The following is a 121896-nucleotide window of genomic DNA, read 5'->3' as shown; positions in this document are numbered from 1 at the left end:
CAGTGAGCAGTTGGAGGGTCTGAAGGGATCATGGTGGTTTGAGACTCTTGAGCGGTCTCCCTCCCACCCTACCCCACCCCCCGCGGAGTCATGGCCTTCCTGTGACCAGGAACAGATTGCATCATGCTCACCAGCGGCTGTGTGCCTCTCAAGTGCCTCAACACACGCACGCACCCCAAATCCTATTTTTCTTGTCCCCCTTTGCAGCATAGATGTGACTTAGATTTTTAAGTTGTCCCCTGGTGTTTGGAGACCGCGCTCTTTTCCCAAAGCCTCTGCCACGCAGTTCCCGGGGCTTCAGGGCTCTGCAGTACTTATTCATGGTTTCACCTCTCCCACTCCAGCACGAAGCAACCGAGCATCGTGGCACTTATGTCAACCGCCAGAGCTTAGGAGGCCTAGAAGGTGGCTTTATGTCCACCAGCTGCGTGCAGCCGTCCAGAGGGGGAGGGGGGCTTAACGCCATCCTCACCACTTGGCACCTCCTCTGTTTTCAATCCCTTTCCTTTCTCCACCTAACCGCGTTCCCTAGGCTGCCTGACTTTATTTCCTGGCTCCCAGAAATCTTTGGTGTGAGAACAGGCAGAGGAATCTCCTGGGGTGCATTTGGAAGGAAGGGAGTAAGCTCGGGCTTGGATAGCTTCCACTAGCGGAATCTACACGGTGGTGCTTAGCCCTGCCGCACAATAGAATCATCTGGGAGCTGTTTAAAAAAGAAAAAAAAAATATTGCACCTCCCGGCCCAGGCCCAGGGATTCCGTTCAACGGGCCTGAACAAAGGTTTATTTGTTTTTGTTTGAAAAGTCTTCCCCCCATCAAAGGTATTTTCAACAACAATTCCCAGGTTACTCTAAGATGACAACCACTGATTTCAAGATGGGTATCTTTAGGCGCAAGCATGGCAAGGACCCTGTGTGCCATCCAGCGGACCCGAGTGTGGTTTATCTGCAGAGGAAGCCTCCCGCTTAGGGCCAGGCAAGCAGCCTTGCTGGTCGGTGGATCCCGCTCTCTTGTGTACCAGATGTGCCCTCTAACTGGCTTTGAACTTAGGGGAGGTGGTTCTGGGTAACAAGAATCCAGTTCTGAGGCACCAGTATAGGAGGAAGTCAGCCAGCGAGAAATATGACTTCAGCGTCCTGGCTGGGGGGCGGGGTGCAGTGGGAGAGGGTTGGTTGGTTGGTTGGCTGGTTTTCTGCACATCTAAAATAAAATGCGGGGTGGGGGTGGGGGGGTGGCGCCGAGACCAAAGAAGGGAGGAAACAGAAGTAAAACTGCAGATAGAGTTGTGAACGAAAATGAGAAGATCCAGAGAGACGCACAGCCCCCCTCCTCCCCACACACCTGTTTCTTTGAACGTTTCAGTGGGTTGGGCTTTTGACTGAATTAATTACAAAAGTAGCCCTCCCTGGAAATGTGTCCCAAATCTCTGAGTGACTCTGACTCTGGCAGCTGCTTTGGGAGCGTTATTTCAGTGTCCCAGAGGAAGGGTATTTTAGGGATGAGGCCTTACCAGAAATACGAAGCCAGGGGGAAAAGAAGAAACATTACAGAATTTCCAAAAATATTTTGATAGCCATGCAAAACTTTGTAGAGGCTTGACGAAAAATCAGGGTAGGCACAGTTTATGGACGCCAAGTGGACTGACTCTAGTTTGGGTTATAGATGCATTATGCGTCCTGTGTTGTCAGACACACAGAAGGACTGATAGACATGTGAATGTTTGCATGAACTGCACTTGCACGTGTGTGGATTCATATGAATGTGTGCGTTTGTTTGTGAGCTGTAATTTTAGTTAGGGTCGTGGTTTGTGTACACGGGACAACTAAGTTTTAAAATAATAGAGGACTAAAGAAAACGCATGGGAAGCTGCTGGAGTTACAGCTGATGGGGAGGGGGGGATGCTTGAGCTGCATGCTCAAGGTCTTATGTTTGATTTCCAGGACTGGAGATGGTGAGTGCCTTTAGTCCCAGCACTTGGGAGGCAGAGGCAGGGAGATCTTTGTGAGTTCAAGGTCAGCCTGGTCTACATGGTGAGTTCCAGGACAGCCAGGACTACATAGAGAGACCCTATCTCAAAAAACAAAAACAAAAACAAAATCAAAAAAGAGAAAGAAAAAGATACAAGATCTTTATATATTTTATCCTAGTCTTAGTGGTCTGCTCCGAGGACTTTGCCCCTTCCTGGTGGCCTGGCAACAAGGCTGTTTTATGAGTTTTCGTTTTTAATTAGTGTAAGCTAGTAGTTGCTGTCCCCTAATATTTGTTATGATACCTTGTTTCTACTAACATCCAAGGGCAGCAGAACATAGGGTACAATTTTGTAAATAAAAGCAAAATAATGTTTATTATGCCCTGGGGTTTGGTAGATGTGGGTTAAGAATTAGTGTACTGTCAGGGTATCTATCTTTGGGTCCTGTGCACCCTAATAAATATCTACCCATCAGTCAACTTGTCCAGGCAGCCACATCTGTTGAACTGATTGTGGATCAAAGTGAATGAAAGCCAGGCTTTGCTTATCTCAGCAGAGGAGGTTTTCATACAAGTGATAAAAATTTCCACAGAAGAAAATAAAAGTCAGGGTCTGAAGGAATTTGCTCTTCATCAGCAGCAGCATAAGTGGGCCCTTTGCAGGATGGGGGCGGGGATTTAGATTGGAGAATTTAGATTGGAGTTCTGCTCCAGGACTCAACAGCAGAGTAATAACATCTTACCTCTTTCATAAAGTATATAAAAAGACACACCACTGGATCACATTTCTTTTTCTTTATATATTTTATCAGTAGTAAGGAAAATAAATTGTATATTTAAAAAAGAATAATTTCAGCCGGGTGGTGGTGGCTCATGCCTTTAATCAGGAAGCAGAGGCAGGCAAGATTATTTTCATTCACATGATTATAACTACAGGAATTTGTTTTGCTTCCTTGAACTTTAAAATATTGATGTTAGTAGGGCTGGAGAGATGACTCAGTGGTTAAGAGCACTTGCTACTTCTGCAGAGGACCTGTGTTTGATTGACAACCATCTGTAACTCAGGTCTGGGGGAGTCCTATGACCTCTTCTGACCTCCAAGGACACTTGGCACAGACATGGTGCATATATACATACATACATATATATATATATACATATATATGCAGGCAAAACACACACACACACAACCATATACTAGTAATGTATAACAAAGAAGTAGAGTTTTAACTTCATATTGTTACTTAAGACTGAACTTCATTAAAAAAATTTTCTTTTTCTCTTCTTTATTTTGGGTTTTTTTTTTTTTTTTTTGGTTTTTCGAGACAGGGTTTCTCTGTGTAGCTTTGCGCCTTTCCTGGAACTCACTTGGTAGTCCAGGCTGGCCTCGAACTCACAGAGATCCGCCTGGCTCTGCCTCCCGAGTGCTGGGATTAAAGGCGTGCACCACCACCGTCCGGCCTTTATTTTGGTTTTTTGAGACAAGGTTTCTCTGTGTAGCCCTGGCTGTCCTGGAACTCGCTCTGTAGACCAGGCTGACCTTGAACTCATAGAGAGCCACTTGCCTCTACCTCCTGAGTGCTGGGAGAAACATACTATTAGCACATGCACATGTTTACATGGGGAAGGGTTGGATGGACCTGAAGCTCAGAGACACCGAGATTTTCCCAACATTCAAGGGATAGGACAAAAGTTATTTGGGGTCCAGTGATGAAAATCCAGGGATAGAACAACATTAACCTCTGAGGATTCAGCCTTAGAGAAGATACGAAACTGGCCCAAGGATCAACAGTTGGCATCCAGGACTCCTTCCTGCTAGTATGCAAACTTCCCGGGATGGGAATCTTCGTTTGGTTTAGTGATGGACCCCACACATAGGAACTCAATATAAGCTTTTTAAATGACAAATGAATACTTTAAACTTGAGAAAAGATAAATGAGTAATGTGATATTCATTTTTCTAACTACGCTAACCCTTAATTTACACCTGGGCCCCAAAGCTGCTGTCTGGGTGGGCTTATATAGAATCTACTATACAGGTTGCTACCAAACTTTAACTTTTGTACCTTTTGACTTCGACTTTTGTACCTTTGCTCTCCCTAGTTTGAGCCTTAACTACGGAATAGTTGGTCTGACACTGGGGACTCTGTCCATGGTCAGTTAATTAACATCTCCAGCAAGGTCATTCTGTAACACGTGTCACTCACTAAGCTGAAGTGCTCAACACAATCACCGAAGACACTGTATGGAGCTGAGTGTGCATTAACATGGGTGTGTGTGTGAATAACTGAGTCAACACAGAATTCAACTATAAAGAAAAGGAGAAAAAGGAGAAAGTTTCCAGGTCTCCCCGAGTGCCCCCCGGAAACCAGGAATGCACCCTCAGCTGGTCCTGGTGGATTTTGAAAACAATCGACCAAAATCAATTTCACTAGTGTGGTTTTTTTTTTTTTTATTTTTATTTTTTTAACATATAATGACTGCACCTAGAAACTTCTGACACAAATCTAGAATAGACCAAATAAGGTGAGAGGGTTAAAACCAAACAAGAACAACAAAATCTCAAACTAGGCCGGGCGGTGGTGGCGCACGCCTTTAATCCCAGCACTCGGGAGGCAGAGCCAGGCGGATCTCTGTGAGTTCGAGGCCAGCCTGGGCTACCAAGTGAGTTCCAGGAGAGGCGCAAAGCTACACAGAGAAACCCTGTCTCGAAAAACCAAAAAAAAAAAAAAAATCTCAAACTACCTGGCACCTCTTGCCTGCAACGGAGCCAATTCCAGAGGGCCAGTACTGCTGCCAAGCCACACCCACCTCCCAGGCCGGGCCTTTTCTCCTACAGACAGGTTCAGGCCTCTCTCCCTCTGGCTTATCTCCCTTTCTGAATAGAACTCCATAATCTGATGACTGGACTCTTTTGCTTAATTCCTATCTTAATAGTTGTATTGCAATCTCTCTCCCATCTCTCCCAGTCTCTGTTCCATCTAAGCCTGTGCTTTATGAAACATGTCCCTGAGGTGTGTCCATGTTGTAAGACACGTATACACCAGGACACAGCATGGTTGGCTCCATGTCCCTCACAAAAGGCGTGATGGTTTATGTAGTCTGGACCTCCAAGAGGTTCACACCCAAGTAAACAGAAAAGACAGGCAAATAGTGGGTGATAACGAGGTAAATGAATAGAGCAAGACACTATCAGTGATAAGGAAAGCATTTTAAGAGCATGATGAGCGAGAAAATAGGGTTAGTTCTTTTCATAGAGAAGAGTATAAAGGCCTGGCAACTCCAATAGTTATGATGTATTCGCTCCCTCATCTGATAATGAGGTAAATGTATTCCTCTGGAAACTGTGAGGTAGGAAGAAGATGGACAAGACACACTTCCTACTTTCAGAGGCTACAATTGAGAGAGCTATGACGTGTGCATCCATATCTACAACATTAGCTAAAGGTTGGGTGTTCCAAGGAATACGGAGACCTCGGAGAGGAAGCAGCAGTCTGGCGAGGTAGAAGCCTTTGAACCAAGCTTAAAGCACAGTGGAGGAATTTCACATTTGAATTTCATATTTGTCATGTAACTGATGTCTTGCCAGGTCAAGGTAAAAAAACAAGTCACATTAATTGAAACAGCAGCATTGCCTGGCTAATAATTGTCACAGCAACATTTTCATGATCTCACAAAAATCCAGTCACTAATGTTTTTGGCAGTTGTCAGGGCAGTAGCTGTTAGTGGAGGGTCACACCCTCTTTATAACCTGACGAAACTCACAGAAAAGGAAACACACACCCTCAGTAAGCAGTGTGCTGTTTTGGGGGTTCATGGATTCCTGTGCCTGGTCTGGAACTGCCCAGGGTCTGTGGCCACTATGACGTCCTGATGGAAGCAGCCTCTCAAGAATTGAGAGATGTTCGTTCACTCAGCAGGCTTGTTCCATTAGAACCTGGAGAGCTTTTAGGGAGAGAAGCCTTTTTTTTTTTTTTTTTTTTTTTTTTTTTTCCTGGAGCTTTTAACACACCCATGAGGCCTGATGTGTACAAATGGAGGGCCTGAGTCCGATGCTAAAGTGGTGCTGTTCGCTGCTGTGCACCTACTGGGGTGGGATGGGTGGGAATGAGAGAGTCAGAGAACAAGAGAGTTTTCCGGAAGGAGGATACACTTGTGCAGGAAGCTGTTGTTTTTCAAAGTTTCCCTGGTGACTCTGAAAACTGTGATGTATCCCCACACCCACTGCCTTAGGATGTTATTTTCTGTGAGCCTCCTCCATCCCTCCTGCAGAGAGACTCCTGGCAAGCCCTTCAGACATGCCCAGACGCATTCTGTATCCTGGCCTGGAGCCCAGCTTCAGCTCGGGCTAGAGCATCCCTTCTCTCCCCAGGCTGCATTAATATTGAAACTGGATGGCAAAGTAAGGTCGCCAACAAGGGAACTCTAAAATGCAGGCAGTTCCTAAGTGCTCAAGAAAATATTTCTAAAACACAGCTTCATCGAGCCAGATCTGGGCTGGACCCTTCTGTAGTCAGTGGTGTGTGACCTGGGGTTTCTGGATGAATGTTGAATTGTTTCTAATTTGCAGCTTTAGAATTAGACCCACTTCTAGGACATTATGCTAAGTGAAACAAGCCAGACACAGAAAGATAACTACTATGTGATCTTACATATGTGTAATTAAGGAAGCTGGTCATATAGAAAGGGGAAAATGGTGGTTACTAGGGGCTGAGGCAGGAAGAAGTGGGGAGATGCTGGCCAGAGGATGCAAAGTTTTGATTAGATGGGGTAAGTTCAGGTTCACTGTACGTCATGGTGACTGTAATTAATAATAATGAACTGAATACTTGAAAATTGCTAAGACAGTAAATTTAAACATTTTTATTACATTTAAAAAACTAATTGCGTGTGTAGGAGAGTGTCAGTTCACTCCTTCCACTATGTGGGTACTTAGCTCATTAGTCTTATTGACAAGTGCCTTTGCCCACTGAGCCATCTTGCCAGGCCTAAGTCCTAATATTTCAAGTGTCCTTAATTAATTAAAAAAGGAAAAAGATGAGTATGTAAAGTAATGCATATGTTAATTTGCTCAATTAATCCTTTCATGATATGTACATATTTCAAAACATCATGTTGTACACCATAAATGTATACAGTTTCGGCCAATTTGTGTGTGTGTGTGTGTGTGTGTGGCCTTGCATGAGGAGGTCAGAGGCTGAGTGTTTTCCTGGATCACTTTCCACCTCCTTTTTTTGAGACAGGACTTCTCACGGGACGTGGAGCTTGCTGTTTTGGCTAGACTGGCTAGCCAGCCAGTCCTGGAATTCAGGTGTTTCTGCAGTGCTGGGGTTACATGCATGCTACCACACCCCCTTTTCTGTGGGTGCTGGGGATCTGAACTCAGGCCTCCAGGCTCACACAGCAAGCACTGAACCCACAGAGCTGTCTCCCCAGCCCCCAGTTTTGATCAAATTATATAAAAAAGCAAACTACATTTACTACCTCTGTTTTTGGTCATCTTTTTTTTTTTTTTTTTTTTTTTTTTTTTACGAGACAGGGTTTCTCTGTGTAGCTTTGCGCCTTTCCTGGATCTCGCTCAGTAAACCAGGCTGGCCTCGAACTCACAGAGATCCGCCTGGCTCTGCCTCCCGAGTGCTGGGATTAAAGGCGTGCGCCACCACCGCCCGGCTGTTTTTGGTCATCTTAACACAAGTTAGGATCATCTGGGAGAAGGATGCGTCAATTGAGAAAACGCCTCCATGGGATTGGCCTATAGGCAAACCTGTGGGGCCTTTGCTTGATTATGGGGAAGATCTCTGCCCATTGTGGGCGGTGCCATCTCTGGTCAGGAGGTGGTGGGGCGTGTAAGAAAGCAAACTACCAGCTTTTCTGTGGGTGCTAATGAGCAAGCTAATAAGCAGTGTTCCTTCATGGCTTCTGCTTCAGTTCTGCCTCCAAGTTCCTGCTTGAGTTCCTGCCCTGACTTCCCTTCACATGTGAGCTGCTGGAGGAAACAAACCCATTCCTCCCCACGCTGCTTTTGGTAGTGGTGTTTATCATGGCAATAGGAACCTGACTAGCACAGTCTCTAACCCAGGCTTGCTTTGGCCTTCAGTTTCCCTTTTTCATTTGCTCTTGTTTTTTTCTTTACTTATATTAATGTAAAGCTTTTGATGTTAAACATTTTTATTTTATGTTTTTTAAGAGGAATCAAGCTGGGTGTTGGTGGCGCATGCCCTTTGATCCCAGCACTCAGGAGGCAGAGGCAGGTGGATCTCTGTGAGTTCGAGGCCAGCCTGGTCTACAGAGAGAGTTCCAGAACAGCCAAGGCTGTTACACAGAGAAACCTGTCTCAAAAAACCATAAATAAATAAATAAGTGGAATCTTCCTTTTGAATCTGTTAACTTTCAGTCTTGACATCTGTCCTCAAGTTGTCATTATTTTAAATGTCCTAAAACGGAAGTGAAGAGGAAACCGGAAGAGAAATCTTGATTTCCCTGAGCTGGGCTTGAGCGCTCTGGAACCAGTTCCTTGCTCGGGAAGCTGGTCTGCATGGTAGGGAAGCTCACAGCCAAGGGGCTGGGGATCCTCATGCACCACAGCACCAAGATCAAGGCTCTCACAAAGGTTTGGAGCTAACTGTAGAAAAGACGAGCTTTTTAAAACCAAGCGTTATTACTATCTTCGGCATGTATTTCTTTGGAGGTCAAATGAAGCCTGGGTTTGTCAGTTTCCAAAGCAGTGTGCTTTTGAATTTGTCAATTTTTTTCTCTCTCTCTGCTAAAGCTTGGAGTTGTGGTGACCAGGACATTGCCTCCTTAGAGAGGAAAGCACCCGAAGTCCATGGCGAGAAGGCAGCGCTGCAGGACCTGAGGCCTCAGTGGCTGTCCGCAGAGGACTGAGATTCAGTACTGAGCTCCACATTCAAACCAAAGCAAGGCACTGTTGGGAAGGCTCAGGAGGTAGTGGTGCTTGTAGCTGAGTACAGTGACCTGAGTTTGATGCCTAGACTCACATGGTAGAGGAGAGAATCAACTCCCACAAATTGTCCTTTAGAGTCTGCATGTGCCCCTCCCCAACAAAACAAATAAAAAAAACTTTTAAAAACCAGAGTAACCCCAAATCCAAACAACCAACCCCCTAAAACTCTTCCACAGACCAAAACCAAATGACCCTCGCTCTACACCTTCAAATATGAAGACATCATTGAGAGAGAAAACTTCATGTCACTTCAAAAAGAAAATGATGGGGCCTGCAGAGGTAAGGGCACAAGCTACGTGATAGCTCACAACTGTCTGTAACTCCAACTCCAGGAGATCTGACGCGCTCTTCTCATTTCTACGGGCACCAGGCACACGCGTGGTGACCATGCACACGTGTAGCCAAAACACCCATACACATTAAAAATAAATAAAATTTAATAAAGGGTTTCACACAAAAGATCCTAACCTTGACAAAATGCCCTCTGTCACTCAGCAGTCAAAGAAAGTTAAGAAAATAAGAGGGAGGGGTACACTGACTTCGTGATGATATCAGATTGGCCAGAAAGAAAAGTAAAAACAGAGTTGGTAGCTAGGTTTTGGAGGAGGCTGAGGCAGGTGGGTTGTGAATAGAGGTTGGCGAGAGCTATACAGTGAGTTCAAGGTGAGCCTGGCATACACACGGAGACCTCATTTCAAAAAACAGAACAAGACAATAGGCAGAAAAAAGAATGCAAGAAGGAAACCTAGCAGTGTACGTAAAGGCATTTAATCTTAGACCTTTGGAAGTTTGCATAGGTCTGTACAGATGTTTAGCTACAAGTATATTAAATAACATACTTAATGCCATGAAATTTTACACAAGCATTAAAAATGATGCCAGGCATGTTTGTTATATAAGAGGTATAAATGATACAGTCAAATTTGACAGCTAATTAAAATTAGCACCTGTCTATAATCCAGTTTTTACAAAAGAAACTGTATATGCATAGAAAGAAGACTAATGTCTCACAGCTTCAAGAGCAACTTGGGCAATGAGCGCTGTCATTTTCTAAGTTTAAATAATTTTTTTTTAAAAACATGAAGCAATTTTGATGTTGCCCTTTTTGAGACAGTAATGTGAGAACTGTATCTCGAATCAGAAAATTCACTCTAATTATATGATCTTGCTCAACTGATTTAATTTAATCCCTTCTACTTAAATGATGTTCTGTGGACTTAAAGTCCATAATGGTTAATGTAACCATGAAAATAAGCACTGACATTTGCTGAGTATAAAAATAAGTCAGGACCCAAAACCGATGACACAGTCTGCATGATGAAAATATCAGATGTCTCAAATTTAGGGACATCTGAAAAAAATGCTTTACTAGGGCTGGAAAGATGGCTCAGTGGTTAAGAGTACCTACTGCTCTTGCAGAGGACCTGGGTTCAGTTCTCAGCACCCACATCAGGCAACTCACAACTGCTGTGGAATAATCCCTGTCTTTGTACATTGTGAAGATTTGTGGCTGTGATTGGCTTAATAAAGAAGCTGACTGGCCAATAGCTGAACAGGATAAAGTTAGGCGGGAAAGCCAAATTGAGAATGCTGGGAAGGAGAAGGGCAGAGTCAGGAGTCTCGAGCTAGATGCAGAGGGAGCAGGAGATAAATGTGCCATGCTAATAAAGGTACTGCTAGGTGGCAAATCATAAATAGAAATATTGGTTACCTTAAAATGTAAGAGCTAGTTAGTAATAAGCCTGAGCTATTGGCCAAACATTTATAATTCATATTCAGCCTATGAGTTGGTTATTTGGGGCTAGGCAGTCAGGACAGGAAACATCCATTTACACACAACCACCTGCAGCTCCAGCTCCAGGGAATCTAATGCCCTCTTTTAGCCTCCAAAGGCACCTGTGCTCACATGCACCTGTATAAATAATGAAAAATAAAATTCTAGCCGGGCGTTGGTGGCGCACGCCTTTAATCCCAGCACTCGGGAGGCAGAGCCAGGCGGATCTCTGTAAGTTCGAGGCCAGCCTGGGCTACCAAGTGAGTTCCAGGAAAGGCGCAAAGCTACACAGAGAAACCCTGTCTCGAAAAACCAAAAAAAAAAAAAAAAAAAAAAAAAAAAGAAAAATAAAATTCTAGCTTGGCCTGGTAGTACACGCCTTTAATCCCAGCATTTGGGAGGCAGAAGCATTCAGATCTCTGAGTTTGAGGCCAGTCTGGGTCTATAAAGCAAGTTCCAGGACAGCCAGGGCTATAGAGAAACCTAGTTTGGAAAAAACAAAAATACACAAACAAACAAATACAAAAATAAATAATGAACTCTAGAGGTCTGGACAGACAGCACAGTAGTTCAGAGCATTTGGTGCAGAGGTTCCCAGCACCCACATGGTGGTTTGAAACCATCAGTAATTCCAGTTCCATGGGATCCAATGCCCTCCTTCTGACTTCCATGGGCACCAGGCACTTATAAAATGAAATAAAAATCTCAATAGAAAGAAGGAAAGGAAGGAAGGAGGAAAGAAAGGTCATAAAAACAAAACCTAAACAAATCAGGAACAACTGAGCTGCAGGAGTTAAACATCAATCTATCCAATGCATTTTCCGAGGTCCTACTATGTGCAAGGTTTTCTGCTTTCAGGAGGGCAAGGCAGATGCCTGCACACGTCTCTTCCACTCTTTTGCTGTCATATTCCCGGAGACGCAGGTGTGTGTGTTTACAGGGAACTCTGGTTATTCGGTCAGCCTTCTAATGCATTTGCTTTTAGCGTATATTAAATAAGCTTAAAGGAGATTTTGCTTCTTTCCATTCCACTGCCTTATTTATGCTTTTTTTAAAATTTACTTTCAAATTATTCATTTCTGAGCTTGTGTTTATATGTGTTTATCTTAAAAAACGTTTCCACAGGGCCAGTGAGATGGCTGAGTGGCTAGAAGTGCTTGTTGCCACTCCTGACCACCTGAGTGTGACCTCCGGGACTCACACTGTGGAAGGAGAGAACTAACCACTCCAAATTGTCCTCTGGTTCCACGTGGGCATGTGCTAAAATAAATAAAAAGTAAATGTAATTAAAAAAGGGTTTCCCCAATGAATAGTCAATGTTATATTCTCCAGGGACCTGTTCCATGCCCTTTGCCACTACTTGTGTGCCTGTGTGCATGCATGTGTGTGTGTGTGTGTATGTGTGTGTGTGTGTGTGTATGTGTGTGTGTGTGTCACAGGTCCCTTGTGACAGTCTCATGGGGTCTCTTCCTTTCGCTACACAACTAAACTTTTTTTTTTTTTTTTTTTTGGTTTTTCGAGACAGGGTTTCTCTGTGTAGTTTTGTGCCTTTCCTGGATCTCACTCTATAAACCAGGCTGGCCTTGAACTCACAAAGATCCGCCTGCCTCTGCCTCCTGAGTGCTGGCATTAAAGGCGTGCGCCACCACCGCCTGGCTTAAACTTTTTAATTTATATGATGGCTGGTACTTTTTGGTTCATCCATTCCAAACTGCATCACACTTTGATATCAAAATCAATGTTTAATTGGTTGAAGTAGTTTATCCCAATTTACATTTTTTTAGTGCTAGGGACTGTGCCCAGGGCCTTACATATGATAGGCAGATGTTCTACTACTGAGCAGCATCTCCAGCCCTTCAACTGGTGAGGAATCTATTGACTTATTTCTCTCATCATAAAAAAAAAAGCAGGGGCTGGCTGGGGGTGAGGGGTAGGGGGTGGTGCACACCTTTAATCCCAGCACTCAGGAGGCAGAGGCAGGAGGATCTCTGAGTTTGAGGCTAGCCTGGACTACAAAGTAAGTTTCAGGACAGCGAGGGCTATTACACAGAGAAACCCTGTCTCAAACCCCCCCCCCCCAAAAAAAAACCCAAAACAAAACAAAACAAAAGTAGGGGCTGGAGAGAACGCAGCAGTTAGGAGCACTGGCTGCTCTTCCAGACAACCCTAGTTCAATCCCCAGGATGCATGCGGCAACTCTCAACCATCTGTAACTCTAGTTCCACGGGGTTCACTGCCCTCTTACTGCTTCCACAAGCACCAGGCATACCTGCAGACAAAACACCCATACACACAAGATTAAAGTAAAAGTGGAAAATCAAAGTATAATTACATAGAGGAAAACATTTTTTCAAGGTATAGTTCTGTGGATGACGACTCCTGAATTTTCACTATTGTGATTCAAATATTTTCTTCTTGATTCTTAATAGAAGTTCAAATTCTTCCATAAAGACAAAAGGGTCTTTGACAGTTGTAACAGGCAAAACTCTCATTAAAATATTGTTCATTGTCTAAACACCCTCTCCCCCGCCCCAAGAACAGGATCTTGAATTACTAAGATTAATGTCTATAGAGAAAGCATTGGTGGATTTTGTAGGAAATCAACAATTGAAAACATCAGAGAGTTATGATTGAATTTAAAGAGTCCGAATGAATCCCTCTTATCTGCCTCATTGTTATGAAATAATTGCTGAGTCTAATGATGAATAGCAGCCGAGGAAGCCAAGACCCCATTCCTTAGACTTCGGGACCAAGTACCCTGAAATGATACTATACAAACAAGGAATCTAGATGCCAGCTAAGTACGGATGAACTACTTAAGTCGATTAAACATTGATTTTGATATCAAAGTGTGGAACGGGGTGGAATAGATGGGCCACGAAGCTCCAGCGATCAATGTTAGGACCAATTTTATTCATTATGTCGATGGTTTGGAAGAAGGAGCATGCAGTAAGCTTGTTACACAAAACGGGAGGGAGGGCCAGTCAATCCAGAGGGGATGAAGTAACAGCTGTAGCCTAGGAACATAAGCAGATAAGGGGCTTATTCAGGTCAGGGTAGAGGAACTAGGAAGTAGAAAGATTATCTCACAGGAGTGTGAAGTCAGAACATTCCAAATAGAGTGGAGAAGAAAAGGCATGCCAGCCATCACAAAGAGAGAAGTGAGATCATTCAAATGCCCTAAGGCACAAATAGTGACCAGGAAAACTAAATAAAAAGACTTTTAATAGATCGGATTAAGAAAACAACTCATGAAATACATAATGAAGGACACTTGTCATCATGGATGATAGAACTTTTGAGTTAGGGGTGGCCTAACAGTCTAGAAATTTCTTAAAATTAGATGACAGAGCAACTTAATTATGTGTTAAAATTTGTATATATTACATATTTTACATATTAGATGACATAATAACATAAACATTGCTTTGTAAGTTATTTTATTCAATTTTCTTATTTGGTTTTGTTAGTGTTATGATTATATTTTTTGTATAATATTAACAATTATTTCCATACCCCAAGATGGAAAATCCTTTATGTATCGTAAAATTTTTGTCTTATCAATTAAATTTGTTCTTTGACAATTTCATAAATGTATCTATAGTTTATTTCATCCCACAGGCTCCCTTGTCTTCTCACTCTGGCTGGTCCCTTCCCCTCCCTACAGGTCCCCTTCCCCTCCCTACAGGTCCCTTCCCCTCCCTACAGGTCCCTTCCCCTCTCTACAGGTCCCTTCCCCTCTCTACAGGTCCCTTCCCCCTCCCTACAGGTCCCTTCCCCTCCCTACAGGTCCCTTCCCCTCCCTACAGGTCCCCTCCCCCTCTCTACAGGTCCCCTCCCCCTCTCTACAGGTCCCTTCCCCTCCCTACAGGTCCCCTCCCCCCCACAGGTCCCTTCCCCTCCCTACAGGTCCCCTCCCCCTCTCTACAGGTCCCCTCCCCCTCTCTACAGGTCCCTTCCCCTCCCTACAGGTCCCCTCCCCCTCTCTACAGGTCCCCTCCCCCTCTCTACAGGTCCCTTCCCCTCCCTACAGGTCCCTTCCCCTCCCTACAGGTCCCTTCCCCTCTCTACAGGTCCCTTCCCCTCTCTACAGGTCCCTTCCCCCTCCCTACAGGTCCCTTCCCCTCCCTACAGGTCCCTTCCCCTCCCTACAGGTCCCTTCCCCTCCCTACAGGTCCCTTCCCCTCTCTACAGGTCCCTTCCCCTCTCTACAGGTCTCTTCCCCTCCCTACAGGTCCCTTCCCCCTCCCTACAGGTCCCCTCCCCCCCTACAGGTCCCCTTCCCCTCCCTACAGGTCTCTTTCCTTTGTTCATATCTTCTTGTTTTGTGACCCACTTAGTTTAACAAGGGCTGTCTTTGTGAGCAAAGGTATGAAACTATGCAGTAAAGCCTGGTGGCTCACTAGGGGGTACACATCTGGAGGGAATGACTCCACATCTCCAAGAAGCTATCACAAGTCAGTGAGACATATGGCCCAGGCTGGCCTGGGACTTGCAGGCTGTCTTCCCCAGTCTCTGAGGGCTCAGATTGGATATAGATAGGGCCATCACCCATCTTCTTTACAATTTAGGATTGTTTGTTCAACTGGTGAGTAATTTTTTTTAGCACCTTTCCAATCAATAGGTCATATCACTAAATAGTTCTTTTCATTAAAATAAGAAGTTTGAACCATTAATACTAAATTACCAAATTTATAGCTTATTGAAATTAATGCCTTGTCCAAAAAATGTTGGCATATGCCTTTAATCCCAGCATTTGGGAGGCAGAGGCAGGCAGATCTCTGAGTATGAGGCTGGCCTGGTCTACAGAGCAAGTTCCAGGACAGCCAGGGCTACGCAGAGGAACTCTGTCTTGAAAAGAAAAACAAAACCAAAACACAGAAGGCAAGATCAGCTTGTGAGCAAACTGCTCACAGTTAGGTTGTAGCTGACAATGCTAAGTCACGAGTTGCAAGCGTTCTGGAGGGGTACATAGAGGAGTAAAGGACAGTGAGAGGAGGGAATTACTGACAGCCAGAAGCACTGGCTTCACAGGAAGGCTCGCACTGAGCTCAAAGTCTTGTCCGTGTTGCCGGAACACGGGGATGCTGACGGGAAGGGGTAACAGCGGTGAAGTGTGGAATAGTGAGGGATTATGAGGGATGTCCTTGCGTAGGCGCCACAAAGGAGCTGGGGAAAGGAACATGGAGAGTGGCAGAACACAAAGGGCAGGAGAGCGTGCACACCTAACCAGGGAAGAGCATGCTTTGGTGCCTTCCAGTAGTTGTCCACTGATGCTCAGTGGTTTGAGAGAAATGGGAGTGTTCTTCGGCAATGCATTTGGTTCGTTTTATTCATTCATTCATTCGTTTATTTATTTATTTTTGTGGTGCAGGAGACTGAATGCAGGACCCTGTGAATGTTAGGCAAGCCGTATTGTGTAGTTTACATTTTGTGTCTTTTGTGGATTACATTTCCTGAGGGTAAGAGCCTTGCAGCGTCTTGTAGAACAGGGGTCAATACATTTTGTGGTTTTCACAAACAAGTCATTAAGAGAGATTATGCAGGAAAAACTTGCCAGTACCACATGGTTCTGCTAGTGGGAAGCTGGGGAGACATGTGTCAAACCTGACTCCTGCCTGGACTTCTGAAAAAAATGATATCATTGTTGGAGACAGGGTGTCTAAAGGGGAGGCAGAGCTGTGTCTGTAGACAGCCTAGGAGTTCAATTTGGAACATCTGCAGTTTGAGGCTAAGTGAGACATTCAAGAGGAATTTATGGAGCCTAAGGACATGGAACAGGAACCCAGGTGACAGCAGACACCTAAAGTAGGCCTGAGTTGAGAGATGATGGCTGGGGTTGCGGGAGTGCTGAGAAAAGGCAAGGATCCAAGAACTGAGTCTGGAGTGGTATTCATGTGTAGGGCTGGAGGAAGGCAGAGACTCATGGCAGTACTGTCCAATAGTTAGCCCTTGGCCACAGGCAGCCATTTAAGTTTACGTTCATTAAAATAAAACAACTCAATTGCCCAGCCACACTGGTCATATTTCAAGTACTAATGGTTGCATGTGGTTAGTGGATGCTGCAAGGAACAGATAAAAAGCATTTCACTGGCCTAGATTTTTTTTTTTTTTTTTTGGTGTGTGTGTGTGTGTTTAAATTGGACAGTGCCGCTAAAATGGAGAAATACTCATTTGAGAGAAAACCAGAAAGCTGATGAAATTTAAGGAGGAGAGTGTTCTCAGGAGGAAGTGTTTACAGTATTGGATGTTGCAACTGGTGTCAGGGAGGCAAGTTCTTGAGACCTTGCGTCAGGATAAACCAGAACAGAGACAAATGCCCCATCCCAGCAGGGTTTACATCCTGGTGTTGGGGGCTGAACACAGGCTCTCTGACATATTAGACAAGCATGTGGCCACTGAGATAACCAGCAGGCTCTCTTCACTGCTTATTTTCAGAGTTTTACTGTGTAGTCCAGCAAGCCTTCAATTTGAGAGTCTCCTGCTTCAGCAGGCCAAGTGCTGGGGTTACAGGAATGTACTACCAAGTCTGGTCTACACGGAGAGTTTCCTTAAAGGCAAGAAACTTGTTCATGTCTGGAACAGACAGACAGGTCTGTGAGCATGGCAAAGTCTCCTGAGTCTGTGCACAGGCCCCTTTTCTCCTTTTAGTTCTGTATCCAAATCCTTCCACCCATGGGCCATGGGTGTCCTCTGGTAGCCACACATCTGAGGCCTGTATTAACTGTCTTTATGGTCCTTATTTCAGTCCAGTTCTCCAGTGACTGAGGCTGGAGCCCTTAGTCACACTGAGTCACTGACTTGTACTGGTCAGTCAAGCCATGTTTGTTTCACTGCCTTCACACCATTCAAAGGGTTTATTTTTTTTAAAGTTAAAAATGGTTATACAAATTTCAGATTACACAGTCTGAAGAATGATGGTGATACACTGGGCCTAACAAGTAAAACTTGACTTATAAGCACAGCACCTAGGAAATCCACTCAAATTTCATTTTCTTTACATTTTACTTTTATTTATCTATGGTGTTTGGTGGGGGGGGTAGGCTTGTGTGCTACACCACGTGTGTCACAGTAAGGGGACAATTTGTGGGAGAGGGTTCTTCCATCATGTGGGTTCCTGTGACTAACCTTATGTTGTTGGGACTGGCCACAAGCCCTTCTGGTCTGCTAAGTCATCTGGCTGGTCCTCATTTTCCTCTTTAGCCATTTAAAACTTAGCATCCACCATCCCCTTGGAGAATATTACAGTGCATTTCTGTATTAGTGTCACTTCCTGTTGCTGTGATAAAACACCCTGACCAAAACAACTTAAGGGAGAAAAGTTTCTTTCAGTGTAGAATCCTGTTACACTCCTTTCTAGCAGGGAAGTGAAGGAAGCAGGAATGCAGCCTGTCACATCACATACACAGACAAAGAGAAAAAAATGCTTGCATGTTTATAGCTCAGCCTAGTGTCTCCACTCTTATACAGTCTGGGACTCAGACCTAGGGAATGGTGCCACCCACAGTGGGCTGCCTTCCCACATCAACTAACTTAATGAAGACAGCCCCACACAGACACAGGCCGAGCTGATCTAGACAATCCCTCATTGAGACTCCCTTCTCAGGTGATTCTAGACTGTGTCAACGTGACAATTAAAACCAACCATTATGGTATTATTTATATCCATGTCACAACTTGCTATGTTTTAAACCATATCCTTCTGTAACTAGCTTTTTGTTCACTGTTTTTGAGACAGGGTTTCTCTGTGTAGCTTTGCGCCTTTCCTGGATCTCACTCTGTAGCCCAGGCTGGCCTAGAACTCACAGAGATTCACCTGGCTCTGCCTCCCGAGTGCTGGGATTAAAGGCATGCGCCACCACCGACTGGCTTTTGTTCACTGTTTCTAAAACAGTTCAAAGTTCTACATATTCTGAACCAACTCATTGGTGTAGATAAAAAAAAAAAAAAAAAAAAGAAAAACCAGAGCTGGTTAAACATGCCCAACTGTCCAGACAGCACGGACATTTTTAGCTAGATATGGTAAGAGTAATTGCTGACCACGAATCCATAGAAATGTTCAAGCTGTTCAGTGAGGTACCTTATAGTCCCAGCTTGGTTTCCTTGTCTTTTCTTGGAGTTGTAGCTGATGTTATTACCGATTTTTGTCCTAGTCTACTGAGGAATAGGGTGATCTGGTTTTGTTTCTTGGCCAGGAATAGCTCATGAAAATCTTGAGAGAAAACATGACAAGAAACTGGGCCAAGGCATGAGGATGGGAAAACAGATCTTACTACTGTTTTGAGATTTATTCATATTTATACTTTTAAAATTTCATTTAATGACTATACCAAAACATATTACTCCATTGTGAATTATATTAGTCACTACATGTATTATATAAATATAGCCATCATGTTTTGCATATGGTTTGAATATGTCTACACTAGTTAAGAAAAAAGCCGGGCGGTGGTGGCGCACGCCTTTAATCCCAGCACTCGGGAGGCAGAGCCAGGTGGATCTCTGTGAGTTCGAGGCCAACCTGGGCTACCAAGTGAGTCCCAGGAAAGGCGCAAAGCTACACAGAGAAACCCTGTCTCGAAAAACCAAAAAAAAAAAAAAAAAAAAAAAAAAAAAAAAAAAAAAAAAAGAAAAAAGTATTCTTTCAAGAGACCATAGTCTATAGTAGTGGGGTGTTGGTGGTGCACACCTTTAATCCCAGCACTTGAGAGGCAGAAGCAGGCTGGATTTCTGAGTTCGAGGCCAGCCTGGTCTACAGAGTGAGTTTCAGGACAGCCAGGGTTATACAGATAAACTTTGTTTCGAACTCCCCCGACCCCCCCCCCCAAAAAAAAAGACAAGTCTATAATAGTAACTATATGTGATTGGAGAAGTTTACTGAATCTTACCGTAGTGATGCTTTTGCTAATATGGATCCTTTAAGAGCTATGCATTAAAATGCCTAGCTTGGGTTATCTTTCTTGTGACCTAAAGATTGTTCATTCATAACACAACAGAGACTATGTGTCATTGTCAGCATTAAAAATACCAGAAAATGTCTGAAATACTCTTTTTAGAGCTATCCAGAGAGGGACACAGTGATAATTCTGTGACACCCTCTTGAACTCTACTTGGGTGTCACCTCTATCTTGCTCATTCATCCATCCCTCTTTTTCTATCCCCCGCAATCAGACCATCCTGACAAATTTTCTTTAAAAAACTAGGTGTAAAAGTGTACCATTTATACTATTCAAGTTAAAAGCAGTATTTCTAGTGAAATATAGGAATACAGGAAACTCTGTTAAAAGAAATGAACCCTATTCTTGGACTTAGAATTTCAAATTCGTTTTTGCACACCTGCGCATGTGTGCTGTAAGGACAAGTCTTTGGTAATCTTTTGCACAATAAGCACAGGTTTCCTATTCTTCGAGCATAGATAACAAGTATGTCTTCTGGAACTGAGATTTTTTTTTTCAAATAAAATAAGATTCTTTCAAGTTAGTGCACATAAAATTAGTTTAAATGTTTTGACTTCACAACATTATACAAAATATAATAACTACAATAATTGGAACATAGATTCTTGCTTGAGTCACATTTCTAGTAAAAGAAGTACTGTGGACAGCGTTTCTTGAACTTAACCTTTTAGCAAATGTATCTAAAGGTAATAGGCAGTTATGTCTCTGATTGGCAGAACACAGAGAACCTGAACATTCTCCTGAATAACAGCAAGGCATTAAGGATGTCAAAGGAAGGAGTGGTAACCTAAATCACTAAGTGAAAAAATGTACCTAAATGCTCCCAAGAGGGAGGGTACTTCAGGGAGATTTACTATTTTAACAAATGTTGGCAATTGTTGACTTGCTTTTTCAGGAGGATTTAGAAGCAGGGACTATGTGTGTCCAGCAAAATAATTTTAAAAAGCTGACTGTGCTTCATTAAGTAAAATATAGCTAAGCTTGTTTTGGTACCACTGCCCAGAATGAAAACTCTTTTCCCTTATGAAGCGCCTTGAGATACCTCTTTGCTATTAAGTGCCTGCCTCTAGGGTCCATAAAAGATGGTTGGAAACCCGAGGTTAAAGGGGGGATGGGAAGGCGATGGATCCGACTGTGGATTGAACGTGTGTGGAAAAAGTCCTCCTCCAGCCTCGGAGGGGGTGCCTCCCCCAATACCAGCTCCCTCCCCCAGGGCTCAATGGGGCGGGTCCGGCTTGCTCAGTAGCAGCAGCGACCGCAGCAGCAGCCTTGGGGCTGAGCGGCGATGGCCTCCTGGCAGCGCTGGCAAGAGGCAGCTCCGAGAGAGAGCCCAGGCCCTGGGGAGATCCAGCTCAGGCGGCTGCCAGGATGGAGGAAACGTCGAGCGGAGCCCGAGCCACCGGGGACGGACTTCCTCCCCAGCTCGGCTCCCCGACAGCTCGGCGAGGCCTGCTCCGAGGGCCGACGAGTAGAAGAGGCTTGTGCCTCGGGCCGGGCAGCGGCAGCCGAGGAATGAGGCAGGCACAGCGGGGTAAACGCGCGAGCCGGGGCCGTTCTCAGGAACCTACAGCGCCACGGCCGCTCATTGTCTCTCCCCTTCCACCCGGGGGGCAAACAGGAAGCCCGCTGCCTGGCCGAGCGACGGACGGGCGCCGGGACCAATGAGCGCAGCGGACGGAGAGCGCGGCGGCAAATGAGCGCCGGGAAGAGGGGCGGAACTTCCGGGCGGGCTGTCACCCTCTTCCCCCCTTTTGGGCTGGAGGCTCCACCTTTTGTGTTTCCCGCACAGTCAATCAAAATAGGAAAAAAAAAAAATCCCCGGACCGCTCCGGCCGTGTCCGCCGCCGCTTCCCGCATCCTCTCCCGCCGCCGCCGCCTTCGCTTCTCACCATGTGTAAGGCGGCGGGGAGCCCCGCCTGAGCTGTCCTAAACACACTATGACCGGTACGTAGAGCCGAGAGAGAGCAACCCCTCGCTGCCTCCGCCGCTGCCGCCCACAGCCAGCCCGGGGCCCGCCACCGCCGGCTCCCGGCCCCGAGTGTGCGAGCGAGTGTCTGTGGAGGCAGAAAGCCGCACTCCCCCCCCTCCGCCTCCCTCCCCTCCCCGCCCGCCCGCCCGCCCGCCCGCCAGCGTCCAGCCCTCCAGCCCTCCAGCCGCGCCGAGTGCCCGCCGGGGCTCGGGGCGGGCGGCCCAGTCCGCCGGGAGCGCATCCCCCTGTGTGCGGGCGCGGGCGGGCGGGCGGGCGTGTGTGAGTGACTGACGGTGCGAGAGGAGCGAGCGCCGCGAAGGGAAAGGGGAGGAGAGGAGAGAGGAGAGGAGAGGGGGCAGGGGCAGCGCGGGGAGGAGGAGGAGGGAACGAGGAGGAGGAGGAGGGTTACAGCCGCGGCGGGCGGGGGCAGCAGGAGGGGAGGAGGGAGCGCGCCGCCGCCGCCGCGGCCGCTGCAGCCGCCCGGGGGGGAGGGGAAAGGGGCCGGGGCCGGCTGGCGCTAATGTGGCCGCGGCCCGCGGGCCCCCTCCCTCCCCGCACCCGCCTTCCTCCTCCCCGCCCCAACCCACCCCCCCCCCCGCGCTGTGCCTGCAGCTCCCGAAAAGCCCGTGAAACAAGAGGAAATGGCTGCCTTGGACGTGGACAGCGGCGGCGGCGGCGGCGGCGGCGGCCATGGAGAGTATCTGCAGCAGCAGCAGCAGCAGCAGCAACAACAGCAGCAGCAGCAGCAGCAGCAGCAGCACGGAAACGGCGCGGCGGCCCAGGTGAGGAGCGGCTGAGCGCGGCCCGGCTCCCCGCGCGCCGCTTTCTCCTCCCCTCGCCCTCCCTCCCTCCTTCCCTCCCTCCCTCCCTCCCTCCCTCCCGCGCGCGCCCGCCCGCCCGCCCCTCCCCCGCCCCGGGAGCTGCCCGCCCGAGGCGCCAACGCTCCGACCCCGCCCGCGCGCCCCCGCCCGCCCGCCCGCCCGCCTGCCCGCCGCCTTTTTTTTTTTTTTTTTTTTGGGTGCGTGTGTAAGTGTGCAAGTGTGCGCGCCCTCCCGGGTGGGATCCGGGCGGAGGGGAGGCCCGGCGTGCAGCCGTCCGCCGCGGGCCGCCGAGCGGGTCGAGCGCAGGGGGTAGGGTGGTGGGGGGGGAGAGGCGCCGTCGACCCGGAGGAGGAGGAGGAGGAGGAGGAGGAGGAGGAGGAGGAGGAGGAGAGCGCGGGCCCGGCCGGCCGGCGCGGCGAGGCGAGGCGCGGAACGAGCCGCACTTCCTGTGCGAGCGGGCCCGGCCCTAACCGCCACCCCCTCCCTGTCTCCCTCTCTGAACCCGCCCATCGCGGGTAGGACACTCAGCCGTCACCGCTCGCTCTGCTGGCCGCTACCTGCAGCAAGATAGGGCCGCCATCGCCGGGCGACGACGACGAGGAGGCGGCCGCCGCCGCCGCCGCCGGGGCCCCCGCCGCCGCCGCCGCCGCCGCCGGAGCGGTAAGTCCCGCGCGCGCGGCCCGCCCGCCCCCGCCGAGGCCCCGCGCCCGCCATCCCGGGCCTGCGGCGTGCCCGTCCGCCCGTCCGTCCGTCCGCCCGCCCGCCCGCCCGCCCGAAGGCCTCCCGCCGCCGCGCGGCCGCCACGCGCGGGCTGTCCGGCCGCGCCGCGCTCTCCGGCCCGCTCGCTTCCCGGCTGGGAGTCCAGGCCGGCCCGCGCTCTCCGGGGATTGTCACTGAGGCATCGCGCGCAAAATTCTTCACAAAATGAAGTCTGAGAGGGAGGAGGTGGAGGGGTGGGCGCAGGACTCCAAAATGGATGTTGGAGTAATTCGGCTTAGGGCTTAAACTCGTTGGCTCCCAGCACCACGTTTGCAGGCACAGCCTGTCGGTCATCCATGATAGTATCACCTACAGGGAGAGGAGGCAGTGGCTCTCATTTGGGGAGGTTTTGAATCTTGGGCTGTTTTGCTGAAGTTCCCAGATCGTGGTTAATGTAGGCCGTAGATCATTTAAAGAGCTTGTTGTTTCATACGCAGGAACGAACACTTTATTACAGTTTTATTTTAACCTGCCCATTCACAATTGTTGGCTTTTTCAGACTGCTATAACTTAGCACTAGTTTTTCCTGAGTAGGGTTAAGTGAAACAGTTGGAGGCGATGGAAAGTTAGAAGTTAGATAGTAATACTTCAGCCTTTGAGATTGGCTAGAATATAGGTCTTAGGACAAAAAGTAGATGAAAGTCGTTTTGTTTGCATGCATGTTAGTGCATGCCATACTTAGAGTTGAATTTGGAAAATTTAATTTTATGACTAGTCTGATAAGGATGTGTTGGGAGTCTTTTTGGAAATTTTAGAATGCCTAGGGCATGGAGAGGAGCTGGAAGTCTTATGTGAAGACTCAGTATACAATTAGGTGCTGTAGTCAATGTGAACTTTACATTTGTGTGGATCTCACATTGCTGCTCTTTTAGCCTACTGTGAAAAAATGTGTTCACCTATTAAGGTAGTTCAAACACTTCTCAAGACTAATCTTTTAGAAGTGGGTTCTAGGAATTGATTTATGTAGTGGCCAGTTTGAATTGTCGCTGTTAGAAAGTTTGCTGTTTCATAGGAAGTATGTTTAGGCATTCAGTTAATTGTTACACTATATTATTAGTAAATAGATAATTTATTTCTTAAATTTCTTAATGTCTTGTGTTTTTTTTAAGCAGATTAAAATGTAAAAAGCTGTTTCAGAAATTATTTTTAAATAAATATAGGTGGATTAGAAAACTTTTAAAATAAGTTATATTCCCCCAGTCCCAAAATGCCAGAATAAATTTATTAGTTACTTTAGTAAGCTACTGCAGAAGTAAAATTGAAAAATAAACTTTAATATTTTAAATACAGCAAGATTTCTCTTGTAACTCTTACCAAAGTTTAGAAATGCCCTTACAGGTGGGGGAGGGGTATGGTGACAAGGTTAGGGATAAAAACATACTTTAGTCTCGTTCAGGATTAGTATACTGACTCCATCAATGTGTGTGTGATGCTTCCATGCTTCTTTAAGATTCTCTGACCTCTCAGATCATTACCAGGAACACACTTCCTGCCAGATGACATGAACAATCTGAGCTCATTAACAGTTACAGTATGAAAATGCAGTTTGGCTAGAGGATCCCCAAACTTGGCATTTCTTTGGTGTGTGCGTGTTTGGTATTTGATAAATCTCAGAGTTCTTTCAATTTCTCACTTTGAGCAAAGTTGAAATAAACTGAGCTGAAAGTTGAATGAGGTGAAAAACATGAGCTGTCTGTTTTTGTCTAAACATTAATGGAAAACCAAAGTTAGTTTCCAGTTTAAAAGTGATTCAGAATTTTTTTGGAACATTTCAGAAAATAAACTAATTCAAATGAATTCATTGGGATATTTTCAACATTTAAAACTATACTGAGCCGGGTGGTGGTGGTGCACGCCTTTAATCCCAGCACTCGGGAGGCAGAGCCAGGCGGATCTCTGTGAGTTCGAGGCCAGCCTGGGCTACCAAGTGAGTTCCAGGAAAGGCGCAAAGCTACACAGAGAAACCCTGTCTCGAAAAACCAAAAAACAAAAAAAAAACAAAAACAAACAAACAAACAAACAAAAACTATACTGAGATAAATATGTCTTAAGTAATCTCAAATTACTGGAGATCACTGGAGGACTGTAGTGTCTTGAAAGTTGTGTTAAAAAGTTGTGAAATATTTTTAGGTTTATAACAAAACTGGAAATACCAAATCCTAGTTAACTTAAACCCTTCACCCAGCTTTCCCCAGTGCTTCCCTTATTGTGGCACATTTTTCAGATCTGAGGCAGAAATGAGGCAGCTGCAGATTTCATTTGAGTTTTGCCAGTTTTCCCATTAATGACCATTTTCTTATCTAGATTCTAGTCCAAGATATCTAACCAATGTTGTGTCTGAAGTCAAGTGCAGATGTTCAACCTAATGCCAGCTTAGCTTGATATTTCAAGATGAGAAGTACCTGAAAAGCCAGTGTTCACTAAAGACTTGTTTTAAAGAGGATCCTGGCCAAGGGTGTTTGTGAAAGGCTAAAGTCAGTCACAGTAGCCCCACCTCTAATGTCTTGTGACATGGACTTCCAAAGATGGTAAAGCAATCTTCCTTTGGGAAACATGTGATCTCTGCATAGGTTAACTAACTTGTCCAAGTTACATGCATGAACTTGAGTATTGCATTTGTACTTTAGTGAAATAAACTATACAAGCAAATTTTATGAAAATCACTGGTTTAAGTTATAAATTTAGTGCTCATTAGTTTTGCAGGTAAATACTGGCACATTTAAAAGGTGAATACTAACTCAAGAGAAGGCTATTTTGCCATGAAGGGCTAGGATTTAGCTTAGGGACACTTCTTGCCTAGTGTTTGCAAAGCCTTGCCTTCCTTTTCTCCCACCCCACAAGTGGGGGTGGGGAAGACCCTACAGTGTCATTGAAGTCTGAGTTCTAATTGAAATTTTACTTGTATCTGCCCAAGAATGTTGTGTTTTACTCCACCTTAGTTTCACACTTGTTCTGGTTTTCAGTTACAGCTTTCCTTCTGTTTTTGTAAAGCATTTATGGGGTCGGAGAAGTCAATCGTCCTTTCAAAGTGCATTGAGAATTTCTTTTCCTTTTCCACTGGTACAATCTAAGAAGACAGATCCTGTTTTTTCCTTTTCCTTCACTCTTCACCCTGTCATTTTTACGTCCAGTTGCATTGGAGAATGCCCTTGTTGGGAATTGCTAGAGCAACATCATTGGGAGTGCCACAACCACCCAGGGCTTCTGGAGGTTATGGTCCTTTTCACCTTGTTATGTGTGGAAACACACACTTTTTACAATGCCACAACTTTTTACAATGCCAACTTCGATATTAGATGATGTTTTCTTTGTTCATTTTTCAGTTAGAATATTAGAGTGACTGAGAAAATTCTGACTTAATTTTATTCAGAAACTTAGAGAGGGTTATCTGACACCTAGCCCAACCAGGCTCTTCACTGGATTGTTGTATTACTGCTTCCCTTTGTTTCCACTTAGTGTCTTTTGTGTTAGATGACTTTCTAATTATCACTTTTCCATTTCTATTTAGTGTACTTGATCTTCTTCATTGGTATGTTGATGGAACTTGTGTGTAGGAAAGGGCTTCGGACTTCAGGCTTTGTAGTTTCTGAGCTATCTAGAACTTGCTTGTTGTGGAATTACATATATGGTTTAAAATTGGTTTATAGTTTCTTAGGCACTAATATCTCAAAGTCAGTTTTACTGATGATTTCTTTCATTCTATATATACTTTCTATAATTTTCTTGAGTGATTTGAAACTAATACATTTATTCAGAAAGTATATATTGATCTTACTTTGTTCCAGGTATCTAATGGATGTTTTTAAGTCTGATATCATAGTATCATTTAATAATTAATAACTTGGAATTACATAATGCTTTGTGCTCGCGCACGTGCGTGCACATATGTATAGTTTGTTTTCCTTTTCCTTTTTTTCAGACAAGTCTTTATATATATAGCCCAGGTAGGCCTCAAACTTGAGATTTTCCTGCCAAGTGTTCGGCTTATAGGTATGAGCCACGGTACCTAGCCTTAAATACTTTTCTTCTTAAAAATGCTTTTTACTTTAGGATTATTCACAAAAGTTTTAATATATCATTTGATGTTAGACGTGCAGAGTCTCTCCCTTCATTTAACTGCGGATACTGTGGGAAGTTGATACGGTAGTTTACTTAGCTCTGAAGACTTGATACTCGAGGAGCTGTGTTTATTTTCAAGGAACTTGTTGACTAGAAAGCTGTTCACTCATAGTTAAATATCGATTTTATTACTCTTGTAAAAATTATTTACCAATCTGTATGTCATACATTTGTCATTTTATTTTTAAAAGCAAATGGACAAAAATACCAGTTTTGTAAGACGAGCTTATGATAGTATAAAGTACTATATTCCTCTATAAAACTCAAGAATATTTGTGAAGCCAAAAGTTTGACAGTTGATTCTCAGTTGAACAGTAACAAGATGATGAATGGATTTTATTTATTTTTGTGCAGATTTTAATATAAAATAGACTAAAGAAATTTCAATTTTCTTAAAATGTCTAAGGACTGAAATAAAAGTGTTTTGTAATGTTAGGAAAGATTATTTATGGTTATAGTTTCAGTTCCAAATCAAAATTGAACCAAAAGTGACTTCAGTGCCTGATCCTTGATACAAACATTGAGGACTAGTTTTAAGTGTAATTTAGATCAGGCCTGGAGATTTATAGTGGGTCCAGTTTCTTCACCTTTATTTTCTTCTGCATTTATTTCAGTCTCCTTCACTGGGCCTTTAGTTAATCTCTATAAAATACAGATGTGATTGCACCAATCACTCGCTTATAACCCTTTTCTAGTTCTTATTTACTATCTACAGGAGAAAGTCCAAACCCTTTAGCAGATCTACAAAGCCATTTACAGGTCTTGATAGAAGTGTCTGGTCGTGTCCCCATTGCTTTGGCTGTGAAGATAAGCCTTTTTTGGACCCTCTCTTGAACGCTAAGGTTTCTTTTTGTCTTGTGGAGTTTATTGTCACTAACTATACTCTTATTAATACCTCTAACTGACCAAGGTGAAATTTTATGTTTTAATGACTTCATTATCTTTAGTGTGGACAGTCCCCCCCCCCCCAACTTCTGTGTTCCCACATTGTGTTTTGATTATGTGGCTAGTATATTCCACTTTTTACATTATACTGGCATGTGTATCTATGTTTGCTTGAATAGAGTTGACCATTTGTGGACAAAAATTTTATTGTTTTGCTTGTACATATCCTCACAAATATGCTCAAATGTTTGCATTAAATCAAAGATGAACTGTAGTTCATTCTTTGAAATATACTTTTCAAACATAAAAATTGAGTATTGGATTTCTTAGTGTCTCACTATATTCTCAAAGAGAACTGGTGACTATAAAAAGTTAAAACACGTAGTGCTCTAAAGAAGTTACTGTGAAAGTTAGTGTAAGTTATAAACTAGGCTGACTTCTCCTCAAATAGTACTTTCATAAGAAATGGATATGCTGTTTTGGATCATGTAAAGATTCCTTGATGCTCAGTCATATATTTACTTCGACATGCTGGGTGAGCTACATTTGTATATTTTCCTAGTTCAGTGACATAGAGTTATTGAAAATCACAAATAGATCTAGAATTAGTGAGGTAATAATGGCTTTATTTTGATGGTAAGTAAGTTATAAAAGGGTCTTTTTTTCCAGTGTCTTTATGACTGGTCTTAGTACACTTAGTAGACTTTACTCCTGGTCATTTAGTGAGGGGCAAGTATAATAGTATTTGAGAGGAGCTTGGGGTCTAGAGGTAGGCACTTACCCTTAGTATTAAATACTCTGCTCTTTGATAACTTGTCTCTCATATTTCTTATCTGTGAAGTATAGATGTTAATAACAGTACCACAGGATTGCTTTAAGAGTATGTAACTATGGTACCTGGCACATAAAAGAAAAGCCCAAATGTCAGATATTGCTATTTTTTTCCCTTAAAAAAAATCTATCCTTTGACCTTGTCATGTAGGATTTTTTGCATTGCTTGCATACATTGGCATTTTTTAAATGTTGTTGAATCTGTAAACCATGGGGATGATTCTTTGCTGTTATAGAATGTAAAACATATATGCTTCATATTCTATTGCAGTTTTAGAGTAATAGGCACAGCCACATTCTTTGTTCTCCAGCATTTAGCTAGTAGTAAAATTTTGCAGACTTGACTTCTGCTGTGTAGTCGCAGGACAATTTTCCTCATTAAGTGTTGTTTTTGTTTGTTTGAGACGAGGCTTTACTCATAGCTTAGTCTGGCCTTGGATCCCAGATGACCCTCCATCTCCGCTTCCCCTGTGCTGGGAACATAGGTAGGAGCCTTAACATTCCCCAGCTGCTACGTGTGTGTGTGTGTGTGTGTGTGTGTGTGTGTGTGTGTGTGTTTTGTAAGGTTTCATCTCCCCTGTACCCCCAGTAGTTACTAAAATACACACACACACACACACACACACACACACACGTGCACGCACGCACGCACATCTATGTATGTACATATTTATATTTGTATATATAGTTTGGTGATTTATACATCATAAAATTGTAGCTGTTTTTAGGTTTGTGACACAGCAGTAATACACAGATTTACTCTTCTAATTCAGATAGCTTGGTAACAAACGCCATGATGCTTGTATATATCTACTCCTTCCCTCAATGGTACTTGATGTCAGTTTTTGTTTTTTTGTTTGCTTGTTTTTCTTTTAAAAATCTTGCTATATAGCCCAGGCTTGCTTCAGTAGCCCCAAGGTGGTTCTTCCCCCCACCCCCAAGTCACGGTTTCTCTGTGTAACAGCCCTGGTTGTGCTGGAACTCACTTTGTAGACCAGGTGCCTCGAACTCACAGAGGTTTTCCTGCCTCTACCTCCCGAGTGCTGGGATTGAAGGTGTGCGCTACCACTGTCCAGTGCCCAAGCTGGTCTTAAACTTGAGACAGTCATCTGCTTCAGCCTCCTGAGTATCCTGAAACTTACCTGTAGATCAGGCTGGCCTTGAACGCAGAGATCTACTTGCCTCTTCCTCCCGAATGCCAGGATTAAAGGTGTGCGTCACCATTACCTGGCTTACTTAATTATTTTTAGTGGGTTGAATACTTTTTGAACTCTGTCCTGTTCATAATCTTGCCTACATCCCTGTTTTGTACAGTTTAAAGATTATAGATCAGTGATTAACAGATCAATTTGTGTTGCTAGGCTATATATATTTAAATATTTATATATATTTCCCCCCTCCCCCCCCCCATTTACTCAGCTGCTTTGGTTGAGACTGAAAAATCACATGGATATATGATTTCCAAGACAAGTCTGGCCAACATAGTGAGACCTTGCCTACCTCCACCTAAAAAAAAAAAAAAAAAAGTGGTTGTAAAATAATCTAGAATATTATGATTAAGATACTTCCCCATTTAAATAGGATGTACTATGGTTATAGTAACTTACAGCTCGAAGTAAAAATTACTATGGTATGTATAGCACTGCTTCTGTATTTGAGCTCTTGTTTTATTAAGATGGTTTTCGTTTTTACATACTAGGATTTGTACTAGGTGAGGATTTTTGGTAATCGAGTTAAGCTATCCCACATCACAACATTTCTGTTTTCTTCATCCAGACAGGTGATTTGGCTTCTGCACAGTTAGGAGGAGCGCCAAACCGATGGGAGGTTTTGTCAGCCACTCCTACAACTATAAAAGATGAAGCTGGTCATCTAGTACAGATTCCAGGGGCTGCTACTTCAAGTGGGCAGTATGTCCTTCCCCTTCAGAATTTGCAGAATCAACAGATATTTTCAGTTGCACCAGGATCAGATTCATCAAATGGTACAGTGTCCAATGTTCAGTATCAAGTAATACCACAGATTCAGTCAACAGATGCCCAGCAGGTTCAGATTGGCTTCACAGGCTCCTCAGATAATGGGGGTATAAATCAAGAAAGCAGTCAAATTCAGATCATTCCTGGCTCTAATCAAACCTTACTTGCCTCTGGAACACCTCCTGCTAATATCCAGAATCTCATACCACAGACTGGTCAAGTCCAGGTTCAGGGAGTTGCAATTGGTGGTTCATCATTTCCTGGCCAAACTCAAGTAGTTGCTAATGTGCCTCTTGGTCTGCCAGGAAATATTACCTTTGTACCAATCAATAGTGTCGATCTAGATTCTTTGGGACTCTCGGGAAGTTCTCAGACAATGACTGCAGGCATTAATGCCGATGGACATTTGATAAACACAGGACAAGCTATGGATAGTTCAGACAATTCAGAAAGGACTGGTGAGCGGGTTTCTCCTGATGTTAATGAAACTAATACAGATACAGATTTGTTTGTGCCAACATCCTCTTCATCACAGTTGCCTGTTACGATAGATAGTACAGGTATATTACAACAAAACACAAATAGCTTGACTACTTCTAGTGGGCAAGTCCATTCTTCAGATCTTCAGGGAAATTATATCCAGTCGCCTGTTTCTGAAGAGACACAGGCTCAGAATATTCAGGTTTCTACAGCACAGCCTGTTGTACAACATCTACAACTTCAAGATTCTCAGCAGCCAACCAGTCAAGCCCAGATTGTGCAAGGTATTACACCACAGACAATCCATGGTGTGCAAGCCAGTGGTCAAAATATATCTCAACAGGCTTTGCAAAACCTTCAGTTGCAACTGAATCCTGGAACCTTTTTAATTCAGGCACAGACAGTGACCCCTTCTGGACAGATAACCTGGCAAACATTTCAAGTACAAGGGGTGCAGAACTTGCAGAATTTGCAAATACAGAATACCGCTGCCCAACAAATAACTTTGACGCCTGTTCAGACACTCACGCTTGGTCAAGTTGCAGCAGGTGGAGCGTTGACTTCAACTCCAGTTAGTCTAAGCACTGGTCAGTTGCCAAATCTACAGACAGTTACAGTAAATTCTATAGATTCTACTGGTATACAGCTCCATCCAGGAGAGAATGCTGACAGTCCTGCAGGTGAGTCTCAATGATGTGTCCTAAAAAGTACAATGATAATAAACAGGAGAACGTTGCTTTAGTTGTTTATCAGCATCTGGCATTCACTAAAGGTGCTACATCCTTGCATTTATATGTAAGGAGGCATCATAGTATTTTCCAAATTGTTCTTTTTGAAACTTTGTAATATTTGAAGTGAAAGATTTTCTAGTGTACTAGTAACATTTTTTTCCCTACAACAGGTACATGTTTGTTTTGGCATTTGATTGGTATTATCAGGCATCATAGGTTTTTTTGGGGTGGGGTGGAGCAGGAGAGTATCTTCATTGTTCTTGGTGTGGGATGAGTTTGACTTCTTTTTTTGGGGCAGCGGGGTGGGGTGGGGTGAGATAGTGTAGCCCAAGGCTGGCCTGGAACTTGCTATGTAGACCAAGCTGGCTTTGAACTCAGAGAGATCTGCCTCCTGTGTCCCCAGTGCTGGGGTTGAAGATGTGTGCTCCCATGCCTGGCTGGGTTAAACATTGCATATGTGGTATTTGGGTGGAATGTTAGGTCGGCATAACAAAACATGGTGCTGGAAGTTAAGAGTACTTAACTGTCTCAGCCACTAGATAGGTGATTCTGGCTATTTTTCTCTGGCAAATGGAATTTCTTCATTGTATAAAGTGGGCATGTTACACTAGGAAACTAAGTAGATACTGGCCAGACCTAACACTCTGATTTTTGTGATAGTGGACATGAAATTTGGCTGAGTTAGAAATAACTGTTGATAAGTATATATTGTAGATGTTCAAGTCTACTCATTGAATGTTTCGCAAGCATGATTAAATAATGAAGCTTAAAATGTGGCATCATTGTTACCATATTAATGTTATTATTTGTCTAGATAACATTGAATATTTTCATTTTACACTAATTCCTGACTTTTACAACTTTAATTCTTCTACTTCACATTTAGATTTCTGAGGAGATCATACTGTTAAAACTTTCCAGTCTGGCTGGGGGTGGTGGTGGTGGCGCATGCATTTAATCCCAGCACTCAGGAGGCAGAGGCAGGTGGATCTCTGAGTTTGAGGCCAGCCTGGTCTACACAGGACAGGGAAGCCCTGTCTTGAAAACAACAACAACAAAACAAAAAAAACCCCTTTCCAGTCTTTCTGATTCTAAAGTCTTAAATTGGGTTACAGAATTGAATTGATTGAAGTGACTTCCATCATCACTTTTTTTTCTTTTTTTAACATCAGTTTTTACTGTTCGTTTGTTTTGTTTTTCGGGATGGTTTCTCTGTGTAGCCTGGCTGTTCTAGAACTAGCTCTGTAGACCAGGTGGCCTGAAACTCAAAAGAGACCTGCCTGCCTCTGCCTCCCAAGTGCTGGGGATTAAAGACTGCCCTGCTCCTATCATCACTTTGAATGATTCCTTTTCCCCCATTTTCTCTTCTTCCTGTTCTTAGAAATTTGAGATATATGTCTAGAAAGGTGGGGTTGTCCTTGAGTCTCACATTTATATCTGGAAGTTCTTTATTATATCTGGGTTTCTGAAACTGATGTAGAATTGTCTTTTTCTTTTTTCTTTTTGGTTTTTCAAGACAGGGTTTCTCTTTGTAGCCCTGGCTGTCCTGGAATTCCCACTGTAGACCAGGCTGGCCTTGACCTCAGAGATCTGCCTGCCTCTGCCTCCTCAGTGGGGCTAAAGGTGTGCACCACCACCCAACTTAGAATAGAGTTTTTCAAAGTTTGATCTGTAGCCTCTAGAGAGCCTGAGGATCCTTTCAGAAATCCTTTTTCTAATGATACGAAGATATTATTTGCCTTTTTTACTATGTTCACACTGACTGATCAGATTTTAAACTCAAGGTTGGAGAGATGACTCAGTGGTTAAGAGCATTTGCAGCTCAATATGAGGACCAGTTCTTACCCAGCTAATGTTTGGGTGGCACACATACACCTGTAACTCCAGTTCCTAAACCTGGTCTGCAAGCACCTGCATACTCCTGTGCGTGTACACACACACACACACACACACACACACACACACACACACACACACGGGCATATACATTAAAAAAGAAAAAACCTTTAAATTGTACAAGTATTTGTATTCTTCATGATTATATACTTCAAGTTAAAGTAAAATTATAGTTTCACTGAAAATCTACTTGATAAGTCAGTAAAAATGTTTACAGAATTTTGACTTTTGCATGTTGTATAACTTTAAAAAGTAGTAGCTTTTTAAAGAAATTACTCTGTGTATGAATGCAGGTCATTTATGTGTATGCCATTGTGCACATTGGTTTGGAAGGAGGTGATGCTCTTTCTACTTGTGGGAACTGGGATCAAACTCAGGTGCTTAGAAATCTTCTCAAGTGCTTAAGAGTAATAGCTTTATTGAAGTACAATCCGCAGAATTTGTCTTGTAAAGCGTACAATTCAGTAGTTTTCAGTTACAGTTTGCAACTACAATCTGCCTATTTTTAGAGCATTTTCATCACCCCGAACAATCCATACCTTGTCTCTGTCAGCTACTTCTTGCACTTACCTTACCTACTTTCTGTCTCTTCTAATTTGCTTTTCATTTCATATTAGTGACCTATTGTGCCTTTCTTTCATGTAACAGTATTTTCAAGGTTCATCCATGTTGTAGATTTATGAGTACCTTATTTCATTTTATAACTAAATAATATTTCATAGAGGGATATATTAAAACTTGTCTATCGGTAGACATTGGGTTTCTGCTTTCTTTGGTTACTATGAATCATGCTGTTATATGAACATTTGTGTGTGTGTGTGAGAGAGAGAGAGAGAGAACGAGAACGTGTACAAGCATACTGTTTTTGTTTTATGCATGAGGGTTCCAGTTTCTTTGCATCTCCATCAGTATTTACTATTGACCACTTTTTTATAAATTTTGACATCTTAGTTGGGTGAAAATGATAACTCAATGTGTTTAGGTGTTTTTCCTAAAACTGCACTATGTGCATGTCTGGTGCCTACAGAGGCCAGAAAAGGATATTGGATTCCCTGGAACTAGAGTTACAGATGGTTGTAAGCCACTAGGTAAATGCTGGAATTGAACTTGGGTCTTCTGGAAAAACAGCCAGTGCTCTTAACCACTGAGCCATTTCTTCATCCTCAAAACTAGTTTTTGAGACTTCATATGTGAAGTGATACCTTTTTGCACGAATAGAAGTGAGCTTGTCATATTTGACAGGCAAATATTTCTTGTCAGTGGTAAAATCGAGGATTTCTAGGAGAAATTGGAATTTTTTTCTATAGCTTAGATTTACTGTGTAAGTTTATATTTCTCCTGATGCTATGGATGGTAATGATAAAGATTTTTAAAAATATAATTGAGTGTTTGACACTTGGAAGTCTCTAGGAAAGCTGAGTGAACCAGTGGTTTTTAAATAAGCAGTTTACAGTGTTACAAACCATTTAAACTGTAAGATAGATCAGTAGAGTATGGAAAGTTTACCAATGCGGGTAAGATTCTACATTAGAACTGACCTTTAAGAGACTGGTGGTTGTGAACGCCTTTAAGCCCGACACTGGGGAAGCAGAGGCAGACAGATCTGAGTTTGAGGTCAGCCTGGTGTACAGAGTGAGTTACAGGATAGCCAGGGCTACACAGAGAAACTGTCTGGAAAAACCAAAAAAAAAGAAAGAGAAGAAGAGACTGCTGCTTGTCAAGTTTGGAGTAGTGTCAAAGAATGCCTACAGTTAGCTGAAAGGCTCTTGAGTTATTCCTCGAGCATTCAAGGATTTGCAAAAATATAAAACATGCTTTCCCTCTTCGTGTTGTGTAGTCCTGGCTGTTAATGGATCTTGCTGTGTAGAACAGGCAGGGCTTTAATTTGCAGCATTGATCCGTCTGCCTCTACCTCTTAGGTGGTGGCATTACAGACATGCACCACCATGTCTGCCTTGTTTTCTCTTTAAAAGACTTGTTTGGCAAGTAGCTTTTCATAAAACGTTCATTTGTGTTAATGTGATGCGTTTGTTTGTTTAGCTGTTTATTTACTTGATGCTGGGGATTAAGCCTGGGAGCCTGACACATTGCTTAGTCAGGTACTCTTAAGATTTATTTTTAGGGGGCTGGAGAGATGGCTCAGAGGTTAAGAGCACTGACTGCTCTTCCAGAGGTCCTGAGTTCAATTCCCAGCAACCACATGGTGGCTCACAACTATCCGTAATGAGATCTGGTGCCCTCTTCTGGCCTGCAGACATAACACTGTATATATAATAAATAAATAAATCTTTAAAAAAAAAGATTTATTTTTAAGTTTATGTATTCATTTCTCTCTTCCTCTGTGTGTGTATATGTATGTGTTTATGAGAGAGAGATCTCGAGATCAAGATCATGGATATCCTAATATGAATAAAATACTTTTGTGAACTGTAGTCATATTTAAAGATGTTACAAAAGGGAGTCTTGGGCTAGGAGTGTGGCTCAGCGCTTAGCACACAACAGGTTTTGGATTTAATCCCATTATGTGTGAGAATTACTTGACATTTGAAGATGCAAGCTGAAACATTTGAAAATTCTGAAATGTTATAAAAACATGTAGAAATTTTTTTTAGAAACTTGTTTTTGAAGATTTTATAAGGTTAGTGTTGTACAGTGCTAAAAATGTTAGGAAAGCATTACTGGAAATTTTATGATTTTGTTTTGAGACAGATCTCACTCTACAGGTAGACAGGCTCCAGACTTGCATCAGTCTTTCTTCCTTAGCCTCTCAGGTGCTGGGCTGCAGACATCCACCATGCAGGACACATACTTTGGATTCGTGTTGATTATGAAACTAGGTTGGGATACATTAAGTACTTCCAGGAGGTTGCCTTCAGATGTTACCAAATAGAAACGCTGGCTTAAATTCAAGGTAGGGTTTTTAGGGCAGTGATTTGTTTTTTGATGGGTACTCCAGCACTAGTAATAAAGGACACTTTCATTTTGGGAATGTAAGTCTTTTCTTTGTGTGTATAGTTGATTATGTTGTAGGTGTGGATGTAGAGGTTGATGTTACGACAAAACTCACCTTACCCATTTTTCTTTTGAGACGGTCTGTCTGTGGATCTGGTGCCCATTGATTGGTTAGAATGGGTGGTCAGCAAGCTCCAGGGACCTTCCTATTGTTACCCCCTTTTTTCTCTTTTTTACATGGGGGAACTGAACTCAGGGCGAAACGCTTGTGCTGCAGACCTTTTACTGGCCGAGCCATTTCCCAAGCCCCAGTGAATATTCGGTTATTATGAAACTTTGTGTAGTCTTTTTAATTGACAAGATGGGGAAATGAAAGCAGGATTTAGTGGTATATAAATATAGCCCTGACCCACAGCATTCAAAAGGGGGAGGGAGAAAAAGGTATCTTCAGAATAAAACGTTTTTTATCTGTACATAGGCATAGATGCCTAGATGAAAATGCTTGAAAGTATGTCCTTGTTTGACATATTTTAGTTTTGCTAGATATCACTTTTCCAAACTATTGGAGAAAACCCCCAAACCAGTACTCTATAATGTGTCCTTTTAAAAAAAGCATTCTTTTAACAACAAAAAAGGTCTTTATTCCAGCCTTTTTTGTTTTTCAAGACAAGGTTTCTCTGTGTAGCTTTGGCTCCTTTCCTGGAACTCACTCCGTAGCCCAGACTGGCCTCGAACTCAGAGAGATCCACCTGCCTCTGCCCCCTGCGTGCTGGGATTAAAGGTGTGTGCCACCACTACCCAGCGCCTTTTTTTCCTTATCATTTATTTGGTGTACATTGATGTTTTGCCTGCATCACCTGTGTGAAGGTGCCAGATAATCTGGAACTGGAGTTACAGACAGTTGTGAGCTGCCACGTGGGTGCTGGGAATTGAACCCAGGTCGTCCTCTAGAAGAGCAGCCAGTGCTCTTAACTGCTGAGCCGTCTCTCCAGCCCCTATTCCAGGCTTTTTAAAGCAGTGAATTTGACTAAACTTCCTGATGTTTCTAAGATCCTTTCATTGCCTCTCCTCTTTTAGGAACTGACTTTTGTTGTAGAGTAAGCATAAGGAAAGAGGAGAGGGACTGAGAGAAGGGAACTGAGGAAGAGTGGGGTGAGAGGAAATCCATAACTGTTAGAACTTTGGTTAATTTGGAATTTTATTTTGATGTTCAAGTGAATGACTTCAGTAAACTGTTAGTTGAATATCAGAATCTGCTGTTCAGGCTGGACTAGAAATGTTGAGTGTCTTTAACAAATATAGATAGGATGAGACGAAACATTTTAGGTCTAGTTGGAAATTCTGTTGTAATTTCAAAACAAAAATCATGATTTTAAAAAAGTTTACTAAGTTGTATGTATATGAGTGTTTTGTCTGCATGTTTGCCTGTGCACAAACAGGTGTGTGCCAGGTTCCTGCAGAGGCCAGAAGAACTGCGTTTACAGTCAGTTGCGAGGCACCATGTGGGTGCTGGGAATTAACCCTGGGTCGTCAGCAAGGGCAGCCATTGCTAACTGCTGAGCCATCTCTCCAGCCCTGAATCTTTTTTTAAAATATAACTCCAACAACAGTTTTAGAAATGAAGGATTCTAACCTAGCACAGCCTAAATACTAACTAACTACATACTAAGGAAGTAGTGGTAGTAATTACAGACCTAGGAGTTTCTCTTAGGAATATCACTGAAACAAGATGGTAGTTGAAACAGAAAGATGGCAGAAAGAAGGTATAGTGAAGCAAAGATGTAGACAAGCAGGATGGAATGTGGGATACAGGTATAGGGGTTGGATGTTGTAGTGAGATAGCCGTGTTGTGACTGGGAAGAGTATGGATAGAGAGAGATCTCTTACAGATAAGTTGACTAGAAGCAATATGACAAACAATGTGTTCTTGTTTTATAATAGAAACCAGTTGGGTAGGAAGGCAGGCAGATGTCACAAGTTTGAGAAGGACGATGTGAAATGGTCACTTGAAAACATTAGAAATTAGACTGTGAAACAAGTAGTTCATGCTTCCTCTGTTCTCACTTTGTTAGTCTGGCTCTTAGAGTCTGCTGTGTGTGTGTAAGATGAATTGCTAGACGGTCTTATTAATAAAAAACCTTGAGTCAGATATTGGGGTGAAAGCCAAGAGATCAGAGGAACAGAACAAGCCACAGCCAAAGTTCTTACCCTAGGAAATCTTCAGCCCAAGAGAGAGAGCCACTTCCTGTATACTCACTTCTGTATTCTTTCCGTGCCCTGCCATCTCACTTCCGCTCTCTGCCCAGCTACATCACTTCCTCTTTCTGCCTCGCTCTCTCACTTCCTGTCTGTATAGACCTCCAGACCTCTATGGTTAACTAGCACTGGGATTAAAGGCATGTGCCACCAGCCTGGCTCTGTTCCCAGTGTGGCCTTGAACTCACAGAGATCCGGATGAATCTCTGCCTCCCAGAATGTTAGGATTAAAGGCGTGTGCTACCATTCATTGCTTGACCTCTATATTAAATATAGTGGCTGGCTTTTTCCTCTGATCTCCAAGTAAGCTTTATTTATTAGAGCATAAATAAAATATCACCGCAGCTGTGCAGTTAGTAAGGTAAAAACAATCTGTCTTCGACACCTCATATTCATTGTTTGGGTTGTTTTTTGTGGGTGAGTAGTTTTTTAGTGTTTGTTTTTTGTTTTTTTGAGGCAGGATCTCACTATGCAGGCCTGGATGTCCTGGAATTCACTATGTAGATTAGGCTGACCTTGAACTCAACAGAGATCCTCCTGCTTCTGCCTTCTGAGTTCCAGGATTAAATAAAGGCATGTGCCATTATATCTGGCTGACATTTCAAATTTTAAATAGACAATGCTCACATAAAACACAAGTTTACAAGCTACAAAAGGATAGTTTAAAATTACCTTTCTATAATTTTTCTTTAGAATTGGGTAGTATTCTGTTTATATACCCACCAGATTTTCATTATCCATTCATTTGTTGGTGGATATTTAAGTGAGGTTATATAATCTCGGCAATAAACTGCATGTTCTCTCACACGTGGAACCTACCAGTGTTGTACATTTATATGTAAACAAGTGTACCTGTGGGTATAGTATCACATGCAAAAAGCCAAGAGCAGCTAGATAATCAGGATGAGGAACAAGTGAATACAAATATCAACATGAGTTATGAAAGAGGTGCTGGAGCTAATTGTCAGATTCTAATGCTCTTGTGGATTTTTTTTGTTGTTGTTCTTGGTGGTGATGGATAAGTGGATAAAAAATATTCCATATTGAAAGCATAAAATTTAATGTGAAGCTTCACAGCTTCCATTTCTAATGCCAGTTCTAATTGTATATAAATTCATTGAGTTGTATAGACTTTGAGTCTAGTTAATTTTGGTGTGCGATGTTTTTATTTGCACTTTCTAAATAATAAAGCTTATAAAATAAAAAAAAAACTAGCAACAATAAAAAGATCAAAAACTTTGGAAAGTGTCTTCTTTATAAAGCAAAGTCTCTTCCTTCCTGGTGTTTGACATTGTAACCAGTTCTTATGTCCATAGACCCCCTAGTAGAAGGGTAACTACAGACATTACCTAACCATGCCTGTATGTTCTCTTGGCATTTCTGGGGCATCTATACCTTTCTTCTGAATTAAACATTTTTATGCCATGTCTCTTGATATTCCTGGCTATGGCTGTTCCATTCTTTTTTGTTGGTTTGTGTTTTAAAGATACTTTTATGTGTATGAGTGTTTTACTTTCATGTATGTGTGTATGGGCACCATGTGCATGCTTGGTGCCTGCGGAGGTCAAAAGGGGGCCTCGGGTCCCCTGGAACTGGAGTGACAGATGGTTGTGAGCCACCATGTGGGTGCTGGGAACTAAACCTCAGTCCTCTAAGAAAAGCAGAATGATCTCAACTACTGACCCGTTTCTTCAGCCTCATCTGCTCACCTGATGAGGAGTGGAAATTTTGGACTACTCAAAAGTTGTTAAAAGATGAGACTTGACTTCCGTTGGTAGAATAATGCTTGGGTTTCTGACTCCTATTCCTAGTAGTACCTTGGGCAGTGTGACTATGAACTTGGCTTAAAAGTGGGAAAGGGTTTCAGGATCTGTGAAAATGTTGAAGATGGATTGTGCTTCCAGAGTCTCTTACTGGTTGTTTCCTGTATTATGAAGAAAACAGTTGGTAAGTTCTGGGTAGAAGTAGATATTCAATAGTAAAGTAGTGTGTGACAGTACATCTCAATCAGAAAACTCACTTTTAAAAATACTTTTTGGTTGTTTTATTTGAATAAATACAGAGAAAGGGCTCAAAAACATGAGAGGACGATAGATAGGTCTGTTCTTATTTTTATGTTTTAGTTTTGTTTTTTGGTTTCTCAAGACAAGGTTTCCCTGGCTGTAGACCAGGCTAACCTCAAACTGCCTTTGCCTACTGAGTGCCACCACCACCACCCTGCAATAGGTTTGTTTTTAAAGAGTGTTGTTTGGTCAAATAAATAGTCCCTTTTTTTATATTGGATGATCTGTAAGGGGACTAAGTACACCTTCATATTGTCTAGTTTGCTGATTGGTTGAGCCAGTTACATAGTATAAAGTTAGACTGTATAAAGCTGTGTAAGTTACTAAATTAGATGATATAAATAAGAAGGTTTCTAGTTGTTGGAAAACTCCTTCAGAGAAGGGAGAACTTCAGTGAGGAAATCTAGATTGGCTTAGGTAAAGGCATGAGGGCAAGATACTTACTAGTGAGTGCAAAGAGGTGGCCTCATTGTGTAGCCCAGGTTGGCCTTGAACTATGACTATGACGAATCTTGTCTCTGCCTTCTGAATGCTGATAGAACGAACAGGTATGCCCAGCCCAGGAGACACTTTAATAACTCACTTTCTCCCTGTTCTCCACTTATTTATATTAAGGTTTCTGGTGCAAAACATCTGTTCAAAGAAAGAAAGCAACATATTTTTCCTTTCAGATTATATATCTGTAGAAATGAGTGTGTGCTGTTTGACTAGTAGCTTATAGAGCACCTTTTTAAAAAAAAATATTTTCTGTGTGTGCATGGACTTCATGTGGGAATCATATGGGTTACAGGGATGGAACTCAGGTGGTTAGGCAAGGCAGCATGAACATAGACCCACTGAGTCAACTCACAGTAAAATTGGATAGGAGTGGAACACTGAATTTTAGTGGTAGGAAACTTCATATTTATCTTTTGGATTTTTTTTAATAGCCCTGTCCTAGAACTCATTTTGTAGTGCTAGGCTTAGAGGTGTGTGCCACTACGCTTGACTTATAATAATTAATGTAATTAATGTAATGAAATGAATTTTTTTTTCCTTCAAGATAAGGTTTCTCTGTATAACACCTTTGGCTGTCCTGAAGCTTGCTCCTTAGACTAGGCTGGTCACAAACTCACAGATTGCCTACTTCTCTGCTTCTGCCTCTCCATTGCTGGGATTAAAGGTGTGCACCACCATGCCCAGCTAGAAATGTATTATTTTTAATTTAGGATTGCAATATTTTGAAGAAGAATAATATGAGTAAAGGAATGCTGGAAAACGCTTGAGGAATAAATTGGAACTAGAATATATTAATACTAAAGAAGGTAGAAAGCTATTTTAGTTAGGCAGTTAAACAACTGTCTGAAGCTCTAGTACCAGGGAATCCAGGAACACCGTCTTCTGGCCTATGCAGGTACCAGCCACACACATACATGTAAGCAAAACACTCATAAAAGTAAATCTTTCAACTTTAAGCTTATAAGGAAAAATTAATGGCTGTTTGAAGCGAACACATCTGAACCAGTGCAGTTTGCCCTATATATGTATGTTCTCTCCTTAGGATGCTTTTTATTGCGTATCACTTACTACAAGTTTTTAATTCCAAATATTTCTTATAATTCAGCCATTACCATGGATCTTCAAATATCCCAAAATGCTTTTGCGAATGCTCGACTGTAAATGGAACAGAGTAAGCATTTACTCCAAGGAAGCGGGGAGTTAGTTCACCCCTCACCTGTGAGACCACAGTGTCAGCTTTTTAACCTTGAAAATCTGATACTGATCTTTATATTTGGGTGAGTGAGTAGACAACTGATTTTTAGTGTTAAATGTCAGGAAATTAATTTATAAAGGAAATAGAAGATCCTTTGTAAAAATTGGCAAAAAGTGTCCTTAGTGTATGTTAATACTACCCCATCCCCTTACCTGTGAGACAAGGTTTTGCTGTGTAGTCCAGGCTGGCCTTGAATTTTCGGCTTGCTTTCTTAAGTGCTATGCTCGGGTATCTGTCACAGTGTTTTGCTATTTTTCTGTTTTCCTTTTATCCCATTTTTGAGGATGAATGTATCTTTTCCATCTAATTTTCAGAGTCTTGGTAAGAGAAGTTGTGAAGAGCATTTGAAGTCTTGTTGAATAGTGTTTGAGCAGTGTTGACACTTTGCTTGTTACTTTTCCAAATCTTCAGAAACTTTGTTAGATGAGAAATATGTTGCTTGTCAGAGTTACTTTACTGTGTTATTTACTTGATTGTAGAATCTAATACAGTATAGATTATAATCTCACCTTTTATTTCTCTTTCCTCCTGTTCTACTCTTTTCTTTTTCTTCTTACCCCTTTCTGTACCTCTCTTTCTCCCTCCCTCCCTTCTCTCATGTCTTGGGGTTAACTCTTGGTAAGCAAACCTTCTAACTGGAATGCACGTGTATGTGTTGAGGGGGAAGAAGAAAAAGTTGGGATAAAATTTATTGAAAACATAGTTTGAAAGTTTCAAATTGTGATTTTAAAAAAATGAGTCTAGCCGAGTGGTGGTGCACACCTTTATCCCAGCACTTGGGAGGCAGAGACAGGTGGATCTCTTGAGTTCCAGGCCAGCCTGGTCTACAGGAGTTCTAGGACAGCCAGGGCTACACCACAGAGTAACACTGTCTCAAACCAAACCAAACCAAACCACACCAAACCACCACCACCACCACCACCACCACCACCACCACCACCACATTCTAGTAGTCAGTACTGTCGTCTACTTTGCACACCCTTCCCACAGTGTACCCAAATTGTGTATGATTGTGTCATGTGATTTGGTTATTGAAGTGTGCCACTGTCTGTTCCATCTGATTGATCTGTGAGAAAAGCTGGAATTGCAGCATTAGCTGTCATATGATGGATATGAATACAAAATACACCTTTATTGTAAGCTGCTGTAATTCTAGGGATTATACAATTTCATTGTTGCTTTTAAGTGCTTGAAATATGTCTAGACTGATTGAGGTATGAAACCACAAAATAAAAATTGAAATTTGAAGATTTAGTATTAGAATATACAAATCTCAGGGTTTTTGTTTGTTTGTTTTTGTTTTTAGATAGTCTTATGTAGTCTAGGCTAGCCTTCAGCTCTAGGTAAAATCCTTGAAATCCTGGTCCTCTTGTTTCTGCCTTCTGGGATTACAGGCATGAACTACCTTGTCTGGCTCAAAATAGCAATTTTTATATTGCTCATGGGTTAATTGAAATAGTATTAAAACTTACTGGCTTTCATTATGCATCTGTTGGATCATACAGTTAATAACCTATTTTAATTAAAAATTGATAGAATGTATGTTCTTAACAGAAAACCTTAACTGTAGCATTGGCTCAATCAGGCAGTGCAAAACACTGTCAGAGGATGGTAATGTGCAAAGGAGAAACAGTTGGTAAAACTTAGACAGCAAGGACTTGTATTTGTTTGGGGGGATGACCTTGGAAAGCAAACAGTTTTAGCTGCCGTTATTGGCTCCAGCAAGCTCTTAGGAAAAAGAGATGAACTAGAAAGGGATGTCAGTCCTTTGGAGAGGATCCACTCAGGTTATGGCTGTCATTCACTCCCGTTGTTAAAACTTAGGAAAAGATTCAGGTGACTAAGTGGTTTGCTAAAGGGGTTATTAGTGCCTTTCCCTTGGGTTAGGAGGAAAGGGAAACTAAAGGTGTTGATTGATGGCTAAGTTTGGGGAAGCTCAAGCACCCACAGTTAAGTAGAGAGAGCGAAGAAACTGTTAGACCTAAGGCAAAGCCAAGTTTTGGGGAAAGGTGTGGTTTAGACACTGGCATTTGGAACTCTCAAGTAGATGAGACCTGGTTAACTTTTTCAGTTGTCTAGCCAAAGAAACCACAGACCTGAACAAAAGTCTGAAAAAGATTTAACTTCAAGATTTGATGACCTAGCCTGGCTTGTATCACTCTCTTACTTGCTTGTGTACTGAGGATTCCTCTCAGGGAACAAACTCTGATGTTGATTTTATTTGTATTGAGTGAGGATTACGGATAAAGAAAAACCTTACAGAAGAGGCTGGAAAAGCAGTGGAGTGAGAAACTTCTTCCAAGAGTTACAGCATTTCTCCATCCCCCCAGAGCTCTTGTACTGTTAACTGGGTTTACAAATTACTTAAGAGTTGGGGACTATTTTGTTTCCCATTTTTTTGAATAAAGGTATTTTCATGAATGTATTTTTAACACCCCACCCCATGTGTCTAAGTAAGTAGATAACTTGTTTAATGAGTAGGTCTCTAAAGAGACTGTATATAGGCCTAATAGGTTATTTCCATGCCACCCACTGAACCTCATAATTGAGTTTGATAACTCTATAGTATATTTTGGTTCCCTTCTGTATTGAGAGATAAGGTGTGTTTGTATATAGGAAGTAAATTAAATTGAGTTTGGCCATCAGAGGGACTTGGGAGACAAAGTCTTCATAGTCTACTTCTCTTTTTTCTAGGCACATGATAGGATTGCCCTTCCCTGTAGTCATTGACATTAGATGTGGCAGCATTCCTTTTTATGACAGTAAAATGTGAGTGAAAGTTGAAGACTAGGGTGTAATTTTCCATATGCTCCTCTCTTGGTAAGTTAGTCTTGGGAAAATTCTCATGAGGAGCCTTGGTTCCTAAGGACCATTAGGATCACATCTTCGTTAGCCTGAATTGATTGTGTATAAAAGTAGTGAGAGATAAATAACCTTTTGTTGTGTCAAACCATCAAGATGTTAAGGTTGTTTATTATAGCACAGCCTTACTAGTCCTGACTTGATGTGATAGAATGTAATTTTGATAGAATGTAAATTTGAGGAGCTTTTGTTTTTGAGGAGAGGGCCAACTTTGGGTTCTCAGCACCCACCCACATGGTGGCTCACAACTGTCTGTAACACCATCTTCTGGCCTCTGGGTGCACAAACATATATACAGACAAAATACACACATAATATATACAAAATATATACTAAAAATAAATAAATCTAAGGAAAAAAAGGCCAGCAACAGCAAAACCTAGAATCTAAGCCCTGTGTAATAACTGGAAGTTACTTTTATTAATAAAGTAGAGTTATTACACAAATTTAATATCCTGAGCTTTCTGATAGAAGATAGATAATGTTTAATTGATTTTTGGAAACATTTCTGTTCAAGTTAAGTATTACTCATACTTTCCCAAGTAACTTATGCCCTGAGGGTTTTGAATTTTAAAAGTACTTGAGATAACAGTTAATCTTGAAGTAGTAAGTAATGTTCTTCCAGTGTTCAACTTTAAAAATTTATAATTGAACTTACTGAAAAGAATTCTGAGTTACTTTAGTTTCAGAAAATGAGTTTATACTGTATCTTTACTATTGTGTTTAGAGATTGAATTCAGGTTGTAAGATTTGGCAGCAAGTACTTTACCCATTGAACCATCACTTCAGTCCTTACCAATTTGTTTTTAATTTTTTAAGTATGTTCAACATAGCTCCTAAACTTTCTGGTACTACAAACTGCAGTTCTATATGTGTTCAGTGCTGATTATCCTTTACTCTTATCTCTAGACTGTGCAGCTTTCTACTTTCTGTTTCAATGATTCTGGCTACTCTTTAAATACTTGATGTTTATGGATTTGTGTTTTGTTATTTGCTTATTTCAATTAGCATAATGTCCTTGAGTTATTTCTACTTTGTAGTGTATAGTAAGATTTCCATAAGACTACATACTACTACTACATTGTAGTTTGGAATATGTAGGTATATACTAAAATTCATCTCATGTTTTCAAGTCATTAATTTTACCAAACTGCAGTTAATATATAGTATACATATGGGAAGCTAATAATGCTCTTGTTCCTGTGAACTGGCTCTGATGCAAAGAACTAATGTGTATTTATACATATGCACTCACACATACTTGTGTGCTTGTGGAGGTCACTGAGGCCAGAGTTCAGTGTTGACTGTCTTCCTCAGTCGCCCACCCTACCCACCCCCCCTTTTTTTGAGATAGGGTCTAACTATGTAACGCTGGCTGTCCTGGACCTACTTGGCTATGTAGAATAGGCTGGCCTTAAACTTACAGAGCTCTTCCTGTCTCTGCTTTTGAAGTGCTGGGATTAAAGATGTGGATCACCAAACCTGGCCTCTGCCTTATTTTTGAGGTAGTGTTTCTTTTCTCTTTTCTTTTTTTTAAGTTCAAACATTTTTTTCTTTTTATTATTTTCTTTGTGTCTTTCACATCATGTATCTCCATCCCATTCATTTCACCGTCCCTTCGTATCCATCTTCTGCCCTTGCAACCTCCCCACCCAAAATAAAATAAAATTTAAGAGGAAAAAGAAACAGAGAGAAGGAAAAAATCAGTCTTGTCATGGAAGCTGTGGTATTTCACAGTGAGTCACACTGTGTGTGACTTTACTTGCAAGTGTTCATTGCAAAGAGTTATTGGTCTGGTTTGAGGCCTCTGATTTCTGCTGTACTATGGATGGGGGGTCCTCACTGGAACTCCTCTTGGCTATCCTGCTGTTGCCTTGTGTTGTGGATCTGCAGGACCCTTCATGTACTCCAGCAGATCACAGATGGGATGGACATTGAGGTGGGCCAACACATAATGCTGATTCTGGGCCTGGATAGTTGCATGGTTTGTCAGTCCACCAGCTCTCCCTTGTCCTGACCACTAGGTTGAGCACCTGAATTGTCCTGGCAAGTTCACCCCTTACAGCAACGAGCAAGGGGTAGGGCCAGTTCTGCTTTCATGTCTCCATGGTCTCATTTCCTACACTTACACCTTTTGTTGCCCAGGCAACACAGTGGTGTAGGGACCAGCTCTCCCACCTGCCTCGGGCCTTGATAGATAGTCGGGGAGGGCCTGTCTCCCCCACACATGCTGCCACATAACAGATGGGTAATAGGGAAAGCTCTCCTGTGCTCAAAATTTAGGGTCTGGCTCACACACACCTCCACCAGTGGGGTTGGCTCTGTTGTGCTCCCCATGTGACGTGCAGGACTTGCTTTCCTGAGTGTTGCAGCTGGTGGTGGACAGGGGCAGCTCTCCTGCTCTTATGGTCTCAAGGCCAGCTCTCCCCTGCCCATGCCTCCATGTGACAGATGAGTATTGAGGATAGCTCTCCCATGTTCACAACTTCAGGGCTGGCTTATCCACAAGGTAGTATTTCTTTATCTGGAGTTCACTGATCAGATACATGGCCAGAGAGCTCCCCACTTGGATCCTCAGGACTGGGGTTACAGGCATATACCATTAAACCTGGCTCTTTACACAGAGGCTGAGGATCTGAATTCAGTGTTTCATGCTTGCATGGCAAACGCTTTACACACTAAGCTATCTCAGCCCCAGAAAGTTAATCCTCAGTAAGACCTCTAATAGGTTTTATAAATATACCTATTTTTTTGTTCTGCGTACCACCTTTGTCCACCTTAACTGTAACTTAAGGTAAACTAGGCAACATCTTTATGGTGTCATCTAGAAAAAATAATAAGGGTAATTGGAGGCAAGTGTTGAGGTTATATTGTTTACCATGGTGCATAATGAATATTAAAAAAAAATGTATTGGCTATCATTGTCTAAAAGATTAAAACACTATTCTTTACCAGGTTAAAAAAAGTAAAGCTAGTATTTTATTGTTCATACTGTATTAATAGTAGGTCACATGATCTTTTTCTCATATTTGTGGTAAGGCAACAAAGTGGAATCTTTTGTAAGGCATTTAGGAAGCCTGTTATTTACAGGTAATATGCCTTGTTTGTGTGTGTTTAAATAGGTTGCATTAAATTTAATAGGAAGAATAACTAGTCCAGAATAGTCTCTTAAGTGGGTAGAAAAGCTTTGACAGTAATCTGAAAAACTGCAGTTTAAAAAAATCAATATTTGATAAGGGATTGATTTTAGTTGGGACAAGGCAAGTAGTTATGGAAGAGTAGTGATCCAAATTTAAGGAGTGAGGGTTTAGGGGAAGATTGCTTAAAAATTGCAACATATATATCTTTTGTAATATTTGGAAGTATTAAAAAAAATTTAGTTTTGAAATCTGTTCCTTATAGAGGCAGGCATGGTGGCTCATGCCTTTAAGCCAGCACTTGGGAGGCTGAGACAGGAGGGTTCCACAAGTTCAAGGTCAGCATGGACTACATGGTGAGTTTCAGGTTAGCCTGGGCTACTGAGTGAGACCCTGTCTTAAAAACAAAAAATAAATAAGTCTATCTTGTTTTGATTAGACTAAGGAAGTTAAGTTTCTAGGAACCCATGTCTATAAAACTATTCCCTTAAAAGGAAAATTAGGGGAAAGTTTTTTGATAGTTCTGGAAAATACCCATAAAATCTGTCTTGGAAAACCTAAATAAACAGTGTATGAAATTTTGTAGGCTGTGTCCTGTAATTCTGTTTGTGGTTTTTATAGCAGGTGAGAGTGGTTAAAGAGAAGATGGACATAAAACTTGAAAAATCCAATGAAGTCTTTTCATTAGTGCTTGAAAATTAAAGGCAGAGAATGAAAGACATGGATAAAAACCATACACTATTGGTAAAGGAGGATGTCTCATTTTATCAGCACTACCACAGTTCATATTTATGCAGTGTTATCTGTATATTGAATATGTACATTCCAGACTTGATAAAGCAGTTAAGAACTGACGAAATATTGTTAGCTCTATTGATAAATAGTTAGCACCAATTTTAGGAAGAGTTGGTTAAGTTTTCTTTTTCTTTCTTTCTTTTTTTTTTTCTGGTAATATTTTTGACAGAAAGCTGTGTCCTAAGTTAGTGCTTAATTGATGTTGAAAATGACTTTTATCTTTGTAATCATATTACATGCCTCTGTGTGTCTTTTGTATGTCTCATAATTTAAGTTTCTATTTCCCCTTTTGAAATTTGAGCTTTTACATGTGCAGGAATGTTTTAAAACATAATATTTTCTCCTACCATTTATGTTTTACAGTTAGGTCTTAAAAACAACTGCAGTCAAAACCAAAACAAAACAACCGAAGTCACAGAACAAACAAGTAGTAGGCCAGAGGGAAACTTCAATATTTTGAGGAAGATAATAGACAAAATTAAAAACAGTGCTGTTACTTTGTAAAGTTCTTAAATACATTATGCAAATAACCTCAAATTTCTATTTCTGTCACATTTTTTTAATATAACTTTGTTCTTCAAATACTAAGTCATTTAAATAAGGACATTTGCTTTTTATATTGCTGATATGTATTGTACAAGTGTACTACTTGATGTAAAAGCTAATTTGTGGTATTTCAGATAGTCTTTTTTGTGTTTGTTTGTTTGAGGCAGGATTTCTCTGTTCCTGGCTGTTTTGGAACTCAATTTGTAGACCAGACTAGCCTCAAACTCAGAGATTCACCTGCCTTGCCTCCTAAGTGCTGGGATTAAAGGCTGTGCCACTACCACCTGGCTTACTTCAGATAGTCTTACATGTTAAATCTACTTGTAGGTTATCCTAGGGAATGTCCTGACCTTTTCTTTTTTTATTTTTTTGTATTACTTAATTTATACGTGTCTGTGTATGTGCCCAAGGACGTGCAAGAGTGTTGGCTGCTTGAAGCTGGAGCTCCAGGCAGTTGTGAGCTGCCTGATGTGGGTGCTGGGAGTTGAACTCTGGTCCTCTGCAAGAAACAATATGTATTCTTAACCACTGAGCCATTTCTCCAGCGTGATAGTTTCTAACTCATTGTGTTAGTCAATTAGTCCCATGTAACAGTACCTAGCATGGTCAAGTTTGAAAAGGTTTGTTTGGCTTATAGTTGTGGTGGCTTCAGTCCTGTGAACAGTTGGCTTTGTGTTCTTGGGTGAGAGCACATCCTTGTAAAGAGTGTCTGGTAGATCAACTTATCCTTCCACTTTCGCTGTCATCTTCAAGGGACATGCTCATGGTGATCTAAAGATTTTGTGGTTGTTGCTGTTTGTTTGTTTGTTTTTTGAGCCCAGGCTAGCCTTGAACTCCCATTTCTCTTGCTTTTATTACACAAGTGCTGGGATTACAGGAGTTTATGATGACCATGCCTAGCAGAAGTAGACCTTCTGCTACTTAAAGGTACCTCCACCTCCCAATAGTGCTACCTTAGGGAGCACTCGATTTTATCACATGGACCTTTGAGGCACATTTTAGATCTAAACTATAGTGATTACTTTCACAGCAGAACTCTGGAAAGGGTTGTCTGTTGTTTTGAATTGGCTCTAAGCTGAGTTTTGTTCTTATTTCATGGAAATGGCTCTTGTCAAGATAGCTAGTGCTTACTACATCTTTATATTGAAGGGTCATTTTATTTGACTCTTACCTATCATCTATCTATCTATTTATGGTTTTCGAGATAGGATTTCTCTGGGTAGCCCTGGCTGTCCTGGAATTCTGTAGACCAGGCTGACCTCAGACTCAAGATCTGCCTCCCAGTGCTAGGATTAAAGGCTTGCCCTCCCCTCCCCTCCACCCTACCTCCTCACCTCGCTTACTTACTACGTATTTAACATGGTTGATTATATTTCTGAAATAATTGACTTCTTTTGACTTGTTTCTTCCTTCCTTGGCTACTCTTGCTTTGTTTTGCTTGTCCGGCAGTCCTGGAGATTGAGCCCAGAGCCTTGACTGTCTTAGGTAACCCACCACCACTCTCATTGTGCAGATCAGATTGGCTTGAAACTCACTGTATAGCCCAGGCAGCCTTTGGTCTTGGATCCGTCTGCAGCCGCCTCCCTAGTGCTAGGATTACAGGTATGCGCTAAGATAGCAGACACCATCTTTTGCTGTAGTTTGTTTTTAAAGACTCAGTGTGTAGCTCTGGGTGCCAAGAACTCACTGTGTAGACCAGGCTGGCCTTGAACTCACAGAGATCTGCCTGTTTCTGCTTCATAGTGCTGGGATTAAAGGTCTATGTCGCCACATTTGATAATTGGCTGTAGTAATTTATAATAGTTTCTTAAAATAATTAGTGTCTGTGTGTTTACCCTTGTCTTCTAGCAGACTTTATAGATACAGCATTCAGGGTAATCCTGAGTTTACTTTAATAAAATCCATTTCAGATATTACCACTCCTTTCCATCCTTCCCTCAGAATAACACGTGAAGTTATTATAATAGCCTGCATAATAATGTATGTCGTATGGTTCTCTCCCCTTTGGCTACCCCAATTTTGCCTCTCTGGTCTTCATACTGCTCTCCACGTTTGTTATACTCCTGCCATACAGGCTGCCTGCCTTTCTTTGAACTCCTCAGCTGTCCATCCAGCTTGTCTTTCGTTCTGCGTTGACTCTGCCTGCTGTGTTGCCTCCTTCAGGCCAGGTGTCACCACACTGGCAGAGACGGTCTGTCCACGCTGTTAAAACAGTAATGACTCCCTCTCGTCACTTCCTGTCCTCCTTAGCCTGTCTCTTCTTTCATATGCATCATTGCCACCAAGTGCTGCCTGCTTGCTTGTCCTCTCTAATAAAAAGGTAAACCTGATAAAGGCGTGAATTTAACTCTTGGTAACAATTTTCTCCTTGGAAACTAGAAGAGTAACTATTCTATCTGAACTTCAAATTATGAACTTAATTTTTAGAAGATACCCTAAGTTTCTGGGGCACGTGGGGGAAAGAACTAGAAACTAAAGATAAAACCATAATAAGAGAAATTGAAGCATAATTTTCAGGAATTATATAAATCATGCACATTAACTATATATTTTAGAAGATAAACACATGAAACACAGGTCAAGGAATTGGCTCTTCCAGCAACACAGAAATCTTTCTATATCTAGTTATTATCCATATCAGAAGTGTCCCATTTAAGTGGCACATTTGTTATGTTTGGTGACTCCACGCTGAGAAATCATTATAACAGTGCACATATCCTACATTAGATTTCTCTTTTGGTGGTGTACATTCTATGAGTTTATAATGATAGAGTATTTTTACTCCTCTAAAATTATTCTTTCCTGATTTTTTGAAACTTAATCCAGGAAATAGAAAATTAGTGTATTACATTGACTCAATAAAGAAATGTAGTTATATTTTGATTTAGGAACAAGATTTTGGCAGGTTCAGTACAAGATGACTTGGAGAAAGAGATGAAAGAGAGAGAGAGAGAGCCTAGCAGCACTGGCAGGACTTGGCTGAAGTTGATAGCTTGAGTAGTTAGGTTACTAATGCCAGGGGACACAAGGAGAAGGTGTGTTCAGTTTGGACTGGGCTAAGTTGTGTATGTCTGTACAGTAAGAAAGAAAACTAAATTGTTAGCAGCTCTTTTTCTGACACATTCTTTAAGCATATTTTGAAGGTTCTGGAAGAGAATTAGCAATAGAGAGTGTAGGAATGTTCTAAAACAGTGGTTCTCACCTGGGGGTTGAATGACACTTTTACAGGGGTTTGCATATCAGATAGGTATCCTGTATATCATATCTGATATACAGGATACCTATCTGATTAATATGTTATGATTCATAACAGTAGCAAAATTACAGTTATGAAGTAGCAGTGAAAATAATTTATAGTTGGAGGTCACAGCATGAGGAACTGTATTAAAGGGTCACAGTATTAGAAAGGTTGAGAACCACTGTTTTAAAATATCTCCATACCCTCAGGTGGTTTTTCATTCTTTCCCATGTTTATTGGTTCGTTCTCTCTGTCTCTCTGTCTCTCTCTCTTTTAATTTATGTGTATTGGTGTTTTGCCTCTGTGTATGTCTGTGTGAGGGTGGTAGAACCCCTGGAACTGGATTACAGTTGTGAGCTGCCATTTGGGTGTTGGGAATTGAATCTGGGGTCCAATGGTTTTAACTGCTGAGCCATCTCTCCAGCCCCTTATTGGTTGTTTTTGTGTGCTTGTTCTTTTGAAGGTCTTTAAGTCTTAGTAGTTCCTATTCAGATAGATAGATATTCTTCTGTTTGTTTCTTTGCTTCTTGAAAGATGTCTTATGTAGTCCTGGCTGCCTAGAAGTTTCTATGTAGGTCAGGCTGACCTCAGACTTGAAGCAGTCCTTCTCCCTCTGCTTCCTGGGTGTTGAGAATACAGCACTGGGTATATTATTTCTTCCTTTTTAAAATTTTTTTCTTTTTAAGGTAGATTCTCACAGTGAAGCTCAAGCTGGTCTGGAATTCATTGTGTAGCCCATACTGGTCTCGAACCAAAGCAATTCTCCTGTCTGAGCCTGTATTTTTAAGATATATTCTTATAATGTCTTGCCCCTGCTTTTTCCTCTATCCAGGCATCACAAATGATGTTGAGTAAACACGTAGAAGATTGAGACTTAAATGACACGATCAGTTTTTAAAACATCTGATAAAATTCTCTGTTTTATTTTTGTGTATATGCTTTCTATAAACTAGCCTTATTCAGTTGTTAGAGCTAATACTGTACAACTGTGCAATATTTGTGTGGTGTCTGTCATGTTACAGTTGGACACCTAGTGTGGAAGGGCAGAGGCTGTGACCTTTAATACATGGAGAAGTTTATAATATCTGATTCTCTATTAAAAATACAGAAACAACAGATTGAATATCCATCCCTTTAAAATTTTCAGCCACCGGATGAAACTCACACTGCACATCGGCTCATAGTTGTGGAAATACCTGGATGGGTGAATGTGTTCTTTTTGTCTCTCGTCTGACAGAGGAAGAGTTGATGGCTCTGTCAGCTAAGTCTTTAAGTACTCTCTGGATCATCGTCTCTTCCTGGCATTTATTTGATCACCTCTTCCAGATACACACATAGAGAATCTTTCTTATAAGCAGCTAAACAGTCATCTTTCCTGTTTCTCAGAACAAAACGTTTCTTATTGGTGGAGTTTTTTTTGTTTGTTTGTTTTGGTTTGGTTTTGGTTTTTCGAGACAGGGTTTCTGTGTGTAGCTATGCGCCTTTCCTGGAACTCACTCTGTAGACCAGGCTGGCCTCGAACTCACAGAGACCTGCCTAGCTCTGCCTCCTAAGTGCTGAGATTAAAGGTGTGCGCCACCACCGCTGGCCATTTCTTGTTGTTTTTTAATTTTCAAACTTCTGCTATGTTTCTCCATGTCTCTCAAACATATTTAAAAAGTTGCTTTCTTTTAAAAATATTTTTTACCAAGATTATTTTATTTGTGTGTGCATGGGGACATGGCTGCAGGTACCCACAGCGGCCAGAGGCTTCCAACCACAAGCACTTGTAAGCTGCCTGGTGTGGGTGCTAAGAGCTGAACCCAGGTCTTCTGCAAGAGTTGTATGTGTTCTTAACCACTGAGCCATCTCTCAGCCTTTTGTTTTGTTTCGACGGTCTTGCTATGTAGAACAGGTTACCTTTAGATTATGAACCTCCTGCCTTAGTCTCCCCAGAGATCGGAGGCTACATATGTGTATAACAATATGTACCCAGTTATGCTTGTTGTTAGTAGTGCTTTCTTGCTCACTGTTTTATTTTTAATTATGTGCATGTGTTGATGATGGCTCAGTGCTACAAAGGACTCAAAGATTCTCAGTCCCTATGTCAGGTGGTTATAATAACTGCCTGTAGCTCCACAGGGTTCTAATGTCGTTGACATACATGGGCACCTGCATTCACATGTACATACACAGACACACGTAATTAAAAATAAATCTTTATTTATTTGTATATGGGTATGTGCATGTGAGTGCAGGTACCCTTGGAGGCTAGAGGGGCTATTGGATCCTCTGTAATTGGGAGTCTAGGCTGTTGGAGCCACCATGTGGGTACAGGGAACCAAACCTGGTTCCTCTGGAGAAGCAACAGAATCTGTTAGCCACTGAGCTGGCTCTCCAGCCCCTGCAGTCGTTCTCATGTCATTTAATGGCACTAATATCCACCCTACTGCTCAGGCCTGAATTCTTTTATTTTTCCCTAGATTTTTTATGTATTAAGTTTGCAGTACTGTAAAATTATATACATTTTGTTTTCATGTTTCCTGATTCTGGGAACCAAATTTTGGGCACTCTACCACCAAGCTACATCCAAGCCCCACATACTTCATTTTCAAGGTTATTTCTGCCCAAAGTATTAGTGATTAACAGAGATCTAAAATAGGGTTTTTAGGTTTACATATATATTTGTCAGGAATTTGGTTTTTTTTGTTTGTTTTTTGTTTTGTTGCCATAAAAGATTTTATGTATATGATACTTTCATCATCATTATCTTTTAAAATGAGTTTTCTAGATTGAGAAAACTGTAGTTGTCATAGGTTCACTTAGAAGATGATGCATTATTGATGTGTAGAGATCTTTGTCTTGGCCAAGAAAATAACACGACTTCTTGCTATATTCACTTTTTATCATGCCACACTCATTTGGCCTGCCCAGTCTGGTTTATAATAAACTATAAACTGCCTCATACTTCTGTGCATCCCTTGCATAGCATAGCCATTATAAGTACTTCAGTAATTGTTGACTTTAAAGCTTGAGTTTGCATGTTACTGTACAGATGAATGAAGGTGTATGCTCTCTATCATCGTCGTGTTCCCCCCAGTGTACTGCAGTGCCCAACGTTTATGAGGGTATTGGTGATCTGAACTTAGATCCTCGTGCTCTTGAGGCAGGACACTATACTGACCATACGAAGGTGTGTGTATCCCTGGCCTTGTGAATATGAATTATTCCTTTACATTCATATGGTACCTATAAATACAATGGCTACAAGTTGTAAGATATTAAAGACAATATGTTCCAGACTAAATTGATGATTAAATTTATTGAGTGATTGGACCTGCTGTTGCAGGCCTCAAATTTCAACCGTTTGGCATACTGAGACAGAAAGTTCCAAGTTTAGGACCAGCCTGGGAAACTTAATCATAACTTATCTCAAAATAAAACATTATAAGAGAAAGAGGGGGAGGGGGCTGTGAGGCCCTAGATTTGGCTCTGCAGTACCTAGTTAACTAATTGAACAACATATTTGAAGTTTCACCTTTCTTACTGGATCCTTAAAAATGTAAGCCCTGCTGCTTGCCTTGTTCCCTCTTGTGCGAAGTCTGTTAAAATAGATTGTTTTGCAGGGAAAAAACTACAAAGGAAATGAATATGCTTATAAACAGTTGCATTTTTTCCTCATATATACTCACTTTAACTTAGAAAAGTTTGAAACTAATGTTTGTCTTTTTAAACCAGTAGGCTGCATCTCATGTATATGTGTGCTGCCCCCCTTTTATCTTTAGATATTAGGATCAAGGAAGAAGAGCCTGATCCTGAAGAGTGGCAGCTCAGTGGTGATTCTACATTGAATACCAATGACCTAACACACTTAAGAGTCCAAGTGGTAGATGAAGAAGGGGACCAACAACATCAAGAAGGAAAAAGACTTCGGAGGGTAGCGTGCACCTGTCCCAACTGTAAAGAAGGTGGTGGGAGGTACGCATACATCAGCCATGTGTTGTCGTTTGAAGGAGTACTACTATCACCCTAAGTTTTAGAATACTGCATGCCATATCACTCAATTACGGTCAGTTATCCATCACATGATCATTTGGGGGTGTGTGACTGTATGAGTGGCAGAATTAGACAACAAAATATATACAAATTTTCATATCTAAAGGCCTTTTCAACTAAAATTGCTTAGTCTTTAAAAGAATATAACAGATTGAATTTTTATAGGTCCCAGTTTATTAGCCTGTTTGCAAACCAGTGATGAGTTTGGCCTAGTACAGAGAAAATGTAGCTTGAGAATGCTGTATATAAAAGTAAGAAGTTCAGAAATAGTTGGTAAGTGTAAATACTTCCATTTTCAACAGAAATGAGGAAGAAACGTCTTAATGATAGGGACTTATTTTTTTGAAAGTAACATGGTTAGTATTTTACCTCATTCTTTTTTTTAAAGATAAACTAAGACAAAAATAGTATTGCAGGAATAAGCTCAAATGGTTGGTAATTACTTTAAATGTAGCTAGAGCAAGCTTATTAAGAGAGATTTAGATTATAAAATAAACCAACAGAATCCATCCTGATGTTATTGTAAGAAATATTTCAAATGATTGTTACAGTATTATTGAAGATGGGATGACAAAGATCCAATGTTAGCAAAAAAGAAAACTTGGATAGCAATGTTGGTATCAAGCAAGATGCAGTTCAGTTGGAAAATACTAGATGGGCAGGATTATATTTCATAATGACATTTCTGTCCAGATTCAGTAGTCACAGTATCTATTTGCCCAGCTTTGAAATATATAAAGCAAAGACAGAATGATAAAGTTGTGCTAACCAAATCTCCAGTCATTATTGTGAAAGGCTGCAATACCTTTCTCCTATGTACTACTTTTAAGTATGCAAAATGTGCTGAACAGTATAACTGTGTATGTAAATGCACATGGTTATAAACTTGATTATCTGTCAGCTCTCTGGTTGGTCCTATTAATTGATTTCTACTTTGATCAGTTCATTTACAACAATAATGACTAGAACAAAGATATCTTTTAGTGAGGCCCAAAATCACCAAAAGGGGAGGGGACTGATAACTGCTAACATGCAAAAACTTACTATGTTCTTATGAGTGGCACATACATGGCACACATAAGTGAATTGCTTAAATGCACACATACTCTCAGTGAGATAGAATTGCCAGCACTCTGAGAGTTTGAGGCCAATCTGAGCTATAATGTGAGACTGTCTCCCAGGAAAACAAACAAAAGACAGAAACCGAAACTGTCCAACTGGGTTTCAAACCCATTTATATATTCCCGAGTCTTAACCCTTACATTGTATTGCTAACTCAGTGGATCTGCTTCTGAACTTGACCTATAGATGCTTATAATAAATGTGGAATTCTGGATAGTCAGTAACTTTTCTGAAATTTACTCTATTTTAGAGGCACTTTCAAGATAAGTTACTCATCAAATCTATATGGGGGTCAGTGTTTAGCTTTTACTTACTCTTTAAAGTTAAAAACCATTTTTTAATTAATTTACTAAACTAACATGTCCCTAAAACTAAGAGGAAGTAGAGGAATATTTCAGAACACAAAAAAGCCCTACAAAATCATATTCTACCTCAAGATCTAACCACTGTAAATTTTTTTGTGCACTACTACATATATTTTAAAGTAGAAGCATCTTATTCTTGTTTATGTCTCTTGTAAGTTTTTGTAGCTGTGTTTTCAAGTCTGATCTGTGTCGTCTTTTGATCTATGTATAGCATTGTATGTGGGTATATGATTTAACTTTCTTTGTTTGGGATTTGTCATAATCCTCACACATACGTCCTTGCACATCTGTCTGATTGTCTCATTAGTATATGTTGGCAGAAATAGAATTGCTGGGTCAATGGAATTGTTTGCTAAAAAGCTGTATCGTTTTCTACTTAAACCAGCAGTGTCTCAGGATGTTTGTATTCCCATGTGCTGACCACCTCTTACTTTTTACTTTTTTTTTTTAAAGTTTGATAGGCAAGAAATAGTTCATTGATTTTAGTTTGTTTTATTGCTTGATGAGGTTGAACATATTCAGTAGTTAGTTTTATAAAGTTCATTTTGTGAATTGTCTGTCTTGTGGAACTGTTAATTTCTGTGAACTTTCACGTGTACAGTGTGTTTTCTCAGTTTTCTCTCCATTACTCTTACTGTTGGTTGTCTGCACACTGCACTATGAGTAAAGGAGTTCACTTACAACTAACAAACACAAAAATGAAGTCAGTCTTTTAGATGCTAAAAGTTTTACCTATTCCAGAAATTATAGCAAGTAATGTTTTCACAGACATTTTTTTAAATTTCATTCTTTTTAGTAGCTTACTTATTCTAAGCAATACAAATCAAGGTTCTTAGGATAGTAGTAGTTTTTTAGACTTGATTTGAACAGAATTCAACAGGTTTCTATGCAGTAGGCTTACTCATAGAAATAACTAGTTATTCAAAGCATTAGCATAAATAGTAAATCTTAAGAACATTCTGCAACTTAATCTCTTCTTTTTTAAAGAGTAGAGTGTTGGTCTTTTTTTTTTTCTTAACCATTTTCTAAATGGGCAAGAAAGCATTTTTAGGAAACTAATTTCATTCATCTTTAGAAAACTGTTTTGTTTACTTTTTGAACAAGCTATAAAAGAAAATATTTCAGGGGCTGGAGAGATGTCTCAGTAGTTAAGAGCATTGGCTGTTCTTCAGAGGATGGAGGTTTGGTTCCTAGCACTGATACGGCAGCTTTACAAACTGGAGTCCCATGGGATCCAGCACCTTCTGGCCTCCATGAGCACTGCATGTTTGCACAGACATACACATACACGCTGGAAAAGCACTCACATATAAAATAATAGATTTAAATTAAAAAAATTAAAACGCTTCAGTTAGCCAGTCTTTATATAACAGAACCAGTCTTTAGAGAATAGTTGGAGAAACAATTGTAATAGTACAAAATGATCTGAAGGCATTATTGTTACATGGGTTTTGCATGAATTAAGCATCAATCCATTAAATTATTTTACAAAGTTTGTTTTGTCAGCATTTCAACTTGTGTTTCTGCCACCATAAGCAAAAGAGGCTGTGGTTATTTAACTTTTCCTTAACTTTGTCCAGAATTTGGATTTATTCTGTGTTGCTGTCTTGTCATTGAGTTTATTGGGCACAAGTTTAGGCACTCAGGAGCAGAAATTTAAAATTGCTAGTTAACATGGGGTTATATAGTGGACATTAGTGTATTCAAGTTGGAAACACTCGAAGAGCTCTTCCTCTTCCTTCATAGGATAGACATGAGTACATCTGGTCTATCTAGAGCTTACCTTGGGTCTGATTAACTTAAGTACTAACTTGAACCTCAGCAAGCTAAGCATTTACCTTAAATTATAATACAATTGATGCAACTTGATTAGATGCATATCCCAGTTTTAACGACTATTTCCTCATTTGCCTTATAATTCAACAGAAAAAAAAAAAAGATATTTCCCTACCATTTTTCTTAGTCCTCTGAGAACCTCATTTGTTGGGACTCACAAGCTAAAGTTTTCTAAGTTTGTCAAATGACACTGTTGAGTTCATAAAATCACATTAGTTCACCGAAGCGGTAGCCTTAACAAAGGAATGTGAAGTCATGAGTGGACTGAGTTGGGTTTCCTGTGAAATTGCTATGGTGAACGCAATATTGATACCAATAAAGACATTGTTCTTTCTCTTAGATCTATTTAAGAATAAAGCAAATTTTAAAAAGCTAAATTAAATGGAAACAAGACTTGGGCATTGAGAATAAGCCAGGAAAAACCTGTTTTTCTCGACTCAGCTCTTTAAAGAGACTTAGAGATTGGGGGTGGACTGGAGCAGGAACTAGAATGTTTAGATTATGACATCCTTGCCCTTGAGACAACAGCATGATTCCTCCTTGTCTTTACTTATGCTATTCCTCTGCCTGGAATGCCTTCCCTCCTTTCTATCTAAATCCTACCCACCTCCTCCACGAAGCCTTCTCTAACTACTGGAGCCCACATTGATGTCTCCCTGTTCAGAACACCTATGGCATCTAACAGCCAGCACTGCACCGTTTAGCACTGTTTGTCCTATGGCAATTTCACATGCTACTGAGTGTGAGTACATTACAATATAAATGTGGGGGAAATTGGAGAAACGCTAGGATATTGTCTACAGGAGGATTTATAGTTGTGGAAGGTTTACAGGCCACTCTGAGATTGAGATCGAGGGAGGAGGGGATTTGGGGAGGGGTTAAAGGTGCCTTGTTTTTAAATCTTAGAGAAACATTGAAAGTTTATACAGTGTGGTTTTGATAATTATGTCCAAAAAAGTCATGCTTTAAAAAAGTATTCAGTGACAGTCCTAATTTTTGTTCTCAAGAAATGTTTTTTGTAGTGCTTAATGCTATTGAAATACTGTTTCTGGATTCAAAAAGGTTTCTCCTTGCTTAGACTAAGATGCCTCTGTTCACTCATCTAAGCACGTCTCCCAAACTGGCCTTTGTATCAAATACTTAAGTGTAATGTAAGAGTTTGCACTGTGGAGAATGGTATTTTGTTATATCGCTTGTAAATAATTTTGGGTGTCTGCATGGTTTATGGGGGAGAATTTTAATAGTAAAGATAATTTAGATTTGTATTTGTTACGATACCAGGAGGTAGATTTTTTAAAAAATGTGAATCTCAGTTAAGTCAGTGTATGTCAGGGTGTGACCATTCGAGTACTTAAATGTTCTTAAATCGTGTTCATTTAAAATCTACTTAAGCTGTCTACCTGCCTTCTAATTGTACCTGTGATGAGTTTCTGTACAGTATTCTTTGGACAATAAATTATGAAATTATCTGACATCATGACTGAATAAAACTAGTTTCCTGTACTGTTAATTGAATTGGTCCTGTGCATACTATTTGCGAGCGATTCTGATGGGATAGTTAATAGCTTTGTTGTACATTCTTTGTGTATGAAGTGTCCTTTTAGTTACATCATTATTGAACATAGTTATATTGGACAACAGTCAGTTCTTGAATAAAATTAATACATTAAATTTGTATGTTTAAAGTACATAAATTTTCACTTAAGTAGACTAAATGGTTTTGGCTTCTAATTGTTCTCTTGGTGATAGTATCTTCTCTTTGAAACTCAAGAGACTATATGATATAAATGGTTTTGAATGCTGTGATATAAGTGTATATTATTCTGTGTGTTTTGTAGAGGTACCAATCTTGGGAAGAAGAAGCAACACATTTGTCATATACCAGGATGTGGTAAAGTCTATGGGAAAACCTCACATTTGAGAGCGCATCTACGTTGGCATTCTGGGGAGCGCCCTTTTATTTGTAACTGGATGTTCTGTGGCAAAAGATTTACACGAAGTGATGAATTACAAAGGCACAGAAGAACACATACAGGTTATTAATATTTTTATGGTTTCCCCTCTTCCCTCCCTCCCTCCCTCCCTCCCTCCCTCCCTTCCTCCCTCCCTTCCTCCCTTCTCTTTGTTAGGGATTGAACCCACGTGTATACCCAAAATACATTGAGCTGCATCCCTATTCTATAGTTGCTTTTAACAGACAAAATGAATCGTAGGCTATCTACCATACTAGACATGTTTTCAGCATACCTTACTTGATCAAATCTTTAAAATGGATTAATTAGATCAAAAAAATCCACCCTCAGTAATACTAATTGAAAGTCCAAAGAACAAGCCAGTATAGATTTTCTTGAGAAATAGTTTTTATTTTATGTATACTTGGGCTAGCTTTCATCGACTGTTGAATGTCTTAAAGCACATTTTTACTGTTTGTTCTGTTCACATATTTAAAATTAGTTGTTGTTTCTTATTGTACTAGCAAATAAACAGAATCTTTTTCTTCTGATAAATTCTGATATTTTATCTTTTCTGTTTGAGTATCTGAGGTGAGGGAAAGGCATTTCATTGAGGTATTGTCGGCTTTTTTCTGTTTTACATAATGTGGTATGGTGATTGTATGAGACGGGTGTAGGACAGACTCAAACAGAAGTCTAACATAATATAATGTAATTTTCTTCTGCTAAAATTAAATGATCAAAGTGTTCACCAGTCTGTGTGCAGTGTTGAAGAATTGAAAGTTGGCATTATAAGTAAGTGTCTAGAAGGAAGAAGCATGGTCAGATGAACAACATGAATTTTGAAGTCTGATACGTTAGGACTACTTGCAGTTTTGTTTTCTTTTTTGGGGGGTGGGGTGGGGATGTTCGAGACAGGGTTTCTCTATGTTGTTTGGTGCCTGTTCTGGATCTCGCTCTGTAGACCAGGCTGGCCTTGAACTCACAGAGATTTGCCTGGCTCTGCCTCCCTAGTGCTGGGATTAAAGGCGTGAGCCACCACCGTCCGGCTCCTTGCAATTTTCTATTAGGTTAAGCAAATAAAGTTGTCTCTGCTTCACAGCTCTTAATTTGTCTTTGAATGTCATAGAAGATGACATTGGAGTGTGAGACAGTGTGTGCACATTGATGCTCTGCTTGCTTTAGTTCTGTTTCTTGTTATTATAAAGATAGATGAGATGAACCTCTGTGAGACTAGCAGAGTGTATGAGTAGCAGGACTTTCTATTACAATTTGTGTTGAATACGCTTAAGAGAGAAAGTTCTAGACATAATAACATTAAGCGATTTGAGTGTAGACCCTAAAATGGCCCCCAATAGATTTTTCCCAGTGGAATGTCCTCAGTAGATCATGAAAACGAATAATGTAGGTGGAGAAGAAAACATCTGATCAAATATGTGTGGGTTATTTGATCACCCCAATGGGTATAGATTAAAGAGGGAACTCGAACTCTTAATATAATGTCTTTAGCTTTGACATCGAGTTGGGCATTCTTGGCACACACATTTAATTCCAGCATTCGGGAGACAGAGGCAGGCAGGTCTCTGAGTTCAAGACCAGCCTGATCTACATAGTGAGTTCCAGGACACACAGAGACCCTGTCTTGGGGGGTGGGGTGGGGGGGAAGAACGCCAAATATTTGGGTAAAATTATTTCCATAAGGGAAATCTTAGAGGGGCAGCTCATGAGACTATTACAGGTCTATTCGACTTTATGTTTCAGGAGAGACCATCAATTAATCTGTAAAAGTGGAATTTTAAAACTAAGCAGTTTAATTTCTCTTCACAGGTGAGAAGAAGTTTGTTTGTCCAGAATGTTCAAAACGTTTTATGAGAAGTGACCACCTTGCCAAACATATTAAAACACATCAAAATAAAAAAGTTATTCACTCTAGCAGTACAGTGCTGGCATCTGTGGAAGCTGGGAGAGATGATACCTTGATTACTGCAGGAGGAACAACACTTATCCTTGCAAATATTCAACAGGGGTCTGTTTCAGGGATAGGAACTGTCAATACCTCTGCCACCAGCAATCAAGACATCCTTACCAACACTGAAATACCTTTACAGCTTGTCACCGTTTCTGGAAATGAGACAATGGAGTAAATATTACACAAATACTTATTCATTGTGGTTATTTTTATACAGTAGTGAGAAGAATATTGTTCCTAAGTTCTTAGATATCTTTTTATTGATGTGCAAAAATTTTTGGATTGACAGTAACTTGGTTATACATGACACTGAAATGCCTTACTTTGTATGATATTCCATAGTATATTAAAAATGGTAAAATTGCATGGGTTTTGTAGGTACTTTTGGAATCTAGAAGAAATGAAATTTTACCAAGTTATATAAAGAGAAAATTGAATTTAACAATGCGAATGGTAGTCTAACCAAATGCATCAATCCTGTGTGGTTTAGTGTAAAAATGAGAAACTGTTGGTATTTATCTATTGTAAGATAAAAAAAAAAAGTTGGTGGGTGAAAGAAATCATGTTATGATAAATTTTTGTAATTTTCTTGATGACTGGAATTTTTATTATGCATAACTGACAAATCAAGTTTCCAAGCAAATGTTACATAGTGTAGGCTTTACTTAGCTTATCAATTTGTCATTTTGAAGCTAATTATTTTAATTAGGTTAACTGTACAATATTTTAAGCATTACTCTTGTAAGATTTTGAAAACTACATTTTAACATGGACCTTTAGGGATAGTCACCTTTTAAATCCTGTTGAAAAGCCATGTTTAAGATTTAATTTGCCAAAATAATGTCTTGTTAATATTCTTTCAATAATGAAGTTGGGCAATATAACCGATGTTTTTAAAAAGTTTAAAATGTGTAGGTTGAGGCATTTGGGTGGCAAGAAAATGTTCTAGTGAATTACCCCTTTTCCTGAAGTTTGGAGGACCAAAAAAATAATAATAATAAGGTATATTGCGTCTTAGCAGTGATTTTTTTTTTTCTTCTTTTTCTTTCTTTTTTTTTTTTTTTTTTTTCCTAAATCCAATCTTGTTTCCAAAAAAAAAAAAAAACCATGTCTGCCAGGGCCTTAAAAGCCATTGTGTAAATTACCAATAAAGTATAACATATGCAAACGTAACAGAATCACTTCCACAGTGACGATACTCCAACCATACGGATATTAGTCATAGAAACTAGAAGCTTTATGATATTTTTTAAATTTTTTTTGTCTAGATAGTCAGTCTGCACTTAAATATCAACCATTTTCTTTTTTTTTGCTTCTTAAAATTTATATGTATCCAATACATTTAATTGAGAAATGTATGTTTTTTATTATGCTGTATTTTCTTTTTATTTTTTAATTATTGTTTATATTTTCAATTAAAAATGTACAAAATCAAATGACATTGCTGGTCTTGTAAGAGCTCTACAGTTTTCCTAAATGGACCTATTAACTGCAGCAGTTGACCTCTTGCCAGAAGTTGGGCTCTGTTCATTTGTTACCTTTGAGACCACCTCAGATTGAAAGGCTACCTTATTGTACGTTTAAAGTGTATTATAACAGTGTGCTAGTTAATAAAACACTATTTTTGTTTCTTTTGAGCTTGTTGTAGTCCAGTGGATTTAAAATACTGTAGTGGTATGGACAAGAAAGTCTCTTATTTTTCTTTAGCCTAAGATTCTTGATTTCAGAGGCTGGGATTGTAAACAAATATATTTACTTAAAAAGAGGTGTATAGAGGTGCTGGCAATTTAATTTTTCACTTAAAAATGAATTTATTAAATATAACTTGAAAAAAATTAACTTCTTAGCTCACATTGATTTGTATCAGTTTTGTCAACACCATTTTGCAAACTACTTTTTATTTTCCTTTTCAAAGCACTGCAAACTATTTTGATTCATGAGAGTTCTGAATTTACATACGTACACCTGAAAATGATAACATGGACAAGCTGAGGTAATCATGGCAGGCAGGAGCTATTCAAACGGTTTTGAATACGTGTGGGCCTCAGATGGCTCTAGAGGAAGGGTGGTAGGGATGGGAGGAGACGGTGGAATATTTCTTCCGTGTGTACAATGGTAGTGGTTTCCATCACCTGTTATCCAGGCCCAACTTGATGCTGCTAATTGTCATTTTCAGTATGTAGGTCACAACTCTAGGCACACACTGTAATCGTGGGCAGTTTTTCTAAGTGAGGTTCAAACTTAGGATGTGAAAAAGGAACTGCTACTGATTTAATGGAAATTAATACTTTGAGGTTGAGGATCAGTGTTTTTGGGTTTTTGAGATAGGGTTTCCTCTGTGTAACAGCCCTGGCTATCCTGGAACTCACTCTAGAACTCTGTAGACCAGGCTGGCCTCAAAATTCAGATCACCTGCCTCTGCCTCCTGAGTGCTGGGATTAAAGGTGTGTGCCACCACCGCCTGGCAAGGATCAGAATTTGAAATAATTTTTAGAATAATTTTCTATTAAGATGGTAAGTTGAGGTTGCTTGCTTGCTTGCTTGAACCAAACATCTACTGAATCAGAAGGTAGGTTGTGTGTGTGTGTGTGTGTGTGTGTGTGTGTGTGTGTGTGTGTGTGTGTGTGTGTGGCGGAGGTGAGAGTATGGGGAGGTTAACCTCAGAGCTCCCCAATTAGTTTAGGCTAACTGGCCAGCTAACCTCATGTGGCGGGAGGGGGGGGGCTTCTACCTCCATGGTGTGAGGACTACCACACCTGGTTTTTTACGTGGTAAGCACGTTGCTGACTGAATTATTCCCAGCACCAAGATGTTTTTACATAATTGAAGATTCACAGTGAGTTTCAAAACATGTTGATCCAAGAATTCCCAAGCATATTGTAGAAACTAAATGCACTGAAAAAAGGTGCTAATGACCTTGAAAGGGGTTTGTGGACTTCAGATCCTTTGCTTAACAGCTGAAAATATTTGACTCCAGTGTAATGATCGTTAAGTATTTCTGTTTTTATATTTTTGAATGTTGGATGTTTTAGAAACAGGATTTGAGGAATTGCTCTGAAGCCAAGTTCTGTAGTTATAAAATTTGTATTAGTGGACAGGAATATTTCTCACTGTACACCCTGTAATAGTTTTGTCCAGTTTTTTGGTTTTTCGAGACAGAGTTTCTCTGTGTAGCTTTGGAGACTAGCCTTGAACTCACTTTGACCTCTGCCTGCCAAGTGCTGGTATTAAAGGCGTGCACCTCCACTACCCAGCTTGTCCAGTTTTTTTTTTTTAATTTATTTATATTTTATGTATGAGTGCTCTGCATATATGCCTGACGCCAGAAGAGGGCATCAGATCCTATTACAGATGGTTGTGAGCCACCATGTGGGTGCTAGGAATTGAACTCAGGTCCTCTGGAAGAGCAGCCAATGCTCTTAACCACTGAGCCATCTCTCCAGCCCCTTGTCCAGTTTTTTTAATAGCTAGAGTTAGTGCACTTTGTATTTATATACAAGTAATTACTATTGTAGATCTACTGAGCTAGATGTCTACTGTGCCTCTAAGAAGACACCACTCAATGCTTTAAAAGGAGGTATACATACTACAGAGAACTTTGGCCTTCAAAATAGTGAAAGTGTTTTAATATATTTTAAATCCTTGGGACCAGTAAGATGACTCAGTGCATAAAGGTGCTTGCTACACAAGCCAGGCAACCGGAGTCCAGTCTAGGCCTGGAAGCCATGTAGAGGTTGAGGGAGACCCACAGCTGTCCCCGACTTCACATATGTGCTGTCACAATTGTGTGCATGCAGTCCTAAGTAAAAAGAGAAAAAAAAAAATTGTTCTTAACCAGAGTTGTCCATCAGGAAATCCTAGAAAGCATTTTTAGTTTTTGAGACAGCCTCATTTAGCCCAGACTGCCCTTGAAGTTGTAGCTGGAGATGAGCTGCTCTTCTTGCCTCTGCCTCCCCTATACTGGGATTACACATCAGTTCCACCATACTTGGCTACAGTAGTGGTCAGAGGACAGTATTGTGGAGTTGGTTCTTGTCCATTTTTACGTGGGCACTAGAGTTCAAGCTCAGGTTAGACTTTTGTGGAAAGCACTCTACCCTCTGGGCCACTTCATAGGTTTTAATACTATTTTTGTTTTATATGTCTGGGTGTTTTGTCTGCATGTATGTCTGTACCACCTGTATGTCTGGTGCTCAAAGAGGCCAGAAGAGGTTGTTGGATCCCCTGGGACGCCAACATGTGGGTGCTGGGGATCAAATCTGGGTCCTCTGGAAAAACAGCCAGTGCTCTAACTGCTGAGCTATCTAGCCACCTGGAAACTATTTTTAAAAGTCCATTTGACTAGCTTCATCCTTGACTGGATGTGGGTTTTTGTTTTGTTTTTCTTTTTTTTGGGGGGGGGCCAGCTCCTTAGATTGTTATATAACCTTTGTTATACTCATTTAAAATTCAGGAAAAACATAGAGTTTTTATATAGGAAGAAAATAGTAGCAGCTTTTCCTTGTATTTTACATATTTAAAACTTGTCTGGAAAGATTGTATGCTTTTTTGGTTTTTTGAGACAGGGTTTCTCTGTGTAGTTTGGGTGCCTGTCCTGGATCTTGCTCTGTGGACCAGGCTGGCCTAGAATTCACAGAGATCCTCCTGGCTCTTCCTCCTGAGTGCTGGGATTAAAGGCATGCACCACCGCCACCTGGCCATTGTATACTTTTATAAGCCTCCCTCCCCCCCAAAAAACCAATTAAAAAAGGCAAAAATATTATAAAAACTAATTATAATAAATGGTATTTTGTGGGGGAAATAAGAGCAATAGGAATTCCCTTTAGATTCTAATTGTAGTTTAGATCCTAGAACTGCCTCAAATTTCTTAAGTTTTTGTTTCATTATATTTAATATTTGGATTAGAATTTTGAAATTTTGGTTTTAAAAGCTGATATTATATACTACTACAGTTTAAATTTTATGAGGTTGGTAAATATTTTCAGTGTAAATAGACTAGTGTGCTTAAAACTTACTGCTGTGAATGAATAGTAAGTCTGAGTCTGATGTGACAGCGGGAAAACAGTTGATACCCTAGGAATAGAATTTGATGTTAGTGGCTCACCTTTATTGTTAAGGTTAAAGTGATTGATTGGCCTCTTGCCTTGCCCTTATTTACATATAAAATCATTTATATATGTGTTTGTTGCATTTATAAAGTGCTGTGGGGAAAATCCATTATTCCTGCTCCCCAGAAAAAAATAAATTGATCCAAGTCCAGAATTTTGGAACACATAATCTTAAACTGAGGACTAAAACTTGGGAAATAAGCCACTCTAGGAGCTGGGGGGGGGGGGGGCAGAAGAGGCCAAGGAGACTCTGAGACACTGGAATAAGCCAGTCTAGGAGCTGGGGGTGGGGTGGGGTGGGGTGGGCAGAAGAGGCCAAGGAGATTCTGAGGCACTTGTAGAAGGTGTTGAGATGGCGATGAACATGAGGAAAGGAAAGGATGCTGCTCTTAGGCCGTAGAGCTGCCTACTCACTGAGTAGTTGAGTGGGAGAAAGTGTGGGAAGAGTGGAGACAAGGACAGAATAGTTTAGGAGCTGATTGGTGAATTTTAATATTGGGGAAGCACTGTACTGGGCAAATAGTATAAAAATTAAAGTGAAATTACGCTATCACTCATTAAGTAATTTCCTCTTAACATTCATGAGAGTTTTAAGGACATTTTTGAGTATAAAGCAAATCTCCACAGTATATGTATTTTTTAAGCTTTATTTCAGGCTGATTGTGACATGCCTTTTATCAAACCTAGTACCCAGGAGGCAGAGGCAGACAGATCTGAGTTCAAGGACAGCCAGGGCTGAACAGTGAGACCCTGTCTAAAACAAGATTTTCCAATTTTGTGGCACTTAATTTATCAAATTTAGAACCTTGAGTGTACTGCATAAGTATTTTACCACTGAGCTACATCTCCAGCCCTTAAAAACATTAAAGCTGGGTCATCCGCTTTCAAATAACATGTTTTAACTGTATATTTTATGTAGCAATTCTGGTGGGTGTTTTTTGTTTGTTTTTTAAAGTTGTGGTAGGGAAAAGAGATGTTAAGAGCACTGGCTGTTGTGGCAGAGGACCCTGGTTTGATTCCCAACATCCACATAGATACACACAAGAATCTGTAATTGCCGTTTCAGGGATTTCGGCACCCTGTTAAGGCCTTGCTGCATTGCCAATGTGGTGCACCTATGTAAATGCAGGCAAAACGCTACACACACACACACACACACACACACACACACACACACACACACACACCTTTTTTAAAAAAAAATGGGTGCTGAAGGAAAAGTATGTCAACTTTCACTTTGTCTCCTTTCTAAGTCCATACTACTCTGTGGACTTTTTACCTTCCTGAAACATTCTCATCCATAGAAAGAGTAACAGTCAGGATTGTTACATCATTAAAAAGTAAGCATGTAACATACAGGCCTAAAGCAGAGATTCATAGGCTACTATCTACTTAGTTCATCCATGTGTAACCTTATCTGATCCACTGGGATGAGTGGACTTGGCTCAGGGAATAGGTAGGGAATTACGACTTAGTCCTAGAAAGTAGCTCCAGTATCATAGTCCCCTTCATAGAATTTTTCGGGCTTATGACATCCCTTCAGCTGACATTTGAGAGCATATTATATACTCAGCACTTAGGATAAAATGATAATGATTTCTAAATGTTCTGGGTAGAGACTAACAACATGGCTACAATTACCTTTCTGTTTTAACAAAATTCTGTGTGGTGTCTCTAGTTTCAATGTGCTTGCTTCATTATAACAGTACAGTCCTTTATTTAAAAAAGTTAGGAAAAGGCTAGTTTTTGTTTCCCTCTCTCCTTGAACATGATCCTTTAAGAGTTATAGCATAACCCTGCTAAGTGTCCACAGATGTGGCATCTGGAATGTCTACCCCCAAGCACGGGAGAGCCTAAGTGTAGCCCTGGGGCTGTTTGCTTGGCACAGTTCATGGGGACACCTAGTAAACCTTTTATGACATTCACACAGAAAGAACAGAGGGCCTTCCTTGTTTACACTCTGGTGTTGAACTTGAGGGTTACTTGATAGGCCAAATTCAGGAAGAAACAATGCCAAAAAATGGCTCCTGGGGTTTATGTTACTGGCCAAAATCTAAACTACGCTGAATGAAGTCTGAGTCAGCCCTGAAATGGAAACTAGGAAGCGGCAACATGGTCCCAAACCTGCTTTTTAATCAGCTGGTAAAGAGGAAAAGAGACTACTCTTCAAGATACTGCAGATGCAAAGTAGAAAGGTCGGTAGGTGTAAATACCACCCAAACCAAAGACTTGTGTGTCACTTGGGCTCTGTGGGGTGGCTCCTTTTCTGATAGATGACAAAGGGAAGGGTTACTGAGACATGCTGTGTGTTCTAGAATTAAAGCTTAGGGTTGGGGTAGGCAGGGGCTGGGTGGGAAGAGTCAACCACGTCAGCATGGAGGAGGCCAGTGGCATAGAATGTGCTGGGGACTGGTGCTGAGCTTGACCCTCGTCCTGCTAGATCTCTTGACAACCCCGATGTGAAGAAATACCACAGGAGGCACCCTGCTGCTGTCGTCAGGAAGTCTTCACATGCACCGTGACTCAAAGCTGGCTTTGCGGTTTCTGATCCATTGTGATCACTCTTTTGTTCTTGAAGCTTTCTTTCCCCACAACCCCAAGAGCTACTAGCAAAGCAGTCTGCAAGTTAAAATTCCTCAATTTGTTGCGAAGAGCAGAAATGAACAGGATTGTCACTTCCCTAAGGTTTCGAGCCAGGCTGCAGAAGAGCTGGGGGCATGCTTGTCACTGAACTCTTAAAAAGCAGCAGCAGCAGCAGCAGGTTGCTAACTTTTTTTTTTTTTTAAGATTTATTTATTATGTACACAGAAGAGGGCGCCAGATCTCATTACAGATGGTTGTGAGCCACCATGTGGTTGCTGGGAATTGAACTTGGGACCTCTGTCAGAGCAGTCTGTGCTGCCTCAGGCTCCTGTTGTCCTGCCAGCAGGTGGCTGGGTGAGGTTTGGCTTGTGGGTTACCTCAGCTTCCCGCCAGGTTTTGGAAGGGTTGCCTACACTTCCCACTTCTCCTGTCTTAACGATTCTGCCTTCTGCCCCATAGTGCATGGAAACCGCTGATGTCAACAGTGGCCTTGTCACCAAACCACAAACCACAGAAACCTTCACATCCTGCTGTCACCCAGGGTGGCCAGCTCGGGTGGCTTTTCTGTGGAAGTACCTCCTCAGGGACCCGCTTCCAGCTAAGCTGCTCTTCTTAAAATCTCCACAGCCTCCCGAGCAGCACTACCAACTGATGGCTGAGCATCCAAAACATGAGCCTATGACGGTGTTCCGTACTCCAATTATAACAAGTGTATGCCATATTTTGTTTATCTATTTACTAATCGATAGACATTTGGGTCTTTCCACCTTTTTATCGTATGACTGCTATGTATATTTGTGTACAAGTTTTATTTGGATTCCTTTTTCAAACTCTTACATATATACTTGGGAGTAGAATTGCTAGATCTATTGTGTCCTTGATTTTAAAAGAAAATCAAGACGTTTTTCTGCATCCTTAGATGTGAGCTTTGGCCCTGCTCCTTCTGTGCCTGCCTTGTGTGTTCTTCCCATTTCAATCACTTCTTTTACCATCAGGAGAAAGGCAGCCCCAGCTAGCAAAATGTCTTCTGGAACAATCTGCTGTACCTCACAGAGCAGAGATCTACTGGTTGGCTACAGAGGGCATCTGGTCTCAGTTCTCATCTGATTACAAGTGCCAGGCTGAGCTCAAAGCAAAGAACGTTTCTGTATGTCTACCGAGGCAGTTCACTCTGGCTTGCTCAGCTGCACTAAGAGGTGTGGTGTTCTTCCATGTCTCTAACTCTCAGAGGCTTGCATGAAGACAGCTGTGACCCTTGTGGTTCTCACATGTGTTCATGTCACCTCAGCTGCCTTCCTTGGTGAGCCTGACCTTAGGGGGGCAAACAAAAATGTGTCTTAATTAAATGTAGCCAAGTTACATTTTATTTTATTTGTGTGTGTGTGTGTGTGTGTGTGTGTGTGTGTGTGTGTGTTAGCTAGAAAGCCTAAAGTAAAATTTGAACTTTCTGAAGAAATAAATTCTGAGTAGAATTAACAATAATAACGATTGAGATTTCCCCAGCACGTTACGTATCTCCGATGGCAGACCCATATTTTGTTTGAACAGTAATCTGTCCCTTTCTGTTAATGGCAGGTTTCTTTTCTTTGGTACTTGTCTATTAATTCAGCTTTTATCAAAGAGGATGAAGTATCACAATTTACCAGCCATGTTCTAGACTTATCTCCATCTTCAGGGTGGAATCCCAGGTGGTCAGGAGGAGTCTGGACAGATCTGTCTTCTCTTCATGCTCTTTGTATCCAGCTTTTCTGTGCTGACATCTGTAACAGGAGAAGGTTACAGTTAGGAAAAGTCCGGACCCATTTTTTCTTTGTGAAACCCACAATAAGTTTCCATTCCCCCTTTTAATTTTCTAGGGCTTGGGTAAGCAGACCACATTGCTTGCTGCCTAAATTATTTTCCAACTACCAAATTGCCATGTCCCTGACAATTTCCCCAAATAATTTCCCCTATGTTTTTAGGCAAGCTGTCTTTTACGATACTCTTTATGATGACATAATTACAACATCAATGTCTACACTTTTTGTTACAAATACAGGCTGATTTTTTTTTTTTTCTGCTTCAAAATAACTAATGTAGTTCTCAGGCATTAAAAGATACTATCAACAGGGTAGTATTGAGGAAGAAATACAGAGGACGCAGTTTCTCTGAGAGAACCCACTAACTTGAACCTCAGTGATGCCTCTTTATATGTTTCTGATCATTAGTGATTAGTGACTTCTCCACCTGCTTTTGAATTATTTTGTGAAATGGGTAGTTATGAACCGTCAATACTCAGTAACTCTTATTTTACAGTGTCTTGTGGAAATTGACTCTATTTGGAGACATGCAAATGCCTTTTGTTGTTAGTCACTACTTAGCAGATGATTCACTGCCCTGGAAACATTGTTTCCTTTTTGTCAAGAGATAATAAACACTAGGCAGTACAGATGGCTGGTGGGTGTGGGGAACCTGAGGACAGGACTGGGGGTGGGGAGTGCAGAAAAGAGTTTCTGAATTAAAAGAATACTGTGATTTCACCCAAACCTCTGTGCAAGGGGTTTCTTGGCCAGGTTGGTTGGATTTCTCTGGTTTCCCTGTGGTTTTATATCTTTCACTATGATATACAGGCCTGGTTTTCATTTCAAATTTTAAACGTGGGACTTAGTCCCTCAATGGTCTTAATTCATGGGATCCATTTACCAAAATTATTCTTCCCTAGTAGTCCAGCAACATGCAGGAAGACATAGCAAGGTACTTGGTGAGCCACGAGGCTAGAATCTGGGCTGTTGGTCTGGTGGCAGGGAGAGACTGGGTCCTTTGACCATCAAAACAGGTGAACTGATGAAGACGACGAGCATCTTCGAGGTCTCCATAGTGAAGCTAAGGCATAGTCTATCACGGCCTTGCCAGAGCCAGTCTGCTTTCCCATTATCTGCTCTTCTTCCCTTCTAAAGCTTCTTACGGAAAGTTTCCTGAGAAGTGTTTAATGAACAAATTATGACTATCTTAATGGATTATAGTGACATAGACCAAATTCATGACCCCAAAACCACATTTACCTGCAAGAGTGGTAGAGACATACTTTACAGATTCTGTATTCTCTCTCTCTCTCTCTCTCTCTCTCTCTCTCTCTCTCTCTCTCTCTCTCTCTCCTCCCTCCCTTCTTTCTCTGTAACCCCTTTCCTCTCTCCATCTCCAGGATCTAACCTAGCACAAGCTGGCCTGGAAGTCATTATGAAGCCCAAGCTGAGCTTCAACCTGCTGCAATCCTTCCCAAGTACTGAGGTTATAGGAGTATACCATCACACCAAACTCATTTTTCCCCCCTGATTTTGTCCATGGAATCCCATTTTCCCTTGCTTTCAGTAGCGTTAAAGAATTAAAATGCTGTGAGGATTATTATATAGTCCTTTACATCTGACATGAGAATGACACTGATTTTGAAACATATAAAATAACAGTGTACCTCTGGAATCCTGGGAACCGGGAATTCCCTTTTAGTGCAAAAAGTGCTAGGGGCACAGAGAATGTAACAGGAAATAGAACAGGGTCCAGTGGAACCAGATGAGGGTCCGCAGGGGGCTTTCTGAAGGAATGGAGGAAGTTACTGATGATGAAGAACTAGGTGGCCCACTCTGGGAGCTGAGGCAAGAGTTGTTCAAGTTCAAAGCCAACATGGCGTCACAGTGTCTAAGGCCCTTCTGGGCTATTAGAGGGACTCCATCAGGAAAAAATGTTTGTTGAGTAGAGGTAATAGCAAATTATTCAGGAAAGCTTGCGTGTCTATTTTGCTTAGCACTGTTTCCTCAGCCTGTTTTAGTTCAAAAAGCTGTCAATAAATATTTGTTGCATGATTGAGGAAAGAGCTACATGGTGGTTTGAATGGGAATGGCCCCCATAGACTAGTATATTTGAATGTTTAGTCACCAGGGAGTGGAACTGTTTGAGAAGGATTAGAAGGAATAGGGGGTGTGGCCTTGTTGGAGGAGGTGTGTCATTGGAGTTGGAGTAGGCTGTGAGGTTTCAGAAGCCCAGTCAGGCCCAGTGTCTTCCTTTGCTTTCTGCCTTTGGATCAGGATATAAAATTCTCAGCTACTGCTCCAGGGCCATGCCTGTCTGTTCCCCACCATGATGATAATGGTTGAACCCTCTGAAATTGTAAGCAAACTCCCAATTAAATGCTTTCTTTGTAAGCCCCTGGCAGTAGGACCAGGACTTATCCAGGGTGCGTGAAATGGCTTTCTGGAACAGATTCCCTAGGGTAGGATACCTTATTCAGTTTTGACACAGGGGGAGGGGCTTGGTCCTGCCTCAACTTAGTATGCCAGACTTTGTTGACTCCCCAAGGGAGGCCTTACCTTCCCCAGGAGTGGATGGGAGGTGGGGGTGGGGGATGGGAGAAGGGGAGGGAGGGGGAGCTGGGATTGGTATGTAAAATGAAAAAACACTTTTAAAAAAATAAACTAAAACAAACAAACAAAAAAAGTTGCCTTGGTCATGGGCTCTCTTCACAGCAATGCAACACTAAGTCAGGCTACTAATGCGTTGTCCTCCCGAGGAAACATGCTGGCATCCGGCCGTTTGGAGACTGATGACGCCCTAACCCAGTGCAGACATTTTGGGAAGCTCTAAATTAAAACTCCCTCTGCCGGGTTGGAGAAATGGCTCAGTGGTTAAGAGCACTTCCAGAGGTCCTGAGTTCAGCAATTCCCAGCAATGACATGGTGGCTCACATCCATCTAGAATGGGGTCTGATTCCCTCTTCTGGTGTGCCTGAAGACAGGTCACTCATATACATACAATAAATAAATAAATAAATATTTCGAAACGAAACCAAACCTCTCTCTGCCTTCAACACCTGCATCCTGTCACTGCGTAGGAATTCAGAAAGAAGGCCTTCGAGGAGGCTGGCATCCCGAGCTTGCTTTTTATGGCTTTGGGCCGTCACTGAGAGTGTGTGGTGCCCTGTGGAGGCAACAGAAATCCTGAGGGATGCTGATGACCACTGGCCCAGAGTGAGCCTCGGCTCGAATTCTGGGCCAGAGAGAAAGCTCCAGCCGAGACAAAGCTAAAATGATCCCTGCTTCCCTTCACCAGGAGACAGAGTTTCTGGGCTCTGGTAAGCTTTTCTCAGTCTGTCAGTGAGCTCACATAACAGGAGGCATGGGTGTGTCTGCTCTGCTCTAAAGAGAGTGTACTAATTCGCTGCTTTCTCTTGGCCAGTTGCTAGAAGTGGTCCTGCAAACCGGAAATGTCCTTAGAGCAGTAGAGAGGAAGGCCTGAGAGGTCACAGTGGTTCGTGCAGTTTCACCTCGACGTTTTTGCAGTGATCACTTGGAGGAAAGGGAGGAGACAGGGATGACTCCGGTATTCAGTGAGAAGAATTCTCCTAGGATTCCTTCCTCTGTGACCCTTACTTTTAAGCACCCTCACGTGATGCGTCAGCCTGCACGAGGTCTCTGGAAAGGCTGCAGTGTCTGTCACTGAGGAAAGCCCATGCCGCTTGACCTGCTTTGTCACCTCCAAGAGTCAGGAGGGTCACCGTTCTCTGTAGGACACAGTAGATGTGGAGGCAATGAGCTCTCTTGTCACATTTCTTCAGACGGAGGGCAATGACGGAACCAGTAAGCATCGATGAGTTCTTGTTCCTCTGCGGCGAAAAGGGATTGAAAATGATTTCAGTGCAGGGATGCCATGGAAAAACTTTTTTTCTTTTTTGAGATAGCATCTCATGTATAACAGGATGTATCTCAACTTGCTATGTAGCTGAGAATGACCTTGAACTTCTTGAAACACACCACACACACACACACACACACACACACACACACACACACACACGTATGCACGCACGCACTGGGAAAGGGGTTGATATTTTTATTGAGAGCGAGTGAGCCACACTCTTAAAGAAAAATGACTCTCTTTCCCAACAGCCATCTGTTGTCAACAAGTAGCCCCTTGGCTAGAGGTGGAACTTGATGAGCCTCCTCCCAGCTATGCTGGGATTTTGTTTGGCTTGATCTTGCAAAGGTTCTGTAGCCATAGCTGCTATGAGGATGGATACGCACGCACGCAATGACATTGTCATGGCCAGCAACTGTTTCACTGCAGACATCCACCAACTCTGGCTTGTACGGTCTCTGCCCCGCTCTTCTCTGATGATTCCTGAGCTGTGAGGAGGGAGTGGGATATAGATATTTCATTTAGAGATGAGCACCGCATAGTCTCTTATTCTCTGCATGCTGACCAGTTGTGTATCTCTGTGTTACACATTTACTGCAAAAAGAAGCCCTGTCTCGAAAAACCAAAAAAAAAAAAAAAAAAAAAAAGCTTCTCTGATGAGGACTGAGAAATTCACTAATAGATGGATACTAAGATAAAAATTGAGGGGGAGTTCATTACTATGTCCATTTAACAGAATAAAATTATTAGGTTCTCTGCAGGGCCTATGACCTAGCCAGCACCAGGTTTTTTGTTTGTTTGTTTGTTTTTGTTTTTTTTTGTTTTTCTCCTAGGTAGTAGTACCAGGCATGAGTTTTGCTTTGTGGAGCAGGTCTCAAATCTAGTTAGAAAGCGGTTGGTTACTGTTCTAACACTAATGCCTTTATTGCGTCAGCCTACCTTGCCAGGCCAGTCATTATTGTGACCTGGAGGCTTTAACAGCTGGATAACATTGCTAATTGCTTTTTCTGTCCTGTAGCATACCTAGAACCTTCAAGCTCTAGCTAGTAGGGATGAAGCTTTCATCCAGCTCAGTACAAGCTTGACTTCTCCGTGTCCTGTAGCTCAAATATGCGATGCCTTCAGCAATACGGTTTTGCCATCAAAAGCAATGCTCAACAGCCTGTAATTTTGCGGGGGAGGGGAGTCTAATGGGACCCTCCTGACCCACAACTGGAAAAGAGGTAGCAAATACTCGGCACTGAGCTTTTTACTTGCTAGCCTGTAGTATCTGGTGAAGGCACTGGACCCTTGTTATAGGGTAACTTCACTTAAAGTCCTTTTATACATGCATATGTATGTATTTTCTGTAGCTTCTACAGTGGTAAGTTTATACACGATGTTTTCAGAGTTTCACAGTTTTTTAGTGTTAGTTATCCCTTCCCCCACATAATTCTCCTCTACGCTGCCCTCCTGCCCCCCCATACTCCATTTAATCCTTCTTGTTTTATTGTTTACCTTCCCCCCTTCACACCACCCACATTATATCCCACTTCCTTTGAAGTCCTGCCCCTCACTAGTTTACTGACATTGATGAGTACTCCAATTTAAACATCCATACCTAAAGATTTAAGATGGCATCCACATATGAGACAAAACATGGGATGTTTATCTTTCTGGGTCTGGGTTGTCTTACCCAGAATGACTATTGCCAGCTCCATCCAATAACTTGCAAATTTAATAATTTTACTTTCTTAGCATTGAATGATATTCTATTGTGTATATGTACCACATTTTCAGTACTCATTCATCCAGTGGTAGACATCTAGGTTGTTTCCATGTCCTGGATATTGTAAATAGAGCATCAATGAACATGGATGAGCAAATATCTCTGTAGTAGGATATAGAGTCCTTTGGGAATATGCCAAGGAGTGGTATAGCAGGATCATATAGTGTATTTGTGGGGTTTTTTTTTGTTATTGGTTTTTTTGTTTGTTTGTTTTTTGGTATTTGCTATTCTGACAGGGTAATAAGTCTCAAATAAGAAGAAGTCTTAAAAGTCGCTTTCATTTGCATTTCCCTAGTGGCTAAAGACGTTGAATATTAAAAATTTCTCATCCATTTGCATTGCTTCTTTTGAGAACTCTCTGTTTTGTTGCATGCCCATGTTTTTTTTTTTTTTTTTTTTTTTCTAATTGGGTTGCTTGTTTTCTTGGTGTTTAGTGTTTTGAGTTCTTTATATATTCTAGACACTGGCCTTTGGCTTATGTATTGCTGGAGAAGACTTTTTCCCATCCTGTAGGCTGCCCTTCACTTAGGATGATGGTGTCCTTTGCTGCACAGAAGCTTTTCAGTTTCATGCGCTCTCTTGGGTCAGTTGTTGGTCTTAATGTCTGTGCTACCAGATTCCCGTTCAGAAAGTCCATTCTTGTGCTTCTAAGTTGAAGCATATTCTCTGTTAAGTCTTAATAAGGCAAATGGCAGAGGTGCCTATTTAACATATCAAAGTGGACCTGGCGGCCCGGTTCTCCCAGCATCCATCAGCCCCTACCTGTTGCAGGGTATGTCTGGAATCTCTCTCCCCCTATCCTAAACTTCTCCAGCCCAGGGTCTGGGCTGCCCTTCCCCCAGCTGCCCTTCCCTATATGATCCAACCATTTTGGTTATCTGGTCTCTTTAGTCTACTCTCTTGGTCAGTCTCTTAGCCCAGGCTGCCCCTCTTGGTCAGCAGCTCCTCACTCCTCTTCCCTCCCCATCTTCTCCCATGACTCAGGGTCATGTCCACTCTGGATTCTCCCAGGTGCCCCTGCCTCTGGCTATGCTCTCCCTTTTATCTACAATAAACTTTCTCCTCTACCATACCTAGGAGCAGTCATGTCCTTTCCTTTTTATTTCTTTTCTTCATTCTTTTTCTATTTTCTCCTCTAAGAGATTCAAGGTCTTATGTTGAGGTCCTTGATCCATTTGGAGTTGAGTTTTGTGCTAGGGGAGAGTTAAAGATCTAGTTTCATTTTTCCACATGTAGCTGTCAGTTCGACCAGCCCCATTGGCTGAAGATGCCGTGGCTTATCCAATGTGTACTTTTGGCCTCTGTTAAAAATCAGGTGACTGTAGGAATGTGGGCTTTCATATGGGAACTCAGTACTATCTTATTGATGTCTGGTTTCTTTTGTGTTTTTATTTGTTTTTGTTTTTTTGTTTCTTGGTTTTTTGAGACAGGGTTTCTCTGTGTAACAGCTCTGACTGTCCTGGAACTTGCTCTGTACACCAGGCTGGCCTTGAACTCACCTGCCTCTGCCTCCCAAGTGCTGGGATTAAAGATATGTGCCACCACTGCCCACCTTTTTAAAATCAGCACTTTTTTTTTGTTTGTTTGTGTTTTGAAACAGGATTTCTCTGGTTAGTCCTGGCTGTCCTGGAACTTGCTGTGTAGACCAGGCTGACCTCGAACTCAGAGATCCACTTGCCTCTGCCTCCTGAGTACTGGGATCAAAGGTGTGCGCCACCACTGCCCGGCCAGTTTGTTTGTCTGTTTTTATCACAATATATCTGTAGTATACTTTGAAGTCTGGGATATAAAGCCTCAGCAACATTAATTTTATTGTTCATGATTCAGGATTGTTTTGTCTATCCTGGACCTTTTGAGTTGCCATATGAATTTTGAGATTAAATTTTCAATTTCTATGGAAGAATTTCATTGGAATTTTGGTGAGGATTGCATTGAATCTAAAGATCACTTTTGGTCATTTTCACAATATTAATCCTAACAATCCATAAATATGGGAGATCTTTTCATCTGGTATCTTCTTTAGTGTTTTTCTTCAGTGCCTTAAAATTTTTATTATAGAAGTGAAAACTTCTTCGGTTAGATTTTGTGATGGCTGTTCTTGGTTGTCAACTTGACTACATCTGGAATCAACCAAATCACAGCTGCTGGGCACTCCCATGTGTAGGACACGTTCTTCATTAGATTATCTGAAGCAGGAAGACCCACCCTACATGTAGGTGGCACCTTCTGGTGGCAGCCCAGATAAAAGGACACAGAAGATGACGGGAATGACTTTGCCTGCTTGTCCTGTTTCTGTGGCGTTCCTTCTCCGAGATCAGAACCAAGTCCTTCAGGATTCCCAGGTCAGCCGAAGACCAGAAGCTCTCAAGGAGGTCTCCAGGCTTACAGTGCCAGATGGGCACTGCTCAAACAGCCAGCCTGGATTGAATAATCCCCGGATGCTTGGCCTCTGCAGTGTGAGGTAGCCACTGCTGGACTACCAGGAGCACATCCTGTGAGTTAATCTAATAAATCCCTTGTGAATATTCATCCTTTCAGTTCTGTTTCTAGAGAGGCCTACGAACACAGATTTATTCCAAGATATTTTATTCATAAAATTTTGAGGCTATTGTGAAAGGGATTGTTTCTCTGGTTTCTTTCTTGGTATGTTTCATTGTGTGATATCTATCTGTCTATTTATCTATCTATCTATCTATCTATCTATCTATCTATCTATCTATCTATTTTTGAGGGAGAGGCTTGCTTTTCTTGTGTTACTTTTGTTCCTATGCTGGGACTTGTGTATCATAAGTAGGTTTTTTGTTGTTGTTGTTGTTTAATTTTTTTTTTTTTAAATTTCCCGGAGACAGGATCTTACTGTGTAGCTTCGGCTGCCCTGAGAATCATAGAGATCTACCTGCCTCTGCCTCCTGAGGGCTGTGTTCATGGGTAAGGGCCACCATGCCTGGCTTCATCTAAGGCAGTTTGCTGGTTGTGTCTCTCTTCTTTCAGCCCAGGCATGTATAGTGTTCCAGAGAAGACTAAGTTGTAAGAGGGTTGAGACCTCTTCTTTTGTGGAAAGAAAGGTTTGAAGGGGGCAGGTTCTATCACTAACCAACCAGAGGCTGCAAACAGACAACATCCAAGCGTGACCACAGCCCTTGCTGCTCCTCTCCGGCTGCCTTCTGAAGCGGTTCTTCATGTCTGCTCTGCCGTGAGTAAGATCTGATCCCTTGGTGATTGGGTGTAGAAGATACTGGAAGCTGGGTGTGTCCTCGCGAGGCCTATAGGGACAGGGAGGGCAGGACCTGCCTGGAGTCCTAGAGAGGTGGGTGGCTTATAGGCTGGGAAGGGATGGGCCTCGTTTGAGGCATGAGGACAGGGGAGACTGGGGGATCTGGGAAGTCTGGCAGAGCCTGGAGGTTAAAATCCTGGAGGAGCCCTGAGGCCTGTGGTGCGGGGCAGAGTGATGCCTATCCACTGGCTGTGAGAAATGAGATCCCAGAAGAGATGGACTGCTTACAGGGTGGGAAAGAACAGAGCCTACTTGATGGATTGGGGTGGGAGGCCCCAGAGGAGCCGGGGAGTCCTCTGGGGTAGGAAGGAGCAGTCTTACCCACCTACCCACTGACTCAGGGGAGGGAAGTGCTGGAGGAGCTGGTCTGTCCATTGATGGTTTTATCCATTACTTACTGAACACAAAGATTTAGTGACACTGTCACAGATGGGTATTCTCTTCTATGGATTATAACCCCGTGTTGGTTTCGCTGCTTGGTCGGCTCTGGTTTGGGCAGCCAGGGCATTCTTTGGGATCCTCTGATAGATGGGTGGCGTGGCTGTAGACTCTTCCAAGCCCTTCATTGGGCTTCCCTCCCCCTTTCCTGACTTATCAGCACTACAGAGTCTCCTGATAGTCTCTCGACCCACTCCTTAGAAACATTCAGTTCTTTAAGGAGTCCTGGTCCCTTTTACCTAAGAAGTGAACCGGGATCTGGGGTGTCATTACATCAAAGTGTTCTCAGGAGACACTCTTGGAAGTATACTATGCTAATGCATGCACACACACAAATCTATATTTTGTCTGTATTACAGAGAACCTCCAATTCCAGTCCCGAGGGTCACAGTTCCTTCCTGCCCTTTGTCTTTTCCTATTTAGATTCTTTTTTGATAGCGAGACACCTGACTCTTTTTACCTACAATGTATTTCCTATTTTCTCAACCCAGTATAAGCGTACATTTACAAGTGCTAGCCTAAGTCGTGTCTAAGTTTACATTGCCTCACCTGATCTAAACTCTAAAGAAAGGATGCTGCTTTTTCCTTCCAAGGACTTCTAGCAAAAGTTCCATGGTGGATTCTTATTTGATTAAATGGGTTTGTCCTCATCCCTGATCCTTTTCTGTGGCCAGAGACACGGAATAACCCAAATGCATGGACCTGAGGTGCCTGCTCACCCTGGAGCCTTAGAGATGGTGCGTGTCCCACTCAAACCCCGAGTAAGAGTGTAGCTGAGAGGTGGTTGTCTACACAGAAATGAGAACCCTTGTGCCAGCCATGTGGTTTGAGGCGGGTTGTCCTCTCACTGCACAGCGAGACAGTTGTGCAGCTATGCTGACCGAAGGTTGGCGGGGGGTGGGGGGGTTGGGGGGGTGGGGGGTGGGGTGGGGTGGGGGGTGGTGGTGGTGTGAGGATACCGTGAGGGGCAGGAAAGGAGAAACCACCTAACACAGCTGCCCCTGGGTGGCTCGCACATTAATTGCCACACTTAGGAAGATGCAGCAGGAGGATTGCTGTGAGTTTGAGGCAAGCCTAGGAATGCATAGGGAGTTTGAGGCCCGTATGGGCTACTGAGGAAAACCCTGTCTCAACCCCCGTCAAATAAAAACTTACAGATCACATGGAAAATCATGCCGCTTCAGTTTGACCCTTATTGTCAGACTGGTCAATTAAAAATTTTAAAGATTGATTTTAAATTATGTGCATGGTCTGTGGGTATGTATGTGAGAATATGCACATACATATGCACATACATACGCTGGTGCCCACGGAGGTGAGAAGAGGGTGTTGGATCCCCCTGGATCTGGAGTTACAGGTCATTGAGAGCAGCCTGACTTGGGTGCTGGGAACTGAACTCAGGTCCTCTGCAAGAACAGTAAGAGCTCTTAACGACCAAGCCATCTCCCCAGCCCCCCACTGTAGACGGATAAATATCTCCTGCCTGCTGGTACCTGAATAACCAGTCAGAGGCTTAATATTAATTACAAACTAGTTTTTTCCTATGGCTCAGGCTTCTTGCTAGCTAGCTCTTTCATCTTAAATTAGCCCATTTCTATTAATCTATGTATTGCCATGTGGCTGTGGCATTATCAGCCTTCTGGCATGTTGCTCCTTGGGCACTGGGCTGGCATCTGCCCTGATTCCACCCTTCTTCATCTCTGTCTTCAGTTTGAATGTACCACCTAACTTTATGCTGCCTCACCATTGGCCAAACAGCTTTATTTATCAACCAATGAGAGCAACACATATTCACAGCATACAGAAAGACATCCCACAGCACCCTATCACCAGGCTTTTAACCACCAAACCATCTCCCCAGCTCCCCCATCACAGGCTCTTAACTGGCAAGCCATCTCTCCAGCCCCCCATTACCAGGCCTGTTGATTTAAGAGGAGATAAAGATGTAGAGATGATCAATCAATAGCTTAAATGTCCACATTCATCCTAAAGCCATGATTCTCCCTTGTCACTGGGTTTCTTCCAGCAGGACACTATGCTTAGGATTTGGGCAGCTGTCACCTTGTGGCCAGGACTGCCCCATGTGAGGAGAGGGTCCAGTCTGGCCCTCTTGAAATGCTACCAGTGGATGTCCAAGCTCACTCTTCCCTGCTACCCAACACTAACAATACTAACTGGAGCTTAAGGCTTCTCCACAGTAGAAAAACTTAGAAGCTCAATTTGGGTTCACAAGTTTTGAAAGCCATAGGTCAGGCAGTATGGAGCAGCCTACCTATAGTTCCAGCTACTCAGAAAGCTGAGGCTGGAGGATCACCTGAGTGAGTCTAGACCAATGTCTCTCTACCTTCCTAATGCTGCAGCCCTTTAGTACAGTTCCTCATGTTGTGCTGACCCCCAACCATAAAATTATTTCATTGCTACTTCATAACTGTCATTTTGCTACTGTTATGAATCATAATGTAAAATATCTGATATACAGGATATCTGATATGTGACCCTTCAAAGGGGTCGTGACCTACAGGTTGAGAACCACTGCTCTACAAGTTTGAGACTAGCCTGAGTGACACAGCCAGACCCTATATTAAGCAAACAAACCAAAAAAGCAGCAGCAAGGTACCTTTAAGTGACTAAGACTCTAAGTAAGATGTATTGTACACACACACACACACACACACACACACACACACACACACGCTTTTCTGTTTGTTTTGTTATTTGGTACAAGGTTTCCATGTGTAGCTTAAGCTAAAGGGGAATTTGTGATCCTCCTCTCCCAACTGTGATCCACCATGACTTCTTTTCTTTTCTTTTCTTTTCTTTTCTTTTCTTTTCTTTTCTTTTCTTTTCTTTTCTTCTCTTCTCTTCTCTTCTCTTCTCTTCTCTTCTCTTCTCCTCTCCTCTCCTCTCCTCTTCTCTTTTTTTCTTTTCTTTTCTCTTCTTTCTTTAGAAAGTTAGCATCGATGGCCTAGCAAGATGACCCAGCAGGTAGAGACGCTTACACTGAGCCTGATGTACTGAGTTTAATCCTCGAGACCCACGTGGTATATGGGGAGAACCAATTCCTCTCATTTCCATGCATGTACCATGGTACACACACCTGCCCCCTCCTCAAATAAGTAAATGTAATATGAACAAAAAGACATAACATTTGACCAGGACTGTAGCTTAGTGTCGAGTAACTGACTACTGGACACAGGGCTCTGGTTTGATTCCCAGCACCACAAAACAACCTCAAAAGAAGCCAGCTCTGGCCTTTATTTTACTACCTTGAGTTTGAGAAAGTTCCAGAAACAATACTGGGTCTCTGTGGGCCTCACTGTCTGGGGGACTGTTTCCTGGGCATGCTCAGTGGCCTTGCCACTGACTGTCACCCTGCTAATGAATATTTGACTTGTGTAGAAGGAAATTCCCTTAACCAGTGTTGCATGTCGGTACTCCCGTTCTGTTAAAGGTGGCGTTTGACTTTGTAATTCCCAGCTTCCTTTAAGTCAGCCGCGCGTCTTTAAGGAGGCTGGCCCCTTTCCTCTTCTCTGTGTTAGACCGTCTCCACAATAGACTACAACAGTCTTATGCAGCTTCCCAGAGCTTTAATCACAATGCAAAAAACAACATTGCTAATCTGGACCATCTACGCGGATGACAACTCAGTGGAATAGCTATCAATTAACAACGTAATTGTCAGTTTAAGTTGCCAGCGTTAAAATGGCCAATTGTTACTCCAGTGGGGCTTTTGTGATTTTTTTTTTTTTCCACTCACTTCCTCTTCATAGGGTGTGGATATAGGGCAGGGGCCTGGGTTGAAAAGTTTAAACTGATGACGGAGTTAATTTTGTTTTAATTGCTTGATTAGCCTCTTTTATTGGTCATTCGGACCTGAAAACAGTGATTCTAGTCATAAAATCCCTCCCCAGGTGTGGTAGGTCACCCCGGTCTGGGTCTGAAAACCTTGTAGCACCAAGTGCTGTGCCAGGTCTAGGTCGTTCAATCAGAGCTGTTGTAGACAGCAGCACATCGAGCTCTCTTCTATTTTGTTGGCCAGGATCATGTCAAACAACAAACAAACTAACAAAACAAACAAAGAGCCCACTTTTGCTCGAAGTAGCTAAAAAAAAAAAAAAAATTCTTAACTTCCGGCTGGGATAATGGTCTCAGGGTCTCTACGTAGCTTCGTGTAGGCCTGCCCCCCCCCCCCCCCCCCCCTGCAGGCTGCTAGAGGTAAGTGAGCCGGGAAAGGTAAGGAAACACAGACAAAAGGGAAGGCTACCATGGACACCCAAAGTGCCAGGGCCACCTTTTTTGTCTGCCTGTCCCTCAGTTGGTTACTCGGTGAGCGGACTCCAGTTTCCTGTCTGGCGGGAATGCCCCTAGAGGCACTTCCTACAGCCTGCCTTTCTGCCTCTGTAGAACACAGTACCCTTTTACCCTCAAGGTCATGTTCTACTAGCCAAGACCTGAAGCCAGGGAAGGAGTAATGATGGACGGCCACTGAATCTTTGGCACTGGGCCACTGGCTTTGCCCAGCCCTGAGTGGCACATGTCCATTGGAAGACAGTTTGACTTGGAACTTGGAACCAATGGCTACCTCTCTCCTTGGGGCCTTGTGGTGGAATTTAAAGAGGCCAGGCTGATACGTCAGAGCCTGGAATGGGAAAAGCACCGAGAGTTACTGTCTGAATGTGGTTTGGTTCCTTTCTTGGGCCTTTGATGTCTGACCTTTAAAATAACACGAATAATCCCATCTTTGGGGGCCATAAAAAGATGAAGTGAGCTGATGCAGGTCAAGTGCCCGGTGCCTTGTTGGCACTCACAAACGTCTAGTTGTTACCAGTTCAGAGATGTTCTGGTTTGAATTGGAAACGTCCCTCACACATTCAGTTTTGAATGTTTTTTCCTAGCTGGTGATGCTGTTTGGGGACGGTTAGAACTCAGGAGACAGAGCCCACTGGAGAGAGTTAGTCACTAGGGTTACATGTGACAGTTATGTATTCCTTTGGTCCCTGCTTGGCTTTCTGGTTACTGCTCTCCTGTGGTGTGGACAGCCTTGCTGTATGCCTTGCCCTGCTCTATGCTTTACCATACCTCCCCTACCTTCATGGACTACACCTTCTGAAGCTGTGAGCCAAAACAGAGACACTTTTATTTGTCTAAAAATATTTTAAAATTAATACAACTTTGTTTTGCCTTTTGGGTCTCAATGAAAGGGGATTTAAGGTTTTTTTTTTTTGTGTGTGTGTGGTTGTTGTTTCGTTTTGTTTTTAATCAAAGAAGCATCAATTAGTGTTTCCATTATAAGATTAATTTTCTAAGTCAGCAGGCTGCTATTATGATGCATAGTGACTTTACTAACCATCAGTTCCTGAATTAAACCTTTCTGTGCAACCGGGTTGGTGTCAGGTGGAAGTGAACAACGGGAAGATGTCTTTGAGTGACAGGTCAACCACTCCGGCGGTTCCCCATGATCACATCAGTTTACTATATGCGGTACAGTTAGCATTCCAAACACAGCCTACACTCTCTAGTCTCCTAAGTTAAACAATCATGTTAAACTTGGGGGACACAGTGACCCTGCTTTCCATGCTCACTGAGGAGAGACTCTTTAGGTGCCAAGGAACATGATTTCCAACCAGTTGTCCTGCACAATCCCATCTCTAAATGCCTCCTTTAACGCCAGACTACTGTGCCTCCCACATGGAGTTTGTGCATGGAGACGCCCACACGCTTCTCCAGCTGTGCGGGTGAAGGGCTTCACCTTGCGGGTCAGCCCCTTGAAGCTTACACTTGCTGTGTGGAAGAACCGTTGACTCGGCAGACAGGGGACGTTTCATGGCACCCCTTTTCCACACCATCTGTCTGACCTGGACCCGGTCCAAATGCTCGGGCGCTGCCAGCAGAATGGCCTTGCTGCTGCAGAAGGCTTTGTAATCTGCTAATTGACAGGGTAAGGAAAATTTACATTTGGGTTACAGCTGAAAAGTTGGATGTTTCTTTGATGGGGCTTTAAATGCCGACATATGCTGTGTTGGTTTTTGATTTTAGGCATCCCTGTTTATGCACAATCCAGTGGCCTCCCCTGTGCTCTCTGCCTCATTGAGGACACGACATCATCAGGAGAGGAACACCAACATCTCCTACCAGGGAATTCGCCTCTACTTAGTTTACTCATTAGCAGTGATTTCATTATTTTAATCTCTTTGTAGTAGGAGACAGATGGCAAAGGACTTTGCTTTATTGAACAAGATGCAGGATTGGACATAGCCTGACTCACTTAATGGCGAACATCCTCAGTACTCACTCAGCTTAATAAGCATCTTTGCATGGATGCAGGGCCTGGTCCTCCGTTCAGCACCCAATGCATGTGAAAAGCTGTTGACATTTCTTTTTTTTCTGCGCAAGTGGCAGGCAGCAGAACCCTAGAGAACGAAGCATCATTATACTCATACTGTTGAAGCTGACATGTGTGGTTGTTCTCTTCTTGAAATGCTGCTTGAAAGCCTGGTGTGAACAACAGTGTGGTCATACCTACTGATCCAGACTCAAGTGCCTAGAGCTCTCCAGAAGCCAGGAGCTTGTATGAGCATGGTGTCATGATGTACCTCTGGACTCTGCAGGCTGCTCTCTCGGGGGCAGCCAGCAACCTGTGCTCGAGAGCAATGAGGGAAAGATGAGAATGGAAGAGGATTTCTTCCATACCTTTGAAAACTTCAAAGTTGTTCCCAATCTGGTTCTGATGATCCATGTCTCAGCGCAAAGCGCACATAAAGGTCTGAAATCTGCACGCTGATCGGAAATAGTTTTTAGAAAGTCAGATTTAATCCCATGAGCCAAATGATCACTACCAACAGCGATCAGGGAAAACCAAAGTCCACAGCAAACTCTAATTTGGCAAATGCATAAAAGGTTCAAAAGAGCAGAGGTCTCATTTACATTCCTTGCTCTTATATGGGATTTTCTTCTATATTAGTAATTAAAGGGCACAGGCTATGGAGCGCAACTATATCCCATAATAGCCATCGGGAACACACTAACAACTTCCTTGAAGTAACACACACTAGGGTGTTTATGGTTCGGTGTCTCATGGACTCTCTTTGATCTAAATTAGGATTCATTGGCAAACTCACAATAGGCTCCACATGTACCCCTCTCAACCTCTTTCTTTTAATCATGGAAATTAGAGATGGAAAATATCCATTAAGTCACTTAGTCCATTCCCCTGCCAGCGTGAAATTGTTGCCTGTGATTCAGGGGTAGTGCTCCGTCCAGCTTAAACCTAAATGTCTCCTGGGATAGGAAGGTTCTTGGTTTTATAATTTTCTTCCCGTTAAAATTCAGAGGGGAAAAAAATATAAAACAGAAAAGTTTCCTTCCTTCCTTGTGGGTTGGAGGTAGTGATGGTATGGTGGGCAAGGGTGCTTGCGTGGCGTTGGCTTTCTGGAAACCATCCCTCTGCTGCTCCCGTTCCATTACTCATCACCTACACTGATGAAAGCAGCCCTGTCTCCAACTTGCTTTCTCCTCCACTTGATGGAATGATCCAGACTCCTGAACTTCCCTGTCAGCTTGAGCTAGCAAATTCTCTACTGTCAGCGTGAGCTCGCAAGCCCTCCAGGGGGGTGAGACCGGGAGGGGAGAGGTTGCTTATTTTAAGCTCCCCGGTGAAGTAGTTATAAAAACTGCACAGCCCTGACAGTGGCATGAGGTCACCAAGGCAGGGTGAGCTAATGACTGGATCGCTGCCTGGCCTGGGAGTGGCCTGTTGCAATATTTGTATACTTTGAACATTTGGCATCTGAATGACACAAAACGTGTGTCCGTGCACAGTGTGTTCCTTCTCTGACTCAGGTTCAGCAAATGAAGGAAGAAGATGGTCAACTCCACAGCTGCGGCATCTCCAGCTGCAGAGGTCAGTTCAGTGGGAAAGTCACAAAACCCACGGACCACGTCTGCGGTGGGCTCTCTGCAGTGCCTGAGATGAGATTCCTCAAGGGGTTAATGATCCTCTATGGGATTTGCATTTTGGGTTTTTTTGAGAGGTTCTGTTAAAATCTGATAATCGGACACTTCAAATTCTGATCCAGGTGTGTAGAGTGTGATCATTTGAATTATAAGATGGAAGTCTTCACCCCAAAATTCGCCTCCACTTGATGGAATGATAAATAAGTAAATAGCTGATTTCCCACAAGCATTTGAAAGGGGATTCGGGATTGCAAACTCTGGTGTACTTGAGGGCCTTATTTACTGTAGAAAGCCACAGCATGTTTCCATTAGAGAATTATGTCTAAACACGTGGCTTCTGTAACATACAATATTTTCCTAAGATAATTTTTATTGTAAGTACCCTAAAGGTGATGAGAGATAATGGGCCTTTGAATGTATTAAAAACAACAACAGCAAACCAAAAAAAAAAAAAAAAAAAAAAAAAAAAGACCAAAAACCAACATCTGGAGCTGGGGAAATGACTCAGTTGACAAATTGCTTACTTCCAAAGCCCCAAGACCTGAGTTCAGTCCCCAGCACCCACGTAAAAGCTAAATGCAGTGCTATACACTTGTAATCCCAGTGCTGCGGGGTGGGGGTGGGGTGGCAGCAGGAGGATTTCCAGAGTTTGCTGGCTGGACAGTCTAGCTGAACTGGCTGTGTCCAGGTTCATGAGAGACCCTATCTCAGAAAGCAAAGTGAGGGTTGACCAGATGCCCAGTACTTACTGCCCCACCTGCCAACTCAGTTCCATCCCTGGGACCCACATGGTGGTAGGGGATTACTGACTCTCACAAGTCCTCAGACCTCCACATGCATGTGGTGATGTGTGCACACTCACATTTATACGACAGTACTGGTTAGTTTTTGTCAACTTGACTCAACTAGAGTCACCTGGCAAGAACCTCAACTGAAGAAATGCCTAGCTCAGACTGGCCTGTGGCCATGTCTGTGAGGCATTTTCTTGATTGCTAGTTGATGCGTGAGGGCCCGGCCCAATGGGTGGTGCTATCCCTAGGCAGGTGGGTCAGGACTGTATAAAAGAGGTAACTGAGCAAGCCAGGAAAAGGAAGCCAGCAAGCAGCTTCCAACCACGGTCTGTACTTCAGTTCCTGCCTCCAAGTTCCTTCTGGACTTCCTGCAATGGCTTCCCTTCATGATGGACTGTAAGATGAAATAAAATACCCCATCCCAGGTTGTTTTTGGTCAGTGCTTTATCATAGCAACAGAGATGCTAACTGGAACATCTCCCTCCAAAATGAATAAATAACTGGAAAAATTTTAAAAATAATAATGAGGTGGTAAACAATTGAAGAAGACACGTGACATCAAATCCCAACCTCCATCTGCACACGACGTCATGTGAACCCCCCATATGGACACATATTAACACACAGACACACACACACACACACACACACACACACACACACACACACACACACACTGAATCAGTTCAAATTAGAATCTACTGATGCGTTTCTGATGTTGGATCCTGCACTTAGCCAAAAGCTCAATGGTTAAAGCTGAGATGGCCGTGACTGCTCATTGCAGGTGCATTATGGACCATGCCTGTGGGTGGTGGTCCAGTGTGAGGTCACAGGGATGAAGGTCATACACATTCTAGGAGTGGCTGCAAGTTGCTTCTGTCCCAGGTCATTTCTCTGAGCTCCCAGACTAAGGTAAGAGGCCCTTCTACATCTCATCTCTACACAATAAAATGGCGTGTCAAGTCACTATCATGAGTCACTCACTGCTCATCACCAAGACTGACCCTGATTTGGTAGATGCTTAATGTCTTGTTAAGTCTACATATTTTGTTTTTGTTGATACCCAATGCTAGCTCACACTTATTCTTCTGAATGTGATCTTTAAGTGTTGAGCAATGTAGGTGCCCGGAAGGATCCCTTAGTCCACAGATTCCTAAATTAGTGATTGGCTGAGTTAACAAGACAGCTAGAGAAAGAAAGAGACCCTGCTTAGCTGCCCGGGCCCTGTTTGCAGCAGGTAGGAACTTGTACCTCGTTCTGGGCTTTACTCAGGCAAAAGCTTATGATTAGTATTCATCAAAATAAATGCGAGGGTGGGGGAAAACCATGAGTCAGAAGATTCAGGTAGAGATGCAAACAGACATAGGTACAGGAGGTGAATCCCAGAGTGGTGTGTTCAGCAAGAAATGAGGAGTATGAGAAAAACACAAGCTCTATATTACAACTTCAGTTATGTTTAGAGTCATTTTTCCAGTGAGCAGCGTTAGAGTGTTGTCATACTTTACCACCTGTTGTCATACTTAGTCATGTGTCTCATGCTGCTGGCCAATACGCTGGTAGAAGCCACAGGGCCCCAGGCATGGAGTACAGGCACTCCATACCACAGAGGCCCACAAGGCCCCCAGCTGCTCGGGCTGCTGTTAAGGCATCTAATGTTCCATGTGGGTCCAGTTCCGGGGATCCCTGGCTCCAGTCCTTCAGTTTAAGCGGATGCTCAGGAAAGGAAGGTAGCGGCTGAGCGACATTCTTGCAGAGAGATTGCTGGTTTTGTTCATCGTAGTATTAAGCCGTTCCTACTCAGAGGGACCCTGTTCCTATGTCTGTCTACACCTCTACCTGGACGTTCTGACCCATGGCTTTCCCCAGCCCTCGCGTTTATTCAGATGAAAGCCGTTGGCCTTTGGCTGCGGCTGGGTAAGTAAAGGTCTAGGCTGTGGCTCAGCAGTGGCCTGCTTGCCTGACACCTGTGAGGCCTTTGGTTGGATCTCTAGCCCTGGGGGGAGGGGAGGAGGATGGAGGGGGGGGGGAGAGGAGAGCAACAGCAACAAACCCCAAACAAAACCACAAAATTATGAGATAAATACAATGGTATGATGTAATTCTGTCTAAATATGGATATGAAAAATTACTAGGAGCTACTTTGAAACAGAGATTTGAACCCTTATGTGTTGTCGCTGAACCTTGGTCTCTGTGAGTATTACACTTTAAAATAACAAGTGATAGTTGAGGAACATAGATATAATTAATGAATAAATCATGTCTGTCACTAGGGGGTTGTTTTTGAAATGGTGAAATAATTTTAGTATGTTTTCAGACCTCTGATAAGAATACACTATATTTAAATTTCAAGTTTGACTTTAAGACATCTAACAGTTAAAAGTTTTAAAATTACATTTAAAAAATTTAGTGTCTGTGTATGAGAATGTGTGTGTGTTTGTGTGTATTTGTGTGAGTATGTATGTATCTGTATGTGTGAGTATATATATATATGTGTGTGTGTGTGTGTATATGTGAGTGTGAGTGTGTGTGTGTGTGTGTGTGTGTTGGAGTGGTGGGGGATAGAGTGTGGAGGTCAGGGAATGACTTTCAGAAGTTGGTTCTCTCCTTCTGTCATCTAGGTCATAGGGATTGAACTCAGGTCATTAGCCTTGGTAACGAGTGTCCTTGCCCACTAAGCCATCTTGCTAGCCCCTCTAAACAGTTTTTGAAAAATCAAAGGGAGGAAGGGAAGGAGGGGGAAACAGATGTGAGATTTAACTCTCACGCTTAGAAATTACGAACATACTGTATTTCCAAGGAAAGAGAAGCGTTTCTGTCTTAGGGGATGTGCCCGTGTGGACCAGGGCGTTGGGTGGGGCCACATCCCCTGGCTTTCCTCAGTAGTATGTGCTGAGGAGTTTAGTGTGATTGCTTCACAGGGACCCTGGGGAACTGGCCAGTGTGGGCTGTCATTACTCCAAGTGCTTTGCCCATAATTAGCATCTTTGCTTTTAGGTAAATTTTACATCCACATAGCGGAGTTTTCACTGTTACCCCATAATGAGTGGCAGATGTGAGGTGCTTGGCTTAAAATTCCAGCCAGGGTCCCTTATCCTTCTGCCTGATACAGATGCTGTTGCTGCATCATGTCCTTTTCTTGTACTCTGATTTCTCTAAACCTGTGACAAATCATTTGCATAGTATTACACCAAAAACCAGTCCATATATTTCCTTGTAACTTCAGAGTTGTTTTTTTATTTGTTTGTTTGTTTGTTTTTCTTCCCCTTTTTGGATATTGACACTTGCTATGTAGCCCAGGCTGACTTCAGATTTGCTTGGTGGTCCAGGCTGGCCCTGAACTTAAGATCTTCCTGCTTCCACCTCCCAAGTACTGAGACCCCAAGGCCACACCACCATAGTCAGTCTTTGTACAGTTTCTTGATTTAGGCCGTGGAAGTGGCGGGTGTGTGATTGATTCCCTTTTGCTGTATTCTCGTGCCCTTCCCAGGCGTCCCGGCCTCTCACCTTCCTGGGAGCATCCCTCCCATCCTCTCTCCCCACGTGATGGCCTTTGCCCTGAAGCTGTGGAAACTAAGACGTTCTTGCCTGACATTTATTGACTCCTGTCGGTTAGGTTTCGGGTACGTTTTTCCACTAAGGGAAATTTGAGGTCAATGTGGGTAACGGTTTAGGAATTTCTCCCACCATCACTAACTAGCACCACTGTACCCCTCAGCTTCCTTCTGGGAAGGGCTGGTTTGTATCCGTCTCCACGCAGGGCCCCAGATGGTGGAGGAGGGGGAAGCTGTGTCTTCAGAGATTATTAGATGGACTTACACCTATGGTCTGGTAGAGGTTTCTGGAACCTCATTAAGGATGGGTTATGGAACGTGCCAAAGAGCTTTTTAAAAATATTTAAATCTCCTAAAACACAAAAGCCTTATGCTCTCTATCCCCAGCAGGTTAAACCAATGTTCGGGTGCACACTGAAATTGCTGCGCTGGCCGGCTGAGTGTGGAAATCTCGTAAGTGCTCTTGGTCCATGGCCACTGCCCGAAGACCCTTGCCATGTGTGTTTGGTCCCTGCCCCTCTGGACTGTGGGCACATCCATCCCTTCTTCACCACCGGAAAGAGAGGCACCTACGTCAGTCTAGATGGTGGCGTTGGTGTTTGACAGATGTCACCCTGCTGTGGATCCCTAAAGGAGGCTTTCCTTTCATCTTGTCTGGGAGTCTCTTTCCTGCCCCCGGGATCCTAGACCCATCTAGAGCCTTTGAATCCTAAGTTGATAAGTGTAACGGTAACGCCCGCGTTACTGTCACCCGTTCACCATGTCCGAGCGAGGGGCTGTGGATTAAAAAATAAGGGACAAGAGACAGCGGGTCATTTGCCTCAGCTGAATGCCAAATGCCAAATGCCGTTTATTGAAAGAGGGAGGAAACCTTAAATACAGGCTTACAGCACAATGGCGGATCCCCGGAGGGCAGAAGTTTGCTACTGAATGTTCTACATTCTTGCATCTAAGCTGTTAACGCCCAATATGCAGGATACACAAACAAGGAACTTCCCTAAAGCATTCAGGAGGGTGGATACTGGCAGGGAATTAGAATAGGGAGGACATCTGGTCAAGGTCAGCAAGCAGGCAACGGCTTTACTCAATATGGGAGAAGACCAGGGCCCTACAGGTCCCCCCTTTTTACTAAAAAATGAGCTTCTGACTTAGGTTGCGTGGGACGTCAGCAGGTCACCTTACCCGTCATGGAGACACCTGCCCAGGCCCCGCAAGTGCTCTGTCTTAGGTTGGTGAGCGCCCCCCAAGCATTACCCGTCTCTGAATACTCATTATCATACAGGCTCAACCACGTGAGCTGTAGAGTAAACTGTTGCCAAAGATCTCAAAGTGGCGCTGGGCTTGCAATCTGTGTGACCCAGAAAAGACCAACAGTAGTCCTAACCCACCCATAGCCAGGAGGCTAAAGGCGATTGAGCCATTCCCTTCTTAAACGAGCCTTACTGCAAATTGGAGTCCTTGTAAAGTGGCATCCCATAAACAAATGGAACTTGAGTTTAAATAATTTTTGCAACTTTCAAAGCCAATTTAAATGTATATAACTGTTGAATTAAATTTATCATGCCCAATAAAAGATTAACTAACTGTGGTAGCTACTTTTGCTGCCAGGATCTCCATTGTGCTAGCTGTAGAACCCAATTATGAAATAGCCATCCCAGAAATAGTAGCAGCAGTGGCCACCACCGCTATAACAGCAACAATGGCAACAGCGATGTCAGAGTCTTCTGGAGCATGTGAGCATCATCTGTGTCTAACTGTCACGGTCCACTGGCATGGACGCAGCTCCAGGAACACGAACCACCAAGGCCCATTTTTCTTCATCCCAGCACTACTTAGGCTGGCAGGTCTGCAAAAGAACAACTAAGAACCATAAAGAAAACAAAAACAAAAACAGCAAACAAGGAGCAGAACTAATGGTCTCATAAATGGCTACATTCAGGCTCACAAATTTTAAGGTGTCTACAAAAGAGGCTAGATGAATTTCAGGAGGCCAATAAATGTTGCACAGAGCCATTCCTGAAAAGTAGGTACTACACCAGCTTGAAGAGGGTTGCAAAATGTGAAAAGGCTTAGCTGGCATGCTACTGTTAACAAATGAAGGTCATTGACCTTCAGAGTTATTCTTAATCTCCAAGGTGTGACACATTCTCAACATTTTTTAAAAAAGTTACCATACATTACCTTCTGAAGAATCCAACCACGTGGCTACAGTTCCTAGGCTTACGTTAATGCTTGCCAAGGCTGGCCATATTGGGCTCTCAATCCCCATTGGCATCAGAAGGGGAGAGTTTTTTACGAAGGCCCAATAGGTCTCTGCCATGTCGGGATTTAGCAGCAGCCACAGGGCGCACACAGTGTTCAGGAACCCAAAGAGGAACTTCATTGTCCTGCGGAAAGACACAAACAGATCCCCGGGCCCACACCAACACCGGATCGGGTCCCCTTTAAGTGCCAGTAGAAAGATCCTTCCATCGCACCAGAGGATGATTTGCAACAGGAGCCCTCCAGTGCTTATCTGCAGTGGATACTCCAGCAGAATCCACCAATAAAAAATTTAAAATATATAAAACAAGGGAAAGAGTAGAATGTGGAGAGGAGAGATGAGCCCCTAGCTCCCCCCTTTTTACTTTAGCAATATATGTTTTTAAGGTACGATGGCAGAGTTCTACTATAGCCTGTCCTTGAGGATTATAAGGAATACCAGTCTTATTAACAATAGAAAAGTCTTGGCAGAATTTTGAAAATCCCATACTGCTGTAGGCGAGACCATTATCAGTCTTTATGCATTTTGGCACTCCCATGTAAGCAAAAGCATTAAGGCAATGATTCTTTACATCCTTAATCTTTTCCCCTGAATGAGCAGAAGCAAAAATTAGAGAAGAATATGTATCAATAGACACATGGACATATTGTAATTTTCCAAAGGAAGGTACGTGTGTGACGTTCATCTGCCACACATGATTAGGTAAAAGTCCTCGGGGATTAACTCCCAAATGAGGAACAGGTAAAAATTCCACACAAATAGGACATGATTTAACTATCTGGAGGGCTTGTTCCCTGGTTATGCCTGTAGGATGACGAAGAGATCCAACATTAAGATGATAACGTTGATGCAACTGAGTAGCCTTATCAAAGGCAGAACAAACTAATGTGACAGCCACACGAGTAATGGCGTCAGCCCTCTGATTACCTTCACTTAGAGGTCCAGGCAATTGAGTGTGAGCTCTAATATGGCCCACATAAAAGTTATGTGAGCGGGACCATATAAGTCCTTGCACTTGCAATAAATATTCATGAATGGGAGAAATGGATGGTATGTAGGCTGTTGTCTCCAAAGGCATAATGGCATGTGCCACATATTGACTATCAGTATAAATATTTACACTCTCATCAGAAAACATCTGTAAAGCAAGCAACAGCGCCTGTACCTCTGCCATTTGGGCAGAAGTGCCCTGAACTTTCATTCTCTTCACTATGTTACCAGAAACTACCACAGCAAAACCACGTGAAGTGCCATCAGTAAATACTACACGGGCCTGAGGAATAGGAGTCATCTGTACTATCTTGGGAAATATAACAGGATGCAATTTAAAAAAATGACACACATCATTGGAGGGGTAGTGAGTATCAAACCGACCCTGCATGGAGCATGTCAATATGGTCCAATCATTATCATTAGCTTGCAACCATGCTATTTGAGACTGGGTGTATGGGGTCACCACAATATCTGGCTCCTTACCGAAAGTTTGAACACTGATCTTGATTCCCTTAAATATAATCTGAGCAACAGCCTGTGGATAAGGAGTAATGGTTTTTGCTGGAGAAGCTGGGGAATGTACCCATAGAATAGGACCTGTTTGCCAAAACGCTCCAGTAGGTGAATGAGTAAAACAAAATACCAAATACAATAAGGGAGAAGAAAGATCTATATACTGCACGTGAACCTGTTCCAGGGCCTCTTGCACTCGTTGTAGGGCTATACGTCCTTCAGCTGTTAATTTACGGGGAGATAAAGGGTCAGGGTTGCCCTTTAAGATGTCATACAAAGAGCGAAGCTGACCTGTTGGAATTTTTAAAGTGGACCGAAGCCATTGAATATCTCCCAGAAAGGTTTGGAAATCATTAAGCGTGCGTAGCTGATCCGTACGCAGAGTAATCTTTTGTGGACGTATGCCCATGCGTAGCAATTCATGACCTAAATAATGATAGGGATAAGATACCTGTACCTTTTCTGGGGCAATCTGTAAATTAGCCAGGCTAAGAACCTCTTATAATTTAGAAAAGGCATCAAAAACAAGTTTTTTATCTTTAGCAGCCAATAAAATATCATCCATATGAGTCAATCACAATTAAATGCCAATGTTTAGGAATTGCCACAGGAACAGGCAAGCCAGGTTGTGTTGCTCCCATGAGAAGCATGGTTTTATTTACAGCTCTAAGATCCTGTAATAGCCGCCATTTTCCTGACTTCTTGTAGAGGCCAGTTGGGATCTCAGGATTCTTGTGAAATTATAGATATGCCCAGCACCAGAATCCAGTAATCTTTTAATCTCAATCCCATATAATTTTATTTTTAATTTAGGCTGTTTATCATTGATAACTGTTTGTCAAAACACCTTTTTCCTATACTTTCAAAGCCTCCAGTTCTACATATAGGTGCCATTTTGCAATTAAAATAGGAAAGCAATATTAATCGAGCAATTTTATCACCAGCTTCTATTTTCATGGTCCTTTTTACATATACCAATTATAAAAGCATTAAATACAGTCTCTACAGGATTAAGAGGTAACTTTAGGTAATACTTCTGAGTATTTTTATAAAATCTTAAAAAGAGGATCCTTTTTTATAGATTCCAAGTAACATTAATGTAAATTGCCAATTATTAACAATGTGGACCAAACAATTTACTTGTATTTTATTTACTGGAAAAATAATTTTGTAACCTCTTTATCAGTAAGAGATTATTATTTATGGGTTTATGTTAGCAACATTATTTAATAAGCTAACAACCCAATACATTTCAGGTGTTATATTTCTATAGAATTAAACCAAGAATTTCTAGAAAGCAACTTAAATTGCAGGGCCAAATTTTCAGTAATGATCAACAGACAAGAGCATACCTAATACATAGTTCACAATTATGAATTCTGTTCCTTAGTTTATTTACCATGAGAATCCAAACATTTATTAAGACAATCAAAAGAACAGAACATCCTTTATACAATGAATAATTAATATCCCTGGAAATTCAACAGCATTGACTTAGCATTCCATGTCTGACCGAAACCATTTTTCACCAGAAGTTGGGCCCGTTTAAACTTTTAGGCGCTAGTCCCTCTCCCGGACTCTGCTGGCTTGGAGCGAGCTGAAGCTGTGGCTTAGCTTTGGCTCCGTCCAGTGCCCAGGCTCTAGTGCTGGTGCCTGCCCAGGCCGCGCTACATTGCAGCTCCACCTCCCACCGGCCTGTACCTGTCCGCCCGCCGCTCCGAGCTATCTTGTGCATGTCCACCACTGCCGCCGGTGGGCGCGCGCCCCGCACACACAAACTCATGTTTAAACTTCCTACTCCCATGAAGGGACTACCTAATGAGTTATTCCCACCATAAGGGAAAAACAGAAAAACATTTCCCACGAAGGGATCCTAAATATTGAATTATTCCCACTCTGAGGGGAAAATAAAAAACATTTGAATCAAAATAAGCAAACAAACAGCAGAACTTCTAAACTCTGGGCTCTCTTGCTGTTCAGCCAGCAGCAATGAGGCCTACCTGCCGATTCTTAGTAATTCAGATGCTGCACTGCAGAAAGAGCTCAGAGTTTCAGCTATCCTGAAAATTCTACAATTGGAAAGAGCCTTTTCTTCCTCCATTACCACTGGGAAGGGGCTTTTCTCTTTTGTTCATCCTTCTTCTACAGGGCCCCAATCTTTAGGCCTAGTTTCAAAATTTTTCCCCTTTTTACCGGGAAAATCCTTTTTTCTTGATTAAGATTTTTTTTTTTTTTTTTTCCCTTTTCTAACGGGAAATTTCCTTTCCTTCCCTTTTCTCTTTTGGGAAGATTTCCTTTTTTATTTAAAATCTTTAGCTGTCTTGCCCTTTCTTAACTTCGGTGCCTTCCTGCCTCAGCAGTCCAATCAACTGACTGTGAGCTAGCTGCACCCATTTCAATTCACCCTCATCTTTTCTTTTTTCTTTAAATTGCTGGCCAGCCTTACCTTTCGGGTGTCCATCAGCTTGTCCCTTCTTTCTCGGATCTTGGTAACGTCTTGGTAGAATCTCGGTAGGGACCTCCATTTGTAACGGTAACGCCCGCGTTACTGTCACCCGTTCACCATGTCCGAGCGAGGGGCTGTGGATTAAAAAATAAGGGACAAGAGACAGCGGGTCATTTGCCTCAGCTGAATGCCAAATGCCAAATGCCGTTTATTGAAAGAGGGAGGAAACCTTAAATACAGGCTTACAGCACAATGGCGGATCCCCGGAGGGCAGAAGTTTGCTACTGAATGTTCTACATTCTTGCATCTAAGCTGTTAACGCCCAATATGCAGGATACACAAACAAGGAACTTCCCTAAAGCATTCAGGAGGGTGGATACCGGCAGGGAATTAGAATAGGGAGGACATCTGGTCAAGGTCAGCAAGCAGGCAACGGCTTTACTCAATATGGGAGAAGACCAGGGCCCTACAGATAAGTATTTATCTGCCACTCACAGAAGTGATCTGGGATCAGTTAACTCACCCTTATCCTAGATCACCCAAAACAGGGTTGCTATATAAAGTTAAATAAGAAAATGGGCAAGGTTGCCATGTGGGAGCCTCTAGATGGTAAGTCATCTCCTCTCCCCCGCACTCCCCTCTCTCCCTCTCTCCCTTACACTGTACCCAGGGACCCAGTCCTGCCTGTTCCCAGTCAACATGTGCCAAGTTCCTTAAGGATGACAATTTTTTCCCCCAAAATAATTTTATTTTAGAAACGGAATTTCTGTAATTGCGTATGAAGTCACTGTGGATTAACATGATATAGTATATATTGAAATATATAATCTTTGAAAAAAGATAATGGCTCACATGCAAGATAAAGTGGCCGGTGGTGGGGGAGAAGCCAGGTGACAGAGAAAGACTGGAAACTTCCCTACCTGGGGCTACATATGACAAACAACATTCTTAAGAAAAGCGTGTGTGTGTAGACGTGACTTACAAAGGGCCAGGAGTCTTGTGGCCCAGCACTATTAGACTGCATACTTTCCCTGCAGTTCACTAGCCACTCCTACTGAAAACCCAGAGTGCTGCCCCACCCCCAGCTTTTCTGGTCACAGGGCAGGGCAGAGCCTGAGAATTTTCATCACACAGGCTATTGCTGCTGCTGGTCGAGGACCATGAACTGAGAGCCACTGCCTTAAAACATTGCTACTTCCTACCCTCTCCCAACTATCCCCAGACGCACCTGTTAAAAAATGAAATTTGTTGAGGACCACCTGAGCTTTGAGTTACCAGCTGAATCAACCCTTCTAGGGGAGAGACGCCGCTTCATCAGATGGCGTTTCCTGGTTCTTATCCCCATTTGGGAAGCATCTTAGAATAACACACGTGAAAACAGCCCTACAAGCCTGTGTTAGAGTAACAAATACTGCAGAATTGTTCATGTTTATATGGTAATGGGGGGAAAAAGTGAAGGCAGACTGAAAAATGTTCTTTTGGCTGAAAATTGTTCTTTTCTCATTTCATGGGACATTTCCCTCGTTTCAACCCAAACTTAGCCTTAGATGTTAATTCTGGCTCCTTGCCTGGATAATTTGAAGCGAAAGTTTAAACATCTTAGTGGGCTTTGTTTCAGGTTCTAGGGTTCAACAGCATGTCTATTCCATAAACTGAGTAAGATGAGCAAGGCTGAGTAAAGCAGAAATTAAGAATAAAAAAAAAATGGGGGCTGGAAAGATGGCTCAGTGGTTAAGAGCACTGACTGCTCTTTCAGAGGACCGGGGTTCAATTCTCAGCACCCGCCCGGCAGTGCGCAGCTGTCTGTAACTCCAGTTCAAGGTTATCTGACACCCTCACACAGACCTATGTGCAGGCAAAACACCAATGCAAATGAAATAAAAGTAAATATTTATAAAAAAAAAAGAATTTAAAAATGGATTGGTCATTTCCCTGCTCCCCTCTCCTCCCTCCACTCCCCCTCTCCTGCTTTCCCTTAAGGGCACTCAACAGCTCAGTTTTGGTTGGTTGTTTTGATAATGTGGAACCTTGGCATGAGTGACTCCATTTTTGACTTTTAGTCTAGTCTGTTGGGCCCTAGTACACAGAAGCTCAGTCCAAAACAGCGACTCCTGAACTTGTTAGTTAATAAACCAGTATTATAGAGCTTACTCTTTTAAAATACATAAATGGCTGGGCGGCAGTGGCGCATGCCTTTAATCCCAGCACTTTGGAGGCAGAGGCAGGTGGATCTCTGTGAGTTTGAGGCCAGTCTGGTCTACAGAGTGAGATCCAGGACAGGCACCAAAACTACACAGAGAAACCCTGTCTTGAAAAAAACAAAATAAATAAATAAATAAACAAATAAATTATATAAATGATTTCAGCTTATTTCTAACCCTATCAAATAGATTATTTGGGGCCCGGAAAGAATTTAAGTTTGAAAAGCTAAATACAGACACCTCAGTATTTTTTGGTTTAAAATGGTGTATGCTCTTATTGATCAACATCCCAACTATGGAGGTTTACCTCTTATCTCGTTCTCCAACCAGGCTGATTTCTGCTATAGGGAGATGGTTGACATACTGGTGAATTTTATGTCAAGTTGACTTAAGCTAGAGTCGTCTGAGAGAAGGGAAGTTCAGTTGAGAAAATAAGATGAGGCAGTAGGCAGGCAAGCCTTATAGGGCATTTTCTTAATTAGTGGTTGATGTGGGAGGGTTCAGTCCACTGTGGGTGGGGCCACCCCTGAGCTGGTGGCACCTGGGTTCTATAAGAAAGCAGGCTGAGCCATCCATGGAGAGCAAGCCAGTAAGCAGCGCCCTCCATGGCCTCTGCATCAGCTCCTGCCTCTAGGTTCCTGCCCTGTTTGAGTTCCTGTCCTGACTTCCTTCGATGACCTACTACGATGTGGAGTGTAAGCCAGATAAACTCTTTCCTTCCCTACTTGCTTTTGAAGGTCATGGTGTCTCATTATGTATCCAGGGAGAAGGGATGGATATACATGGTCTTTAGTTTGGAGGGTTACCTGCCAGTGGTCTTGATGGCCCCGCCCATCATGTTGTAATTACCCTCCTGTCTTGGAACAAACATTTTTGAAATGAGGTGTCAAGTTTTATACTAAGTTGCCAGTGAATCCACTTAGAGCCCCGAACAGATGCATCTGAGTCCTGTAGGAGTTCCTTCTGCTGATGAGGAGGTGGGGCCTTACATATGTGTTGGGAGATACCTATGGATTTTCCTGGGTTCAGAAAGAGTAGCTTACTTGTAATAGAACATATTCTGCTTTTTGATGATTGATAGAGATACAATGTAGTTCTTGGGTCAGGTTTTTGGAGTGCCTGCCCATTTCTTGTCCCTACCTCCATCCCTGTGTCCAACATAGCAGTGTGTTAGTGACACCTTCCATCAGTCTTGCTCTATACATTGTTCTTAGTTTTTCCAGATCTACAAGACAATTTGATATAAAAGTACCTGACAAGGTTGAGCCAAAATCTGCTGGTTTTATACTAAAGTCTGACAAAGACCTTACTTCCCCAATGACTGAAAATGTCAACCTGTGTATAAGGGCATTCTACCGACCCACTCATCCGTACATGTATTTATTGAGCCTCTCCCATGCTAGGCATTGTGTTGGGTGTTATCGGACAGATAAACTCATGGTCATTTTGGAGTCAAGTTGCAATGTCAGGCAGCCTTTGGTTAAGAGTTGGTGAAGACATTAGGTGGACAGCTGTGGAACCTGCATGGGACCGGACTAGACTCTCTGCTTATGGAATAGAGATGCGTAGCGGGGTCTGTTGGAGGGGCCCCTGGCAGTGGGATCAGGATCTATCCACGGTGCACAAGCTGGCTTTCTGGATCCCATTACCTATGGTCGGACACTTTGCTCACCCTTGATGCAGTGGGGAGGGGCTTGGGCCTGCCTCAACTGAATGTACCACACTTAGCTTCCCCCCACCCGCCCGCCATGAGAGACTTACCCTTTTAGAGGAGAAGATGAGGGATGGGTCGGGGGGAAGGATGAGAGGGGGATCTGCGGTTGGTATGTAAAAATGAATAAAAATTAAAAAAAAAAAAAGAGTTAGTTGAGAACTGATGCTACAAGTAAGAATCAGAGCACAAGGTGGCTGGGTTGGAATAGAGGCTTCATGGAAGGCAGGGGTCTTGGGACCAGAGCCTAGGCTGAGGAAAAGCTCCGAGGTTGGACTGAAAAGTCAAGCGTTCAACTGTTGAGGACTCCACATGATGCAATGGTGGGAAGTCTGGTCATTGCTATGAGTTTAAGGGAAATGGAAACCTGGAGAAGGAAAATTCTAGTGACTTGTTGGATGTCGTGGTCTCTTACAAACTGGAGGAACAGATGCTGTGGGGAATGCTAGAGAAAAGGACAAGGGATAAGCAGAGAGGTTGAGTTTGGTTCTGTGCCACTATTAAGACATCTCACATTAGCTATCAAGAACAGATGTTGGTGTGAGTCAAACTGATTTGATGTAAAAAGACCATGTCTTAATTAGATGCACTGACTTCTTAAAGACTCAGGGAAAGTGGCAAGTTGACTGCCCATGGCTCTTTTGTGCTCCACAGGTATAGTAATCTTGCCTAAGAAATGTGTAATATGGAGTCTCCCTTGCCTCTCATAAAACTTAAGGATGAAATGGATGAAGGAAGTCAACACAGGGAAGAGTTCTAAAGAATTGGTAGTAAATTCAGGTTATCTGCACAGCTGGGTACATTCATTGGCCTGACTCCAAAACATTATAAAGGGAGAGGTAGCAAATTCAGCTTTTGCACCTCAGAGTTCATCAAAATCCAAATCTTTTACAATTCTTTTTATATTGGCCTTAAAATACTGCTTGACTGAAATAATCTTCCCCCTGGTAACAAAGAACGTCTCACTATCTACAGATGGATTGATCAACTTGACATTCATGGTTTTCAATAGTTGATAACTGCCCCCACCCTGTTTCTAGAACACAGATCTTGTGGGTGATTTATAGGTGAGAATGATTTAAGGCTCAATTACCCTCCTTTTCACAGCCCACGTAGTGCCTCTTACTCTGAATTGTATAGCATTTCCCATCCGGCTCCCCACACTTGAAGTAATTTTCCTCTTCATCTTTTCACACTGACTTCTTCCTTGACTTTAAGACTCACCTTGGAAGAAAAATGAACATTTATTGAGGCTTCACGTATGGTGGGTACTACATCAGCCTTTGACATTGCTTATGTATGGAAAATAGTCAAGAGCTCTTAGAGGGAGGGATTACATTAGCTTCTACCCACTCTCTCCTTTTACAGTGAAGAAACCAAGGCTGGGAAGAGATAAGGAGCTTGGCCATCAGCACATGTGGTAGACATGAATCAAGGTGACTGGGGGCCCTCAGTAATTTCCCCCTGGATTCCCAGAAGTAGACATTTGACCCTTGGCAGGCCAGTTGAGTTGTTGCTTAGGGAATCTTCAACTGGAACTGGGACAAAAGAGCAAATCTTCTCTTGGTCACATGAGAGAACAGAGATGAGCTCATGGTCTCACTGTGTGGATGAAGCCAGTCCAGGGGAAAGTCAACAAAAATCGTGCAGAAAGATGCAGAGGAAGGAGAGGGAGAAGGGAAAAGAAAGAGGCAGGGAGGGGAGAGAAAAAGGGATGGGGAGAGGAGAGCACATGCTAAGATTGTGAGTCTCTAATGTCCAGTGGTGTCGTGTTCTTCCCAATGGGTATGTGAGTCTTCCAAGGGGTTTCCCCCCACCGCCTTTCTTTTAATCACAGGATAGTTTGGGTTGGATTTCTGTCTTGTAATCAAGAACCCTGGTTTTCCTAGTGAGTAGGATAGAGCTTCCAGAACACACGCTTTCTCTGTGTGCTGAATGACACGGATGGGGTTTGCCCTCGGCTGAGCCTGGTTGGTAATCCTAATCAGTGCACTTGGCTGCAATTGCCTTACTCCTACATTCGAGATGACAAGGAAGAGGGACAAGCATTTGACAGCACAGAGGTGACTTCAAGGCTCTGATTACAGTGACTGCTAGCTACTGTTCAGTGTGTTACCTGGGTGTCAAAAACAGGAAGCTGGACTTTTTATGTGTGATTGGAGAACAACTAAGTGTAAATGAATTTGATAATGAATTTGAAAGACTGGATCTAAACAAGTATTGTAATAAAATGTGTAATTAAAATCAACCCTTTGATTTTAATTCCTTTACACTGTGTGAATATATGTTGCTGTGATTAGTTTAATAACAAAATGACTGGTCAGTAGCTGAACAGGATAAAGTGAGGTGGGAGAGCCAAACAGAATAATGGGAAGAAGAAGGGTGGAGTCTGGGGAGTCATGAGCAGATGCAGAGAGAAGCAAGATGGGTGTGCTGTACTGAGAAAAGATACCCAGCTATGTGGCAAAGCATGGATAAGAAGTATGGGTTAATTTAAAATGCAAGAGTTAGCTAGTAACAAGCCTGAGCTATTGGTCGAGTATTTATAATTAATATCAAGTCTCTGAGTGATTACTTGGGAGTGGCTGAGGGGACAGAAACTTCTGCCTGTAACACTTCCTCCCTCTCCCTCCTTCCTTCTTTTCTTTCTTTCCTTCCTTCTCCCTTCCTTCTTTCCTCCCTCTCTACCTTCTCTTCTTCCCTCCCTTCCTACTTCCTTACCTCCCTCCCTCTTTCCTTCCTTCCTTTCTTTCTTTTTGTGTTAACAAACTGGTCTGCAACAAACTGTCCTAGTTAGACTAGGCTAGACTTGATTAAGAGAGAGAAAAACAAAGTGTCTGTAAAGGAGGAAGCAATGCAATTAAGACTGTACAAGGGAATGAGTGAGAGCCCAGTGGTTAGTACGACCGTCTCTCTGTATCTGTGATGCTTCTTGTTCCCCAGGGATCCAGAGAACAGAACACACAGGGCAAGAGTTACTCACCTGAACCAGTTCTCAGTTTATTTGAACATCAGGGCAGCGGAGAAGCTGGGTTCAGAAGATGGACCCAGCAGCTGGAGGGGAGGACTGAGTCCAGAACAAGCTGGACCAGGAGCTGGAGAGATGGCTCAGTAGTAAAGAGCACCCTCTGCTCTTCCAGAAGGCCTGGGTTTGATTCCCAGCACCCACATGGCAGCTCACAACTGTCTGTAACTCCAGTTCCAGGGGATCTGATGCCCTCTTCTGGCCTCCTCGGGTACTGTACACATGAAGTGGACAGACACACATGCAGACAAAACACCCATACACATAACATAAATATAAATACATCTAAACAAAAGAAAAAAACAAAACAGCAACAATAATAAACCTAAACAAACCACCAAGCAGCCACCTCCTTGACTCCCCTTGGCTCTGGGCCTCCCTGATAATGTTAACACAGAAGTTCTGTGAGGGTGAACGCAAAGCAAGAACAGTGTGTGTGGCTTTCTGGGGGAACCTTTAGGTAGCTCACACAAGGTGTGTCTTCTGGAAAAGTGGGGAGACTTGGTTAGCACCCTGCTTCTCTGGGGACACTCTGTTAGCACCCCACTTCTCTGGGGACACTCTTAGCACCCCACTTCTATGGGGACACTCTGTTAGCACCCCGCTTCTATGGGGGACACTCTGTTAGCACCCCACTTCTCTGGGGACACTCTTAGCACCCCACTTCTATGGGGACACTCTGTTAGCACCCTTCTTCTCTGGGGACACTCTGTTAGCACCCCGCTTCTATGGGGACACTCTGTTAGCACCCTTCTTTTCTGGGGACACTCTGTTAGCACCTCGCTTCTCTGGGGACACTCTGTTAGCACCCCACTTCTCTGGGGACACTCTGTTAGCACCCCACTTCTCTGGGGACACTGTTAGCACCCTGCTTCTCTAGGGACACTCTGTTAGCACCCCGCTTCTCTGCTGAATCACGGTCACTGGAGGAAATGCTCCTATTACTTTCCATGACTGAATTGTCTCTGTCATCTGCTTTTAATTAAAAAAGAAAATATTTTTTTCTCTTCCACCTCCATCAAAACTCCTGCTCCTAGGCATGAGTTCAAATCTAAAAATATCAGGAGGGGCCAGCTCAAACTGAAGGCGAAGGAACCCTGGGAAATGTGAAGTGAAGTGAATAAGTTTCAGCTGGAGGCTGTGCTCGGGGCCTGATGGTGTAACACATCTTTGTCACCAGGGTGAATTTGAGATCTCAGCTTCTGGCCCTTGGTGGACAGTGCCTGAGTTCTATGGGAGGGAAGAAAGAAAATAGAGAAATGTGAGCATTTGCTTAGGAACAACAGTAGAGAAAGTAGTGTTTCTGATGTGTCCTGAGGCAAGCCTTGAATTGTTTGGCAGTTAGTGTTTGGAGAGAGCTGGCCTCTGAGCTTCCCGTAGGAAGGGGCTGGCAGTACACCCGGGTGGGCTGGGGTTTATCAGTAATTTTCATCCAAGATGTCCATGAAGATGTTTGAACGAGTAGGAGAGATTTGCTGAGACAGCTGGAGTAGTGTGTCTCGATGGGCCAGGCATCTCAGAGGAATTGTGACCTGTGTGACGGAATCTGTATGTCCATCTCCAATCTGGGAAAGCAGGCTTACTGGCTGGTGCACAGAACCCTCTGATGGAAATGCCTGGTTCAGGTAGCTAAAAAGCAGAACCAGATGAAGTCACTACATTTGTTGGGAAACTGCCAAACCAAACAGCCCCAGTGCATCCACATGGCTGTTACCAGATCCTGGGTCACGCTCCACATGTGCTGGCAGGCTCTGGTTCATACCGTCCCTTGGAAGCACATATCCACAGAGGCCCCTTGGTCCAGTCGCTGCACAGTCTGAGTGAGCTGACTTTTGAGTACTCTGAATTTCACATGGGCTCTTTTGTTGTGTTTCCTCTTAGAAATGACTCCCTTCCCTGCATAGCACTGACCAGAAGGCATCACATCTGAAGGCATCTCATGGCTTTGCCCACCTTCCTGGGACTGAGTCTTGCAGTCCTCAGTGTGGCCCAGTCAACCAGGCTCCCCATGCCATGCAGCAGTGTTGGAGGGGTGGAAGGAACATGGAGGGTTGAGCACATCCTGATATGCAGAAGAGATGGCAGGGTAGGGAAGCACCAGGATGTATATTTACAAATCTGCATCTGGTGCCACAGGATGGCTGTGGATGGAACTCTGTCCTGAGTCCATGTGGGTTGTGCTACACAACAGTTGCATGCCAGAGCCCCCCATGCTGCTTTGGAGATTAGAAAGAGTCTGCCATCTCCCATGGAGAGCAGATGGATGCTTCTCAACTGTACAGAATTTTAAAGACTGACATTTTCAGTCAAGACTTGGTCTAAGGAGGGTTGGGTACAGGTCTTGGCATTTCCTTACATAAATTCCCAGGACAACCTTAGGATAACAAGGAACACATATTCAAGGACTGCTGTGGTGGTTTGAAAGAAAATGATCCCCAGAGGGAGTGGCACTATTAGGAGGTGTGGCCTTGCTGGAGGAAGTGTGTCACTGTGGGGGTGGTCTCCTATGCTCAAGCTATGTCCAGTGTCACAGTTCACTTCCTGTTGTCTGTGGATCAAGATGTAGAACCACCAGCTCCCTCTCCAGCACTGACTCTGCTTGCACGCCGCCATGTCCCACCGTGATGATAATGGACTAAACCTCTGAAATTGTAAGCCACACAAATTAGATGTTTTCCTTTATAAAAGTTGCTGTGGGCCTAGTGGTGGTGGCACATGCCTTTAATCCCAGCATGCTGTGGGCCGCAGGAATATATTATAAGAACTCAGCTGGTTATGGCAAAGTCACTACCTGGAGGAATCAGGGAATTCCTCCAGAGGAAGCCAAATCCCAAGGAGTTTTTGGTGTTACTTGGCTTGTTATATATCAGCTGTCTTCTGTTATGAAAATCATGTGTGCCTTCATAGTTTTCCCAATTGACTTTTCCCTAAGAAGGGCTAACAGTGTGGACTGATCACTCTCTGGACATACACATTCCAGGTATTTGGAGAACAGCCTCAGGAAAGGCTTTCTCTGGAATCGGATATCTCCCTTGGCCACTTTCAAGGACTAGCAGTAATAACAGTCCACATGCAAGTCTCCTGATTTAAGGTAAATTCCACAAGGAGACACCACCTAGAACAGGTGGACGTTAAGTAATAGCTTTACACAATTCAGCTCGGACCCCTTTTTCTTACAGCCTTACTAACTTTATAGACCGCTAACTCCTTACCTAACCACTTCTAGGAATATTTAGATGACCTCCTGCACTGACAGCTATGCTCAGCCAGAACCCCAGTTCAAGCCTCCCTGTAATTATCATCATTGGCAGCATCCGGCCAGGTCCATCCCCAGTTGGAGGAAAGTACCTTATCAGAGTTACCTCTGTATTCTCTAAGAACAGACTTAACCATCCAGGCTACCTGTGTGAGAAGGCCTGGCAGATGTGCCAATTAAGCCTTACTTCCTCCTTTCCCAAACCTTACCTCCAGTTCCAGATCTCCCTTTAACTATCACCAGAGGCATCCAGCTGGACACAGGTTGCCTAGCGACTGAGCACACTTTCCCCCATCCTGCAGAAAAACGGCAGATAGCTTGGACAGATAGGAGCCACAGGAAAAAAAAAAAGACAGTTTTACTTTCTCCCATTGACCTAGCAACTTATAGATTCTTAACATTTTCTACCAGTCACGTTTAAGATTATAGTTGAGCACATAAGAGCCCTCTTCTTAGATATTACCTGAATTCAGCCTTTAGTTAATTCATTTCCCCATTGGTCACTTCCCTTTGGGGTTGCAAATGATAATTAATGGTTATTGCCTCCCTATGTGATTCTTATCACCCTTCCATTTGACCCTGGAAGCCTGGCTTTATATACCAGAACTTCCAGGGCACAGGGGGTCGGAGAAGAGAAAAGAGAATGGAAGAACTAGATTGGGAAGAACTTGAGAGGAACAAACTGAGATGGGGAAGAACTAGATTGAAGGGCTAGAAGAGAGTACTAGAGGAATGAGATGGAAGATGAGGATGAACCAGTTGGGGAACAACAAGATGAGGAAGAACAAGATGAGGAGAGAGAAGGAGATGGGAGAAAAGATGATATGGGAAGGAACAAGATGGATGAGAACCTAGAAGGGGCAGAACAAGATGAAGGAATTAAGATAGAACCTAGAGGGGACCACGGACAAGTGTAGAGAGAAATCAGACAAAAAAAGACCTAAATATGAGAGCAGAATATAAGCTTGTAACTGACACAGAATAATAAAGTATATGGACTAAGGAGTTTCGTGTACATAGATTCATTTCTTCTCATCAAAGATTAATTATCAACTGGTTGTAGATTCTTCCCGGACCCTGGGAGGGGACTATCGAGGGGCTGGACCCCCATAGTCACCGATACCAGCAGAGGGAGGCAGAGCCAGGCGGATCTCTGTGAGTTCAAGGCCAGCCTGGTCTACAGAGCGAGATCCAGGACAGGCACCACCAAAACTACACAGAGAAACCCTGTCTTGAAAAACTAACTAACTAACTAACTAAGTAACTAACTAACTAACTAAAAGTTGCTATGGTCATGGTGTCACTTCACAGCAATTGAAACTCTGACTAAGACAACTGCTTTTCAAATTAGTGATATCATTAGTTTGGACAAGAGCCAGGTGTGGTGGTTGCTTACCTGTAACCCCAACCATTTGGAGTCTGAAATAGGAGAACTGTAAGTTAGAGGTCAGTCTGGACTACAGAGCAAATTCTAGGACTTTGTGGGTTACACAGATAATCTCAACAAACAAATAACACACACACCACATACCACACACACACACACACACACACACACACACACACACACACACACACGCACACACAGACAACAGAAATAGTTCAGACAAATGTATGTATCAAGGCACTTGGCAAGCAGTAGAAATAATATCTGATAAACAACTTTGCCGATGTTGATTTGGGCAGCATTAAATGTCATCTCATGGCTAACTGAACAAGCTCCAGTTTAAATGGAAGAAGACTCAGGGGAATGCCTTTTTTGCTGCAGAAACAGGAAGAGACCTCATCTATTCCAGAACAGCTCATGACCACTGAGGGAACTGTAGAAATCCAAAAGCTCTTTTTAAGTAGAGTAGAGATGACTAATATAAAAGATAAATAAAGTGATTTTAAAAAATCCCTAAATAAATTTAACTATGAAAATAGGACAGTCATGCCTAGAGTTCCCCAACCAGCTACAAGCTGGCCATTTGGAAGGTGTGGTGAGTCAGTGTGGTGTTTGTTCAAGGGTCAGGAGTCCAGGACAGCAGGATCCCTACGATAATGCCTCAATGAATACTCCTGGAAACTCAGATAGTGAATTTACAATGTATGAGATGTTTGTCTATGTGCATGTATTCATACCTGTGTGAGTGTGCCCATACACGTAAGTACAAGTAATGAAGACTTGTTTTCAGGAAAAAACTAAGTTATCTGGGGTGAAGTTACATGGAGTATGGGTTGCACATATGAAATCAGATGTGTCACCCTGTGTACCACATCCTTCTCCAGAGGAAGGGGCTGAGTATAAGAGCATAGACTATTTCTACTAAATAACTTCCAGAGAAACGAAGAACTCTGCATACAATAGAATTTCCCCAGACTCTAGTAGTGCCGCATAAGTAAGCTCATGATATTCCCAGCTGTTTTCCTAGGTAGAGGGCTTTGCTTGTTCATCTGAGGATCGAGAGAGCAGTGAATGAAAGGTCTGACCATGTTGTTTGAGGTTATTCTGTGAGTCATTGAGAAAATACTGTGCATGTGGGGGCGGGAGAGATGGCTCAGTGGTTAAAAGCACTGGCTGCTCTTGCAGAGGACCTGAGTAATTCCCAGTCCCCACATGACTGCTCACACCCAGCTATCAGTGCAGTCCCCGGGGATATGACATCCTTTACTGGCCTCTCCAGGTACCAGGAATGAAAGTGGTACAAAGTTGTTTCCTTCTCATTGACTCCAAGAATTCTTAATAGGGCCAAGTCCTAGTGAGGCTGGTGCTCAGTGGAGGATGTTCTTCTTCCCTCAGAACCTTCTCTGGGCTTCATGGATTTTTTTTTTTTTTTTTGGCAAGATGTTTCTGGTCAGTTTTGCTAAGGCACAGGAAAGTTCTCAGGAATTCGAAGAGCTGGGGGTAGAGAACACAGATGGACATTATTTTCCCAATCACATCTAGAAACTGAGGGGAGGGGCTGTGAAGTGTGGCCACTGTAGCTCCTGCCCTGGAGGTAGAAGCTGCCCTCAAGTCTCAGAGGCACAATCATGACTAGGATGCTTCCAGAGAGGTCCATGCAAATCCTGGTCAGATGTAATTTCAATCACTCGTATTTCAAAACATGGCCTGCTTACGAGGGCAGAGGAGCTGCTGATGCTCTTAGCACTGTTTCACACGTGACCTGGAGGAAGCTGCACCACGCCGAGGGGGAGACTGCTCTGCCGGGCGGTTGTTTGGGATCTGCCTGTAACCCCAACTCTACAGACTCTTTTCACCATCTGTTAAATCATTAAATTAATTTGTTTTGTTTGAAACAGGGTCTTTCTATGCAGCCCTGGCTATCCTGAAACTTGATATGTAGACCAAGGTGGCTTCAAGCTCAAAGAGATGCTCCTGTCTCTACCTCTGAGTGCTGGGATTAAAGGTGTATGCTTTCATGCCACGCCCATTAAATTGATTTTTAAGGTTCCCAGCACCGAGGGATACATTTATTATTTAACATTATTTTTTCTTAAGAGGAGATAGTCTTGTCACAATCATCACTGGATTTCACAAAGGTTAGTGTCTTAGTTTATTTTCTGTTGCTATAACAAAATACCGGTGATTGGGTGCTTCACAAAAACAATTAGCTTACTGTTCTGGAAGCTGAGAAGCCCAAGAGCATGGCACCTGGCTTTTGTTTGGTGTCTGGTCTGGCATTTCTTGCTACATCATGTCATGGCAGAGGACATCACCTGGGAAGGCAGAGCAGGCATGTTAGAGAAAGCTTGCTTTTGTAAGAAAAGCACTTCCTCCATAACATTAATCCATCAATCCATGGATGCAGTAATTCATGCATGAGGAGGGTGCCCTCACCACCCACTCATCTCCAACAACCATTAACATAGGAATTTAGACATTAAGTGACAATGTATGAAATTTGAAGGGCACATTCAAACCACAGAAGGTAGATGGGAAGTCTGAGATTGAGGCAATGAGTTCTTTTTCCCACCCATCATCCAAGCCTGGCCTAGATGGGTGATTACTGGGGATCCTCTTGGCCATGCTGGTCAACTCTGTAGTCAGAGGGAAGCTCTTCCTGTCTGTGCCTGAAGAAGCTAAATAGTAACTGGAATTCACAGAAGGCCATTCTCCTCATTCCAAATTGTTTAACGTTCCCTATGCCCTTGGTCTCTGAGGAAGAAATTCTCACCTTAGTCACAGCAAACTTTGTCTTTGGGCTCCACCCAGCATGCCTCAGGGTGTGTGACATAGTAAAGTTAAGTAAGGCTTTACTGGGTCAGACAGCCCAGGGTCATCCCTGCCGGCTGCCCTTGGGAGGCAGCTCACCCCTGTAAGATTCACCTTACTCTCCTAAGAGGGGGTGATGGCAGGGTCTACTTCATGAGATTATGGGATTAATATAGGAAAGAGATTTAGAATTCTACTTGCTCTCTGGTCAGTTAGTTAAAAGTTCTTTTGTGTTCAATGGGCTCTTCCCTCATATGTTCAATTCAGTTGGAGAATCTGGATGTTGTCCTTGTGACCTCATAGTTTAACCTATTTCTCTTGTGTATGTTTTTTTTTTTTAAATTTTTAAAATTTTTTTTTAATTTTTTTCTCTTGTGTATGTTTTACAGCAAGATTCTGCTCCCTTTTCTTGGACCCTGTCTCAAGGTCACTGGTGGGTCATATATTGTCTCTTCAGGTCCCTTCCATCTTCAGAACCAAGGTGACTCAGGCCCTTCTTGGCTCTTCAAGGTATACAGAAGCTTTTTAATGGCTCAGGTCCCTACCCTTGGGCTCTTCCTGGCTCCGTTCCCATTGCTGCCTGAGAGCTTCCCACAAGGCAGGCCTGAGCAGGCCCTCCTCCTGTGCTCCCTGCAGCTGCAGCCCTGTCAGCAGGAGTGCCTCAGGCTCGCTTCTCTTTGCTTCCCTGTGCCTGTTGCTCTGTTTCCCCTTCCCCCGTTGTGGGGACATTTTAGGTTCCTTGGCATCTGCTTTTTTGTGCAGATTTTTTTCTTCCTTCCAACTTAACTTTTGTCTAGGTGAGCTGTGGAGCTCACCTGTTTGTGCTTGCCTGTAGGTGGAGTTTTCCTGTCTTGCAGCCTCTCTCAAATAATCACTCAGAGGCTTAATGTTAATTACAAATGCTCGGCCCATAGCTCAGGTTTGTTACTAACCAGCTCGTACAACTTAAATTAACCCATTTCTATTAACATATGTATTGCGACGTGGCTCATGGCTTTACCTGTCCTCCAACACGTCTTGCTCTCTCTGAGTCTCCTGGCAACTCCTCTGACTCCACCCTTCTTCATCCCAGCATTTTGTCTCAGGCTGTCTTGCCCAATCTCTTCCTGCCTAGCTATCGGCCAATCAGCTTTTTATTAACAATGAGAGCAATACATATTTACAGTATACATAAGGACTATTCCACAGCACTTGTCTTGAGCAGGTGACCTTTAGCAGATCATCACCAGTGACTCCGTCATATCATTACCAGGGAAAACATCCGCCTCCTCCTGGGCTTCCTAACTGGCCCCTCAGTTCCCATTTAACACTGCATTTCAGCCCTGTGTTTACACATCTGCCTCCTCCATGAAGCTTATGTCTTCCCTGCTCCGGGACAAGGGGGCAAAAGGCACATTCTTTGTCCCTGACTCCTTGCTTAAAGGAAAATGGCCAGGGTCATAAAGTGAGAGGCTGAGAAACTTGTTATTTGGGTCACAGCTAGGGCCCTAGTAAGACAGGAGTTAACTCCGCACAGGAAATAAGGGCAGGGATCATGGTGGATTGTGAGCTGGTCACATAGAAAATAATCAATAGCCTACAAAACAGATACAGCGAGTTGGGAGAGAGAGTAGATGAAGTGACCAGGACAAGTGACCGCTTCCCTGATGGTAGGAGTAACTCATTCCTCTGATTTGGCTGAGGAGGTGTAATCAAGTAGAGGTTACTCCCTGGTTCAGTCTGGGATGAGTTCAGAATGACCAATCATAATCAAGATTGCACAGTGAAGTGTTCTTCCAGTTCCCACTGTAAGTCTCATAAAAGCCCATTAAACTCGTCCTCACTCTGGGGGTTCTTCCCACTTTCCCTTTATAATCTACTTCCTCCATGGCTACTCCTGGTCAGTGTTGCCATGTTCTTTGGTGTGCGACACTGAGCACTGGCTTGAGGTGCCTTTGGTGGTTGTTCAGTGTCTGTATCCTAGCTCCCTGAGTTAGGTTCATCAAGAGCTGAGAAGGGGTCTTCAGAAGCCAGGTTTGGCCACTCATCTCCAATTAAAGGCACAATTAATAGTGAAAAGCAGAAAAAAAGAGACTTATTGGATGTGGCCACATTAGGAAGAAGAGCATAAAGGTCCCTTGAAACAGTAAGCAGTTCTCAACCTGTGGGTCTTGACCCCCTTGGGAGTTGCGTATCAGATACCTGCATATCAGAGATTTATATTACAATTCATAACAGTAGCAAAATGACAGTTATGAAGTAGCAATGGAATACTTTTATGGTTGGGGGTCACCACAACATGAAGAACTGTGTCACAGCATCAGGAAGGTTGAGAACCACTGCTTTAAGTCCTTCCTCAGGGTCCCAACATGAAGTTTAGGTTTAAACAGAGGACAAAGAGTATATAGCTAAGGAATCCTAGTCAAGATGTGGTCTACCACATCTCCGTTGTCTCGACTCTAGTGTTTCCCACAGGGTGGTTTGACATGTCAGAATTCCTGAGATTTCTCTAGGAGACAAGCTCCCCCCTCTGGCTGGCAGCAGGCTCCCAGTCTTTTCCCTTTTTCTGCATGAGATTTGTGGGCAAGTCCAGTTCTTTGGAGACGGCTGTTTCAATAGTCTGATAGGCAAAGGGAAGGGCCCAAGTGTCTCTTCAGAATATCTTCATTCCTGACTGGAAAGTTACAAACTGGCTTTAAGGAAACAAGACAGCTCTGGTATGTCCCAACGCTGTACCTGTTTGTTTGGACAGGGTGTCCCTGTGTAGTGCTGGCTGTCCTGAAACTCGCTGTGTAGACCAGGCAACCCCGAGAGAAGATGGGCACTGTGTAAATGACCCTGTGACTCAGCACTTTTGAGCATATGCTTTTCCCCAAGCTTGATAACCCACTACCATTCTCAGGAGCATCTCTCTCTTTCTTAAGGAACACTCTCTTTTGATCGTCTTGCTGTAGTGCCCTGGTACAGCTCTTTGACCTGGGACACAGTAACTTGGAAGCTTCAGCAGGTGACCCTTGAACTCAGATCTACACCACCTGTCACTCTTATCATCCCAGAGGCCACATGCCTGGAGCCACCCAGTCTTTAATTTTGAGCCTCCAATACTGTGAGCTACGTAGACATTTCCACCCTAAGGTTGCTGCCTGAGATACTTTGTCATCCTAACACAAAGCTGATTAGTGTGCCTGCCCAACACAGAGAGGAAAGTCACCTTGTTCCGGCTCCAGCTGTTGCCCAAGTACTTGTGTGATGAGGAAAATAACTGCCTCCTCTAGCCACTTGTGTTTATGGACCACTCATTTAGCTTCTAGGCACAACCAACATTGCTGAATCAGAACAAGTCTAAAGCATTTATTTTGATGTAAAAAGATCATTAACGCCTCTCTAAAAGTATTAGTATAGCCTAGTTATGAGCAAAACAAAAACAAAAACCTAAACCCTCAACGTTTTGTTTTACTTCCAGAAAGATTGACGTGGATACCAGAGAAAGGGGTGGGGGTGGGAGTGGCATTGCCTACCACCACTGTATAATCATTCCTTTTTACATTGCTTTATTTATTTACATTTGGGTTTTTGAGACAGAGTGTTTGCTATTTAGTACACACTGGTTGTGAACTTGGCAATCCTCCTGCCTCTGCCTCTCAAGTGCTTGGGTTATAGGTGTGCAATTTCATACTCAGGTCTCATGCTGGGCATTATTAATTGATTCACACAACGATTGTTTTATTTGAAGGAGAGGGCCTTTGATACAGTCATCTAAGTTACTGTTCAGTATCTTACATGTCTAAGCAGAGAAAGCATGTACTTGGTAAATATTGCAAAGTTATGATGTCATATCAGTGGGGTGAACATTTATCACATTTGTCTGCTGAGCATTCTCTGTTCTGAGACTATGTTTTGAGGAATGGCTGACTGGGTAATGATGCAAAATGTGTGTGTGTGTGTGTGTGTGTGTGTGTGTGTGTATCTGTGTGTGTGTGTGTGTATCTGTGTATGTGTGTGTGTATCTCTGTGTGTGTGTGTGTGTGTGCTCATATGCAGGTGCTTGCATAGGCTAGAGGATAACTTTGGCTGTTATTCCTCAAGCACTGTATTTTCTTTCTTTCTTTCTTTCTTTTTCTTTTTTTTCTGAGCTAAGGTCTCTCATAGGCCTGGAGCTCTCTGAACTCAGGTCCTTTTGCTTGCAAGGCCAGGACTTTACCAGCTGAGTGATGATGCTCCTAGTCCAGGAGCTGCACTTTGAAGATTCAGACCGAACACTGTGGCATTACGTTTGGCTTCAGGCAGGAAGATGCACAGCTGGACAGTCCTGGCTCCATCGTCTCTGGCTCTGGTCTGAGGATGGATGTGTGAGCTCAGCTTGATCAGGTGGAATCTTGTCTTGGTATTTTTCATAAGCGGAAGCTGGAGGAGGCGAGAAGACCATCTTCATTTTCTTCGATGCTAGGAAAATGCAAATGGACTGTCAGTGGTTCTTGTTTTGGGTGGGAAAGATGGCTGCAAGAGTGAAGATAGGCTATTGGTTGAAATTATTAAGGCAACTCCACGTAGTTAAAAGGGAGGTTTATTTTGGGGGGTAACTTACGATGAGTAAAGAGGTTAGTTACAGGATCCAGGAGAGGTGAAGTGCAGTCCAGCAGTGTTCTCTGGAGAACTCTGATCCGTCAACCGTCCAGCATCCAGGATCACCAGGAACCAAGAGAGCCAGCACATCCGGATCTTGGGTCTTCAGGGCTCCTCTCTCAGCCCCGCCTCGTAGGTGTGACAGTTTCCGGAAGCCTCACTGGGGTAGTACTTCCAGGTCAAAGCTGGAACAGCTACCCACTACAACAGGCAGAAGAAAAGAGCAGCTGAGGGGAAGGGACAGGGATGGGAGGAGAAGTCTTTAATGGGTTTGATTGGTTCCCATTGCTCACGTGGCTTCTTTCTCTAGAAGCCTGGCTTCAGAAGACAGTTTCCCCCTTTGTTGTTTTAGGAGCTAAGTTTTGCAACTAACCATGGCTAGGCTTCTAACACAGGTAGATTTTGTTTTGCTTTGTTAGCTGAACAAGTTTGGCGAGGGTGTCTTCTCTATGCTAGAACATAGGTCCTATCATCCGTGTGAGCAACTATTTGTAAGCATGTTTTATGTATATTTTCCCCAAGTTCTACTTTGGCATTTATCATGTGT

At 42.6% G+C, this 121896-nt stretch overlaps 1 protein-coding gene and 2 long non-coding RNA genes across 4 annotated transcripts; 2 read left to right on the top strand and 1 right to left on the bottom strand.

The window, feature by feature from the left end:
- The first annotated feature begins 21417 nt into the window (after positions 1-21417).
- Positions 21418-65200, top strand: Sp3 (Sp3 transcription factor). 2 transcript variants are annotated; one of them, XM_059260698.1, is made up of 7 exons: positions 21418-21607; positions 22245-22414; positions 22973-23101; positions 30824-32183; positions 57497-57689; positions 62929-63125; positions 64870-65200. In XM_059260698.1, exons 1-7 carry the CDS (start codon positions 21601-21603, stop codon positions 65184-65186), a joined length of 2373 nt encoding a protein of 790 aa, XP_059116681.1. In that variant the 5' UTR covers positions 21418-21600; the 3' UTR covers positions 65187-65200. The 2 variants fall into 2 exon arrangements, 1 of the variants encoding a protein (XP_059116681.1); XR_009378805.1 differs by lacking the exons at positions 21418-21607; positions 22245-22414; positions 22973-23101; ... (1 more) ...; positions 57497-57689; positions 64870-65200 and adding an exon at positions 61237-61832 and having other exon boundaries at positions 62929-63043.
- Positions 65201-68620: 3420 nt separating this feature from the next.
- LOC131909237 (uncharacterized) lies at positions 68621-74564 on the bottom strand. Its single transcript, XR_009378804.1, has 2 exons — positions 74346-74564; positions 68621-68810 (listed from the first exon to the last, which is right to left on the bottom strand). It is a non-coding gene; the product is annotated as an uncharacterized LOC131909237 (long non-coding RNA).
- On the top strand, positions 71467-72696 carry LOC131909236 (uncharacterized). The gene is made up of 3 exons (XR_009378803.1): positions 71467-71575; positions 72110-72314; positions 72560-72696. It is a non-coding gene; the product is annotated as an uncharacterized LOC131909236 (long non-coding RNA).
- Positions 74565-121896: the final 47332 nt, after the last annotated feature.

Source organism: Peromyscus eremicus, chromosome 4 (genome assembly GCF_949786415.1).
Source record: "Peromyscus eremicus chromosome 4, PerEre_H2_v1, whole genome shotgun sequence".
NCBI lineage: Eukaryota > Metazoa > Chordata > Mammalia > Rodentia > Cricetidae > Peromyscus > Peromyscus eremicus.
This window is presented reverse-complemented; position numbering and strand designations above follow the sequence as displayed.

Excerpts from the sequence above, each read along its gene's own strand:
- Sp3 (XM_059260698.1), top strand. Across the intron at positions 57,690-62,928 it reads TGTAAAGAAGGTGGTGGGAG|AGGTACCAATCTTGGGAAGA; the intron begins GTACGCATACAT and ends TGTGTTTTGTAG. Across the intron at positions 63,126-64,869 it reads GCACAGAAGAACACATACAG|GTGAGAAGAAGTTTGTTTGT; the intron begins GTTATTAATATT and ends TTCTCTTCACAG.